This window comes from Nesoenas mayeri (assembly GCF_963082525.1).
Source record: "Nesoenas mayeri genome assembly, chromosome: 3".
NCBI lineage: Eukaryota > Metazoa > Chordata > Aves > Columbiformes > Columbidae > Nesoenas > Nesoenas mayeri.
In genome coordinates this window covers 60,639,488-60,783,666 of record NC_137544.1, presented here as the reverse complement: position 1 = coordinate 60,783,666, position 144,179 = coordinate 60,639,488, and the positions used below count along the sequence as shown (strand labels likewise).

General features: G+C 42.2%; 2 protein-coding genes across 3 annotated transcripts; both read left to right on the top strand.

The window, feature by feature from the left end:
* The first annotated feature begins 80,862 nt into the window (after positions 1 to 80,862).
* Positions 80,863 to 111,192, top strand: IFNGR1 (interferon gamma receptor 1). Of its 2 annotated transcripts, none has more exons than XM_080341380.1 (7): positions 80,863 to 81,022; positions 91,560 to 91,674; positions 92,076 to 92,248; positions 93,843 to 93,895; positions 94,617 to 94,794; positions 100,345 to 100,466; positions 106,931 to 111,192. In XM_080341380.1, exons 1-7 carry the CDS (start codon positions 80,935 to 80,937, stop codon positions 107,423 to 107,425), a joined length of 1,224 nt encoding a protein of 407 aa, XP_080197506.1. In that variant the 5' UTR covers positions 80,863 to 80,934; the 3' UTR covers positions 107,426 to 111,192. The 2 variants fall into 2 exon arrangements, with proteins under 2 accessions (XP_080197506.1, XP_080197505.1); XM_080341379.1 differs by having other exon boundaries at positions 93,735 to 93,895.
* A 7,183-nt stretch (positions 111,193 to 118,375) lies between these two features.
* Positions 118,376 to 123,795, top strand: IL22RA2 (interleukin 22 receptor subunit alpha 2; the record flags this gene model as incomplete). Its single annotated transcript, XM_080341742.1, has 6 exons — positions 118,376 to 118,472; positions 119,403 to 119,553; positions 120,380 to 120,558; positions 121,822 to 121,991; positions 122,415 to 122,593; positions 123,682 to 123,795. The coding sequence occupies 5 exons, from the start codon at positions 118,376 to 118,378 to the stop codon at positions 122,568 to 122,570; spliced, it is 753 nt and encodes a 250-aa protein (XP_080197868.1). The 3' UTR covers positions 122,571 to 122,593; positions 123,682 to 123,795.
* Between the last annotated feature and the right edge of the window lie 20,384 nt (positions 123,796 to 144,179).

Sequence of the window (144,179 nt, the reverse complement as noted above, 5' to 3'; positions counted from 1 at the left end):
CTGTGACAGGAATTTAAGAAATGTGGGGGTGGTGTAGAAAAGGTTGTCTACCAGGATGCTCACTGAAGGGGAGAATCTGACCCTGGTGAACGTGAGCTGTGCAGGCATTTTGATTGTGCTTTCAGCTCATTGCCATGGTCCCATTTGTTCTTTGTCTTCCAGGGGATTTCCAGTGGGTCTCTTGTTCTGTCTAGTTGGGGTATATCTTCAGGGGTGAATTGCTGTCTGGGGGCAGTGTCTATATTGCCATCCATCTGAAATAAGAAGATAGGCTAGATGCGAGGAAACAAGATAAATCTGGTAAACTCTAGGTGGAATAATTTATCCGAGACATTGAACATCTGGGCAATTTCTATGTCTCCCCAGACTGAAGCTGAACTCTAGGTGGTTTACATGTAGCAGGTAGAGAATATGTTTATACGAGGGCTGCAGGTGACATTAATACTAAATAAAATGGACCATTACTGTGTTTTCTGGCTCCAAGGCTAAGTGGCACAATACAGCTCATGTACATATGACTAAAGTTGCCTCCCCGTAGACCTGCATGACCTAGTTCACAGCACCCTCCAGGGACAATACACACTTTATACTATCCTCCAAATGGAGGCATTGCCTAGGAAAGCACTGCCTGACTCAAATAGAGCTTTGTTGAGGCAGATACTAACTACTATATGGTGGGGGTGAATATGGGATAGTGCTGAGCCCACACGCTGACCATAGTTCCTAGTTTAGACCTGGCCACTCAGTCTCTGATGGAGACAGCTATCACACAAAGGAGAAAAATAAAGGGTACCTGTGTATAGGTGCAAAGGGATAATAATACATGGATGACCAGGAGAAGTCTTTCTCCTTGTATAGTAATGTACTGAATCTATAGATGAATCTACTGCATTCGAGAAGACTTCTTACAGACATTGTCAGGCCAAAATTCCAGGAATTAGGAGATGGCAAATCATTCACTTAAGCTAAAACAAAATTGAGTGCAGGATTAATATTGGAAACCACAGACTTAATACATGACAAACGTCATGAAGGGGTTACAGTGACCATGAAAGTTCCTTTGTCAGATTGTCAGAAGCACGTAGGAGATGGGGCATTAATAGGGTAATAATCCAAGTGTGAGACTATTTGGCTGCAATGGAAGAAACTGATTCAGAGTAGGGATTTAGGCTAGACATTAGGAAAAGGTTCTTCACCCAGAGGCTGGTGGAGCACTGGAGCAGGCTCCCCAGGGAGGTGTCACGGCTCCAAGCCTGACAGTGTTCAAGAAGAGACTGGACAATGCCCTCAGACACATGGTGTGAACTGTGGGGTTGTCATATGCAGGGACACGAGTTAGTCTCAATGATCCTTGTGGGTCCCTTCCATCTCGAGACATTCTATGATTCTGTTATTTTATTCTATGATTCTATGATTTAAGCCTCTGCCAACTCCAGCCACTAACAGGACACTGCTTAGTGAAGAGCTGGATACTTGAGAAGGATGGCCACTTTTTCCAAGTAGTCAGAAGTGAAGCCCTGCCAGAAATTTGAGAAATCTCAAAAGGCATGTATTTCTACAGTGAAAAACCATTACCTGTCCACTTCTAATTCATAGGATCCCTGTAGAAATTCTGAGGTATTGGGTAGAGTCTAAGGTACTCAACACTGGCTGGGATCAAGAGCTGTTTCACAGATGAGTGTAAAATTCCCAAAACCAACACAACACCAAATAAAATCCTGCTAGTCCCTGGCACCCCTGGGGCAGGAAGAGTTTCCTCTCATTGGTGGTCTGCATCCCTTGTCCTGAGCTGTACTCTTGCATTTTATCTTGCTGATGGGGTGGATCCAGTGGTCCTAGATAGGCTCAGAGACCCTCGCTCTGCTCATACCTGCCAAGTACATCATACTGAGACTTTACTGCACAGGTTGCACTGGTTAATTGTCAAGTTCATTTCCATCCTAAATAGCATAGTAAATATCATGGTAAATTCAATAATCTGCAGCAGTCAATCAGGAGTGGCTTCAGGATATCATGTCCTACACTGAGTTCGGCCTATGTGCACCCCTATGTGCTTGTTCCTCTTGTAGTGTCTAGGATGCAATGAGGAGCCACCTGGCTGGTGGTGCCTCCATAACATGGGGAGAGCAGCAAGCAGAGACTACAGAGACTACCATGTAGGCACGTAGATAGTGATGCTGGAGTGCTGTGCTTGGTAATGGATGTCCAATAAGCAACATTATAATCCTACTTGTCAGAAGGTTTGACTGGTTTATCCTGCTCTCTATCCTTGGTGACTGTTATTCCATGGTTAACTGCTAATGTTCCTTTCTGCATTAGACTTGCATGAGAAAAAGGGAAAAGGAAGAAGTACAAATTGTCACAGGGAGAGCTCAAAAGCATACACCTCATATGCTAGAGAAGATAAATTCAGGAGAGGTGCTTGTCCTGTCCTCAGTCCGGAGGGATAAGTACTCAGCTCCCTTCCTTAACATCTCTTTGTAAACAAAAACCTTTACCTAGATTTGGAGACATGCAGATGGAGATCACTGGCCTGCATAGTACACTCAAGGCAGAACAGAAGGATTGCATAATGCAAACTTGAGGTAAAAATACATGTATAACTTTACAGTCAACAAATGCAAATCAGTCTTGCCTGCTAAAGCCTGACATGCTCTCGCTCTGCTTTCCTCCTCCCTGAGTCACCACCTCCCTCCTCTAGCAAAGTCACGTGAGAATGGAAACAACTCATTGCCTGGTGCCCAATTTATGAGCGAGTCTGGTGGGTGCCATTTGCACAAAGTCCCACTCTGTGCTCCATTTCTGGCAGCCTGGCCCTGAAATACATGAATAAAAGAGCACCCAAAAGCAAGGTAGACTTTTATCTAGTTGAAATCTGAATCAGCTCAGGAGTAAGAAGAGGCTTTCAGTAACATTCAAAAGTTCCTGAAATCTGCAGCGGACTCCAGCATCACTGAATGGAGTGGAAGTGATGGACTAGGAGGTGAGACTTGCAGTCCAATCTTTGGGACTGTCTGTCACTAGCAACTATGGTGTGTTTATGCCCCCAGGGAAAAAAAACAAATGACCTTACAGTAACCAGCAATGAGACCATGCAGACCTTTGACATAGCAGCCCACCTTTTAATCCTGGGTAATCGCAAGTGGGTGTCAGCCCGGAAGCAAATCAGGTTTATGGGTTTTGTCCCTGTTTCCTGGCCTATTTAGTTCACAGTGATGTAAAAGGTGAAATTAGTCTTGAGAAAAACAAGACAGGATTAGGCCCCAAGCAGGCGGAAATCTGCTGCCTGAATTGTACCAGATTGCCCTTCAGCTCCTCTCTGGGCCCATTTGGTAGCACATTGGAAGGGGTGTTCCCTGTCCTGCTGCTGACAGCTGAGGGGTTGTTTGTTTACCTCAGCATTTTATTTTTGTACATTATTATTATTAATTAATTTTTAGTGGCCTTGAGTGTAACTGTTTCGAAAGTAGCAGACTCAGAAATGCATTAAATGTGTGAAATGACAGGAGAAAAAGTGTGAAATTGTAACAGTCTGTTTGGGGTTGATTAATAGAAATTTCTCCTGACAATTCCTGGGCCCTTCTGGGGGTCACTGGAATGGAGCAGCTGTAAAGACAGCAGGAGCAATTTAGAAGCTGCCCGATGGGGGCCGTGCAGATTTCGGAACAAGTGGGGAGAGTCCCATGCTCTTGTTCAGGCCAGTGGGAGACGACTGGCCACCACCGTGTCACGTTAACATGCAGATTAGCCTGAGAGGTGCTCCCACTGGCCTCAAAAGGGTTATTTTGCTGTAAGGGAGGTTATTGTTGTTACTACTATATTCTCTCCTCCAGTAATGTTGCCTATGAAGCTGTTTCTGCTGTATTGATGAGCATCGCCAGCTGCATTTCCACTAAACAGCAAAATGCTAGCAAGCCCTATGGTGGAAAGTGTATGCCATTGCAGTGAGGCTGATGGGACATTGCTTTTGTTTCTTTTCTCCTCAGTGACTGAGGAGTCACCAGCCAGGGACCAAGCTGGGGCTGGATGTGGTGCTCGGGCTGCTGCTGGGTGAAGTACTCAATGGTGAAGGTAGCCAGCACCAAGGACCAGGAAGGTGGGATGCCTACACCCTCCAAGAGGAATATTTCCCTGGCTCCCACCAGACACCCAACCTGAACTACTGACTTTTTCTTCTTCTACTTTTTTTTTTTTTGAGCAGCTCTATATAGCCAAATGCTTTCACCCTAAGAAAGATACAAAGGAAAACATCAAAGTAAATGTCCCCACACTGACATAAGGGTAGAATAATGGTGACCAAGTAGCTAAAGACTGGGACGAATACTGAAAGTAATTCACTCCCCTCCATAACAATGGGGCATGTGTGACAATGATATATACCAGGAGGCGAGGAGAGTCACTTTTGTTGGGTAGCGATACCCCACAAACCCAATTGTAGGGAGATCAATACTGTCATAGGACAATCATCAAAGACCATCAGCTCATCATATTTTCATACCATAAGCAGCTCAAGGCGCCGGGGCTGCCTCTCTAGCAGAAAGCCCCACACGGAAATTTGAAGGGTGTGAAATCGACATGATTAATAATTATAGTTATTAGCACATGTACCAGCTGCTCATGTATGGCTTAGCCTGTGATTTATGGGGCCATAAATGCCCATATCTGCTTCTGACGTGGAAAGGAGAAGGGCACGCAGTCATGGGCAGAAAGCATCGTCCCCAGTGCCAGGAGCTTTCCTCCCCCCATGCCCGACAAAATTAAAACAAAAAAAAAATGGGCCAAAGAGTCACCCCTGCTCCACAGCAATGGAAGGAGCCCTTTTGTTCACATGTCTGCCTTAACGGCGGCTGAAACCTGTCTGCTCAATGTCCCCAAAGCCTTTGAAGTTTGGATCCCAGCTAAGAAGGGGTAGAGTTTTCCCTCCCCCACAGAACTTCACGCTGTTGCCAGGCTGCAAACAATCACCATACATATTACAGATGAAACCACGAGGACCAACAACAGAAGAAGCAAAAACTAATTGTCTAGGTGCCAGAAGTTAAAGCTTTTGTTTCCACATGTAATTTGATTCCCCTCTCTCCAACCTCCTTCCCAGCCTCACCATCCATTTACAATGTGGTTCATCACAAACAATTATTTTACTTCAATCTGATCTGAAAAAATGGTTTGAAGTGGCCACATACACAATATCACCACCCTCCTCCAGCAGATTTGACCCTGCATTAACTCTTCCAAGGTTATGCTTCATTTCTGAAGACTTATAATATTTTTTTTTCCCTTCTGGAACAAGAAAACCTGGTGAGCACTGCAGAGAAGAATCACAACCTACTTTTGCCTGTGAATGAACAAAAATGAAGCAAAGGGAGCTCCAGATCTGGTTTTCTATCATATTCATAGAGATGGACCAGTCATGCCTTGTTCTTGAGCAGAAGCCAAAGTCGGTGCCCCATCCTAGGGGCGCTATTTCCAGCCTGCATTGAAGTCAGTAGTAAAGCTGTGTCCCTCCTCTGGATCAGGTGTAGCAGAGTGTGTGGCAAACAGACCAAATATGTCCCTGCTATATTTTGTGAAATCTTGTGAGCTATGCCATTTCATGAAGCCTGCTCATCTCATACTGATCTTGGTGGGCTATGAACTTCAGTGAGATGAAGAATTTCCTGAATGATGAAGATGAGGACAACTAAGAAAAGAACACAGCACAGTGATGCATCTCAGGGGCTAATATGTTATCAAGATACCAGAGCAGCCTCCGGCAGACACTGGAATTGGGATGTGAGAAGGGAGAGAAATGGGGGTTATGTCACCATATTTTCCACCTCTTCCATTCTACAAAGCAATGACCAAAAGATGAAGCAAAATAATAGTAACTTCACAGGGATGCCAAAAGGATTACTGAATAATTCTGCTTTTAAATGGACTCCATGTAGCTCCCATAGTTGAAGGTGGAGGAAAGATCCATGTTAATAAAATGACTTCATATAAATAATTAATTAAGTGAACATAATAGAATTTATTTCTATTTCTTTTCATTTGGAAAACTGAGTACCTTGGGCAAAAAAATAGTCTGTGTTCAAGTAAAAGATTTCTATTAAAGCCTGGCGTATTCTAAGGAAAGAAAACTTTTCACAGAAAAAAAACCAAAAATACATTATGTCAAAACCAATGGCTTTCCATTGAAATGCCATTTTAGTAGGAAAAAATTTACCAGTCTTTGAATTATATTAGTTGACATGTTCATAGTGTCCTCACTTCTTATAACCCTTTCTTTCAGTATTGAAATCCACCCTTTAAAGAGCTTTCCTATATGTACTTGTTGGCTCCCATGAATGTTCAGAGACACCGGATTTTTAACTACAAGCAAGCAGTGGCAATTTGGATTCCTAGTGTTGCCCATTTTCCCATAGATTACTGGGCCTATATCCTAAACAAGAAGATTTTAGCCTCTTAAATTTTAAGTGTCATGACATTGGACAAGAACCAGAGTATAGCCAAACATGAGCTGTGCTCACCTCAGACACAGTCATTTCGTTGAGTACAATAATAACTGGGTGAAATATGAGGACCTGGGGGCAGGGGTCAAATCTAAACCACCTAATGCTTCCTTTTCGTTTTCCATTACATGAATTCCATTGCACCGTGGAGCCTCCCACAGTGAGACCACAGATGTGAATACTATATCAGATGGAGGTGCCAGGCTGGGTTCAGATGGAGCATCTCCAGCTCCTGCAGCAGGATTGCCAAGCTCACCAGTATATCCAGCAAGGAGATGACTGGTGTGCACCAGCAGTAATGCCAGGCTTCAGCACAGCCACACACAGTGAGCCCATGAGTTTTTGGTCTCTTGGGCGAGAAGCAACATTTTCTCTGTAGACTCAAAACACCCACAGTGTGTTCTGATGTGATTTGTTGACTGTTTCTTTCACTCATCCAGTTCTCCTAAAATAACCATAAAAAACCTTTCCATAAAGTTGTCTTGTGTGCATATGTGCATGAGTACGTGTAAAGCAGAAAGCTGTGGAGACATAGGGCAAATTCTCAATGGCTTCATGTAAACCATCTCACTGGCTTTTGGCAAAGAGATGAGTGCCAGGGATTCTTTATGCTATCACCTTGGACACCAAAGGTAGATGGGGTTTGCAGATTCTTCCATTTTCATGTTATATGGGTGTGTGGCAAGAAGCAATCAGACTTCTTTTTTTTTTTCTCCAGATATGTGTGTATCTACCCATCATCATGGGTACATCTTTGTGTAGTCTTACCTACATTTTAAGTATAAAAATATCTTAAATATCAGATTATACCAGAATATTCCATCCCATCAGGCAGTCTTATATGGGGTGACAAAAGTAATCAGCAAATATGAGTTTACTGGCTTCTTTATGACAGAGTTTATATGTAGAAGCATGCAAATATCTGTGTAAACATCTGTGTGCACCGACATCTGCACTGTATGTGTGTATATGTAACACATACAATTTCTCCACTAAACAGCTGAGAGAAGAAGTAAACATAGTGACCAAGAAATAACCTATTCAGGTAAAGCAAAGTAAGCTAAATTATATATTCTCACAGAAATTGTGAATTCTGAACTTTACTTGTTTTTGTTACTTTTATAGTCAGGATGTAACCCAAAGGAAATTATTCAGAAATGGTTAACTATTGGCAGTATTCAATCAATTAAAATCTCTTTTCCTGTGTATTCATTCATATATGGCCTTTTTAGATTTAACTCTCAAGTAATATAACAATATGTATTACTTCACCGAAGGAACACTGACTTTCAAAGCTGAGATTTGAATAGACCAACAAATCTTTGTCTTTATGCAAAATAAGTGCTTTTACAACATGCTGATAATATTTATTATAGGGCCACAGGAAGGCAAGTGGGAAGGGAATCTCATTGCAGTGAAGAAGAACAATATCTCTTTCACTTACTAACAAACAAATTAAGAAATAATGTCAAGGTCTTACAATAGGTCTTTAACTTATATTCGTGGCAAGTAATAAATGGGAAGAGTCGCCAATACAGCAGGATAATGGAAGACAGCTGTGAAATAACTTCAGAATAATAACTTCAGGCTTCTGGTTATTTCACCTGATTTCATAACAATGCTGTATCAGACAAACTGGAGGATATTTTCTGGAGTTGCGATTTTATGTAGCATTTGGAAAAAAATGGGGAAGCATGTGACTACCTTAGCAAAAGTGTCCTGAATAAAAGAAGAGGGAATCAGGTGACAGAATGGCCAAGGAAGCCCATGAAGTAGTTATCTAGTAGAAACTGTATATGTTTGTACATAAATATGTATGTGCACAAGCATGTGTGTGTCTATGTATATGTATGCATATTTCAATATATGCTGATCTATATGAGTGTATGCAAATAACCTGCCCTCATTCAATAATCTCTTCAATTACTTTTAAGAAGAATGGATGAAATGAGTCATCTCTGCATGACTTTACAATTTCTCCCTTCTTAAGTGTCTTATCTGGAGCCTTTGCTGTGCTCCATCCAGATGGCTGCTCTGTGGAAGCTCTTCCCTTGTACCCCTCGATTCTGCCTCTTCCAAGGACAGAAGTTCTTATATTGTTCCATTTTTCTTTTTCAGAAGAAGATCAGGAAATGAAGGACTTATTTTAAGGTGGGCCAGACAGAATTCAGAATTTATAGAGGAAGAGAAATTTAGTAACAGCTTTTAATATTTTCATTATCAGAAGATAAAGTAAAAGTTCAAAACAATTCCAGTGGCAATTGGGACCCTGGTTGCCTATGTGAAGGGATATTATTGAAATTTCTTTGGATTTAAAGAAAGTGGGGAGAGCCATTGCTTCCAGAAAAAGAGCTGGAGAATTGCAGGTGCTGGCCTGACAGGGGAATATAGTTAGATGTAACTGCAGGCAGAAAATGTCTAAACATCACTACTGGAAAGCTCAGCTCTACAAGGAGCATTTATATCAATTCAGCACCAATCATAACTATTTAACTAGTTCGCTAATATGTTACCCAGCTAGTCTGCAGTTTTTCTAAAGAACAGTTATGCAGAAATGGGCATCTGTTCAGATCACCCAATTCAAAACAAACCATTTGCATAATAAATATTTGCAGAGGAGCAAGTGGGTGGGGTTTAGGCAAGTGCACAGATGAACATAAAAGTCAAATATGGCTAGAAAGAAACTAGGCTCAATTACTGTAGGAAAACAAAACAAAACAAAACAAACCCCCCATATTTCTTCAACTACTTAAAAAAAATCAGTGCAAATACCTCTAATATTTCCATTTGCCTCATTCCAGGGTCATAATTTTCTTTCAGTTCCTCACTGACTGATAATGAGGAATTTGTGGGCTTGTTCTAGTACCCTGCACTATTTCATTTGCAAGTGAATAGTTTGAGAATATACAAATGTGCTTCTGTGGGTATGCAGGGAGGTGTCTACAGCACTGTTCCCAAATAAAGCCTGCTTCACAATGACACAGGTTAAAAAATAGCTACAGCTCTTTTAATATCAGAAATTCACCCAGACATTGCTCTTGCACTGTGTCCCATGTGTGCATTGTGGGAAATTCAGTGGCACTTTTTATCTCGCATGGTCTCCTTCCAGCTGTAATTTGTCCATCACTAATGTGACCAACAACTTGTTCCATTAAATCATCCAATGGAAATATCAGTTTCTACCCTGTTTCCATACAGTTAGTGGTAGAGTATCAATGGATGAAGATGAGTTTAAAATGATTGGACTAGACTCACTTGTTGACTGTTGGCAGCTCAGAAAAGCCTGTGAAAGGGGTAAAATTGAGAGAAGAATCTTAAAATGAGCATAGAGAAGGCTAGAAAAGGGGACCTCTCCCCCAAGCCGCAACAACAACAACTAAACCCTCCGAAACTAGCCATCTTTCCTGAGTCTCGAGACAAAGAAACTATGTTAGAAGGATGCAAAAGAGAAAAGCAGGATGAGCAGCATGGCAGTAGAGCCCGGAAAAAATGTAGTGAGATCCTTGACATGTACCCAGCATGAGGAAACTTGATGAACATTTAATCCAGGCACATTCTTCATGGGGCTTCTGCCTCTCTTAGCAGCACAGAAGCTCATCCATGGTGAGGAGAGTATAAGAGCAAGATCTCTCTGTGTCACCACTGCATGGCAATGTGTAATGGTGACATATTAAATATGACTAATATTTTCTTCAGAACTGAATTTACAAAAATACATGATCAGCTGTGGTCAGCAAACAAGACCATAATGTGGTGTCTATCATAGCAAACCCAGCATATTAATGGAGCCATTAATCACCATCAAAACCATATTAGGAGTGAAGATAGCCAAAGAGAGCTTAACTGACAGCAAGTGGCCATAAACCTGTCCAAAACCTAATTTGATTACCATCATACCAGCATCTGTGCCACTTATGAGGGTTCATTTTTTTGATGAAATTAAGTAGACAAGTCGTTCATGCGTATAATAGACATCTAAATCACGGTAAACATGTTGCTGGCAAGAGAAGTAGTTAAAGAAAGTGGGAGATTGCTTTGCAGGTGAAATTTCAGGCAAAATGCATTGCCGTTGTCACAACAGTTGGTTAGAAAATTGTTATCAAACTCAACTTGCCAAGCCATGAGTGAGAAATGCTTTGGATCCACATTCAACAGAATAAACGCTGCTGAAAGTCAGGGGATGTCAGGCGCCTCTAGCTATTTACAAGAAGGACGGCTTTTGCCAATATAAACTCTTGCTCTTTATCATCAATAAATATTCCCTACAAACAATCTGTTTTATTCATAGACAGTTGGACCCATTATGTTCTGGTCCTGACAGACGGGACAGTAGGATGCTGCATTTAAATGACACAGACTGTATAGGAATGTATTTCCAGATGATGGCTGAGCCTGGAGCTTCCACATAAATCAGGGGAGGAAAATTATTCTGTAAGAAATATGCTTAGATTTAGCCTCATAAATATAGAGCGAAACCAAATTTTCAGGGCTTCTTAACTTTTATGTGAGCATTTTAATGATTGTTTTAGGCAGCTACCAAGAAATTCACATTTACTATTAGCAACGTTATGCACATGAGAAGTCTCTCAGGAAAGTAAAATATAAGGCTGTCCTGCCTCCATGTAACTAAGAGGCTCAAGTCAGGAAAGATCTCCATTTTGGATGTCAAGGATAACTGACAGAACAAAGCTGTCCAATTGCCAAAATTAATATAGACTAAAAATCACAGTTTTCCTACTTGCTTTACTATACAGCTGATATAGGTAGGAGTGAAAATGTAGCTGCACACAGAGACACCACTGGAATGAAGAGATGAGAGCTCATAGCTCAAACAAGAAAGTATTAGAAAGCCAGATGGACGTTTGAAAATGTGCCTGCTTTAACTTGCCACCTTTAAATAGTCTTAATATGACTGGCAGTCTTAGGCCACTTCAAATGTATCCCACATAGGTGCTGTACATATGCTGAATGCATAATATAATTGAATATGGAACAGGAAGGGGATTAGTCCCAGGAGAGGGAGACTGTTTCTTCAAACTAGATGATAATGTTAGAGTGAGTGACATTTATCTCTGGTCCTTCTCTGAATCACTGAGATGCAAACAGTGAACACCTTGCCTTTGCTGTGAGCTGTGCCTCAAGCCATGGGAAGCTGCCTGCCATTCACAAGCCAGTGCCTTGTAGGCAGCTCCATCTTACCTGGGTTCGCAGATGGGCCATTCCCCAGGTGGGTCTGGCAAAACACTTCTCATTAATCATTGCTTAAAGCCCTCTCAGTGGAAAGACCTCAGGTTAGACATCATTTGGAAACAAATTGGGTGAAAAATAGCTCTGACAATAAGGAGTCCACACAGAATTCCCCTGTGAGAGCTTCAGCGGTGTGAAAACAGACTCTTCCAGGACACTAAATGATCTGTCAGTTAGCAAATGACATTATAATCCAGTTTTATGCCACAGACAAATCAAAGCCTTTGCTGCACTTCCTCATTTTTTCCCTGTATTTTTCCTCCTTTACCTCCTTTAAAATGGCTGAATATTTAAGCTAGAGGAGGAAAGAAAAGGATCGGCTACAGAATTTACAAAATATACCCTTTATTTTCAGTAAGGTGAAATAGTATCAGATTTTCCACATTAAGTGGTAGACAGGAAACAAAATATCTTAGAAAGGAGGCAGGGTGTTTTGTTCTGTGGTTCAGGAAAGAGAGACTGAGATTTCTGTTTCTGCTTTGCCCCTTTACTGTCCTAACAGCTCCCTTTGACTATCCCTTTCACGGGCAAAAATCCTGATTCTGTACATATCTCACTTTCTGGAGGCAATAGGCTGAATGACATGCGTAAACAAAATCTGTGCTTATGCACCTTAATGTTTGAATCAGAGGTGTAACAGCAATGCACAGTGGGACTCCTACCTGTATAGCACCCTGCAGACTTGAAGAACTATTTACAGTGATACTAATCTTAAAGAAAATTTAAGGTAGAGGTAAGACAGTTGAAGAAAGTCATCTTGCTTTGTCCAGAACACATTCACACTTCCAAAGGACAAACATAAGTCTTGCAATTTGGTTTTGTTGCCTCTCTTCTCCTGCCATCATTAAAAGCAGAAACCCACCCACAATCTACCAGACACATCACAAGTGACAGGCAGGCTGCACCACTGGTGCTGACCAAAGGGTGCAGTTGTCCACAGCCTTTCCTGGCAGCTGGTTTTCCTCTTCTGCTCCAGTTTAAGTGCACACGCTGAAGTCCTGCTAAAATAATTTTTAACATAAAGCTTTAGAATGAAGCATGGACTCCAGTGTTTTTCTGAAGGGAGGCTACAGTAACTATTTCAAAGCAAAATCCTTGTGCACTCAAACAGTGCTCCTGGTCAGTCTGGTTGTTCCCTGTCAAATGACAGTATTCATTTTTAAGTGCTGACACTTCGTGCCAGTGGTAGTTTTGGATTCTCAGAGACATGAAGTGCTGATCAACTCAAGCTAACTTGAAACTTCTTTCTTCTCTGCTTCCAGCATTGTTTCTTTTCTCAAGTACACTCAAAGGTTAAATTGACCTAGGGCATGGACAGCAAATAAAAAAAGGGAGAGGGAGAATGTGGAGCAGAATTTACCCAAACTGAACAGAGGAGTAAAGTATAATATTAGGCAAGTCAGCCATCCTTCACTGAAAGCCATGGAGTACAGCACAGCCACCACCCACAGTCAAGAACGCAGACAAAACACACTGCAATAAGGGGCTGAAACATAAATAGTGATTGTTAAAACTTGAGTTTTGTTTCTTGATAATGTCTCATACTGACTTATCTGCATGACCACCTGCCTACATATTACACTAGAATGGGTTAAGGGCTAATTTTTTGATGGGTTTCAGCTATGACACTCAGTGTCCTTGCACAACTTAAGAAGTTTTCTTTGAGGTCTCTCCATTCACAGTCCTAACATAGCAGGTCTTGGAGTTTGGATAACTGAAGCTTGCAGCAGCCTGGATCCAGGCAGGCCACTGTCAGCTGGGGATCACCACCATGTGGCAGAGATAACAAATATTTCAAGACTCAGGCCATGCAACAACCTGTTGAAGTTTGATCCCTTGCTTTTGCATTTCTGCCAAGATGATCCTAAGGTATTTAAGACTCCTTGCTCTCCTGCTTTTGCCCAGACACCTTTCTGTCAGCTTTTTGTCTGGAGTGAATCCATGGCTTCTGGCACAGTTCTATCAATATGTACCATCCCTATATGCTGCTTCAGTTTTCTTACCCAGGGGTGCAACACAGACATCAAAGACTGGTTTGCCCCAAATACTGAGTTTGGTTTTCTTTCCGTATGATTCATCCAGAATATCCAGAAAACAGGTTAAGGACTAAGTGCAATCTATGCTTGAGCTCCTCCCCAAGCCCTATCTGTTGGTACCCTCTGCCCAGATCATGCCAGAGTGTCCCCCAGCATGAATATATGCTAAAAAGTGAGAACAGTGTCAATTATTTAGCAAATACACAGCCCATCTGCACCACTTCTTCCTGCTCTAGGCACCACCTTGCACCATGTACACCTTCACTGAAATCACACTTAAAATTGACAGTGTTTCCATGGCATATTGCTGTCAGATTTCCAAGAATGGCCTCAAGGTGTGGAGAAAGATACACTGATCCAGCACTCGTCCCAACTCAATATGTTTGTACCTCTCTGCTGGCCTCTGGAAATGATGGGGATGCAGCCAGCCTCACTCATCACACAGAATTAGTGAGCGTGTGAGTGTCTTTGCATGGCAGCCCTGCACAGCAGTCAGCAAGTAAGAAGATTTATTGCTTTATTTGACACTCTGTTATTCACTAACTGAGCATGACACATCTGGGACTAGGAACCATCTATTTGACATCAATGAGCCTCTTTTGCATTGATTGAGTTTATCCAGTTCATGCCCAGAATACAACCTGGATAAGGAAGGACTCCCCAAATGGTCTGAAATGGGAGCTGCTGGTTTTATTTTTTTCCAGGAAAATTGATATGATGGGCAAATGACCTCATATGTTACAGAGCAAGGAGAGGTGATGTCATTCACTTCAGCACCATTCTTCTTGTCACAAGGCACCATAATTAGGAGAAACTATTTCTTTAATGCTGATAGACTAGTGGGGAAGCACAGATCAAAATGTCATAAATAATTACAGCAAAGATCGGAATCTGAGTGAAATTAAATTACCTTGCCTGGCCCATAGATGAGACCATGAAGAACATGACTTGTGCTGCTCAGGACATGATATTCCATGTGTGCTCTGCAGAGCAGGGAACAGCAATTGCCCACAATTGCTTTTTCCCTTCCCTAACTGGTGGGACAGGCCAACCCACGTGCACAGGACCTCAGCTTCCTCCGAACTAGAGATAAAATATGGAACAATCAGGAAAGTCTTATCAATTTTATAAAGAGATTAGAATGAGCTCTAAACGCACTTGAGTTGCATAGGCAGCTTGGGCTATCACTTCACTAATGAAGGAAGTAAATCCTTATGTGACAGCACAACGCTGACAAATGAACCCCTCACTGTTTAGGTGTTAAATCAGAACCCTTCCTAAACACTTCAAACACTCCTGTGAACCCCAAAGGGAGAGCTCATGCTTCCTAAATGGAACGTTTTAATTTTTTTCTTACTTGTAATTACTCCCAAGTCTGTAATTAAACTCTCCTCTATGCTGATGGGTTCCAAGACCTTTTTGCTGCTGCTGTTTTGCAGATTTAAAAAAAAAAGGAATTTGCTCAGCAGGTAAATTTAACCTGGAGTTTCAGCTTTTAGCCACCTCATAATGAAGAAGAACATTTCGCCTCCTTTATATGGCAATGCATAACCAAATCATTCTGCAGAGAAATTATAGATAGAAAAAGGAGAGAAATAAGTGATTTGTCAATAGTAAAATCTGTCAGCAATCAATCTCCTGTTTTAAATCTACCAGTGCTTCTTTTTGTTTTGGAGTGCGCTTTGCAACCATCAAAGCCAGCAGGATGGCAGCACCAGCAGGCAGAGCTGGCCTGTGATGATGCTTCATGGACCAAAGGAGCCAAGATGTGTGGGCAATCAGCTCAGCATCCAAAAATGTCAGCAATGTCCTCCTCCATTATCTGATGTGCTTTTCACTGGGGAACTAATCTCACCTTTTCATTAACCAGTTCCTCCTTCCAGCAAAGCTCTTCCCATCCAGCAGCTTGCAGAAATAACACTAGGGGTTTCTAAAATGCAAATCCCCAAATCCCAGACAAGGTTCAAAGTCACACTGTCTCTGGAAATACGACACCAGACTACACACCAGCTCCATCTAGTCTATTATTGGTTGTGGTTGGAATTTCCTACTTTTTCTTTTCCTTTATCAATGATCTTTCTAAAACAGGCAATCTCAGTCTTTTTGATTTTGTTGTAATTTGTTTTGTTATAAAAACAGGTCTTTGAATTGGTCTTGATACTATTCCTGTTAATTTCTCATTGTACCTTAATATTGTTTTTTCGACTGTAGTTGCACATTGGTATTTTTCCTCTGATACATATAATATTTTTTCCCTTAATAAACTTTTCAATTCTTGGCACCACAGTTCTTTTGCCAACGTGCTATGTGTTGTCTCATATGGGTCTGTAGTTTGAAATTATCTTCGAAGGAACACTATAGAAGATGCAGCATTTGGCTTACTTCAAATACTTCACCTACACAAATGTGACCAACTTTCAATTTCTGATTTTTTTTTCTAATTATAAGGCATAATATGGCACAACATAGCATTTGAAGACAATTTTTTTTTGAAAGAAAATATATTCAAATACAAATGACTATTTCATTTCCCAGCCATTCAGATGGAACAATGCCAGAACTTTTCTTTCTCCAGATTTTTTCCAAATGGAATTGATGAGATTTTGTGAGAAATTTTTGTTTGTAGGGAACTATTTAGTCCAAGTACAAGTATATCTCCAACTAGCTTTACAATGGAAAACATAATGCACATAACCTCAGGAGAGACCATCATTAGCTTGTGTGACAATGACAAAATGCCATTTATTCTTTGTTTCCTGTCTCTCAGCAATATTTTTCATTCCTAATTCTCAGATTCTTTCATAACATTTTATACCAGGCCATATGGAAAGTCTGACTGTATTAGATCAAGGAGGTCTCCATTATTTTTTATGATGTTGACACATTGAAATAATGACATGTGCTGGATCGTTTTTGTATCTGTGAATTGCCATCTCATAAAAACTGAAACATTAGGGAAGTAGAAGGTTTCAACAAGCTTCTTCCATAAGCAGTTACGTTTCCAATCAAGCTTCTCATACATATTATTTTGTATTTACGGTCAGCAGATTTCATTTCAGTGGAACACACTGCCTCTTAGGCACATTGAATATCTGTGCACTGCACCACTCTCAGGCAGGGGACCTCTAGTTCTTGCCTTTTGAGAAAAATGTGAAGTTCCATTTCATTCCACAAAGTTCCACATCTGTTTCCAAAGACAATATAAAAACTCTCATGAGCATGAATCCACCTTTACAAACGTCAAAACCCTCCACATCATTTCTACCGGTTTACAAGATGAAGATTTAAGATAGATTACCTCAGTCACTTCCTAGGTCCAACAGCCACTGCTTTATGGTTTCCAAATTAGTTATTGTTTTCAGTGTTTTTCACGTCTTCCTTAAGCTTCACTTATTTACTTAAGCTTTATTTTACTTAATGACCCACCCATCTTCTGGAAAGGTTTGCCATAGCAGCAACATCTAGAACTCCGAGTCCACAAGCCATGGGGGCTGTTCTGAGATGATACAGAAACATGAGCAAGGCAGGCACTGAGACTACTGAGGAGCACAATAAGCTCTCATTGAAGGATTCAAAGTAGAGAAGATAAAAATGCATTCATGATATACATGATATACCTCCTCTGTGTTGAGAGAAACACAGTTCCTAGAGGAAATTTAAATGTTATCAAACTCTGTCACATATAACCACACACAGAGATGAAGTCACACGTACAGCAACCGACCCCCACAGCCAATGCATGCACTTTTTGAACACAAATGTAAAACAAGAAGGACATGGATGGATGAGAGAAATATGTGGTGACTCTTCGCCATCTTCTAGCTAGAACTGATTATTTACCCTAATATTTTTGTCTGGTTGCACCTGCGATGAGATGGGTTCTGTTCTGCTTTCATTAAGTGTGGAGAAGGTCGTTTCTTGAGGAATTATGGAAGAACTTCCCCTTTTTCACAGCTCACAATCATATTCAAGTGACCAAGAATACTGCTACCAGTCCTCATCATCCATTTCTGATGCCCTTTTCATGGTCAGTGGAGTAAAAACAAAAGCCAGGCTTGCACAGCTCTGTGGCTAGGAAGAGACATTCAGGCAGACATCAAAGAAATCACAACACTGCAATGCCTCTGCTGCTTTCATGCTTCTGCTTATTGGTTCACATCAAGAAGGCCTGTAAGACAGCAGTCTGGTAAGTCACCACAGAAATGAAGATGAGAAGGAACGGGTATCTCAAAGGAAGGAGATGACTTTTGATCAGAACATTTTGCTAGACTCCCATCAGCTCTGCAGCAGACACTGGGTTAGCAGAAGCTGTACATCGGCCAAATCAGTGAAACTCTGTGTTTGCAGTAAGTCCAGCATAGACTGAAATTTGTTACACGTAGATATGTAGCCAAACTGTGGGGTTTTTTTAATCCTCTAAGTTAATTTTCACTGCTTCGGGTTCATCTTCAAGTTCCCCATCCTTCAAGGGACTCCAGCTAGTTGCTTCTTAAACAAAATCAGCATAACTCAGAATAGATAAAATGGTTACCACCTCTCATAGTCATCTAAAGTTCTTAATCTAGCACCACACCATCTATGTGAGGTAAGGAAATACCAGAGCTCCACTTTAAGGAACTTGAGAGGTGCAATAGATGAAAAACTCATCTTTGTCCATGCAAGCTAAAATAAATATATAAATAAATAGAAATATGGTGTTCACTGCCATTCAACTAATTACTTGAAACAAGAAGGAGCAAACTTGCTTGGAAAATCTGATGAGCGCCCTTAGTCGTCTTCCATCAGTCACTTAGGAAACAGGGGAAACTATTTCAACACAAGACTCATTTGATTGCCTAGCACACTTTCTTGATTCCATGGTTTCTTTTAGAACAATTGTAAGAAAGGTTTATAGCCAAAGTGGTAAGAATCCCCAAATTTTAAGATGCTTTTGCATTTTATGATCAAAGTAAGTTTCATAAAGAAGTGTTGTGTGTTCTTGATGTCTAGTGCAAATTGATACAGGGAGTCCATGTCATCTCTATGCAGGATCTCAAATGCAAATTAGATAAAACATATTTCATGGAGAGGAATATACCCTGCAACTTAAGGAAACCCTGGAAAGCCTAATGAAATACTAACAAAACAGCCTTGCAGGTATCTCATTCCCACAAAACCAGATGTGTAGAGAGCTATTGCTGTGTGAATCGCAGTGTGTGAGAACCATACAAAAAGCATATTTATCTGGTTGAGGAGAATGTATCTGTCTCTTTATCAATAAATGTTTGAATATTTGAGCCTTCTGTGCTCATGCCTGAGACCTCTCTGTCTCTTGCCATACTTTCTCAAATCTTACCATCAATCTGTCACAACAAAACTCAGTGATCTGAGTTCAGCAAGGGAATAAATCAAATTGTAGTTCATACTGATCAGAACTCTGAAAGTGCACTGCTGGTCATTAGGTTGATCCTGGGGTATATGTGTCCAGATAGACACATATATTAGACTCATGAGCTAAGGGATTATAAATAGTAAGCATGAAAGCAATTTTAGGTGGTAGAAGAGTCTCAGGAGGGGCATTTCTTTCTTTGGAAAGAAAAGTAATTTCAGTTAGATTAGCTATTCCTGTTGCTCTCCACATCTCTCTTTTCTTTTTGTATATGGAAAATACTTTTGTAAGGCTTCTGCACAAGTGGCAATCACTAGGAGTAAGGCAATCACTCCTGTACTAGCTACCAAGCAAAAACATTTTGGGTTATGGCTGGTGTGAAGCAAGGCTCACAAAACTGCCAGTGGGAGACAAAAGACTCGCAGCCGTCTGAGGAACAGATCCTTAAGGTTCTTGTGCTTTAAATACAGTATTTTAATCCCTTTTAAATTGCATGCATTTATGTTAAAAGTATTCTGTAGGCTGTTTTTCCTTAGACAAATGTCTTTGACTCTGGACATGCTACAAACTGTGATTTCGAGAGAGAGCTCAGAGTGTTAACATTATTAGGAATTAACCTTTCTTTTTTCATTATATTATGTGATTAAAACATCAACATCTCTTCAATGCCAGAAATGTGTTAACTGCTGCTTTGTGCCTCCAGCTGTGCTGAGCCCAAATGCACTATGTAGGGTGTAAATCAGTCTTTTGAGAACAATTATTAAGTGTTTTTTTAAAAGTGTTTTTTTGCTTTCCTACCACAGTGTGGAAAGCAAATGGCAGCACACAGCTAGGCAGAAGGGTTAACTCAGGACGCTGCTGGGCAGGGAAGGGTGGAAGTATTTGCATAGAATAGCATCTGGAATCTCTATGTCCTCAAACACTTTGAGGGGGAAAGCAGTTTTCCACATTCGTTACAGCCTGGTAAGGAAGAGGAGAAAAGAAACAAGGAGGGGGGGATAAAAAAGGAACAGGGGACTCCTTTTGTATCTGTGTCCAATATGGTTTCTTTTGATTTTTCATTCTCCATAGTCAAGAGCTCCCCATGGGTTCTCATCTGTTACCCAGGCTTTGCCATACCTGCCTGCCTGTGTGAAAACGGCTCAGCTGCTGGCGCTGGATGAGGCTAACAGATCACATCTATCTCTCTGGCGTCTACTGAGCACACAGGGCTCCAAGGATCAAGCCCTGGACAAGAGCACAAAAGCAGGTTTGTAAAGAAGCAGCCAAACTTCTGCATCATCCGCGGCTCATTGTGCGGACACCAGAGGTCAAAACTCACCCGCATTCCTGCTTTCCCCACACTTGTGTCTCAGTGTGTGTGCTCCTGTGTGTGTGTCAGAGTGTGAGCAAAAGGCAGTGCAAGGTTACACCACAGTGCTGCTTTACTTCATCATTCTAGGCCATAATTCATAGGGTGAAAGACATTTCAAAAGCACTGGGACCGTGCATATGTGTATTACACATAGAGATGACAGATAGAGATAGAGAGATAGAGATGATGGAGATGGAAACAGAGGTATAAAGATACACACTTGCTATCTTAAAATACAGCACTTCGAGACAGCAAGTGCAGATTAAATGGGCTTTCATATTCTGATAGGTGGGTAGTAAGAGCTATCTGGCTTTCTGAACTTGCATCCAGAAAAGGGAAGAATGAAATTAAAAATGTAAATAAATAGAAATGTCTGCCAGGTGAACACAAGTTTCTTGTCAGTAAGGGGAATGGAATGAAAAAATTCTGAGAAACTAAAGAAGAAATCCAAACTAAACACAGAAACAAGATTATTAATGGCAAGGATAATGGAATACGTATTTGAAAATGGAAGGAAAATGTTTCAGTTCAATGGAACAGTACCAGAAGGAAGAAAAAAATCAAGAGCAAAACATCGGAATATCTGGTTTGGTAGTTCTCCCATCTATGTGAGTTTAGACGAGTTCATTAAAATGAGTTTCCAATGACCAGTCATCAGTCCTTCTGAGAATTCACACTTACAATATTTTCCAAATGTAAGCAAATCAGCTAAACTAGAAAAAATAGAGAGAATGAGTGCCTGGCATTTAAGAGCTGGAACTTATATCTGTAAGTTTTCATGCTACAATATGGACATGAGGGTTTCCCTCTTCCCTCTGGGTATCTCCCGCTTTCCTTCCTGGGGAAATTTCATGTTTACTCTTGCATTTAAGCTCTTATTCAGAGTCTTTTGCTGCCGTCTCTGTTTCTGCAAGAGTCGTCAGTGAGAAATGCATCAAGTAGTCCAAGGAATTTGCTTTCTCAGTCTGGTATATTTTTCAACAGTCCTTGATAGCATTGTATTAGCAAAAAAACCTCAGAGCTCGTGCATTTCTTTCTTCCACTCTCCTTCCTTCCATCCCTCCCTCCTTCCTCCCTCCCTCCTTTTCTCTTGCCCTCTTTTCCTTCTTTCCTTTCCTTCCCTTCTCTTTCCTTCCTTCTTTCTTTCTGCAACCCCTCTTTTTTCCTTCTTTTCCCACTGTCTCTATAGAGCTTTTCAGTCTCTGTAAACGAGCGACCGAAGAAAGATTTGCTGTCCCATTCGTTCCGCACTGCCCCCATAAAAAGCAAATATTTTCAGGTTGACTGGAAGTTTAACTTTGTTATTTTTTTTTATTTTTAAAGAAAATCCAGCGTGACATGGCACGCGTTGGTGCCCTTGCCACTTAACAAATTACTTGTTTTTTTGACCTAAGTTAAATGCTGTGCAAATTTCCCTTGTCCATGTTTTCATTGTGTGCAGACTTCACTGATAAAGAGCTAACTTGTTGGGACTTTTTAGCCAGAAGTTCCTTCATTCACAGCAGAATTTTTTCTATTATGTCTTTAATGACACAAAAGCCTGGATCCTCAGCTGATGTAAATTGGTCATTGCAGGATTGCCCTCTGCAAAGCTGTGCTGCTTTACACCAGTTGTTGGTGGCTTGGGACATTCAGGCAGGGTGGACGGTCTTCTTGCCTGGCACTTCATTTCCCATCCCAGGGGACAAATGTGTTTTACCGAAGTAAACCCTCACTGAATGTTTCCTCACAAGCCACGAAAATGCCAGTTGCACAGGTATTGATGAAAATCTCAAAGTTTCCATTCTCTTTACAAGCACGAAGTCTACTTTTCCACCCATTCAGCCTCTTACACCAGCAAAAGCCAAAAGCTGGTGTCCCAGCAGGCAGCTGGCAGCTGAGCCCAGCAAAGTCACTCCAAGGGCCAGAGCATCGGTGGGTGCTGGCTGACATATCTGCCATCTCTGTCTGCGCTGTGCTGCTGGCACCTGGGGCAGGAGGCTCACTAACAGCCCAGGCGTGCTCCCTATCCTTCATGGTGCAGCCCTTCTTCTCCACCACAATAACTAAACTGCTGTATTTAAACCATTCGTCCACTCGGCGCTGAAGACTGAAGTGGCCTACCCCCTCCCATTAACTCTCTTTTATTTTCTCTAATATGCCATTTAATTTTCAAAAGAGACAAATACTAGATAGTTATAAATCTTGCTCCCTCCTCACCCAGCCCGCAGACCCTCTCGCCCTGTGTGCTGCGCTACCTCTGTCAGTGCTTTGGGTGGTCAGTCAGCACCCCCACCACTGCTGGCGGGTGGCCCCACATGGGGAGCAGAGCTGGGCAGCCCAAGGTAAGCTAACGTCTCCTTCTGCAATGTAGCGGCAGCGTTTTGTTGCTGGCCCCTTGGAGACTCCTGACAACCCTCCCATGACAGATTGCTGGCCCAACAATGAACCCTTTGTGCCCTCCTATTACTCCTGCTACCTCAGCTCCCACCAAAGTCACACCCTCCTCACAATTTTCCTTCCTTGGGAGAAAGCAAAAAGGAAAATACATAAGCATCACTCATCTTTCTTAGGAACTGGATTCCTTCAACTGAGAAAGCCTAGGACTTTATGCAGACGTTTTTGGTACTGTTGCATCACAGCTATGTCTCTGCGAAGTTGTTTTGGAATGGATAAATCAACTCGCTTTGTTTTTTTTTTTTCATCCTCATGTGGCACCTTTTCCAGAGACATGTGAGAGAATTGTTGCTGTAGGACAAAAACTGGTTTGATGTTCTGGTTCAGTACCAGAACATCAGCAGCTGAAATGAAGTCTTATTTAGCAGTGCATCACTGCTTGTTTTTACCTAAAAAGACAAGGGTTTTCCCAGCGGCACGTTCAAAGCCGGGGCATACAAGCAGTAACAATAGCCATGTGAGAAGTTCCCTCACTATTCTGAACTATATTTGTTTTTGTGCATGTTGGGCAGGAAATTACATTTATAGCATTTAAATTCTGCACCCAGTAATATCAGACTCAGGCACCTCAAGGGAGTCTGTGGTCACTGGAGGCAAAATGCCACAGGAGTGAGCACAAGACAAGAGGCCCACCTTGGCAGTAACACTGGGGATGCTTCTGCTGCCCTCTCCCCCAAGTCTACGTGCTGTACCCCTCACCATCTTTTTCCTTCCCTGGACTCTTTCTGGTGTCAGCTGAGGATTCAGGGATCTACGCTATGAAACAGAATTGGTTACAGACGAGGCTGTTTCAGAAGGGTCCTGTCAGCAGTGGCTAGGATTGGTTGGAAACTGAATCCATGGGTAAGGGGAGGGAAAAGTTTTGGAGGTGTTTTTGTGATTTTTAAACTCCTTTTCCAACCAACTGTGGTTCCTCTGAACTCTGTTGTATAAAACCACAGGCACTTTATTATCCAAAGTAATTGGGTTATTACTTGGGGTAATAATCAGTGTCCTCTTCTCCGTAATCAGTTAATGAGGTTCAAAGGGGTGGGAGATGGAGTTAACAAAGGATGAGACAGCAGACGGAGCACATCTGTGCCCTGGCCACTGAGAAGGCAGTGCAGGGAAACTCGTCTTTTTCTTCTGGTCGTTCCTGCCTTTCTCCATACATTACCCCACACTCCTGTTTACCACGCAGCAAGAGCAGCCTCAGGGAGCAGTGTGTGTGTATACAGGCATGTCTGCATGTGTGCATATGTTTCCTAAGCTCAAAATTGAGAGACAGTTTTCCCAAGAGGTTCAGAGGGTGCAATACTCTTGGAGGAGGCTCTTCATTTTCATAAGAATAAGACAAACAGAAGCTCCTCTCTCCTCCCGGCTTATCCCTCCCTGGTTTTCCGCTTGTACGTTGAAGGCCAGGCTCACTTGTAAGTGGGGAGACAGGGCTTTGGCCCCAGCAGCTGCAGGGATGTTCCCGTGCCAGCTCCTGCCCCATGTCTCCAGGTTCAGTCAGGCACTTTCAGAATTTCAGACGGCAACAGGGTTTCAAGACTGTCATCACTAGTTTTATGTTCATCTTCAAATTGGCCAAGACATCAGCCAGGTGCCTTTCCCACATCTCAAAAGTGGCTTTTCAGTCTTGCCACGTCAGCAGAGCTGCTGGAGGGGAGTGAGGCTAGCTACAAATGAGCGGGTGGCTACATCAGGGCTTCCTCAGCAGGATTTCAGGAGCACTGCTCTGAAATAGCCTGCACCTGCCTGCTCTGTGAAAGCCTCATCTGCACACTGAGTTTCCCTGCATTGTAAAAATAACACACCTTCTCCTTGACCAGCCTCTACTTTTCCTCATGAGTCTGCAAGGCACAATGATGACCAGCTATGGAAACTTCTCCCACTTGTGGCTTTTCAGAAGGATCAGTCTAATGTAAAGATTTATTTTGTTCAGGCAATTGCTTTTATCCTGAAAGATACTAAAACCCTTTTAAAATCTGTAATGATATACACACTCTCAATGTAGCTATTGCTACTGGTAAGCGCAGGAAATAAATAATTACTGCACACAAGCAAGTAAAAAATGAGTCTAATTGTCTCTGCTCAGGTCACTTTACATGTTGCGCTGTGATATCTGTTGTGGAATGATCACTGACCAGCCATGCTCAGGATCCACATTTTTGCCTCATCCCAAATGTATCATTCATGCTGACAAATAGACTTTACTTATGTACAGGGTTAGCACACTCTTAATTTAGGGAGAAAAGCCACAGTGACCAGATCCATCGGATCACAGATTGATAAAATATATCAGAATATCTCCCCAAAGGCAATATGCTGTACGTTAGCAGAAAGAAAGATGCGTATAATGGTAAAGGCATGAAGGTGCCAGGGAAAGGTAGAGCCTCCAGAAAACAGGCTTCCTAGCCAGAATGCCTTTTGATAAGATGTGCATCATGGTATTTCTGTAACAGTTAAAGAAATGCTAATTATGATACTTGGTATTTTCTTTCCCTCAAAGCCAACAGCAGTGAAATAAGGCACTTAGTGAAAACACAAACAACAACAAAGGAATTAAAACAGATCTCCAAGGACAGTCAGTCTAGGGGCTGTACTGAGCTGGAAACAGCCTAAAGCCTCTGGCAAAGGCTCCCCTTTGTGACTCCAGCAACCTGCAAAGGTGTGTCATCCAGAACCACAATCCTTAGTTTCTGCCGCAGAAGTTTGTTTCCATCCTGGATCATGTGGAAGAGATTGACAACTTGTAGTGGTGCATCCAAGCAGGGAGTGAAGCTCTTTATGTATTCAGGACAGCTTGAAGTCACTTAAACCCACTGATCTGACCTACACTTGATGACACAGAGCTATAACATTCAGAGATGTGCCCTCACGGCCAGCTAGGGTAAGGGAAGAACTGTGAAAATGACAAGGAGGCAAGCCCTGATCTGGCAGTATCCCTCTCCTGAGCTGCCCGGGCTTGGTGCTGGTGCCGGGGGAGGTCTCTTACCTTTCTTATTAAATTATTTGAGCGTTCACATCTGCATGACAGCACCACTGGCAGCTCTGCAACAGCATGCCAGCAGTTTGCCTATGGAGTATGCCCCAAAAGACAGGCAATCTTCTGTTGACCTTGTCGATTTTCAGTATTCTGCCACACTCTTTTTAATCAAAATCACTTCAAAGACCCAAACCAGATTGATTCACATGTGAACACTACCCAAACTGTCTTCCAAGGGGGAAAATACTTTTCTTATGTTCCTTTGAACCCACTGTTGCCCATTTACTTGTATTTACTTTGTGTGGCCTGTGGCTGAACCATGGAAATTAGAAAACAAACTCCTATTCAGCAAGTCATGTCAAAGGTGACCGCTATGCCAGAGAGTTGACTGTGGGACAAACATTCCCCTGATCAGAAGCCTCTTCTGCAGCGCTGCTGTCTCCACAGTTACATACCTGTCTGCAGAAGCCTTTAGTTTATCTTGTCTATGCTGGAAGTCCTAGACGATGCCATCAATCTGAGAGATGAGAGGGATGCTCCTTTGACACTCACACAATGGCCGCGGTGCAAGAGAAAGAAAACCAGCTCCCCTGTGAACCGCCTCCCTTAAAACTGCACAGAGCGTGTTGGATTGGTCACCATCTTCATGTCCAGCTCTTGTGAAACAAGGGGCAGAGCAGGGGGGCTGTAAGGTGCCCTGAAAATACAAAATGACTCCTAATTTTCCATCCATGTGAGCCAGGGTGCCTGGCTGGAGCAGAGGGTGCAAACCACCCACAGGGGCAGTGAGATGATTGAGTTTAAAACCTATGTCTATAAAACTGTGTGTTTCCAGACACTGGTTAGGGACCTGCATTCACTGTCAAGAGCAATGGAGTGGTGGCAGCGGTGAACAGGGACCCAAGGGCAGCTCCCAGCCCTCTGGGCTCTGCCCTCCAGCCCAGCAGAAACAGGGTCACACATCTTGGCAGCTCTGCTGATGGTTAAACAGGCAGCTTTGCTCCTCCAGTGACGAAATCTGTAAAGTGCCTAGTGGCCTTGGAAAACAAATACTGTGCTCTGGTATTATGACTCAATTTAGATCTCATTCACCAGAACTCCAAGACAGAAACATAATCTGAATAATAGGCTTTATCACAGAGCTCTCTAACCCGCTTCCAGTGGTCTTAGTTGTGCCTCTTTAGTGATCAAGGGATTTTTGAGACTTGCTGGCAAGACCAAAAGAATACAGCAGTACAGCTTGTCAGTGGAACAGGATTTCCTGGGACTTTCTTACTCTTTTAAGGCCCTTGGAGGAGCTTTAAAAGCATTACAAGGTCATAAAAGGAAACTGGATGATTTTCCAGCTAGCAGGCTACTGCTGAGTCAGTGTGGGAGAATTGAAGGCAACGATGCTGTATGGTATAATACAACCCCTAAAACATGTCTGAGCATCTCAGTGCATTTCAAGCCAAGAGACTGCATTAACGCCTCCTCACCACAACACTGATGAAAGTTCCAGCTTGTTAATCCTCCCAGCTCACTGGGCCTTGGAAAGCTGCAATTCAATAAACTTCACCCAGATCAGTTAACTACCTTTTATTGGTGCAGTAACAACTAGGACCATTAGAAGAACAGGGAAGCTGGTGACCACAATGGACTGCCCTCATACAGTATGGTATAAAAGCCAGTGCCTCAGCCCAGTGAAGTTAATATGAGATGGTGCAATAAAATGCTAACCAGGAATCATAAGGCTATGACCAGCTATTTTGTACTGATGCGGTTCAAAGAGTAATCAAAATAATAGGAGATATTTACATGTGAAGATCCACAAAGCAGATTTGGAAGCCCAGTTTATCTGTTATAGAGGAGTACATTTAGCTCAGGATAATAAGTTCCTCATCTTTGACTATAATATGTAGGTGAGTCCTCATACCAGGAAACTACAGCTTGAATGCAAAAAGCTTTTAAGAATAGTATCAAAATACACATTTTAAATCCACATAAAATCTAACTCTTCTCACATAATAAACAATAAATGTTTCTCCTGTGACACAGAGATGCTGAGGTGCAGATACAGTAAACTTGTATGAGGTTCCATAACGCTGACAGTTTTTTATGCCCTAGATACTATAGCATATCAAAGACCACAGAAGACACAGTAGTGGGACACAGCACCAGTCTAGCTCTTCCAGCGTCCCATCTTTATATTGTTTCATGGGTGGAAAGAGAAAAAAAAATAGAAGAAAAAGAAAAAAGAAAAAAGAAAAAAGAAAAAAAGGAAAAGGAAAAGAAGAAAAAGAAAAAGAAAAAGAAAAAGAAAAAGAAAAAGAAAAAGAAAAAGAAAAAGAAAAAGAAAAAGAAAAAGAAAAAGGAAAAGGAAAAGAAAAAGAAAAAGAAAAAGAAAAAGAAAAAATAAGAAAGAGGAAGGAAGGAAGGAAGGAAGGAAGGAAGGAAGGAAGGAAGGAAGGAAGGAAGGAAGGAAGGAAAAGAAAGAGAAAGAAAGAAAGAAAGAAAGAAAGAAAGAAAGAGAAAGAAAGAAAGAAAGAAAGAAAGAAAGAAAGAAAGAAAAAGAAAGAAAGAAAAAGAAAGAAAGAAAGAAAGAAAGAAAGAAAGAAAGAAAGAAAGAAAGAGAAAGAAAGAAAGAAAGAAAAGAAAGCTCAAATGAGATGCTAAAAAACATCAGGAGAGCTTTCAGAAAGAGTAAATTTTTTGTCTCCTTGATCAGAACAGCACTAGTACCACAATGGCTCTGCAGGCTTCCCTTCCCAGATCACAGCTAGCCACTGTCTCTGCTTTTAGGGAAGCACTCCACATTCCACGTTGTACAAATACTTTAAGAACAGCCACTTGTGTAGTGCTGATATGCTTTGCTTTGAGGAAAATCTGTTAGCTCCTCTCTGGTCCCACCAACAGCCTTTAGACTGATGGCCTTAGGACATCAGAGGTTTGCAATGAAATTAAAAAGAGAGCAAACATTATTGGGTTTCAAAGAGTCACATGTGCCCCCTTACTGCTACACTGTGCTCCCTAGAAGTCTCCTCAAGGCACCAGAGCCCAGTCTAGGTCTAGGGTTTCTGCATATAAAGTGCATGTATTTGGAACTACAACCATGAATTTCATAGCTGATGGATCTCTGGGATTTCTACACAAAAGTGAGAATATCTAAGTTCCCAGATTAATTTCTCTGTGAATCAGGAGCCAACCCAGGCGGAGCCAGCCCTCCTTCCTCTGATAGTTGCAGATAGCACTGCTGCTTCTGGATGCTGCCACACAGCCCAGTCATTATTCTAAACTGTGCTGAAATAGTGGGATAAAGGGAACAGGGTCCCAAGCACAATCCCTTGGAACAGCACCTCATAGTTTTCATCCGCCAAGGTGTCTGAGTGGCCAATTCAGAAGCAGTGAGTTAGTTACACCCATAACAATAACTAGAGAAAGGCAAACACATGTCGGGCTGACAGCTTTTGTGGCTGTTTTTAACTGCCTGCCAACAGGCAGAGAGGGGAATGGCTTACTAGAGATAAGCAGCCTGGAGACGAGTTTGCAGCAGGCACTTGACCTGCTGCTGTGCCCTGTGGCCTGACATGACAGCCGACAAGACTTGATGCAATGCAACACTGCATTGCTGCCTTACACTTTGAGGCTGAAAGGAGGCAGAACTGATGGTTTCCTCCCTCCCCCCCCCGCCATTTCCATATTTCTGTCACTTTAAGCCTCTTGCTTCTCTGCTGCTCTGCCACCAGGAGAGTGAAGCTGCGGCCAAGATGAAAAACAAGCAGTAACTCTGGTGCTGGGGCTCTCCTTGCTGGCTTGGGGCATAGACCCCTTCCTGACAGCAGGCTGCGGTGCAGCAATCAAGTCCCTCTTCCCTAAACCTCCAAATTATTTCCTGAATCCAAGCTTTGCAAAGTATCATTCAACCACACACAATAAACTCTCACATCCCACTCACTCCAGAGGCGATAGTGTAGCCCTTCGAAACGGTGCAAGGCTGCCTTGCAGTTACTGGGAACGTTCAGCCCTCGTACGTGCTTCAGCATTTCAGAAATCACAGAGTTTCATCGCTGCTCTGTGTTTAGCTTAGGGAGAGCAAATATGTTCCCTGAGACCCATCGTATGGTTAGTGCGAGCCAATGAGCAGGCTCACGGAGGGCACCACTTGCCAAAAGAGCAGATGTGTCCAAAGCCTGTACCAGTTAATTTCGTGACCTACTGAAATCACTGAGAGATTTATACTGCTAATTACTGACTCTGTTTCTGATTTAATCATCCTTTCCTTCACCTTTCTGTAAAACTGAGAAAGGAAAAAATGCTCATAAACATCTCATTTTAAGCAGGTTATTGTTTCAAATATAAGCATATGAATTAAAAGATTTTTGGGTTTTTTAAAAAAAAAATCTACAAAGAAAATATTTTAACTAAAGCTTTTAATTCAGCAGTGGTGAGACATATCTTTACCTTGTTTCCTCAGCCAGAATCCTTCACGCGGTGAAAGCAAAATGATTTAAGAATGCTTTTTTTGTTGTTGTTGTCGTTGTTATGGACATGAAAAATGAGCTGCAATTAATTGAAATTTGTCATAAACGCCCAGGAAAATGAATGACAGGGATGAGTTTCTGTAGAAATGTTACAAAATACACTAAAACCTCAATGTTGCAAAGTTTTACTCCCATTTGTAATTACATGCAGGGCATAATTTCACTGAACCTGGTACAGCTATATACTTGCATAAAATCACCATGTGTAGGCAGTCTCAGGGAGCATGTTAACCTAATCCTATTTTCTGTCTAAATGGTTCTTTTTGTGATTTACTTTGAGTTTATGTGCTTCACTTCCCCATGCAACCGCCTCTGATGCTGGTTTCCCATATTTTCCATCAATACTGGCGCTAGACACGCTGTGCAAATATATGTGCAAAAAAAAAGCCTGACAAGGTACTATGGATAAACAGACTGAACAGAAAAACTGTGCCTTTATTTTTTACATAGCAGATCAAGCTTTGAAATTGATTTCTCCTAAAGTCTTGGGTAACTTACTAAAACCTCTCTGACACCTCAGGAGGGGCATCAGTTGCTACAGCCTGTTAACACCAAAAAGCTGCCATGACCATCACAGAACAAAGCCCCTCAGTGATCATGTTCCTTCTTTTGGGAGAAGTTTGGTTGCTGGAGAGAGCACATGGTGGTCTGAAGGTTGTATTTTAACCTTCACACTGCAAAAGCTGCAGCTCAGAGAGCAAATGAGGAAATCAAAGGCAGAGCAGCACATCCCTCTGCATATTTTACTTTAGCGGCTGCATCACTTGGTGCACTGAGTATTTTGCTGCCTCCAGGTCCTGAGGCAGCATCGTTTTCTCTGAGTCAGGCTTAGGCAGGCAAGGCTGGCACCACTGGTTTTGGTTTCTTCCCAGTGGACAACAGGTGCCTTGTATTCCACTCCAGCCAGTTCTCATCCCACTGGCCTCACAGAATCGCAGAATCACGTTAGGGACTGGAAGGGACCTCGAAATATCATCTAATCCAATCCCCCTGCCGGAGCAGGGGGATTGTACTGGCTGGCCTTGTGCCCGGGGTTTGGGAAAATGAAGAACTCTCTCAGAAAAGTTGGGTTTAAGCATTTGAGGGCCTATATTTCTCCTTCCTGCATATTCAAACCCTCTCTAGTTGATGGTCTGGACATTAGTACACAAGCGGCACCAAAGTACTGAAGCAGTCAGTATCACCTGCCTCTTAGTTCAGGAGCAATGGGACTGTTTACAGCTCCCACAATCTGCTCCCGCAGTGTCTCTGCAGTTATCCGAGGTGCAGAGCGCTCAGTCTCCTAAACCAAACCAAACCAAACCAAATCAAACCAAACCAAACCAGTGTAGCTGACATCGGTGCACTGCAGAACTAGTTGTTTCCCCAATCTGGGAAAATTTGTTGTCAGGGACTTAACTCTGTATGAAAGGAATGTTGTTTCATTTCAGAACCAGAGATTTCCGACAAGACAGAGCATGAGCTTTCTGAAAGGCAAGAGCTTTTTGTTTTTTTCACACAAACATGCTCAGACATAGCTTTCCTTTCAGCTAATTAAGCTGTTTTAAAGCAAACTGGTCAAACAGTGACATCGTGGTGGGGAGCCTTGGAATCAATTGCATGATATAGAAGGCAGGACATTTAAAGGGTGACTTCTGCCATTGTTTCCTCTGGCTGAATCTTTTCTACTTGGTCAATGCTGCCAGAGTGACCCTATACAATTGGGAGAATTCAAAGCCACTGACCTCAAGAGATGCCATTAAGAAGGCAACTGCAGAATAAGATTTCATGGTTGGGAGCCAAATTTACCTTCTTCTTCCAAGTCTTGATGTTTACAATATTTTATATGTATGTTTTCTTCCTGTCATTAGCATAGTGTTATACCAGTTTAATAAAAAGAGAAGCTAGACATAAGGCAGCATTGGCGATAACCGCATTTTACTGTATAGGAGAGCTGCACTGTTTAAGGTGAAAGCTGAAACTGCAAACAAATCATCTCCTGGCATAACTATGGTTCCTTCGGCTTCATGACAGTGAGTGATTGGTAGGAGTAAGATTCACTTTGCTAGCATAGAAGATGGACTCTGCCCAGCATATATTTTGTTAAACAGAGTATGACATCCATTGTTTTTCCAAGCTGCTGGATGTAAAATCAGTGAGTTTCAACATCTGCCAAATGACCATACAGTTTCCCATGTGCAAAGAATAGACAAATTTGAAACATTCTATTAATAACCAGAAGCGCTGGCAAAAATGAGTTCCTCACTGTTTTCTTTCTGAGTACGTCAGGGAGGCCATTCAGTCAGGCAGCCGACACACAAAGAAGCCTTGGGAAACCTGGGAACAGGGGAGCCGCTGCTGCAGCCCCATGCAAAGCCATGCTAAACATAGCAGCCTCAGCTAGAGAAAGTTTCCCATGCCACCAGAGAAGTGATCCATCCAGCTGTTTTCAGTGCACCCAAGGAAGATGAGGCTGTGCAGAGATTCACAGCATTGGGGTCCCTTTCCACAAAGGCATCAGATGTGGCAGGTTTATCTCAATGTGCTCAGCACACAGAGACAAAACAGGAGCAGTGCAGGATCGTGTTGCAACATATGATGAATAATTCCTACATGTCCATTTCTGCCCCTCTAGAATCTACCTGAAGCTCAGCCAGCCCCCCTGGACCAACCCTGTGCCATTGCCCTCCTGCATATAGCCCTTGCAACTGCATGGAGACCCTGTGTCCTCCTGGCCAGAAGGTCTCCTACAGGACCAGAGGGATCCAGCACCTCACCACACTGCATGAGGAGAGCAATGCCCCTGCTCGTGGTGGGGGGCTCAGGCCAGGGTTGTCCTGGAGCTCCATGTGCAGTTACATGTGGCATCTCTGCAGACATGGGGCAGATGTGGTGCCTGGGTCTGCCACCCAGAGATCCATCTTGCGTCTGTATCCCATGCTGTGCATGCATGTTATTTCAGAGTGTACATGGGGAATCTCTTTTAAACAGGATCATGGCAGGAGATTATCTTTGGGTTACAGTGGGGGGAAATCTGCTTTGACATGACACGCATGGAAATAACACATGGTTGCTTGCTCCAAAGATGGGCTGTTGCCAGCAGAGAGAGTCTCAGCTCTGGGCTGTGGCTGCTCCCAGCGCAGTTGGGTGGTGGGGCACATGTCTCTGTCCAGGGAGCCCCCTGTGTCAGGGCATCATAATGTCAAGTCAGCTCAGCCCATCCAAATGATGGGGTATAAGCACAGCAGCAGAAGAGACAGAGAATGACAGAGGGTGCTGCGTTGCGGGGGCCAATGCCCTCATGCACCCCACAGCCGGCAGCTCTCCTGGAATGGCATTGCAGATCACTTTGTGTTACTGGGATGGGCAGAGGAGCCTGTCCATAGGGGAGCATGTCAGCCCCAGGCCACCTCATGTGTGCACACGTGTGTGCTAGCACTGGTGGGCACCTTGTCCCTCTGCCTGGCACCGAGCCCTGCTGGCCCCCCGCTTCCCTTCCTGTGATGTCGCATGTTCAGCATGATGACTTGCTCTATAGAAGCCATGTGTTGTCATAATGTAACATCATTAAACAAAGTGTTTAGAGCAGTTTTCACAGAGCCAGAACATGAACAACAAAACTCGCCAATTACAGTGTCATTTTGTGTAGTTGTTAAGGTTTCAAATGTCTCCAACTTTCTCTGGTAGGCCATATTGAGCATGTCACAGCGAACATCTGAGATAACGATTTGCTAGGCAATGTGCAATTCTCGCCTTTTTTTTTTTTTAATATCTGAGAAGAAAGAGTTCTTTATAATAATTTGGCTCAAATGTCTACACACATTGCTCCAGCGTCTGTAGCAGCATGTGTTTCTAGGATTGTTCTGGAAGAGAAAATGCAGAAACAGCAGGGAGCAGAAGATAAACAGGCAATTCGTGACTCATTAAAACAAGCATTGGTAGCCAACATTGTGGAGTGTGTGAAGGCCCCAGATCCAACTCGCCTATAAACTTTTTTTACCAGCTGGACTTAGCATCTGTCAGAGTTTGGAAGGAGAGATAATCTGGTACAAATGATTTCAGTGTGTCGCATTTATTAACCTGCCACCTTACATAACACTGCTGATTGGGAACTGGGGGACCGGCTTCAGCAGTGACACAGCTTATTGTCCAAACGGTACGACTTTGCTATTAAAGATGCCGTCTTTCCTCCCTCTTTTTAAATTATAATGAAGACAATGGAGCAACTGCAAAAGACATAATGAAGCGAATTTGAAAAGCAGGGCAGTTTTGAGAAATGTGCACGTCAATACAATATCCTCAGCAGATATTTTTTGCTTTGCCTTTTTTTTTTCCTGTCCCCACTTTACTCCGCATATTCAGACAACTTTTAGCCTGCCTGTCACAGGAGCTGGGATACACACTTTTGAATAAAACAAATGTCCCATCTCAGTCCCCGAGCTACTGCCCACTGAGTGCAATGTTATTTACTGCCTGAGCAGCTCCGGGAGTAGAAAACATTGTGGAAGTCATGGCAGGCTCAACACCCCATATAAAAATAAACACTTTTTTTCCAAAGCATTTTAGAGAATTTCAAATATGTTCTACCTTTTTAATGCAGTTTGTCTCATTAAGGTCCTGATCCTTCTCTAATTAATGGAGATGGAAAAATTCCTTTCGGTTCCAAAAGGGAAAACGCTGAAGTTTGATGCTCCGCAGGAACTGCTGGCTTGGCGAAAGGAAAAAAAAATCTACCCAAATAATACATACATTTATACTAGTTCGGGGTTTGACTCTCTCCAGCTCACTGAACACTTACTAGGGACTACTTGACAAATAGAAAACCGCAGAGTGGTATTTTGCTTCTTTTCCAGATCAGATGCCATGAATTTCAAATTAATAGAGATGTTTACTCGCTAATACAAAATTTACATGTATTAGCTTATAAAATATGAATATGCCAGTTTCCTGTAGCAAAATACAGTGTTGCCATTTCAAAAACAAAAACTGCAGAGACTTTGGGAGAAAAAGAAACAACACTCAGGCTTAGAAATACCTCACATTTCATTTTGGTTAGCCTATTATTTGTAGTTTTGAAACTTTATTGGTCCCCGATCTAATCTTTTCTGAGTATGAAAACATTAACATATGGTTTAACACAGCACAGGGCTGGAAAGTCCATATCCCAAATGCACATTGTATGCAGGGTGACATTCACACTAAATATCATCCCACAGGGTCTGTACTCCATTTTACCTGGGATTGGAGAGCCATGAAATCTCTGGAAAAGTTGTTCATGAGTCTGAACCAAATGGCGCACAGTGTATTGAGATATTCGCAGCGTGTGCTGCTGCCAAAGGTTGTGGCTCAAATGTCTCTCTAAGTAACATTAAAAATCTGCTGCTTCATGCCTATGAATTTCAATATTTATAGCGTTCAATAAAATGGTCCACTGTCAGAGAGAGATGTGCCACTGTGCACTCTCTGAGCAGATGGGCTGCAATATGGCACATTTACATGGACCAGCTGTGGAGTGCAGAAATGAATGCTGGTCAGAGGCGGGCTGGAGGCACCACATCTGGAATGCAAACAGACCTGCCTCTGCAGACACCGGGACCTTTCCTGAGCAGGATGAGCTCTGATTTAGGGCCGCTCACCAGTGTACCTTAAACTGCATCAAGAGTCCTCATTAACACAAGAGACTATGGTGAGGTTTAGGGCCTGGAGCTTCTCTGCTGGGCATCTGTCAGAGCGGGGGGATGGCACTCTTTAGCCTGGTGTAGAGGCGCCCTGGGGACACATTCTCCCCTGTACCATGTTACAGGCCAAATTTCACTTTTTTTCTTTTTTTTTTTTAAAAATCTCTCCTGTACAGTGTTGTACACTGAAAGCTTTTCAATACAAGTGGCAAACAAGCTTCTTTTGACTCCCACCCTTCTCACTGCCCCCCTGGGCAACTGAGGAGTCTGCTAATACTCTGAAACTGAATTGATTTTTTTTTTTTAAGCAGAAAACAGTAAGTACTCCAGCACCACATAAAAAGAATAAAACACAGCTGCTTTGTTTCTGCAGTAAAAGGGGATTTTTGAACCTTTAGATCACAATTCCTAGAAAAAATACTGGTGGTCACTTCTATATACAGCATTTTACACTGCACTTGGGCAAAATCTTGGAGCTTCTGAAGTCAATGGCAGAATTCCCACTGATTTCCAGTAGAGTTAGGGTTTTGCTCAATTAGAATAAATGGACCTTAAAGTGGGTATAAAAAATAATTTGCTCACAGATTAAGGTCCCTCTGTGCTTCCAGAGTGGTCTAATGTGTCCTTAGTGTATATAAAAGTCATATGTTTAAATCAAAAGGACAGAGTGAATGGATATATTTGATTCAGCACAGACATAATCAAAACCAAATTAATATGTCTGATATTGCAAATCAGACCTTCCAGTTCTTCCAGATCAACATACTTCATCACCACATATTATTTACATGAAGTGTTAAGCAGGTGGTTGGGTGGCAAGGCAGGAAATACAGGTGTGAGAGATAAATTACTTCTTGCAATACAATATTCTTTGGCATTTCAGCCCTTCCAGAGATACCATGCCAGATGAAGTGCAGTGCTGCCCAGTTCCTAGCCTGCTGCATGGCAGCTCCCCCACTTACCTGGTTTTGGTGTATAAATGAACGAGTTTCACATATCCCTGAGGCTGAACATGCAAAGCTACAAAGAATTGGAGAAGAATAAGTGCTTTTCTCCTAGGAAGTTTCCTACCCCTCCTCTCCCCCTCCTCTCACCTCCCACCCTCTTGCCTCTGCCATTCACAGGTTTTTAGAGCATTTTTAAAGGCTTGGCTGGTTTTAATGAATAAGTACACAAAGGGGGAAATAAACTGCCCGGTTTATGATTGCTTCTGTCATCTCTCTGGAGGAAGGCATGATGAGAACCAATATGAATATGGTTCGAAACAGAGCATTGTCATCTATTTACCCTATTCTTTTTCATCACTCCTGGGTGTCTGTGACACTAGGAAGCTCAAATATGTTGAGGAAATCCATCACCAACTGATACACAGCAAATACTCCATAGTGTAGAGTATCAATGCATACTTAAAATTATGCTGAAAACAGAGACATACACTTTGTGCCGAGTTCTGCTCTCAGGGAAGTTAATGGCAGAGCTCCTTTCGACTATCAGGGAGCTGCAGCTTGGAGCCTTTCTTTGTTCTTTGATTAATAATTCAGAATGTATATCTGAAATCACACATCCAGCATACTCTGAATTTGCACAGGGCACAGCGTATTTTGTGTTAGCAGCAGTACCCCAAATCTGGTTATGGCTGAATAGCTCTGTTCCTATGGGGCAAGTCCTGGGGACTCTCCCTCTGCACAGGAGGTACACTGCAATGCTGCCCCTCTTTGCTTTGCCAGGGGACAAAGCACAAATTACATTGTTTGGTGGAGGGCACTGCCTGAGAAGCAAGGGATTAGGATGCTAACCCAGGATTTAGCAAATACTGAGCTGGGCAAACCTGAGGATGCATGAGGATTAAATGCACACACATACATTCAAACCACCAAGGATGTGTGGACAGACATGGAAATCAGGTAAAAACTCTGAGCGTCTCTTCCAAACACCTCAGCAACAGGGGCACATGGGACTCAGCCCTGCAACTAGCTGGCAGTGTCTGCATAGCCCTTGTTTCTCTGTCTGGGAACCAGAAAGACAAGTCCTACCCCATTGCAGGGGAGCTGCCAGGAAGAATATACAGCACATTCTGAGGTGCCTCAAGACTGTGGCCACAGGGTCATATTCACACCAAAAATACATGGAGGACTTGATGCCCTTTGGGACTGATAGTTGCCTATTAATCAAGGGAAGATTAGGTAGTTGCTATTTGAAGCATGGCTTGCAGCATCTATGTTATTGTAGCCTTTCAGATCTGTTAAGGCAATTTTAATCCAGATCTACAGGCATCACTTTCCTCCTCCACCAGGCAAAACCGTGGGACAAACCTGAGGTGGAGGAGAGACCTCAGGCCAAGTGAGTGTGGTGAAGCAGCTCCCAGACAGCGAGAAATAAGTTTCAGCACTTGGAGCCACTATCTGTCTCTTGCTGCCTGGGCTGGAAGGCGACAGACAGAGCCGTTACCATCACAAATCACTCCGACGCTGCATGTCCATCAGGCAAGCACTGTTCCAGCGCGGGGCTGTCTGGCGCAACATGTGCCTGTCATGGACTGCTGCACATGCAAGTTTTCCCATCTTGTAAGAGATATTTTGACCATATCCTTCCTGACAAGAAACAAGTCTATTTATGGCTAGCTTCTTTTCATAAATAATCCAGTCCCTTACTACACTGCACAGACGTGTATTTGGCTTCTAGTGTTATTTATTATCCTACATTTTTTGTTTTCTTCATTTTCCTGCCTTTGCTGAGCGGTTTGGGGAACTTCTAACTTTAGTGTAATTGCCATAAGGAGTTTCACAAGGACTCAGGTCTCAAGGTCTCTTTGACCTCCACTATTTTCTACCAATAGTGGCATTTGATTGCTTAATAACCAACTGTATAATCCTGGGTGACTGCATGGTAAAGTAAGATTTTCTGCTCTGATCAAATTATATGCAGTGGAAAAAGGCAGGTGTTAGGGAGCTACTGATAGATCTCAGGTGCTCTTACTCATCCCCAAGACTTGCTGAGTCCCAGCTCTGGGCTAAATTTAGAGCAACCTGTGGGCAAATCTAACTTTGGTGTATAAATGAAAGAGTTTCACATATGGCAGTGGTCATGGAAGGGTCTTCCGCCAGCCGATGATGGGCTGGATCAGATAAAACCATGGGCTATATCCAGCCACAGACTGTATGCTCCCCACCTAACAGTAGTACACAAGTATTAAGTACCCCTGTTAAATAGCAAATAATCTAGATTTTACTGAGCAGAAAGTTTGCCAAATGCTTTATGCCTACTCATGGTGCAGAACTAGTACAGCTCAGAGAAAAGTGGTAGGACTCTGTGCATCCAAAAGAGCTGCTCAGCAAAGGTGGATTGGAGGCACTTTTTTTGTGGTACTGGTGGAAATCCATTAGCAACTGTAAAGTCAGCCTGACTTTCCCATTCCTTCATAGCTTGCAAAGGAAAACAAACATTTTTCTTCTTATAAACTGAGTACATCACACCCACATATCAATGCAAGACAAGCACAGAACTATCTTCCCTCATTGCAAGTCCTTTCTGATGGGAAGGAAAGGAGGTACCAGGGTACACCTCAGCATCCACTGCATGTGGTGGAACATCAAAGATAATGCCTGCAGATGATTAAACCAGATGTGATGTATGAATGTCTGCAATCTCATTTCTGGTGCAAATAAGAATCAAGTTGCTACTTGACAAAGCAAAACTATCACAATATATAGCTTGAATAGTGATGCCAAGGAAGGCCAGCATATGCTGGCCAGCAGCAGCCCAGCATGACTGAAGAAGCAGCAGTGGAGCTTGGTCCTTATGTTTGTCCTACTCTTGCAGCTAAGCAGAATCCTGCCACACTGGTTTCAGAGCTTGGAAGGCCAGAAGGGACCATTACATCATGTCGTCACCAGCCCTGGCTAGGGCTGCCCAGGCAACAGATGGCTGAAATGTACGTGAAGTTCATCATGAGAAAAAAATTCTGCTTTATAGTAATTCCTCAGGAAAAAAAAAAAAAAGAAAAAAAAAAAAGAAAAAAAAAAAAGGCAACCCAAACCCAGGAAATCCTAAAATTCTGTATAGAGCTTTAACAGCAAGGGGAAAAAAATCAATGCAATATTTTGTTCTGGAAGAATCAGAACATGTTTTTAAAACAAATCAGGTTCCTTTGGGCTCTTAGCAGCTGCCAGACTGTTTCATCCCTCTTTTAACAGTGGGAAGCTTTTTGGCCATAAGATAGTCTAGTGCTGGCAGTGGGGGGTGTTCAAGTGGGTCTGAACTTTTCTGAAGGCTCAGACCATGCTGTTGCAAAGCTGCATGTCCTCAGAGGAGCTGTGGATTGCCACTGCTCATGAAGCTGTGCAGCACAACGTTACCTCTCCAGGTGGCAGAGTTGATGTTTAAGCTTCCAGGGAGGCAACTGTCAGGAGGAAATCACTCAGGACTGGGGGCTAAAGTAGTCCCAGGTCCTCTGGGTTACCTGCCCTTTAGGTAAGGTGGCTTCCCAGCATTGAGAGTGGAGCAATCTGGTGGAGGCATCTCAGGGTCCCCAAGAATGTGCTTGGCTAACATGGGCATGGCCAGCCCCAGCCATCTCTCCAGCCCATCTGCAACACCCAGCATGGCAGCCAGCCTCTGCTGTGCCGTGCCCCATGCAATCACAGAAACCCTGTGTGCCAATGTTGGAAAGGTGTCTGCAAAGTCACAGTTAACCCCCAAGTGCAATTCTTGCAAGAAATTTCTCTCTGTAGTGCTCACGAGCACCACAGCCCAGAAATGCACCACACAGGTGATGCCCCATCCCTGGAAACATTCAAGACCAGCCTGGACAAGGCTCTGAGCAACCTAATCTAGTTGAAGATGTTCCTGCTCATTGAAGGGTGGTTGGACTAGATGACCTTTGAAGGTCTCTTCCACCACAAACTATTCTATGATTCTAAGAAAGGTGGCCCACCCAGCGCACCAGAGCTGGCAGTGAGCCAAGCCTGCACCCCTTGAACCACTTTGGCAGCAGTCTGGCTGCAGCCTGCCTAGTGTCCAGGACCTGACCTTACAGCAATGCAGCTCTCTGTGCCCACATCTCAGTGAAGCAGCCCTCACCCCTCTCCTTTTACTGTGGCGTCAGGATGTTGCTTCCCCTGAAATCAGGGGCCAGAGTGAGGCATCGACAATGGTCTGACGCCCTTTTCATTTTGCAGTTGGCTGCATAATCTGAATAGAGCTGGAGAGCACCATGGGGACAATGAGAGAAAATTCATTTCTAAAAAGATATGATGGTGTCAGGGTAGAAAACCTGCCTGGGTAGCAGTCTGCTGGTAGGCAGGGGCACGTGGCACTCCCCACTACCTAACACATTAAACTTGTTGTAAGCAAAGCATGTGACTTTAAAACTTAAATAAAAGTCCAGCTAAAGGGCTTTCAAAAGGCATTCGGGCTGCCAGGTTTCTGCAGTGACTCTTCCTCTCTTGGTACCTCTACTCTTTGCTTCCATGTTTCTTCCTCCCTTTCAACTTCCAGGACAAATCTGCTGTATGACAGCAATTCCCCCAGGGTGCTCACAAATTTTTCTGCAGGTAACTGCAGTCAGAGGAGGTGAGGAGCAGACCAGAACCTCAGCGCTGTGCTTCACATGCCATCAGCAGGGTCCTCTGCCTTTATAAATTCATACCAGTCTCTGGATTTATCTTAGAGCTGGAAATGAATAATATAACACAATAAATACTCACTGGGGAAAATCCAAACAGACCATCATTCATGTGCTAAATTTTTTCCTAGTATCTATCATGCTACTACTTACTGGCCAGAAAGACTGCATAGCAGTAAAACTGTCTCCCTCTGGTAAAACGAGAAAGGGGGTAGAAAGCATAGAGGATATTTGCATTTAACTTCATCTCATGGAGACAGAACATTAAAATGCTATTTGGTAACTTAGTCATAGAGAAGAATAGTAGAACCATAGGCCTTTTTTCTTTTTTATTTTTAAAGATGTAACTCTTTTAAGAGTCCCCTTAAGAGTGCTCAGTAGGGTGTGTCAATATTGCTCCCCATGGAAATCATATGGTTTGCCTATGCAGACAGTGAATTGTTTTGTGGCTGTGAAATATTGTGTGTTGCCCTGTGAGCAGTGGAGCCAGTGGCTCGAGGAACCGTTGTTGAGACTGACAGTTACATTGTGCCACTGAATAGTGAAACGGCAGAATCAAAAACTCAAGTGGACCCAGACAGAATGTCCTGACCTTTAAGTAAAAGGCTGATTGGATATGGTGGGAGCTCCCCTTCATCTTCCACCATAATCCATTACACCTTTCTTGGCAAACCCTCGTAATTCATGTAGCCGCACAGATACATTTCCCATAGAATTTTTTTACATGCTTATCATTAAATTTATCTCTTATAACTTACTTGTCTTTGTATGGTCCAGTTGCGATGTGAAGTGTCAGCTCCCTATGTTGAAGCATTCACAGCGTCCTGCCTCAGAAGTAATTCTGTGCTTTGCAGTGTAAAAGCCCAACAATAATAAATTTGTAGGAACACATTCAGAAGGAAAGTTTCTGTGGTACAGCAATAAATACATGCAAAGATACTATATACTGACCTGTAGTGGAAAAATAACAGACCCCAGACACATGAAAACTGTGAACTTAATTACATTAGGTCCACATTTTGAATATGCCTGAACTAGACTGTAGAGTATTTGGGCAGATACATTTTATGTATCTATAATGTGTGATGCACAGTACCTTATAAGTAAGAAAGAAAATAATAATGGCATTATTAATTTTTGCTGCTAACTCCGCTTTAGAGAAGATCAGTGTTACATAAACAAATGAGAAAAAACTTCTGTTTTAATTTCAAAATTGATTTTTACCAGTTTAAATAGTTTGCTTAAATAATTGCTATGTGTGTTGATAATGAAATATAGCAGCATGGAAAGACACTGATTAATTTTTAATGAAACATTACTATAATGTGCGGAAAGATGAGTTTCCTTCTTGAAATACATTACCTTCGTCCTGGAAGTCAGAATTCATATGGTTTGTACCCAGCCCTCTCTTTACTGATGAGAGGGTAAAATGCATCCACATCCCCATGTCCAGCTGCATTTTTCCTTAGGAACCCATGAACTTGTGGACGCATAGTTTTCCCTAAAAAAGTATTTGAAGTACTGACTGACCGTTTTTTGCTCCTTAAAATAAGTTAATGACCTTTATTTTTCTGGGTTTGAGTGTGAAAGCTTCCACACAGGCCACGTTGCAGGTTTGCAACACAGTGTTTGTTATGAAGTCCCACACATTGGTTTTATAGTATTGTACATATAAAGACATACTCCTCTGTATCAGACTGTATACACAGATATGTTATTTGCCTGGATGCTATAATCTCCACTGTGGACAGATTATCAGGCATTCCTCTTGCCTGATGGTATGTGCTTTACCCACTTCTTTTGAATGAAACTGTACAACAGCTCCCGACATGTCTGAATGTGGCACTGGCATTTCTTGCATCCTTCTTCTGTGAGAGGCGAGAATCTTCAAACTCAATTAGCATTTTAAAGAATAGGTTCAGTTTTGTGGTCCATTAAAGTCAGTTAAATTGATGCACTGCATGTCTTTATTTCAAAAATAAAGCTGAACAATTAAAGCCCGTGTCTCTTTGCTCAGCTTTTGATTCCTCACAAAGCTTTCCCACTTGCTGCCTTTGGATGTAATGTTAACAAAGTCAGTTAACATCAAGAGCAGCGCTAACAGGCATGGCACAATTCCTTGTTTTTGCTCAATCAGTCTGTGTTCAAACTATCAGTTTGATTTATTTGTCCATGCTGACCCTTATTCACCACTTAATTATCCTTGTATAATGTTTCAAGAGCCTCCTGACACAAGGAGAAAGACAATTGCCGATGTTCTGTGGAACAACTGTTGACCTGATGGCCAAAATGATGACTGCGGGTCGAAGGTTGGTCTCTTTTTGAAGGACCCACTCCATTCTTGAGGGCTCTGGCCGGAGCCACTTAGCCCGGGTGCTGCTGGCACCGGGTAGCCTGCTGGCCCCAGTCCTCCCAGTGCGCCTGGGGTCAGCCCAGCCAGCCAGGCCGAGCACGACCAGTTGACAGCTTATCTGCTGAAAGAATCAGGATTTGTAGTGGGCAGATGATGGGCTTGCTCATGTCCCCTCTGTCCCCACTCTGCTCCAGCATCAGCACACGGCTTACCCAGAACTACTCCTGACACTGCATTGCCAAAAAATGAGATCAGAACCGCGTCCCCTGGGAAAAAAAAGAGGCTATAAGTATGATGGTCTCCATCATTACCCCTGAGCAAAAGGGCTGGCCCTTATTCTTAGAGCAAAGGATGTTAGTTTAAAGTCCTCAACATGTATGCTCAGCCCCATGCCAGAGAGTGCACAATGACCTCCATTCATCCGGAAAGCATCCTTTCTGCCGCTCCAGCTTGGAAACACTGAATGACATTCCTATTCGTTTCCCATTCAAAAGCGAATAATCAACTAATAGGTTAATTTTGACAGGACACTGGCATCTCATGGGGACAGAGGGCATGATCCACATTTTCAGAGTGCTGGGGAAAGAAGTGGCTGAAGTGGCCCAGCGTGAGAGTCCGGGTGTTAGCTCAGCAACTCCTGCAGGCTGTCAGGGGCTGCGCAGGGAAAAAATTCTGACCTTTTTAAAAGCGGTAACCACCCCAAATGTAAGCAGTTAGGGCACATTTTGTTCAGTTTTTCAAAATAACTGACTTTCTGTGAGCATGAGGGGTTATATTTCAATGAATTTACACCATTTCAGACCACTGAGTTCTACTACTTAAAGATGTACTCGGCTGTAAAGGCCTAGCATCCTCACCACCAGCAGCTAAAATCTGATTAATCATCTCCATGATCCTTGTGCCAGAAGGAACTTTCAGCAACACAGAGGCAGAGGTCCAACTCTTCTGTCATCTTGTACAGAATCACAGAATATTAGGGTTTGGAAGGGACCTCGGAAGATCATCTAGTCCAATTGCCCCACCAGAGCAGGAACACCTCGATGAGGTTACACAGGAGTATGTCCAGGTGGGTTTTGAATGTCTCCAGAGAAGGAGACTCCACAACCACCCTGGGCAGCCTGTTCCAGTGTTCTGTCACACTCACTGTGAAGAAGTTTCTTCTCATACTTAAGTGGAACCCCCTGTGTTCCAGTTTATACCCATGGTCCCTTGTCTTGTCATTGGCTGTCACCAAAAAGCATGCTCCATCCTCGTGACACTGACCAGGGTGAGTCTCACCAGGGCAGAGTAGAGGGGAAGGAGAACCTCTCTTGACCTACTAACCACCCCCCTTCTAATACACCCCAGGATGCCATTGGCCTTCCTGGCCACAAGGGCAAAGTGCTGGCTCATGGTCATCCTGTTGTCCACCAGGACCCCCAGGTCCCTTTCCCCTATGCTGCTCTCTAATAGGTCATTCCCCAACTTATACTGGAACCTGGGGTTGTTCTTACCCAGATGCAAGACTCTACGCTTGCCAGTGTTATATTTCATTAGATTTTTCCCCGCCCAACTCTCCAGCCTGTCCAGGTCTCGCTGGATGGCAGCACAGCCTTCTGGCGTGTCAGCCACTCCTCCCAGCTTGGTGTCATCAGCAAACTTGCTGACAGTGCGCTCTATTCCCTCATCCAAGTCATTGATGAATATATTGAACAGTACTGGTCCCAGTACTGACCCTTTAGGGACTCCACTAGATACAGGCCTCCAACTAGACTCTGCCCCATTGATCACAACTCTCTGGTTTCTTTTCTTCAGCCAATTCGCAGTCCACCTCACTACCCAATCGTCCAGACTGCACTCCCTTAGTTAGGCAGTAAGGATGCTATGAGAGACTGTGTCAAATGCTTTACTGAAATCAAGATAGACCATATCCACTGCTTTGCCATCATCTATCCACCTGGTTATGTCCTCATCAAAGGCTATGAGGTTGATTAGCATGACTTCCCCTTGGTAAAGCCATGCTGACTGTCCCTAATGATCCTCTTATCCTTGATATGCCTTGAGATGGCACCCAGGATAAGTTGTTCCATCACTTTCCTAGGGATGGAGGTCAGGCTGACCAGTCTATAGTTACCTGGGTCCTCCTTCCTGCCCTTTTTGAAGACTGGAGTGACATTTGCCTTCCTCCAGTCCTCAGGCACCTCTCCCTTTTCCCACGACTTAGCAAAGATGATGGAGAGTGGTCCAGCAATGACCTCAGCCAGCTCCCTCAACATCTGCAGGTGCACACCGTCTGGACCCATGGAGTTATGGATGTCCAGATTGCTTAATTGCTCCCTAACCCAGTCCTTATCATCTAAGGTAAACTCCTTCATTGTCCTGACTTCCTCTGGGGCCTCAGGGGTATGGGGCTCCTCAGGACAGCCTCCGGCAGAATAGACAGAGACAAAGAAGGCATTCAGTAACTCTGCCTTCTCTGTATCTTCTCTCACCAGGGCACCCACTTCATTCATCAGTGGACCTACATTGCCTCTGGTGTTAGTTTTATCTGCCATGTATTTGAAGAAGTTCTTTCTGTTGTCCTTGACCCCTCTCACCAGGTTTAATTCTAAGGAGGCCTTAGCTTTCTTAGTTGCCTCCCTACATCCTCTGACAACAGCCTTATATTCTTCCTCCATCTGGTTCTCTGGCGTCATCTCTGAAAGACTGTGTGAATACATTTATTTCTGGCTCACTGATCCCGGCTCATCTTTACAGCCTCAAGGAGCACTATCAGGCACTGCAGTTGGGAGCAGACTTTGGGCTGCTTTAGGTGGGATCAGTGTGATGTACAGACAGCATTGGAGCAGAGGAGTATGCAGACTAACTCGGGACTTCCCAACCTGTTTGCCAGTGCTAATCATCTCCAGACACCACCAAGCATCTGAATCACAACAAGGGTGAAACCAAGAAGAAATACCACGACACCCTGGACGTAAAGCAACAGCATCAGGTTCTCCAGCTCATGAGAGTCTGGGGCACAACACAGCTGGTGCTTGGCCTACCGCTTTCTTTCAAAACTCCTGTTTGAGCAGAAATACTCATACATTAGTATTACTGTCATCTGAAAGGCTTTTATGCTGTTTTCAGACAACTACATTTTATGTTTTTGCTTTTAATGAAAACTCAAAATCTGTCAAAGAAATATTTTGGCAAGATGAAGAAAAATTGTTTTCATTGGTCTTTTCCAGGAGAGGAATAAATAAAGAATTTCCCAGCTGTCCTTATTAAATTGCAGACATCTAATTGTGAAGGCAGGATGCTGTCAAATCTTTGCTGGTTCTCTTGATGTCCCTAGGAAATAACCCTCAGCAATGCCAGATGCTTCTATGTCCAAAACCCTGTATGAGCAGGAACTGGTTCTGAACTGACACTGCCCATGCAGATAACCCCTCCAGACAGCAGAAGAGGAAGCAGTTAGCTGCCATATTCGACACGTCCCAGAGGTAAATAACAGTGGAGGATGAAGCGTCCAGGCTCACAGAGCTCCAGCTGACACCTTTGAAGAACTGGAGGTTGTTGTTGGAGCGAGAGGGGTTTTGAGACACTTGCCCACAGCCACATGGCAAATCTCTGTGCCAGGACTGGGGACCCTCTCCTCAAAGCCTTGTGTGCAGCAGATGATGGTTGTTGGCTGGTGGCTGTCCCCTGTGGCAGGGACCATTGGGCCATCTCCACCTGCTTCCCATGGGTCAGCAGCAAGGGCTGGGTGCAGACCTCCACTTCAGGCCACTTCAAAAGCAATTGAACACCATGCAGCACCACTGTTCATCTAGGTCTCCCTGTCGGCTTGGGAAGAGGGGCAGGGTGGCAGAGCTGGGCCAGGGCACAGGGGTGACAGAGAGCAGAGGCAGGTGTAAGAACTGGGAGCACGGTCAGGGCTTGGCCAGGGTATGCTGTGCTATCTGCTCCCTGCTCAGCCATGAGCACAGGGCCACTGGCAGACCCTGCCCAGCAAGACTCAGTTTCTCTTTTCAGCTGTGCCTCTGGCGACAAGCTCCCCATCCCTCCGAGCCGCAGCTGTGCCGGCATGAGGCTCAGCACCAAACAGTTTCCACGTGATGAGCCTGGGTCTGAAACCCACAACTTTTATCAGTGCTAGGAAAATCAAATTATGGCTATTTTATAGTACCTAGGAGAGGGCCAAGAGTTTCCTTGAAAGCTCATCTTTCATTTTGAAAAGAGCATCTAATCACTTAGGGGTGGAATAGCAGGACAAGGAAAGTCTCAAACCTTGTCTGAAAGATGGAAAATTTATGGCTGCAAAGGGCAGCGTATATCAAAGAGCTTTTGGCCAAGGCTCACCAATAAAGCAATTCACCTACTGGGTGATGTGAGGACAGAGTAAGATGAAAGTAAAGTTCGATCATTTCTTCCCATCGCAACAAAAAGGTTGATAAAGAATATACTTGATATCAAACAGAGCTTCCTGCTGTCTCCAGTTACCTGGGAGTTTGGAGCCTGCAGTTTGAATAATGTTTCCTCCATAATAGGGTTGACAGCAGAAGTGTGGAGAGACTGATGGGCCTTCATGCAGGCTCAGCTTTTGTAGTTCAGGCTCATTCTTTATTCTCAGAGTGGAGCAGATAATAAATGTGTAAATAAATAGTTAGCAATCTTCTGGCATGGTAAAATAACTAGTTGCTTTCTTGTGCGGCAAAAGAATTAAATCATACAAATAGTAAAACCACATTGCTTGCTATGTTTCATGAACTTTGCAAACAGCTCAGGAAAGTCATTTACATCATTTGAGAAAGAGTATGGGTAAAGCTAACTGTGTCTGTCAACAGGACTGAAACAAAATAGCCACCACTGTAATCTGAGAAAGCTAAGTGTTTATAAAAAAATAAACTTATTTTCTCCATTTTATTTATAAAAACAAATCCATGCTAAATTCCGACCCAGTCAAATATTATTTAGAATGTTTCTTTCTTTAATATGAGCTCTGAGGAAGTTATAATAGAATTGAATTTATATTAAAAGCCACGGTCCTTTTTATAAAAATACTGGGATTTCCACTTGACTGCAGTCGTTGTTGAGCTCTGGGTTTATCACACCTACTTCATACACCTGGCAGGGACTTTTTTTGTCACTTAGTTTCACAGCAAAGCAGAGTCACAGTGAAATATTTTAAATGTTTTTAACTGAAGCTTTTTATGTGAGTTATACAAGATTTAAGCCAATTATTTCAATAGGAGGTATAAGACAGAATAATGCACAGACACTTTGGATATGCCTGAGCAAAATAAGTATTTCAACAATTATTTTCCATTAAAACTTGAGCAGAGGTTGTGCTGTTCATCATTTTTTAACTGTTTGCTACAGCTCAGCCCTGTCTTTAAACTGGCTGCCACACACTCCTCTGGTACGTGGGAGCAGGTCAGGGTTGCACTAAGGAAAAGATGTTGTCCGTGAGTACATTTCGGAATGCAGTTAGATGAGATAAACTGTGTAGTTTTAAGGAGATGCCGAGGAAGATGAGAGGGAATAAACCCTGTGAAGTTCTCCTAAATTAAAGCATAATCTCTGGGGAAGACCTTTAGCGACAACTGGAAGTGCCATTATTCCCCTCAGCTTGGTGCTTCAAAGGCACTTTTTTTTCTTTTTTTTCCCTTCTGCAAGGAACTTGTTCCCAGGCAGCTTGAAATGAGAGCTAGCTGAATTTTTCCCTTTTCAAAAAGTAGTTCAAATGAGAACTGATTCTTAGACATAAAGTTCCTTCAGGAAAATCTCTTTTTCAGTATTTTTTAATGGAAGACAATGTCGACAGTTAAAATTGAAAAACAGTTCTGTAAGATTTTCCCTGATTATTTTTTTTTCAATCACAGTCAAAATGTTTACCCGAAACTGCTTTTTGCAAGCTGGGGCAATTACAGTTTCATTTTTAGTTCTGTAGTGACAACAAAATCATAAACCACTGTAAATTTTGACAGAAATTAGAAAGTAAAAAAAAAAAAGGAAAAATAACTGACATTTTCCACTCAGCTGTGCTGAGCAATATCTGTCTAACTCATTGGTAAAATACAGGCCAAGAAAATATGGGTTCAAATTTTCAAAAATGTGATGCCCTTTTTTATCCCGGTGTTACAGAAAATGCTTCTTGGTCTTCAAAGGGCAGTAGCCTGTGCGAAGCCAATACTCTGAGAGTGCAACGCAGAATTGCTTGCCAGTTTCAGGTGGTAACTCAACATTAGCAGCATCCTTGACATCAAATGGCTGAATCCCGCGCTTAAAGTTAAATACAGCCTAAATGTAATGCTAAATAGCTGCATTGACACTTCATTAATTAGTAAATTAATGCCTTCAGCAAATAGCCTGTCTACACACTCATGTCTGTTTCCTCCACAGATGTCTCCAGGCAATATCAGCAGCTAGAGGAGTAAATGCAATTACAATGGGTGCAGATTTGACTGCCCGATTTAGATGATGAAGTAAAAATCTTCTTCTTCGACGAGCTAATGCTACCCCTCGTGCAGCAGCAGTGTTACTAGCTGCTGTTACACTGGTCTAACGAAGAAGTGAAGAGCTTGTGTTTAAGGTGCTGGTTTTTTGTTTAAACACGTCTCCCTCTGGCACAGCATCCACCAGATCCCTGACTTCCAAAACAGAGGCTGAGATTAAGTCTTTGTCTCAGTGAGTGTATTCAAGTGCAGAAGCCGCTGCATGGGGAGCTCTTTGCCTGTACGGCAACAGCTGCAGCAAAGGACTATCATAGGATCACATCTTTTTGCAAGTGAGAATTTCACTGAGCAGTTTATAATGTCCACATCATAAAGAAAATTTTAGAACAGAAAAGTGAAAGTGGATAAAACCAATCTGTTTTACTCCAGTGACTAAATTTTTGTATTCTTTGGAGCAGGGAATAGGGAAGAAACTCCCACGCTGCCATAAAAAAAGAGCCTCTTGCAACTCCAAAGCTGTGAACCCTGATGAGAGCTGGAGTAAGAAAATGGGACTTAATGGAAAATCCTCTTATAAGTAAACAGTGCTATGATCATTATGGAGACAGGATCACACACTGTTTGCAGAGGGACTGCCTGTCTCAGGTAATATGACTGCATCCTCGGTCTGCTTACCTTATGTTCAAACACTGACCAAAATTAGAGGTGAGGCATTTTGTTTGCAATGTCAGAGCTCTTCCCATCAGTTTACTACACGTTCATGTCAATGGAGCCTGAGAGGTGCAGCCAGATTTTGAAGTATTTGAAGTCTGAGGCTCAGATCCAGGAGTTCTCTCCATTGTCATGGCAGGTTGTTTTCACTACATGAACATTCCTTCTAGCAAAGTTTCTGCCAGGCTTTGGTTGGTTTCAGAAATAATTCTTTGACCATGAAGAATAGATGTTCCACCATAAAAATCACTGTTATGCTCCCTCCAACTCAGCAGCTGGGAACCCAAAGGCACAGAGACATTATGTCACTGCAACACAGTAGACCTATTTTAGGGTTTTGTTCCAATTTCCACTTAATATAGATGTGCTGGCACAACCATATGCTGATAGATGATTGCTGGTGAAAGAATGATGGATCTCTGCCTCACCTGGGAGGGCCACAGCAGCCCCTGAAGCTCCAACAGAGATGTGGGCAGGATCCAGCAGCCTTTTCTTGGTTGGCTTTCTATCAGGAAACCCGCCAAGCACAAGCCACCCTCTCAGGGTCTGCTTCTGAAATCTGCCAGACAGGTCAGTTGCTATTTCTTTGATTCCTTGAGGCATCAAGGCAATCCTTCACGTATGTGGTTATTTGGGTGAACAAACTCAATTTGAGATCTAGTGATGAGAAGTACTAGATCAGATTATTATTATTGTTGTTGTTGTTGTTGTTTTTACTGGCCTTTTTGTGATTGTAACAAGGTGGTTCCCACCTCAGCAGGCTGCTGCCAGGTTGCAGCTCAAAAACATCCCTGAGTAAAGGGGCTTTGTTTTGATGCCCAGCCTTGCTCACCCCCACACTGGCTCAATGTGCATCCCAGGCAATATTGGCATCTCCCCCAGGGTTGCACCTGTGCTCACACAGAGGATCTGCTGTTTGGGGGGGTGTATGGCACCATACGGCAGTTCAGGCAGTGACACCACACCAGGAGTGAGGATTTGGGGGTCTGGTTCCTGAGGGCAAGGGCCTCAGCCCTGTTGCCAGGGATTGCCAGCAGGACCAGGCACAGCAGGCACTTCCCACCAGCCTGGGCTGCCAGCCGAACGCAGTGCTGTGCTGCAGTGCCTGCCTGCTCGCCAGCCTGCCTCAGAGTACTATAATTAAACACAAGATTTAGGGCCTCACTGAATCGGGGCCTCAGTTATTACAAAGTAATGTATTTCTTGATTATTGACGATAACAGAAGGTTGGTTATGCCGTTTAATCATTCAGCAAGGAACAAATGCATTAAAGTCAAAACAAAGACAGCAAATGATTTCTAAGCCTTTACTAATACTTTTATATATGTTAACTGGAAGTAACAGGATAAAAATTATTATTTGACAACCCTAACTTCATCACATACCTTAAAACATATGTTTTATACATACTTTTTAACATATTATTGTCATGCTCAATGCAGCATGAACAGTCTGCAAAAATCATATTCTTGTAATTAGAGGATATCATGACTACTCCAGAGATATGAAAGAAGAACTGCCTTATATAGCTGATGAAAGACATTTTTCTGCATACTGCTTTAGAGGAACTAAGCAGTTAAAACATGTGAGCCGCCGTCTGCCTTTCCAAAAGTGCACAAAATCAGTTTATTGTCAACACATGTCAATATATTTACTTACACTAAGGAAATGGCTTCTGTTGATTGCTTTCAACCAGGCTGATGCCTTGTACACCAGATTTGCAAATCAAATGTTACCACTACTGTGCTTCTGGCAGAAGAAATCAGTGCTGTAACTACAGTACTGTAAAACGTCTGTCTTTCACAGTCACCTGACAGCATTTGCAGACAGGGATATGAGATTGCAGGTTTTTTTACAGAGAAGCAATGCTGAAATTCAGGCTGGTCTCCACTGGAGCCTTTTCAAGAGTCTGAAGGGCAGAGCTGGAGAAAGCACTCCCAACTGATTGAGCCTTTCAGGTAGAAATTGTCCCAAGATACCTTTACATTTAGCTTTTGGCAACAAGGAAAGAAGGAGTAAGAAAGCACCAAATGCAGAGGAACTTCCATGCTATTGACAAGGACTATCTGCTAGTTGAAGGGAATTGCACCTTATTGTAAATGTAGGCAGCACATACTTCTACTGGGTCAGGTATTATGGACCCACAGACTGGAGTAATGCTGGTTGGAAGGGACCCCTGGAGGTCATGTTACCCAGTCCCCCACTCAAAGCAGGACCATCACCAGCACGGGATCAGGTCAGCTGTGGCAATTGTGCATTCATCAGAAGATTACACGTAAGTCTAAATACAGCTCATCCATAAGACTCCAAGCCACTTGTGTCTCTATGAATGTTTCCATTTGCCTTGCTTTCCTGACATATGATCCACCAGCACGTGGTTTGGAAGAGCAGCGATGACAGTAGCAGGCAGGGGCAACATTAAATCTTTACCCGGAAGCGATGGGATCCAGTATCAAATCCAGAAAGCAATAGGTCTCTCTACTAATTGCCTTTGCCCGTTAGCAAATCCCAGAAGAATTAGTCTTCCAGAAAACCAAAATTTCTCACCTTAAATTTGAAGTTCAATTAAAGCTTTTTCACTACAGCCACCTGATTAAATTTTTTCTGTGAATGAAGAAAAGGTGAATATTTCCTCTGTCATTATCACTCCCATCTCAGACACTCTCTAACTTGCAATTATTTCACCTTAAAACATAGAGCAGCACAGCACAATTTATTCGTATGCACATCCATGCAAGTTGAATGTAAGCACCAGGAGTGGGTTGTGCAAAGCAGAGTTGAACGAATACAAATAATTTTGTGTATGTTACACGAAGCTCTGTACAAATATTTTGTTTCTTTGCATCTACAGCATTCTATATCATGTTCAAAGACATTCAGCTTCTAATGATCCCAAATAGTGCTGACCCTTTCGAATTCGATGGGATCTTTCCCTGGGAGGATAGTCCATGTTCAAGATTGGAGCTTGTTGCGGCAACAGAGTCTGGAAAACAGCATGTGGAATCAGTCAGTACCAGTGTCTAGAAGAAGAATAGGCCCAGCCTTGAATGTTCATGTTGGATATTGTCTGAAAAGTTGCCCGTCATGTTACTGCTTGGAAGCTCTGGCAGTCGGGGATGACATGCTCCGGCTTCCCTATTAGCCCCCCTGCGCCGTCGGGACAAAGGGAACTGCAGGCTCCCAGCCAAGCACATACATTTGCAAACTGCCGCCAGTCAGTTCCCAAGGCCAGGGGCTGGATGCCATTGACAAAGAGATGTGAACCGCAGGCGTAGCCTGCTCCGCTCTCCCTGCCGAGCGAGTGGCGCTTCTCATGGAGATCTATAAGGCCTGCTTGCTCCCCCTCACCACCCGCAAATGGCTGGCCAGGCCCCACTTCTGATTTTTTCAGGTTTTTAACCAGGCCCTTCCATCCGGCATGGGAGCCACTCAAGCATCATACACTCCTCATCAGCATCTCCTTCAGCCACAGATCTGTGTAGGGATATCTTATCTGCCACCACACACAATGTTGCATTCTTTTGATGCACAGCGTGGGAGATCAGACCTTGATAACCCCCACTGGAGACTTGGTCTGAGGTTGTGGGTAGATGCGAAGAGCAGCAGCACGGTAACAGATAATCTCATGGAAAGATCACAGAGCCATATGAAAGGCAGACACCCAAACCTGATTTACTTTTTCTCACTTGACTTTCACTTCACTGCTTTCCTCCAGTAATGTCTTGTAGGGCTGAAGGGATATGGAGAGGAAATTCTCTATGAACTGTAGCATCCACTTGGAGATGCCCAGCATCCAAGCTCATGCTTCTGTCATGCTGTTATCCCAAACCACCACAGATTCAAACAGGGGGGTATTTTTGCCAGTGAAATTAGCCCTGATACTACCCTAAGCTGACACAGGCCAAATTTTGGTTTGCAATCAGATGAATGACCTGTGCTTCAGTGTAGATTGCATAGTAAGGGAAGCCCTGCCTTTCCTGGGGAGGTGGCCCAGCCAGCCCTTACCTCCTTCTTTGGAGACAAGCTGATGGGTGTCCAGCACATGGCATCAGTCCTGTGAAGGGCAGCCACGATCTCACCATGTCTCTTGCTCTAGGTTTAGTTGCCCAATGCAGGGCATGGAAAATGACCTGACAAATGTTGCTAATGGGCTGCATGCAAGCAAGATCCAGGAAAAAAAATCTCTAAATACCCTGTGAGATGACACATGCAATTTCTGCCCATCTTCTCCTTAGAGGTGACCAGGGAATAGATGAAGGGTGATGCCCTGTGTTTAGAGAATGACCAGTGCACCAGAAACACTTTTCTCTAACACTTTTCTGGCAACACGTGCTTCCCCATCTCCTTCATCCTTTCTCCCTAGTTCTTCATTTTTTACATCTCTTTGCCTGGGCCCTCTCTGAGGTGCCCAAAGGTATGATGGAGACATTAATTCTCAGTCCAACATTGGCACTAGCTCCCAGGTGGCTTTTCACTAAGAATATGACTGTTAGCTGGGACATGAGTGCTAGGATCAGAGAACCATAGAATAGGTTGGGTTGGAAGGGACCTTTAAAGGGCAACTAGTCCAACCACCCTGCAACTAGATCAGGTTGCTTGGAGTCTTGTGCAGCCTGGCCTTGAATGTCTCCAGGGATGCAGCATCTACCACCTCTCTGGGCAACCTGTTACAGTATTTCACCACCCTCATTGTAAAAAAATTCTTCCTCACGTCTAGCCTGAATCTCCCCTCGTTTTGCTTAAAACCAATGCCCCTTTTCCTATTGTAACAGGCCCTGCTAAAACATCCGTCTCCATCTTTTTAATAGGCCACGCATGCTCAGTCTTCCCATGCAGGACATGCCACCAAAGCAGTGGAGCTACGACGCTCTACTTACTGTCGGCCAAAGACAGAAAGGGTCTTTGGACCCTTTTTTTTTGGACCTCTTATTTGGAGGCTGAAAATACTAACCCCGCTTGGAAACCATGTTAATCACAACAGAATTCTGTCCTTACCCCATAACCTTGGTCTGACAGGGTTTTGTGTATGTTTTTTCTACCCATAGTTTTAACCACACTTAGCTGAAACTGTGGGAAAAATACATCTCAGACCACAGCTATTCCTCAGCCAAGAACTCTTTTAAACAGAAGTTCTTGCCATGAATGCCTCCAGCCCACTCGCAGCACTCTTGCCTTTCCCTGCCTGGTTATGAAATGGTCACATGCAACGCTCCTCCTCCCTGGTCATCAGTCAGGCTACCCCAGCATATGCAGCCCACTCTTGATGTACACAGATGACTGTCAGTCTGTTGCAGCAGAATTGGCTTTAACTCTTTTGTTGTTTGTTTGTTTGTTTTTCTTTCTGTGGTTTTTTTTAGCTTGCTTGCTGCAGAAATGGAGTGTGACAGTCAAAGTCTTCAAACCTCCCAAACACAAGGACTAAGGACTCTGCTGGCTTGGGGACATTATGTATATCTACAAGATGAAGGGAAGTCAGGAATTAAATCCCATGAGGGAAAAGTCTGGCAGTTCATCATTGTACATTTACCTAAGAGAATATGTGACTAAAATACATAAAAAACAGACTGATTTTTTCCATCAGAATTTCATTCTTCCCAGTCTGAGGACCTGAGCAAACTTTAAAAATGACACTGGATCCCAGGAATCCATGAAGCTGAAGGATCACTGCATTCCTGTGACCACCTCATAATATGTACCTGACAGAGTTTAGCAAAGCAGAGATACAGACCTCTCATCATCACTGCTCTCAGTTTACTTCCACATTCACATCTTTAGGCTGAGGCAGAGCAGTGACAGAAATGAAGCAGTTCACACTTCATTTGCAAACTCCGCTCTCAAGCACTCATTAGTAAGACTGTGGACACGCAGCAAACATTGCGGTTTTGCCCTCCTCCTCCTTTTCCCTCTGCCTCATATATTTTCCTCTTCAGCAGTAATTTGGAGTGAGCAGCCTCGTAGCTATGGTAAATATCTCTAGTTCAAAAGCTTTTCTGCCACTTGTCTAGCTTTTAGACAAGGTCCCTACAATCTTTTCTCCCAGTTTAAGTCAGAACTTAACTCAAAGCAGTGAGAATGACTACTGTTCATCTAGACCTATGTCAAACCAAAAAAAGCAGCAAAAATCTTCATTGGGCATTGCATTTGGAGTCCAGAAAAATTAATATCATCATAACCAGCAGAAAAATCCCACAAGGCTGAATATGCGCACACACATGTGAATGTAACACATATGCAAACCCAGATTTTTATGAGCTGTGCTGTCAGCACGGAGATTGTTTATAGTTGCCAGTAATTTATAGCTTTTAAATGTAATGTTGGAATGCAAATAACCTTCCCCGTTCCCTTCCCTCAGTGATCTGCTCATGAATAAGGCTGAAAGGAGCCCAAGCAGGAGACACAACTGGGGAGGATGGGGAGACAACGGATGACTCAGCCTGCCCTCGCGTTCTCCCAGCCCCTGCAGATGTCATCCCTGGCCATGGGATCTGCTCCCAGCTCTGCCTGAGGACCCACTCACTGCATAGCTACGTGGGATGTGATACTTAACAGCTCCTGTCCCAGGCAATTAAATGGAAAGAGTGTTCATCCTACTCTGCAGCAAAAATGTATGCAATGGCATTAAGCAAAAGAAAACAAGCTTTCTGGGGCTTTTGGCAAGAAGCTGGGGTTTTCCTTTTTCCTACAGGATGAATGGCCATCTTAGTGCTCCCCTCTTCTCTTTCTCCTACTTTTTCAGATCAGTAGGGGAGGATGAGATATTGAAAACTGTCTTTCCATGCCTTCAGTGCCATTTGATATCATAACTGCTCAAGTCAGTTTTATCACTGTTTGGTGGTGCTACAATTCATTGGCACTATTGGGAATGTATTTTACAGCCCGATTAAAAAAACTTCCCAAGGGTGCTTTCCTGGGCAGTTGCCTTTCCCCAGCCTGCCCAAAAGATCAGACTGAAACAAATTGCTCTGGCTGCTGGTCTCTGTCAGGTTTGATTACAAAGGCTTACAGGAGGATATCTAAAATAAGAAGCTAAGCAAGTTACTATAGTGTTCATATTCACAGTGCTAACAAAAAATACTATCTGCAGAGCTTTTAACCTCCCTTCTTCGGTGTTTTCACTGGTTTTCTTTTTTCCCCCCCCTTTCCAATGGCAGAGATTTCTATTTATTAATATTTGTGATAAGTAACAGTTTGGACTCCATAAAACATTTCTGTGATTTGCAGGTGAAAAGGTAGAGGCTAGCCTGTTGGATATTTATGAATAAAAACTGAGAACTGCAAAATATCTGCCTCACCTCTCATACTGACAGATAACAGAAAGCAATGAAAGAGTTTATGGTATCAGGCAGATGTGAACAAAGCTGTCAGAGTGATCCCAAGCAAAGACAGAAGCAGCTCATTAGTGAACATTTGAGTCCTTAGCATCTTAGAGAAATAATGAAGAAGAATCCTGGGCTGCTCACTGTTGGGGAAAAAAAAATAGTACATCCACAAAACACATAATGGATGTTTCCATAATGCTTAAAATGGAGAAATATTATGAGCTTCATTTAAAGTTCATTGAAACTCTGGAAGGTTTTTGGTGGGCAGAACTTAGGGGTCAACTCTTCCAGCCTCTTTTCACCACCTCTGCTGACAAGAAAAACCCGTCTGCTTTTGAAGGGGCAGGTGAGGCTTTGCTGTGCTCAGTGAGAGTTTTGAAGAGCAGCATTAACATCACAGCAACTGGCAGAACTGGGAAAGAGTTGCAGCTGGGTGGGGAACGCTGCCGGAGACTCAAGAGGGACATAGACTTTATGATCATCATGTGAGTTTGCAAATTATATGGCAGCCTAGTATTTGTAATGCACACCAACACACATACGTAAGCTAGAAGAAGCAATCACATGCTAGAGCTGGCAAGAGTGAGCTGTGGTCTGAAGAGCTTTGGTTTTGTCACATGGCACATGACACGACAATAAATTACATTTTTGTCCCTTAAATTACTTCTATGCAGAGATAATAAGTCTGGTTTTCAGCAATTTTAACAATTTGAGCTACCAAAGAAAAACTATCTATATTGCTGCTTCAATTAAGATAGTAGAAAATAGATGAGTAGAAAATTAATTTTGCTGGGTATTTTTAACAGAAAAACACTGTAAGAATCATCTTTTTCAGATAAGATTATCAAAATCATTATCATTATTATCATTTTTAAAGCCTGTAAAGAAAATAAAGCGGACACTAAAAAACTCGACATCCAACAGATTAGTTTTTATCTGAAAACAATAAATACTTTCCTACTAGTTAAAATTATCGATTTGTCTGTTAGAGGTAATTTCTAATTTTCTCATTTTTTCTCTCTTTCATTTTTTTCCATAAAAGCCCCCAAATGTATGAGGAAATGTCTTTAAGGTTAAGGCAACCGAAACAAAATACATGTCTTTTGGGAGAAAATTTCCTTGAGGCTGCTCTATCGGAAGTGTGACTATTCCCACTGCTGCCAGGGCTGTTTCTGCAGTCACAGGTTAGTTCCTGGGAGATCCACCTTCAAATCATCACTTGGTGAGCTTAATCCAGTCCTATTGCGGCAAACAGGGTTTTTCTCCCTGGCTCCATCAGGTGCAGAATTATGCCCTTAGACTGATTCTTTACCTCACTGAAGTCCCAGGAGGAGTTATCTGCCTTTTTGGACAAGACAGTCTGCTTTCCAAAGTGTCTTGGCAAAGGGCAGCCCAGCTGCTAGGTGGGATAGAACTGGATTCTTGGTCCAGTGCAAACATAGTAATAACAATACTGAGGGGATAAGGCACATTCCATAGCAAAATGAGGATTTTCCTTGTGCCTTGATGGGCTCAGGTGGCTTTCATTCCACCATCCTAAAGCCCAGCCTGTCCCTTCCGAGCAGCTCAACATGGAAAAGCACCAGGGGATTTCACATTCAAATGAGCCTATCTGCAATGTTTTACAAGCTGGGTTGGAGGGGAGCGATGTAATATCTCCTTCATGCGTTGTACACCACGAAGCAATAGCCAGAGCAGATGTTCCAACAATGCCAAGATGATGTTGGCTTCCTCAGGACACATCCATTCTCTGATGAATTCCAGACATGCTGGCTCCTCCAAGTCCCCTGGAAGTCCTCTGGGCTGGGGGGTCCCTGTTGAGACGACACACTGGATGGCCACCAGCCCTGTGCCTGCTCCAGGGTCAGGTCTCCTCTCTCCATGGCAATGCTCAGCATGCCAAAAGCAGGCAGGGAGGACTGGCTGGGAGCTGCTGGTACATCTCCTCAAGAACCCACAGACCTGCCCTGTCCTGTTGCTCCCTGGGCTACATTTCTGTCTCCTCTATTTTTATATGGCTGTGAAAAGCCAAAAGCAGTGTCCTCACCCTTTTAGGACACTTCCCAATTTTTCATTAATTAATGCTCCTCTGATTCCAGAGAGGGGTTACCTGAGGTACTCTTCTCCTTGCAAAGAGGAGGGAGCAGCCTCATGACAGCAGAGCAGCTGAAGGATGACCCCAGAGGTGCCCTGGGAGAGTGTCCTGGGTGGCTGTTGCAAATTTAGTTTTAAAAGCTCCTGAAACTTTCCGCTGGGGAGTGTAACACAAGGAATTGGTTACTCTCTCTTAAATTATTAACACCTCAAATGTCCCCTAAGGTCTAGTAGCAATTGTCAGGTCAAACTAATGTCAGTGGTTTAACCCAGGAAGTATCACAGTAAGAAGAGCAAAACATAATTGCCTGGGATTTGGGGCAGTTTCATTGCCAGCTATGAGACTCCAGGCTTTGCACTGAAGACTCTTTCATGGTGCAATAGGTATTGGCAGCACACAGTAAAATTTACCTGACCAAGCTCTTTGCCTTCCAGGTCCAAGAGTGCTTCTGATGATGTTAAAGACAAATTTTTATGTATTTACATTAGTCATCAATTCATTAATTCCTTAAAGTTATTGAGAACATTGAGTACTTTCTACCTAGCAAATAAAAAAGTTAGTGCAACAATTACCTTGAAAAATGCTGTGATACAGTTCATTTGGATAATTCTAAGCTGTCACCACCTGCTAAAAAGAGCCAAATGACCACATTTATAGTATAAACAATCCTAAATTACAGTTAATATAGTTACTGCAATAGCACTTCTCGGAAAAGTGACTGCACATTTATGGAAGTATATTGAAGGGTTTATCTTCGTTTTAAAAATGCTTAAATTGAAAATGTGCACATTTGCTTGGACCCATATTTCTTGAGAATATTTCAGATTCTTCAATTACTCTGCATTCAGTCTCTTTATGAAATTCGCAGAAGCCTAAAGCAAGTGACAAATACTATATACCGTCTCCATATGTGTAACATATCAGAAGAGAGTTTGCTGTAGAAATAGAGAGCATGTTAACTGGGGCTGGATTAAGCAGACAGAATGAACGTAAATAAATGAAATTAAATGTGTCATTTGCCACAGTGGAAATTCTTAAGGGTGTATTTGTCCATTTTCAACTATACAGATAGTGGAAATAATGCCATTCAGCAGAGACAAATTAGGCTTCAGATGGAAAGCATAATTCAGGGCAAGTAAGTAGCTGAAGAAAAAAGACATCATTATATATTACCATTTGCATTCTTAAGACTCAGGTCTATGGTAGCTGGATTGAGATTGTACACAGGCAGGAGCAAAATATAGCATTTTTCCTGAATAGTTCTGTGGGAAAGGTTTTCAGATTCCTCCAGAAGCTGTGGAAGTCTCCATTTTGATGTTCCCCTACACAGCACTGCAGGCTGTTTTGCACTTGGAACTCTGCAAAATACTACAGTCTGTTCTGTGGTAAGTAGGCACATATATAGAAATATTCAAGGTAGAATCCTCTGGTTTCTTTTAATATATTCTCTTGACAACATCAGTGCTGTGACATTAAAACTGCAGTGTTGAAAGCAATTTCAAATAAATGGATCACTTCTAAATGTAAAATAATGTTAATCTGAAAAGTAAATATATGCAAGGATATAATTATGTGATCATTATTTTAAAAAAATATTTTGATTTTTGGTGAGATAAATTTTATTATTATTATTTTTTACTTGGCATCAGTCTTACGCAGAAATGCAATATATTGTCTATTCAGAATGACAAAAACTGATGTGTATTTTTAAAGTTAGTTTTGAAATTTCCTTTGCCATCAATAGGCTAACGGCAGTAGCTTCCTTATTCAGCATTTTACACCACATTCACCCTTCCAACAAATGCTTTTAAACACCAATTGCCACAGCCTCTCTGGAACTGCCCAGAGAACTACAGCCTGCAATCACAGCCTGCTCAGCATCGGTTCTGCATTCCCGTTCGATCCTTTGCTAAACAAACTCAATATGCATTTGTCTGGTGGCTTAGGAGATTGTTCGGAAGCAAATACATCACCCTTGAAATAAGAATGCTAGAGACAAAAAGAAATGTAGGAACTAGGGCAGCAGTGGCACTGTAAACATCTCATTTGTTAATTCAGGATGGTCTAAATATCTGAATTGTAAATGATAATGTGGAGAAGGGCAGGGACAGAATATTTCATGACAGACACGACCATGCTCTTACCACCCAGGGAAAATCATCCTGTCTCTGAAACGCACACAAGATTTCGTTACAAAACTGAAATGGATTCATGTCCATTCAAGTCATCATTAGTCACTGAAACTATAAGGCAATAATTTAATAGGCTTTTAATACTGTTGCTTACAGTTAGAAAGTTTTTTCACCTCTCTGCCAACTGAACCATTGTAAATTTCTTATTTTAATGTTGGCTTGTTATATAGCACGTTGACTTGTTAAATAGCATGTTCTCTTGTTAAATAACATACTAAAAATCCTTTTTATCAATTCAGACTAGTGCATAAAATGCTTTGTGTTTTAATCTCTCTTAACCACTGCAGCATTTCTGAGACTTCCTGTATAACAGTAAGGGGGGGGAGGAAAGATGGAAGTTTAAAAATAAGATTATCCAAATAAAATACACCATTTGCTGCTCATACCTTAAAACCTGAGGCAAACACTTTTCTCAATAGCTGTGCTCTACCTATCTCTGTCCGGTTTCGCAACCTTCATTTGACACCGAGTTGCTTTTTTCCTAATCGCCTTCCTTTCCTCCCAAAGCTTCCAGCCCTGCAGCAGCACACGGCTGCGGAGGCGAGTGAGTGTGCCAGCAACCCCATCCCTTCGATGGGACCGCACACCTCATGTGAGCACATACCTAAGTGCACAAGCAGATATGAAACAATTTTGTTGTTGTTTTGTTTTGTTTTGTTTTCTAACAGGTTAGCACTTTGCTTTTACACTACTTTGCAAAGCGTAAAGATATTCCTTAAATATTTAGCAAAATACACTACATTAATATCTCTTTTTAAACTCAAGCGCACCACCTAACGTAACTGTAAAAGGAGGGTCAACTCCCTATCGGTAACTCGGACAAGACAGCTCTGCGTGGTCAGTCCGGCCGGTCACGAACGGGCCGTTCCGAGGTGCGGGGGCCAGAGCCCGGGGCCGCGTCTGCCGCCCGCCGCCCCCCGCCCCTGCCCGGCCCCGGCCCGGCCGCTGTGTCACAGTGACTCCAAGCGGATTGGTACCGCTATTGCCGCGCCCGAGGAAGGAAACGGTACTTCGGGGCGGTTTCATTAAACTGATTAAAATTCACCATTTAATGCCTCCTTAGGCTCGGGCATCATTTTATCCGGTGGGTAAAGAACCTGGTTTTATTGTCCTTACTTATCTGAAGAAAGGTGTTTATGTGCACACCTCCATCACAATCTTTAGATACAGGACATATGTATACATATATTTATATATATATACATATGCATATACAGACATAAAAGGTCTGAAACCTCTGTGAACTTTTAAGCACATCTTTCTCTGCTGCCGGGTGGCCCTGCTGACTGTAGAGCTGGCCATAGGATGGAGTAGGCACACGTATGTGTCTCACAGCTGCGGGGTGAGTGAAATCCCCCAAATACTCTGTGGCTTCTCCGCCAACTAACTGCAAATTACATAAGAACTTGCCCCTGTAATTAATCTAGATATTTTCTTCCTGAGATTTTCTGAAAGGAATGGCCTGCACACTGTCCCTATAGATGTTTCTGTGGTATCTCAGCCATTTTTCCTGGATAATTTTTACTCCAAGGTCTTACATGAATGACAGATTTATAGAAGATGTCCACATTTAAAAGCAGAAAGGAATACCTCTTACAGATACTTCTGGAAGTAAATTACAGTACTTCTCCATATCACTCATTGAATAAGTTTGTTATCATAAAGAAGCAGTGAGCCATGTACAGAACTTCGAAAGAATTGCTGTGTTTAAAAAGGCTTCTTTTGGCACCTCCAATAGAGTATTTTTACACCTCCAATAGACTGAATTTTTAGAAGCTTTTATTACTGTTCATGCAGCACGTTTGGATATGCATATCCTCCTAGCCCTGGGAGAAGGGCTCACCTAGCAAGCACTGCCTCCATCAACATTAGTTATTGAACTGTGCGTGTTTGCATTAGGGACCCACATGCTGCACTTTCACAGCTTAACACCCACCTCTAGATCAGAACAGAGGTGTTCTTTCTAAGAGGGTCATTCACCTGGCAGCAGGACACCCCACTAGGGTGGCAGGCAGCGCTGCTAGCAGTGAGAGGCTCCTGCCCAGCCTGGGGAGCAGGGGAAGCTCTGGCAGCAGAGGCAATGCTTCCCTGGGGGTCCCTGCCCACCCACCGCTGCCATTACGATGGCAGTGCTGGCCACTGAAAGTCTCTCTGAGGTGCTCAGGTCATGGGTTAAGCAGAACTAAGCGTTGCATCTGCTTTCTCTGTCTTTTGCCCTCATGCGAAACAGGTGTGAATGATTTCAAGTGCCTCGGAAATTCTGATACGGCAGCGCTTTACATGCCCCCTACATAGGTGTGAAATATACTCTGTACAAGCAGCCTGTCAGGCCCAGAATAACAGCTGTGCTACACAATCCAGATTTCTTCAGGTTTTTGCTTACAAACACATTCCAGGAAGAACTTCAAGTACAATCACCATCCGCCTCCAGACCATGTCTCCAGTAAATTGTCAGCACCTAATAAAAAGGCTAAATCATTCCGCAGAGCCCAGCTTGAGTCATTTAAAAAAGAAAACAGCTCACAGAGCTACTACTGCTCCATCGTGAGGAGCCATTATTAGATGAATCCTCAGGGGCAAACTCGGTTGCGGTTGGTCAGTCATTTAAATATTCCTATTCGGCTGCCTCCATGCTGTCCAGGACATGAAGCAAATGAACCCTGGCTGTTACCCAGATGATCCATGATGTTGTGACCAGATGGAACTGCGCTTACAACATGTGTAGGTGCCTGCTGGACAATAAACAGGCTTTCACTGTCTTTTGCTCTGATGAACTCAAGGGGGTTACTGGCAGGTTAAAACAACCACAGCCCCCAAAAGATTTATTCTTCTTTAATTTATGCCAGATGAGCAGAACAACAACAATGAAAAAAAAAGGTTAAATAGATGTTTATTTTTTGTATTAGCACTGGTTTCTGGTTTTGCCACTTAACTCAGGATCAGCAAAGAAAAGCAGCTTTATTTTTTCCCATACACTTGTTTTTGTTTATTTTTTAATTGAAATTGTTGTGATAGCTGCAAACACAGTTTACAGATAAAACAAAAATTATTTATAGTCTCATTTCCATTAGGGTGGGGGGGGGTGTGGTTATGTATGTGCACAAATGAGTGCACCCCCTGGTGTGTACTTCTGCATGAGTGAGCATCCTCCTTTCCAAAAACTCTCTAATGAATTGGACAATTTCAATTAAATAACATCTGATTTTTTACAAATATCATGAAAATAAAAAGCCAGAGATAGAAGAAAGAGATTCTAGCTCCTGCTGAAAGGAAAGCTGCAGTGCAGGCTCCACCCTTGCTACCCATCAGAAACTGCAGGAAAGGGAGAGATGTGCACACACACATTCTGACTGTTTCAGTTGCAGGAAAAGTCTTATAAGACACCAGAGAAGATGCAGATCCATGGCCAGCCAAGATACAATCGCCTTACTACACTGTTTCTCAGAGAATGGACAAGTAAAACCTGGGTGTAGAATAGAAGAAGGACTGGGCAGAGGCCAAAGCTTATGCAGAAATCTCAGTTGTTTTCTGTACCCTCAGCTTTTGTATTGGTTAATGAAACCTCTGGATGTTCTCAACAACAGAAGAGCCAGGACCAAACAGTCTTGAAACAAAATTTCCTCACTCATGACAAAAGATGAAAAAGCTGATCCAAACACTCACGCTTTAAATGAAACTTTAAAGGAAAGTCAGATGTAATCCCCAGTTCCAGAAGCTGAACACTGATAGGTTGTATAAGCACCCTCAATCTGCTCCTGAAGAAATTCAGCTTGTTTAGTTGAAACCACTGTCAAACTTGCACTAACATGACCATTTTTTTGATGTAGGGAACACCCAGCATATCTGTTTCAGCAGCTCAGCTGTGTTGAAAGCAACATCCAGATAAGAAGTCATAATGAACAGCTGCCAATTTTTTCCAATGCTTCAGCTGGCTCTAAAAAACATTACATAAGAACATTCCTGCAAGTACAGAAATCTCTGCTTCTTTCACACGAAAGAGAGGTGGAACAAAGGCACTGCTCAGTTATTTCCTGTAGTTCTACACAAATAGTCTGTTGCATTCTGGAAATGCCATTATAGTGCTGAAGAAATAAGAAACAAATCACAGTCACTAGAGCACAGGAACTTGGCAGCCTATGCCTTTTAGTGAAGCTACTCTGATGTTAAATGTGTTGAGTGTTTGTAAGTCCTGGTTTCAGCTGGGATAGAGTTAATTTTCTTCCTAGTAGCTGGTATAGTGCTTTGTTTTGGATTTAGTATGAGAAGAATGTTGATAGTACATTGATGTTTTAGTTGTTGCTGAGTAGCCAAGGACTGTTCAGCTTCTCATGCTGTTCCAGGTGTACAAGAAGCTGGGAGGGGCCGCAGCTGACCCAAACTGGCCACAGGGATATTCCATACCATATGATATAATGTTCAGTGTACATTTTGGGGGAAGAAGAAGTAAGAGAGGGACATTCAGAGTGATGGTGTTTGTCTTCCCAAGTAAAGGTTATGCATGATGGAACCTGGTTTTCCTGGAGATGGCTGCACACCTCACACCTGCCTGCCTACGGGAAGTAGTGAATGAATCCCTTGTTTTGTTTTGCTTGTGTGTGTTGCTTTTGTTTTCCTTATTAAGCTATCTCTATCTCAACCCGTGAGTTTCCTCACTCTTCTGATTCTCTCCATCATGCTAGTGGGAGGTAGTGAGTGAGCGGCTGTGTTGTGCTTAGTTGCCGGCTGGAGATAAACCATGACACCATATCAATTTTGTTTCCATATTTTCCTACTGTTGAACCATACTTATTCTGCCAATATTAATTCTTCTGCTCTTCCTCAAAAAAAAAAAAAAAAAAAAAAAAAAAAATCTTATTCTCAAGAGCTATCAGGTATTTTTGAGGTTGAGGAAGAACAACTTTCAAAGAGTGACCAGTACATTTGTATTTTCATTTCCTAGAGTCAGAAGGAAAGGAGAAGCCTGGGTTGCATGAAAATCTTAAGCAACAGTTGCATCTTTGTTTAATTAAAAAGCAAGACCTCCATAGGCAAACCAAACTTCTTGTTGCCATGGCTAGCTGGTGCCAGGATGCCAGTTATGCCACAGAAAAGGAGGTCTGCTGTTATGAGGCGCTGTGCTAGGATTTCCTAAGGAAGGCAGGCCTGCCTGAACAACTCTGGGCCACACAGCCAAGATAGTAAAGTGTTAAACTCCTGCTAGGCAGCAACACAGAATAAGTTTGGTCTGCTAACGGCAAACCAGCACCCTAACGGACAGGTGTGATGCTAGAATTTCTAATGCCATTAAAGTTTTCCATGGTTTCTGCAGAGCTGCCATGAGAACAAGGTCATCCAAGCTACCTTCCCACCATGCTGAGCAATGAGGCACAGCTTCCACAGCTGAGAAAAGGTACACTTACACAGCATGGAATCAGGTTGCATCATGGCAATAATCTAAACCACTTGGGACTATTTGACTGTCATCATCTCTCCATAGTATCCCTCCTTGTCTCAAGAGGCAGCTGCAATTTCTCTAAAAACAAATGGAAAAGACAACGCATACACACACACACAAAATCCCAACAACAAACAGGAAGTCTATCTCCAGCTCTTTAAATCCCAAGTTAAAAACAAAACAATCAAGTTATGATACAGTATTGCAAATAAACATGATTTTGTGGGAAAATAACTTGCTCTGTCATGAGTTTTTCTTCCTGCTAGCCACTCATAGTTCAACAGCTTCGGTCAAGAAGAGGCAGCACAACACAGTCAGCACTACAAGGGGCAAGAAATGTTTTTTTATGAAATCTGTGAGGGTTCTTCTGTCTTTTGCATGTCCTGTGGTGTGTAATGTCAGCTTAATTAGGAACAGAGGTTCTCTCCTATTTTTACAGTTCCGCAGTCAACATAGAAAAAGGATTTCAAAACTGTTTCAGGGAAGTGGTAGTTGAAACATTCTGTATCATATAGCACTCTTGCACAGTGTGCATTCTCTTGGTTGGTAATTTTTGCAGACTCTTATGTACTCTTGTAAAGTTGAATATCCAAACATACCATCATGATTACCTGGTCCGTCTTTATGCACAATGTAAGCGCTTACTAATTTCTGTGTTACACTCCTTAGTTTCTGCATTAACCCTAGAAGTTTAGTTAAGTTATAGCATATTTTCTAGAAAGATGCTTACTCCTGATTTAGTATCAAGTGCTGAAAATTCCATTAGTTTCCTGCATAATTCATTCTGATGGCATACATTGTTGAAAAATATACAGATACTTTATTGCATTGCATCTGTTTACAACTCTTCCCTTATATTGATCTGTCTTCTGTTAGAAACCACTTCCACAACTAGGGAGACCCCAATTTTCCTTCTATCAGATAAACTGTACAAACCAACTTGTTTTGGTTTCTCTTTATCTCTTTTATCTCTTTATCTTAAACTATTCTCTTCTGTACAATCTGCAATTTTAAAACAATCCAGGCACCATAAATAGTCACAAAATTGAAGTATCTATCCCAATTATTTTATCTGTGGCTATAACATGGTATGTCTTATATGCTTGTCTGATGTTCTTCTGTTTATGCATTCCAGAGTTACATTAGCTCTCTGACATGCAGCTTCCTATTGGGAGCTCATGAGAAGAAACATCCTAAATAAAATTAAATGTCCCTCTGACCTCATTGTCACAGTAGCACTTAGGAGAGGGTGCATAGGTGCTCAGAATAAGGTACGTGCACTCATTTAGATACAGGACACACGGAGAGATCCCCTCCTTGATAACATAACCTAGTATATAAGAAAGCACCTCATCAGCAAACTCAACAACGCTTTCCACATCCAGCCGTTACCAGCACCATGTGATGCTAAATAGGTAGAATCTGCAATATCAATGTCTTGTCTTTTCCTCCACAAACAACCTGATGTACACATTGTGAACTCTACTTGACTTGAAGGAGAAGTAAGAAAATATTTAATGTTGTTACTTTAAACAGCATGCTGGACAACTTCCTTGCAAAGATGCTGTCCTTCCGAAGTCATTGTTTGACAGAGAAGAAGTGCTTTTTTTGATATTTTTTTTCCTACGAAATAAAGGTATAAAGACATTTGTGTACAATTTTGCCAGAAGTAGTACAGCGACCTCAATTAAATAAAAATCCTCACCACAAGCATATGCCCCAAACATTAAGTTCAATGATAACACTTCTAGATTTTCCTAAATGCAAACTGCATCCAGTTGATGGCTTCAGTGTGTTCCCATATGAAGTTTCATGTTGACTTTAATGGAACAGATGTAACTAAATTTAAAGAGAAGCTAGCAGGACAAAAGGTCAGACCTGCAGAGCTCATTTTGATTTGTGAGTGCTCACTGGCAGGATGGAAGACCTATGAATTGTTTACTGCTCTCCTCCAGAATTCTCTTTATGTATGTTTATAACATTCTGATTTACACAAAACAAAAAGCAAGTGATATGAAGTAAAAATAAAATAGGCTTGCTGTAATCTCAGTCAAACATACATTTACCTTCAGAAGATCATACAGATGGGATCTTATTAGTTCTCCAGTCCCTGTTTTGAGAACAGAAACTGTTTCTTAAGAATGTTTACTGTCATTAAAGTAATGACACTGTAGTCAGTCAACTTAAATGTGATGTAAACCCCTTTGTGTTAGATTTAGCAGCCCTTTGGTGCTTAACTTGCAGATTTTACAATTTTAAAAATGCACATTAGTGAAGTAGCTACATCCATTTCGCTCCACATGTGTGCTTTTAATGCAAACTTCAAGGGCACCTAACTATAGACAGAAACAAAATTCAGTCTTTTATTCACTGCCTTTCAAACACAGATATGTTTTCTTCTATAGTTATTGAATGACATATGTGCTAACAATAGCAGCTATTTGTTTGTCTCGTTAGAAAGAGGGAAACTCAGAAAGCAGTGGAAGATGTCACTTGTAAAAAGTCATTTGACAAGGCCAGCAGCTGGACCAGAAATAGATCCCTGGCTCCTAAGCCTTAGGCCAGTGCTTTCCTTTTTTCCTTCTTTTTGCTACCTCCTTTACTCTCTACACCAGGCTATTTCTTTTCTACTTAGATGTATTACCAATACTAAAACACTAGAACTCCAGCTCTTAATACTCCCGCAATCCCACAAGAAGGATCATACCTCACACAAATAGCTCTCCGCTTCCATCTGACAGATGCCTCTGTGGGCACAGGGTGATAATGTAGAAAGTCACAAACTGATGCCCTCAGTGGACAGCCTGTCTCGGCAGCAGCCGATTTTACAGCAGGGCTTACAAATCCTTCTAAGAGTCAAGCGAACAGACGGCTGAAACACAGTCTTTCATGGTAATGCAGGAGGAGAGGGGATTAGTTTGCAGGGTCTGAGTGCTGAGAAAGGAGGCGGTTTTGACTTCCCTGTGCACTTACATCGAGTTGTGTGTCACTGGTTAGCAAAATGATCTTGAACAAATGGCTGTAGCAGCAAAGCAGCTCCAGAGGAAGTCACAGGTGGGAGAAAGACGCTTCAGCTGTACAGTTTCACACACCAGCTATGCTTCACCAACCCTGACATAACTTAGCACAGGTATCTCTAAACAAATACAGCAAGAGATTAAAACCAACATGTTCTGGATGTCACCACCTGAGCCCTTTGGATGTGAGGAAATAAAAATGGGAGTGCTGTGTTTATTATGATTGCTGGGCTATCTGCTCCAGTCTCAGTCCCGAAGGCTTGCCCAAGTGTACCTTCACAGGAGTCAGGACTTGGGCATCTCCCACAGGCTTACTACAGCCACCAGAAATTATGAAAGAGGGGCTTAAATTCCCCTTTATCTTCCTGTGAGACACACTATGTCAAAGCAATGGGCTTCAGGAGCGGAAGGGGGAAACCACAGAGACTGGATGTGGCAGAAGCTGCTGTGCAGGCTGGTAGCTATGGAGGAGCTGGAGGGAAGCTGGAGGGGTTGTAGAGCAGTGCTGGAGTGATGCACCGTCTGTAACACAATGGACAGGAGGAAATCAAGTCAGATGAAATGATAGCTAACAGGCAAAAGCCCCTGTAATCCTTGATAAATCTATGTCTGTCATGGAACGTGATCCCAAAGTCCCTGACTTTGAAGGTCCCAGAGTCACCAGCCACTCTTTCACTTTGCAGTCAGACTCACCTAGGGATTTCCACAAAGACCTTTGAGACAGCTGATCAGAGGGACTTGCTATCCATTTCTCCAGATTAAAGCATTATTTATCCTTTCAACTAAATTTACAAGAATGCAAGACTAGAGCACAAAACCAACAAAGAGATCTAGGGGTCTTCTCCCTTAAATTTTCTTATCATACTGTTGCTGACATTCTTCATCTCTGGAGAAAAAAAGAAAAAGAACACAACCAAAGCACAAAACTACAGCCAAGCAAGCAACCAATCCAAACTCCCTTTACCACGTGCAATGTTATCTCTCTTTCTACAGGTCATACCAGCAAGTTAGCATTTTCACTGACACGCTTGAGCAGCACTTGAAATTCCATAAAAGTTTCTATTCTGCACTCTTGCCTCTAAAACAATGAAGTGTTTTAATCAATATGCTGCCAGCTCTTTTTGTCTTAGTTCTGAAACTGTGCACCTGAGGCTGGCTTAGGCATTATTGTGTAAGTACTCCTTGCTGGTTCTCTAGCCCCCTCTCTACAGCCTCCTCTGATTTATTTGTATTTGTCCTGAAGATTGTACATAAACCTGGCAGCCACGGATTTGAAAATTCACAGGAGATTTGACTCATTCATTAATGTCATAAGGAAAAGAATGCAGACATTTTGCCCAGTCATCACAACAGCCATGGAGAGACACACAATAAAAAGCAGAGGGCTCCTCTCCCCAGCCATCCACTTCTGTTTATTCCCCAAGATGCAAACACATAGCAAAGCCTTCGTTATGGTCAGGTTGTGAGGAGAATTTTGGTTGCAAACCAGATCACTCGATTATGTGTTAAAATAGGAAAATAAGAGCAGTTAGTATGTTTATGTTGGTTTCCCTCTGCAAAAGCCTTCTAGTCTGTATGCTGTTTTAAATCATCAGATTCTACTTGCTTGCCCCCTTTTTTCAACAGAAATCGTCAAGACGACAGCTCTTGGGGCATCAATCACCACCCCTTATTTAAATACAGGAGCAATTTAATCACCTACTTTATGATAGATCATTGAATCTATTCAGATGATTAAATCTATTCATCTACTTTTTATGCCTTGAAGCACAACAGCAGCTAATATTTGTTTTTCAGCAAAAAGCTTAATATTTTGAAGTGTCAGCACAAAGAGTAACATTCAGGTTCCTGGGTCCATTTTCCCATCTGAGTTACTGGTCTTTCAGAACAGCAGCAAACTGGCTATGCAAGTGTTTGTCTGTCATTTTCGCCTATTGAGGAAAAAATATCCACTTCCTCTTTGGCCAAAATAACTCAAAAACTTGCAATGAACACAGTCCTCTGTGACTACATCCTTACATTTAAAAACTAAGTAATCGTGTCTGGCTTCCTTTTAAACCCACCCCATATTTCTGTAACCTACAGCTTTTTTCCTGTGCTATCAGCCAACACCAGTCCCCTCCCAGCCACAACACGAACTTTAAAACTCTGGTGTATACAGAGTATTGACAGTATATCAAGGCTGGACTTGCAGCATATGACGAAACATTTTAGCACATGATAGGCTGCCAAATATATATATATCAAAAAAGACAGATGTATTTTTGGCCTTCATCCAGAAGCTTAAGAAGTTAACAGAAAGTACAGGAACTGTTTTGCAACCCAAAATTGCTGATAAACTTTAGTCTCATCCCAACGTCTCTGCATTGACAAAGGAGTTCCTCATAAACCAAGTCTCTTCTTGGGTACTTTTATGTCATGGTTTAACATCTGAGAGGTTTTTCATTAGATGTCTTAAGATTCATTGAATTTTGTTCAAATGCATAGAATTAGGAGAAAAAAAGGGGATTTTTTTAAAAAAAAACATGTTTTTCTTCTTACCATACTATAGGTGTTTTGACACCAATAGGAAAAGAAAAGCTTTCTCCTTGATCTGTAAAGTAAAAGCAAAGTTGACATTTACTTTATATTAACAAGATCCACTGTGTCTGAAGGGCTATCTCAGGTCTTCATTGTTTATCTAATATCTACTGTTATTTAATGAACATGCTATTATTCCTTTTGATTCTAGCTTGTGGAAACTTACAGTGATTTTGGTTTCCTTTATGAGCAAAATTTGACACTGAATCATGGTTTCTTTACTAACAGAACGTGAACACCGTAAGAAACAAGCAAGAAGAAGAAATGGCTTTTCTAAGATCTTCAAGCTTTTTCCAAAACATATTAACATGTTTCTGTTCTTCAAGGTTTGTTGTTTTTTGTTTTGTTTTGTTTTTTTCTTATTAACTCTTTCTTCTGCTCATAGTTCGGTTTTGTTTGTTTGTTTTCTGCCTTTCCTTCCTGTTCTCCACGTGCTTCTGAGCCTTGTTTCTACAAGGATAGCTCATAGCCACACATCTCTAGCTACCATGTTCACCAGGCTCAGCTCCTGACCTTCGTAGTGGCCTGTGTTTGAACAGCAGCTTCTGCTGCTTCAGCTATAAAAAGCACGCATGCCCTCCATGCAGGACTGCAGTTGTGTCCACCACCTGTAGAGAAGTTTCGTTGTCTTGGTAATTAAGAGCAACACACCAAGAATGATTGCTTTTCTATTACCTGTTCTGTATGCTTGTGGACCTGCATGTGTTTTTATGGATGCACGTACCCAAATACTGAATACTTATACTGAAACAAAGAAGCTCAAAGGTGCATTTCTTATCTAAGATATCTGAAGTTTGGGATTATTTTTTTTTTCATTCCTGGTTGACCTCTGTAAAAACAAATGCCTTGGATGAGAACAAAGAACAATTATGATTTTCTGATGTGGGTAGTTCTGATTCCAATATATTCACAGTGTAAGTTCAAAGATTTGCCCAAATGCCAGAGTTCTGTTTTGGTTTGGGAACAGGATGTTTAGGGAACCAAATTGTGAAATAGTCCATGGTGTGGTCAGCTGCTCTCCAACATGGTTTTCAAATCCGTTGTTCTATCTATAGAAGTTTGTTCTACTGAGTCAAATGCACTGGAATGCAAATGTCATGTTTTCTAGCCAGTTTCCTGACCCACCATTTATTTATAAAATGTGCTGTAATTCTCTTTAAACAGCAGAAGCATAACACCAAAAAATTATATTTAACAAAGAGTTAATGTGATACAGTATTGTTGATAAATTTGGCAAGACAGGTGCAAATGTAAAACATTTCTAAAAATACCCTGAAAACTAGGCTCTGCCATCTGAGATTTCTCTGAGACATCTCTCAGCAACACATGTCCATGGGCAAGCCCAGCAGTAACCTGGCTCAGGACTGATCACGTTCCTTGTGGGATTCTGAACTGACCCCTACCCCATCTCGCGTCTGCTGAAGGGTAACAGCATAACATTATGTACAAGTGGGCACCTGGCAATCCTTAGCTTCCTCTTCTTGTTGCTAATCAACTCCAGGTGATCTATTGCAGTGTTTGTTTAGTTCTCTTCAGATGTTTGTGAAAAAGAAACAAAAGCTTGGCTGTTATCAGTACACACACTGGCTTCCCCCCCGGGCCTCGTTTGACTACACTTTCTTTTTCTGGTACTCGTTTCAACTACAGTTTCTTTGGCATCCTCCATTTCCAGAGAATAGAACTTGTCTCTGGAAACACATATTCTCATAAATTATTTTTTTTTTCTGTGAGCAGCAGAACTAATGAGGCCTGGCTTCCTATGGATTTATGTTGCTGATTCCCAAGTTCCATCCTCGCATCCTGTCTCCTATGACATCTTCACTAGGCAAAACAAGTGCTTTAGATGGCAAATACGAGTCACACACTTGCTGCTTGGCTCAGTAGTCCATATACATTGCACAACCAGTCAGATATCATGTTCTTGTGGTTGTTGCCAAAGAAAATATATTGCATACTTTCCTCTCACTAGGAAATGTTTATTAGATTACTTTAAAATAAAAAAGGGCCTCTGATGAAGTAGGTGTATCAGTATGATAACAACAAATATTATGAGCAAACACAAATTTCAGTCAGAATCCACCTAATCATGAGGATTAAAAAATACCTGAAAGTTAGGTTCTTCTTTTTTTTTTTTTCCCCCATAAAATATCTTATTCTGTATTATGTGTATTGTTGAAAGTATCTGTGCCCATTCTCAGACCTCCTCATTATTTATAATACCATTTTGCTTTTGAATAGTCCCTACATAGATTTACAAAAAATTTTACTGAATTTGGATTGAATTAATTAATGCTGTCCTGACTATACATGATGGTTCTGATATGAATTTTTAATCACTAGGTACCACGCAGAATTGCAGTATCTCCCATTAGGATACTTTGTTCATGCTATGAAAATGTATTTTAGAAATTCATAACATTCAACAGAACAGGCAATTTCTATTCTTTAGTTTGTCCCCAGTAGTCTGACAAACAACAGTGTGGTCTGTAGAAGATTTATTTGCATAATAAAATAACTATGTGTCTTTAAAGGCACTATATGCATTATCTCTAAAATGTAACTAATCTTTGGCAATTATTTTGCATGGGACTTTCCACATCTGACAGAGACATTGGATTACTGAAAGAGAACAAAAGACCCAACATATTTTCTTCTGAGACTGATTATATTGCTAGCCTGTTTTATGAGGTGGCACTCTTTATCCAAAAAGCAAATTGTATCTAGATCAATGGCACTCTTTTCCAGAAAGTCATAGAAGGGATGATCTTCCTGGTCTATGCTTTAACTCTTATGAGGTCTAGGCCAGATGTAATTATACAGAAGTTCACAATCACCTTGCACAGAACTTTTGACTGAATCACTATTTTGTTTATCACGTTTGTCTTTCCCTTGCTCAGGGAAGGACGTGCTTAGATACCCTTTCCTTGCCTCTTAACCAAAAGAGTAGTTTAGTCACATTTCTGTATCAGTGCTATTACCACTGCCAAGCAAGGTGGTAAGCCTTTTACTCATACCTGTATCTTGGGAGGGGACCTGCAATCACACTAACAGTCAGTAAGGTTTGCACTATAACTTCATCTATAAAGCACAAAAGACTACAGTATTAGGAGAAAAAATAACCAAACCAAAAAGCCAACCTCCCAATTGCAGCAACTGTCTCCAGCTTTCTCTTTTCTTAAGGGTCTCAGAATGTTCAAATATATTTAAGAAAGTGAGAAGCTCCTCGGTTTTCCGCTTTTACTTCATTCAGAGCTCCAACTAAACTTAGGTCCTCTCCTCTTACTGATGAAGGTTAATGGCTCTCCTTTCTATCCCAAGCCACCACAGTACCCCTCCCAGCCTGAGAGCAGACCGCTGTCATGCAGAAGCAGGTCCTGAATCGCTGTCCATGGGGCTAGTTTTGTCTCATGGTGCATATCAGATCACCCATGCACAAGACCAACACAAGTCACAGAGCATGAGAGATCATCTGCCAACACAGCAGCTACAGCGGAGCAGCTGCTACCCTGGAAACACTGCAGCCTTTTAGAGACTTGCTCATCAGCTCACAACCCTGTCTTCTTGAGATATACTTGCTACCTTTCTCTCTTTGTTCTCTTTTACCTCATGGTTCAAGCAGGTACCTTCCTCAGCATCAAATAAACCTGTTGTCTTTGACTTGGTGGTTGACTTCCAAGCAGTGCTCATTGCTGCTGTTCTACTGCAGAGGTGACCATCCTTGTCAGCTGTCGCTAGATGGATAACAGCATTTGGTGATACCACTGTTTCCATGGTGCATTATTTACCTACTTCCTTCAGGATTCAGTGCAAGCATAATTACAGGATATGCAGCATGGGCATTTAAAAGAGCTTTAAATCTAGGATACAGATAATTTACCAGTTAGTGGGACATTTTCTTTCTCTTCTGGAATGAGTGAGAGAAGTCCCTGATAAAAGCACAGCTTAGACTGCTTCAGGTCTCATTGCTTCAGCTCTCTGGTTCCTGGAACTGTGAATTTTGAAAGAATGGGTAGTTGAGAAGTATCCAAGTGGGCAGAAATTTATGACTGCTAGAGAGTTAGGAATGATGCTCCTGGAAAATCAAAATGTGTATTTTTACCCTAAGTCTGTATGAGAAGATCACTAAACTTCCTGACAGATTCATGGGATGTATAGAAGCTAAATGATCACTGAGCACTTTTTTTTTTTTTGGGGGGGGGGTGGGGCAGGAGGGGAGGAGGAGGCACTTCTCATAATTTGTACCTTTTGAAGGTGAACACAGATAGTGCTTTGAATCACTAGGGAAAGGTCTGGTTAAGGAGAACTTATTTTTGTCTGTGATTTCTCTTTCTGATAGCATGTAAAGAAAAGGTGGCATTTACCTCTGAAACATGCTTTTCCTAAGGGTGTTCTCGTACAGCCTCATAGGGGCTCCAAACTTGTTACAACACTGATACTGTATCTAGCTTTCTGTTTCAAAATACCTTGGGCGATATTTCAAAGCCAAAACCCTGAAGGTCCGGAACATAGCTTGATTTGCGAGAAAGCATGTAGGTAACTGCAATGACTGTCATGATGAATCAGAAAAGTAGCTGAAGGAGGAAGTGAGTAGAAGTGAGGTGGAAATCCTCCTGTACCCATGTCTGCAAGGACAGCAAAACCCCAAGGAGTGCTACTGCACATATACACGAAGGCACAATAACTCTGTGAGACAATTAAGTGATACCTGCAAAACAAACAAGCAAACAACCAAGCAAGCAAAAGGCTATGAGAACTAGTCCCATGATGTGACAGGTTATCTTGTCAAGATCTTTCTCACAGGGAGGCACGTGATCACCACTTGGGCTGAGCAGGAAAATGAGTGCAAAGGAAGAAGACACAAGATACTTTACATGATAATGGCCATTCTTTTTTCTTTTTTCCACTGTTTAACATTTCAAGACAAGGAAAGATTTTAGCAAGTTCGGGTGGGGATGGACTCCACTGGCACCAAAGGGAGAGCAGCCCTGGCCAAGATCTGCGTTCAGGGGTTCTGGTGGCACAGGCAGAAGGTGTGCAGGGAGAGCTGCCACAACCAGAATTACATTTCTTTAATTTCTCTGTACAGGGCTGATGTAATTTTTGTCCATTGTCTTCACTGTTCATAAGGTTCTGTCAAGTCTGTGCAGTATTGCCATAAGAAAACGTAACCTTACTCAGTTCTGGTGGTGTGACACACCTACTTTGGGCACACTGTCAGCTCTTGATATGACTGTCAGAATACCTGACTTCCACCCAGGACTGCTGATTCCTTGTTCTCACTTTTGTGTAAAATAACATTTCAATCATAGGATCATTTAGGTTGGAAAAGACCCTTGAGATCATCAAGTCCAACTGCCAAAGTAACACTGCCAAGTCCACCACTAAACCATGTCCCTAAGTGCCACATCTGCACATCTTTTAAATACCTCCAGGGATGATGACTCAACCAACCACTTCCTGGTTCTAGTGCTTGACAACCCTTTTGGTGAAGAAATTTTTCCTTATACCAAATCTAAACCTCCTCTGGCAGAGCTTGAGGCCATTTCCTCTCTTCCTATTGTTACGTGCTAGAAAATGTATTATGCATTAGAAAAAATCATGCAAGCATGAAACCATTCAGCAACGTGCCAGTGAGCAGCCAGTCTTTCAATCAAGACAGCATTTGTTGGTTATGAAGCTCATTACTGCATCTTCATTAAACACAAAGGTCAGTCAGTGAGCATAATGTTACTACATAATGTGACTGTAGTTTCACAATCCAATTTCTTCAGCCTTAGGGCAGCTGTGAGGAGATGCTGGCTTTCTAACCCACATGGACCCTAACCTTCACAGCACCACCCCATCACCTTATGGGAACATCACCATCTCTGAAGCTGTACCAGTGGGGCCTTTTCTTCAGCAGGGGGGCTGGCTTACAATCTCCCCTCTCCTCACTACTCATTCCCTCCCACACATCCAGTCCTGTCGTCTCCCCTGCTCTGCAGATGGCAAATGGCAAAAAAAGGCAAATCACCCACAGTTTTCTCCAAGAAATGGGGCAAAGTCTGGGATAGAAAATAGAGGTAAGGGAGCAGCTGAAGTTACGTTTCCCAATAGAGTCATGATAAAGATGAAGCATAATGACTCTGACCAGCAGCTCTGTTTCCTCTTTCCTGTCTCTTTGAAAGGCTGGGAAGAATTGTGGGTGTTAAGGATTGCTCAAGCTGCCTCTAATTCAGGTCTGGAAAAAGGGTTCTCTGCAGAATTTCTGTCAGTAGCTTAAAAGGTTGCTATATCCTCCTTACAGCTGAGGTGTAGCAGAAGGTTTCTTCTGTGCCCTTTGTGTCCTCATCTGCCCCAGGGTGGCCTTGAGATTGAATGGTTAAGGTGCAGAATTATCTGGCATTGGGACGCTGGGTGGGAGACACAGAAACAGGAAGGTGAAAAAAGCTGCAATCTCTGCCTTTTTTGGCAGCACTTCCTTCAATTTTTTTGAAGTGCATATAACTTCAGGTTTATTGCATGAAAGAATAAAATCTCTCAGCATAAATTAGGATTCCTGTGCAGGCAGAAGCTCAAAGTACTGTTTCTGAAAGACTCCACAGGATGAACACTTCGTGGGTGTTTTGGTTTTTTTTTCAGAAATTAGAATAGAGAGAGGTCCCAACGTGACAAACAGGAGGATGAGGCTTCTTCAGGCGCTTGTGACTGACCGGTTTGACACCGTATCGGCACTTCAAAACAAAAACCACAAAATTAACACAGCCAGGCCCCCGCGGCGGCCAACGCCCCCCCCGCCGCCGCGGTCCCCGGGACGCCGCCAGGCTGCAGCCCACCCCGGCTCCGCACCTCCGGCCTCCTCCCCTGCGCGGGCAGCTTTACCCCAGCTCCAAAACAACCCTCACCCACCCCCACCGCCGTAACGCCACCGCTGCCCGGCAGTGACCCCCGGCGCCGCAGCCTGCCCCCGCACTGCGCGGCTTCCCGGTCAGGGCGGGGCCGGGGCTGCCTGCCCCTTCCCGCCGTGCCCGTAGGGAGCGCAACGCGCAGGCGCCGGAGCGGAGCTGAGCGGAGCGGATCGCGGCGAGGCACCGCGGCCTGCGGTGGTCCCCGGACACCGCCGCCGGGCGCCATGTGGGTGGCGCTGGCCCTGCTGGTGCTCGAGGCGCTGCTAGTGTCTCGCCGGAGCGCGGCGTCCCGCGGCGAGCAGCCGCCCGCAGGTAACGCGCTGGGCTGGGCTGGGCGGACGGGACAGCCGCGCCGCGCGGGTCTCCTGAGGGGCGCGGAGGGGCTGGTGCCGCACCACTGCGCCTGTCGCGGAGTCGTTCGTGACCGAGCGCCGCCGGGGCCGCGGTGGGGCCTCCGGATGCCCTGCAGCCGTCCGGCGCGGGGGGCGGAGAGGAAGCGGGGGAACCCGTTTGTCCCTGGGGAACGAGCAGGCAGGCGGCGGTGAGAGAACCGAGTCCCGCTTTGTTCGGCTCCGCAGCCGCCCCCTGGGGGCTGCGCCGTGTTGTTCCGCCGGGGGGAGCTGGTGGCGGTGCCGCTCTCTGGGGCTGCCGTGGAAGCGGTCTGGTGGCGTGCAAAGCACTTCTGGTAACAGCACCGCCAGTGCGTTTTGAGACCTGCCTGGTTCTTGTGACAGGCGTAACCCCCGACTTTATGGCAGCTGTGATAAGCGGTTGAAGTCCTTTAGGATGAGGTGGCTGATACCAGCTGTTATTTCAGGTGTTTGTGCATTTTATCGTGTAAAGCAGGAGTGGGATGTGCATAGAACAGGCCTGCTCCACTGTGCTTTATACATGTGTATGCCTAAAAAAGCAGAGAAACTGGGAATTTCATAGTAAAAGTGGGGAGTGCAAGACCAGAGCGTCCAAAGAAGGCATTGGGATCACGACCACAGGTGTGGGAGCACCTTTCAGCCAAGCACAGATGGGGAAGGATGGGTGTCCTGCCAGGAAAGAGCATCTGAGTTTTGTCTCTGCGCAGAGTTTTTATAAATAAACTGCAACAGATCATTAAAACCAGAAATTGCTGTCTTACAGCTCAGGTCAAAAGGGAGCATGCACTTAATTTTTAAGAACATTGAGAGCTATATGTAGAGTGCGGCATGCTGTACTATTCATGAGCTTGAAGCTGAAAGCACAGCAGTCCACACATTAGTTCAATTAAGTGGTACTGTCCTGAGATTTACCCCCACAGCAAGATCAATTTACCTAAAATGCTGCTTGCAGAAACATCCATTATGTGTCCAGGTTCCTCCGATTCTGCAAATGCATAATGCAGATTTGCTGGGACTTTGTGCAGTCTAGATCCATGCCCAAGTGGAGTGATGGAACTCTGTTGCCCTTGGGGACAGCCCACACTGTATGGGACTTTGGAAGTCTGCTTAAGTTTACCTGACATGGACTAGGAGCAGTGAAAATGGTAATCTGCCTGCTAACTTGTCCTTTGGTAGTTTGCATCCTGAGTATCCAGTTTATTCAAGATGGTGGATGATTGTTAACCAGTAAACCTTGCATGGAAACTCCTTATTTTCACATTTGAGCAGTAAGGAGGCTTGATATGTTAAATACAGTCTTTTGAGGTCTGATTTCACCTATTTTAAGGGCATGCTTTTATTGCTGATAGAATATGCTACTTTTATGTTGCATTTTTAAGGTAAAAACACCAGTAAATCACTCATGAAACAAACCTGCCATAATCCAGCCTAGTCCAGCACAACAGTTACCTTGGTGTAAGAGTATAGAACAATATGGTGGTGTAGTTGAGGTAGCCAGCTGCCTAGAAGCAAAAAGCTCATTTTTGAGTGCAGCAAGCCCTCAGGTGAAAGGAGCAGAATATAGTTTTGCGTTATATTTTGAAAACACAGAGTTTTCCTGGTGACTTGCACTCAGGTTGGCTGCAGCCTCTTTATATAACCATACCTTTCAGAGACTTCATCATTTAAGGAAAAACTTAGGGTTTTAGTGAACAGAAACATGATGAAGATAATTCTAATAGATACTACTGTGTTCTAGCTGAATGAAAATGCTGATTATATCTGTAGTGGCGAACTAATACTATGTCCTTACTTCATCATTACATTGCAAGCAGATGTGCTGGTTTACAGTGGAGGGATGAAAGTAGAAGGGGAATTCTGAAGCATTTTTATGATGCTTTCATGTGCAGTGATTTTATTTCTTAAGTCTTAGTAGGACTTTCAGTGTGCCAATAGTGTAATACATATCTCAAGGCTGAGTGTGTAATGAGGAAATTCCCAGCTATCTTCACCTTCTGTTGTAGGACGCAATTTTCCATGGAAAGACCAGACAACCTAGCAGCTGTTGTCTCAATCGCTGAACACCCTCTGTGTTTCTTATGCTTAACATATTTTCATAGATAGGCCTGTGACTCATCAGTGAAGCTCCACACTTGCTGATGGGAACTCTCAGTCTGTTAGCAATCAGGACACATAACCACGGGCGTAGTTATATGCGGTGCTTTATTTCAGCGCTGGGAAACCAGGGGTTCGCACCCAAAGCTGGCTTCGCTGGTCAGTTTAAGTTACACAGTATTTATACAGTCCATTCACATACATATTCATATATTCATTAAGATACGTAACGGTTACTCAACATTGATTGCAACATCGATTGCAACATCTTGGAACTATTTTGATCATGTGCAGTGTCCTCTGGTGGTCCTATCGGGGGGTATTCACGGTATTGCACAGGTGTACTCTGTCTATAGCTAGATAACTGCTGACTTGCTCAATCTCCGGAAATACTGCATGTACTTCTCCTCACTCTATGCGTATAAAAGCTAGGTTGTTAACATAAGAGTGTACTCGAACACGATATGCTTGAACATCCTTTCAGGGACAGCTTACAAAACTGATTCATCTTTTCAGGAACATTTTGTAAAACTGGTTCTGTTACTAACAAGTCTGCGTTTAAGTATCCTGGACAAGGAGGTCCCCAATCAAAATTCTAATAGTAGGAGAAGATTTGGAGACTCTGACAGCAGTTCGGGTATTTCTTGCACATTGAAAGCCAGGTTTCCAAGGAGATATGTACTTCATTTTTGCTGCTGACTTCTTGTTGTGTGTGATGATCCTAGTGGTCTTGATTTTTTCTTTTATGGTTCAGATTATTGGCAGTCATAGAAGTTATCTGTCCAGCTGCAAATAAAAACAGATTATAAAGTCCTGTATTTAGATATCATCTGTTATAATGACTTCTCAGCTATAACAAAATCGAAGTCTTAAAATAGATAAAGCAGTATTTAGCTTCTACTATGACAGCAGTTTTTAAAATGTCTGTCTTGTGCAGCTTATTGTGATATTTTTTTTTTAAGATGGTGATCTAGGTCTACCTCTTCTCTCAGTACAGCATACCACCTTGAAGAGATTTTTGTCATAAAGAACAATTTTAAAAGCTCTGTGGAACAATGTCAAACCTCTGAGCCCTGAAAAGATAAAAACCTGTTGTAAATAGAAGCTGTAAAAATGTACTAAGTACTGTGTATAGTTTTTATTTCTGATTCCTGTGAAATCATTTAAGTTCATTTCCCTAGATATCTAAAAATTAATAGCTTTAAATTTTATGTCTAGTCTTTGTACTCCCTTCATTTGTAAATTGAATGTGGTTTCTTTTTTGAATTGAAGATCTTTTGAGAACTTTTGATAGAACCTTCTGCATATAATTGCTGTTAGGTGCACTATTTTAAGCTTGTTCTTTATGGCTTTGTTAAGGAAGTACCATCAAGTTATAGGAGCAGCATTATACAAGAAGTGTATGTCCTGGATTTCTCTTGGAGGGATAAATAAAAGCAAGTGAAGGCAAGCATGTGCAAACCTCTGCACATATGCTGTGTGACTGCTGCCACTTAGAAGAAGGCCAGGCAGGTATCAGGAACAACATTCTTCATTGAGCACCTTGCTGCTTGGTGTTTGCTGCTCTGTCGAACTCCAGCCCACAGGCAGTCTCCCCTCCAGTGGTCTGACAAGAACAGAGCTGGGTTGTTTTGTGCATGACCTGCCAGAAGCACCTGGTAGAGATGGATGCATGCTGACCCAGGTGTGCTGCCCCGAGGGGGAACATGGCAGTGGATGGAGCCCCCTCCCTGACAGTTGTCCCCCATTTGTCCCCATGACACACACTTGGTGCACCTGCAGCCTGTACTGGGCACCATCCTCTGCCTGCTGAATTTCTGTCCTGCAGTTCCGGGCAGTACTCCTAGCTAAATTCTAGTCCCTAGGTGGCTGTTCTCTGCTTTAATGCAGGGCAATTTTGTTTGATTCAGAACAGATTGATTGTTCAGAGCCTCACTTCAAAAAGGTCCACTGTGTAAGGAAATACAGCTTTAAGAATTAGGCTAAATTATTTTTATATGGTATTTTGCACTCTTAGCATAGACTTGTTACTCTGTATCTATTTTCCAGGGTATGGGCAACCTTCATGTCATTTTTTTTTCCCATGTGTATTCCTGTCCTGCAGAAGCTTTCTTGGGTAGTACAGATTTGTCTGATCTTGTTTTCCTTGTCTTCTTCAGTGGTGGTGAAAACTAAGGAGAATCACCTTTTAATGTATGTGAAGTCACCAAAGCTGCTACACTTTCTAGGTGCAAAAAAGAAGCAGCCTTTCAAAAATATATTTTTACTTTTTTTTTTTTTTCCCCACAGTTTGTCATTTGAAGCTTTCAATTTGTGCTTTCAATCCATATTTTGGTGCCTAAATGATGTTTAACAGGCACATGCAACTTGAATGAACTCTGTGGTTAAGTTGCTGTTGTCTCAGATGGCTGTGCCATAGAGTCTGCATTGTGGACTCATCAGGACCTGGTCTGTTATATGCATTATTGCACGTCCAGTTAAATTCTGCTTCTGTCAGCAGTGCTGACGAATGCCTCTGTGTATGCAGTAATGCCTCATGGCCTCTGCCAGAACTTCGATGTTGTACAAGGTATAAATATCAGTTTAAAGGCTTACTCATTTTTATGTCTTGGAAATGTCCCATTCTCCAGTTCTTTAAATTTTTACTGTTGGGTGATGCATTGCTGAGGCTTAATGAACAGATGGGACATCTTCATATGTATAAAAAAATGCAGTCCTTCTGTATATGCTTTAAAAATAGGTTTCATTGAACATATGGCTGCTTCAAACTCATATTTCATGAGTACTTTCCATAGGTGGTATTGTTCAGGGATGGTTACAGAGTGAGCAATTTCGTCTAGTTTCAAGGTAATACAGAAATCTTTCTTGGTTTGCATGTCTCTGACCCTGCTGAGATTTGTGAAAGATGTTCAGTGTGGTGTTTTTGTCTTGGGGAAGTCAATGTACAAAACAAGACAAATTAGCCTTGTCTTGTAGATACAAGCGCTTTCTGGTTTGATGGATGTTTTGGAAGCCGAATTCTATCATATATTGTGTGCAACTACTGGGTTAGTTCTGTGAGTTTTCTTTCTTAGTCTTAGAAGATGCAACTAGGTGCAGTTGTTCCTCTTAAAACCTTATTTCTCAGCAGCCTGAAACCAAGCAGCAGACATTTGCAGTAAAACAAAAGTCTTTCAGTGGCATTTGGTTTTTAATTTCCTCTCACAAGTACTTCCTTCCTGTCTGCTGTGCAAGTCTGCTGAAGATGTAAATGTCTCCAAAACTTAAATACATTAGTTAATATAATTTCACAATTGAGTATGTATGTATACACACATACCACATGCTGAGGTCTTTGCCACCAATATGGCAGAAATAGTTAGCCTGAATTGTTAGTATATGAACAAATATTCACATTTCTCTGAGTTATGTATGTTGTTTCTAAACTGATGAAAGTGTGAGCTTGCTGAAATAAACTGTGTGGTTGCATTCCCATATCTGTTCTCTATTAAATGCTCAACTTCTAGATCACCCTGTGGTCATGCTTGTGTTTGCTTTTACCTCTGCCTTACTCCTACCTTTGCTTCCAAGATTGGAGTTCTTTTTTCTAAAAATCTAGGCATGTTTAGTTTGTTTTAGTACTCTTAAAAAAGTGTAAATCTGACTGGCCTACCTTTTGCCTTTTATTCTCTGGACATAGAGATGATGTCTCAAGTTCCTCTTATGTTGTTCTACAATGCACATACACAACTCAATTTCTTTATTTCTGTGAAAAAAAAATGTTCTTGCTGATGTTTCTGTTGCCGTTCTGTGAGCCAGTATTGCTGTTTTACAAGGCAAGCTGAATGGAGCTAACTGTTGGTGGAAGTTGCTGCATTTGAGCTGGAGGCAAATTAGAACTTGTTGTGTGTCCTGTGCATCATGGCATGAATTGCAGATGCATTTTCTTCTCACTTTTTCCACCCTTTGTTTCTCACTGTTTGAATTTGCACCTTGAGCATTGCTGCATTTGTTTTTATTATAAATTAGAAGGAATTTTATGTTTAAAGATTGTGGCACTAGCCACTATTATTGTCCTCTGGTTGTGCCTGTTGAACAGCATGGAACATAGTGTAACATGTTTAAAAAAATTAGTGCTTCATGATGGGTTAAGTAAAACAGTATTCACGTAAAGTATTATGACATTTTAACTGGCAATATGCAGAAATAGCATCTATGAAGGTTATACTGTAGCACTTTGAAAATCTGCAATGTTCTCTGTGGTCTGTAGTCTTGATGCTGGAGTGAAATGAGGCTGGGGTGTCCCAAGGCTCTGACTCTGCACTGGCTGGAGAAGAAACCATTCAAAGTCAGGTGGACAACCGGAGTAAAGGAGCTGTGAGCAGGACGATGAAGACCAATTGATTGGTTGGAGAGGGGCATTCAGGGCAGATAACAAACCTGAAGGACTAGAATTGTCTGGCCAAGGTGTAAAAAGTATCATAAGCTGATCCATTTTCTGTGCCCGTTTTGAGGTCCTTTGGTCTGAACTGTTGCAGTGCTGAGCACTCCCTTCTGCATCTCAAGCTGCTGTTGCTTGCACTGATTTTTTGTGTGCTGTTGCTAAATGAGCTGAAGAGTAAGGTCCTTGGTCACTCAGATTGATTAGGCAAGGTTTGCAGATGGAGAGATAGTCTTCTGTGAAAATAACCGGTGTCATTAGGGAAAGGAGATGAGCTTTCAGGCTTTCTCTGGCTTTAAAGTAGAACCAGAAAACCTCAAAAATAAACACAAGCTGAGAAGAACTTACGTTTTACTTGACTACATATCCATTAGACCACTTGAGAGACAAGATGGCTGGTGTCTGTAGAGAATAAGGGAAGCGGTAGAAGTTGTAATAAGGTGTCATCCCTTAGAAAAAGGGGGATAACTCTTGGCCTGTTAAACATGGAGTGGAGTGAAAGATTAGAGAGGGAGATAGTGCTTGACTAACTTGATTACTAAAACAAAGTTGTTAAAAGTGAGAATGAAAAGGATGAGATGATGGTATGTGTAAACTCATTCCTGTAAGTGATCAAGGCCAACTTGTAGTGCCATCAGAGATCTTACCATGTTGGCTGGTACGGTTGTTTATATGGTGATACAGTTTGTGAAGAAAGTTGTCTTTTCATGAGAAAAGCTTGTTTTCTGCTTGTTCCTTTGTAGTCTCAGAGCTGGAACATGTTAAAAATCATCTTTGGATAGAAGAGTGGAGAATTAGATTAAGTCTTTTATGATGCTGTGGAGGAGTGACTTGGTAGGTTATTTTCAGTTCTGGTTGGTTGCTCAGCATTCACAAGTACTTCAGAGTGTCGCATTCCTGTGCAAGTCCTCTCCTGGTTTATACTTGTGCTTAGTGATCCTCCATCCCAGGTGCAGAATCTGGCATTTGGACTTGTTAAATTTCATCCCATTAATCATTACCTAGTGCTCCAGTCTATCTAGATTCCCCTGCAAGGCCTGTCATGCCTTGAGAGTCAACAGCACCTCCCAGTTCAGTATCATTGGCAGGTTTGCTAACAGTGCATTCAACTCCTGCATGCAGATCATTGGTAAAAATACTGAACAAAACAGGCCCTAGAATTAGCCCTGAGGAACACCACTGGTGAGGGCTAACCAGGCAGATGTAGCTCCCTCCAGCTATTTCTTCACCCAGAGTACCAGATACCTTCTCATCTCATAGTTGCACAACTTGACAAGAAGGATGCTATGAGGGACAGTATCAAAAGCCTTATTAAAATTCAGGAAAACTACATGCATCACCTTCCCTTCATCCACTAGGCAGGTGACCCTATTGTAGAAGGATATTAGTTAGTTAAACAGGACTTTCCATTTGTGAACCCATCTCGACTGTGCCCGATGATTGTATTGTTCTTTAACTATCTTTCTATCACATCCAGTATGATCTTCTCTGTAATTTTTCCAGGTACTGAGGTTAGACTAACAGGTCTGTAGTTTTCTTGGTCTTCCCTCATGCCCTTCTTGTGAATTTGAGTAGTGTTGGCCGGCTTCCAGTCACCAGGGACCTCCAGAGACCTCTGGTAGGTCATTGAGGGGAGTCCTACTGTAACATCTGCCAGCTCCTTCAGTGCTCTGGGGTGAATCCCATCAGGCCCCATGGACTTGTGAAAATTTGGCTGATACAGCTGGCCCCTTACAATTTCCATGTCCACAAATGGTAAGTCATTGTTCCTGCACCTGAGATCCTCTGACTCAAACAACTGAACATCCCAAGGTTTATCAGTGTTATTAAAGACTGAGGGGGGGAAAAACTAAAACTAAACAAGACAGCCCAAACCAAACAAAAAATAATGCCTCTGCTTTTTCTCATTCGTTTTAGTCAGGTGACTGTCTTCAACTATTGGTCCAATGTTTTCCTTAGACCTCTACTTGCAATTAGCATACTTAAAAAAGCCCTTCTTGTCTTCTGAAACAACATCAGCCAGTTTTGACTCTAGTTCACCTTTAGCCTTTTGTGTCTTCTCCCAGCGAATCATGACTCTGTAATCTTCCTGCAAAATCTGGCCTTGCTTCCAGAGATCATACAATTTCTTTTTCCTCCTGAGCTCCATGAGCAGTTCCCCATTCAGCCAAGCTGGTCATCTTAAGATTCTGTAGGATTGCCTGCTCCTCTGCTATTAAAACGTGGTCATTAAAAGCTGACCAGCACTTATGGACCCCTAAGCCCTCAAAAGCAGATTCCCAGGGGACATTGTTAAGTAGCTACCTGAGTAGCTTAAAATTTCGTCTCTTGAAATCCAGGGTAACAACTCCATCTATGTAGGAAAATAAAACAAAAATGTGGTGATGGGAGAAAGAACGAGGGAGGAGAGAGCACAGTGCTAAATAATTACATAACTAAAAGCCATGTACCTCTTACTGGAAGTTCAAATACGTTCTAAGACTTCATTTTCCACTCTTCTGTTAATCGTAATTTGTGTAATAGTACAGAAAAGTGAATTTTTCTAAGACTTACTACACCATGCCTTGAAGCTAAATATTTGAAGAAACATTTGTGTGCTTTGACACCTCTTTTATCAACTTGTCACCTTTGTTTTCTTGTGGTTGAGAATTTGAAGATTGTGTTCCTTTTTTCCAATAACTGAAATACCACTTTTGTACATATTAAAACGTAACTAAACCACAGCACCGTTTCCAGAGCGATGTATGTTACGTGTATCGAGCCTTTGTGGTTAATAGCATATTTCAGCCTCCATGTATTACTTTTCATAGAGTGTTATCTTTGTGGTCTTGTTCTCAAGATTTACATTTGTTTACTTTCTCTCAGTATATCCGGGTAAAGTTGGAACACTTGCTTTATGAACAAGCAGTGGTCTAGAGCAGGTCAAATATAGGTTACCTGTCAACATTTCACAGAAGTTATAGTAAGAAAATACTAAGGATTTAATATTTTAACCAGATATTGAGAAGCTGAGAAGTAACAATTAAAATCAGTTGAGTGACCTTCATTTTTTTTCAGCCTTCAATAGTTACAGAATTATGTTATTTTCCTTCCCTTGCAGCTGCTCCCCCCGATATCTGTCACTGTTAGTGCTTACAACAGAAGCTTACTGTAGGAGTAAACTATCAAGGCTGCTTTTTGGTTTTGTATCGCTTACTGCATTACCTCCAATGTTTTTTATTAAATGTTACTTCAAATGCTTTCCTGTATATGCAACTACATTACAGCTTCAGTGTTCAAATTCCTTACAAGTCTTAGTAGTTTATTTTTATTATTAACATCACAGCTTTCTGAAAATACTGCTGAAGTGGTAAAAATGGCTTTGTCAGAAATGGATGTTGAATCCAGGCTTTCCCCAGCAGGCTTGTTGTTTTCTGGCGAGGCTGAGTCAGGAGGTGGTAGCATCCAGTAGGACTCCTGTGAAGCGCAGACCCCGATACTCCAGCTTTGGGAGCTTCTCTCTCTCTCTCTCTCCACCTCGTCTCTGATACAGTTCCTGAAGAGAAAGAAAAACCTACAGGACCTGGGCTAATCTTCTGTAACTTCATTAAATTCATACTGTGTGTCATCTGCTATATCTGTACAATATCAACACAGGGGTAAAATCATCACAGTTTATGAACCTGAACTGGGCTATTTGATGGACTTAGTTGCAATTAGCATGGGGTTATCTGAGGTTCTGGGTTGCAAACAGGAAGAAAACTGTCTCTGCAGGAGAGAAGAATAATAAATCAGCCTGTAAGGCTCATGTGTGTTCATACTGGTGACAAACCAATCCACTTGGGGGGAAGTATTTGTGATTTTACATCTAATTTTTCCAGTCAGTTCTAGCATGTTGACTTTTCCAAAATTTAGAAATATATTTGACTGTTCGTGTGTTTGACTAGGTCTGTTTATCAAAGTGCAATTGTTCTCTTTCTTCTAGTGCCTTCACCAATGCAGACTGTAGTAACATCAGAAAATTTCAAAACTGTCTTGCATTGGCAGTACCCATCTACGTCTGAAACTCCTCATTTTATTGTGGAAATCAAACCTTACAAGTAAGTTCTTTTGTCATTTCCTGTACCTGATATTCTCTAGAAGCATGTAAAAGCAATCAGTCCATGGTAAATTCTTTTGTTTCTATGTGGGGAAATCAGGTAGGGTGAAAGTTGCCTAAGTGTAAATTAAGGCAAAATTTGTCAAAAACAGGATGATTAAGGCTGGCACGGGCCTCTGGACGTCATCTGGTGCATACACCCTGTTCAAGCAGGGTCACCAAGACCAGGCTGCCCAGAACCATGTCCAGATGGCTTTTGAATATCTCTAGGGGTGGAGACTCCACAACCTCCCTTGGCAACCTGTGCCAGTGCATGGTCACCCTCAGAGATGTTTTGTCACAGTCAGCGTATCGTACAATATTGCGCAATTGAAATTAAGTGTTACTTAATCTCTTCTACAGTCCAGGTCACTATGAGGCTGTCTCAACGTGTGTGAACATCTCGGCTCATTCTTGTGATCTCTCAATGGAAATAGATAAGCCCCTTGAATCTCACTGGTTTCGAGTTAAAGCTGTGGTTGGGTCACAACAGTCTGAGTATGTTGAGACAGATGAGTTTATTTTGCGAAAGCATGGTAAGTTCCATCATAAACTAAACCTTGTCATTTTTTCTCCAAATTTAAAATGTTAGTAATTATCCTTTTTGCTGTATTATTGTGTCTCATTTGGAAATATTATGAAGTCATGAGTCTAGGATGAAATGAAGCATGATGGTTGTTCAGTAGGGACTTCTGCCTCTGCAGGGACTTGTTAGCCCCCTTGCTGTGGTATCTGAGTATTTTTTTTCCAGACTTCTAAAGGCAAGAAAGTGATGCTGATGGCTTCCTTCCCATATTCTTGCCTGGTGTCCCAGACACCAGTTTAGAGTAGGAAACTGCCACTGGAAGCTTGTGTACCTTTAGGCATCATTTAAGTAGTATTCAGGTGGTTGGTGATGCCTTGCTTGACACTGTAATACTGTGTACTGACAGCTTTGGGTGTCTAGATACTATCTAGAAGCTGCAGGAGTCCACTGTAGCTGAATAACCAACTGTTACTCCTTCTTCATGTAAATCCTTTGAGCTGCTTCAGGAGAAGTAACAGTTTTTGATGTCAATACTGTGAAAGTAATTTGTGTGTCTAGACTCCAGACCAACCCGTCCAAAGCAGTGGGGCAGGCCCCAGCATTGCATGGGCAGTGCAAAGCAGATGCAAAAGAGTGAGAAGAAGACTGAGAGACTTCTTCTTGTACTTGCTCCATTCTCATAATGTAGCTTTCAGGCAGGATGTTGCCCATGATATTTTCCCAAATTTGGGCTGTGCTATAGACAGACCTGGATTTGTGCATTGCTGGAGCTGAAAGAGTGGAGTCCTTATTTGTTTTCTGCTATGGTTTCCTCCCAACTCATTGCTCTAATGACTTGGAATCAGTGGCTGGCTTCTAGTGTTCTGTCAAAAGGCCAGAGGTCATGGTAATAATGCTGAGCTGAACAGTTTCCAGAAAATTGGTAGCCATGTGTGGAGGAGAGATACAAAATCCTTTTCCCATTGAACAAGAAACTCCTGTTCAGTCAGATAATTAGACACCAAAAATTCATGTAGGCCATTGCCATGGGAAGTCAGGCTTCCCAAGTACTGTTGCTCAAGGTGACATTTCTTCAGATTTTCAGATAGTTTTTGTTTCAGTACAGTATTGTTTTTAGCTGAGTGTGATGTATGGTGGGATCTAGTCAGCAGTACTCTGTGTTCTATTCTCATTAACATATGTATTTCAATTGCTTTGTTATTTTTTTCTGTTGTCAGTGAGCTGAATTCTTGTGGCCTTATGTGTATAGGAAAGCTGGATTGCTTAACAGTAAAATTCTACATGGACAATTTCTGTTTCCGTTTTAGAAGCAGATTCATGAATGTATCCTAATGCATCTTTATTACTTCTGAGTGTCAGAGCTGTGTGATATTAACAGCATTGAACTAAACATGTAATTCTTCTCAAATCGTAGATGAATTTTGGAAAGCTAACTATAAGTAGCATGTTTTATGTCAAAAGCGTTGGCCTAATAGCAAAGGTGCAATGTGTTGCAGGAAAAATAGGACCACCAAAACTGAGTCTCTCAAGGGGTGTTAATAAAATTATGGTTAATATTTACCATCCTCCATTCCCATCTGTGGAACGTGTTCCTTGGATCACAGAGATTTATTCAGACCTCACATACTCCGTGACTTTTCGGGATAGTGAAAATAAGGTAAGTTCCAAAGTGAAAACTTCAACTCAGAAATACTTGTTTACCTTAAATGCATAAACAAGGGGTTCATTTCTATGGCACACAGAGAAAACAGATACCAAGTAAACAGTTGAATGTAACATAGGACTATTGAAGCCCTAAAATGTGAAGTGTGCCACAGTGACATATGTGACTGGAAGGTCTGGATTTTAGTTGTCCAGGTGGGTGTCTTACAACAAAAAAATGAGTTTATTGCATTAGCTGTGCACAAGATAGTTACCAGATCCTGTGCTATTGTTTCTGCATACATGCTTAAACATTGATAACTTTACTTGTGCCCTTTTCACTTGTCTAGATCTTTCATTTAAGATTACCTTTGAAGATATTGATACCACTTTATTTAGCAATCATGGAGGGTGAACTTGAGGAAAATGATAGTAGCTATGTTTATTTACAGTTACCTTTTCATATGCATCCAGCTACAAGTTTAACAAGAGAATTAGGAATGTGAATCTAGACTAAGAACAGCACAAACTGTAGCTGAAAGCACCACAGTCTGATCAAATATAATATCTTAAGGTAGCTGACAGCTGAAGTTCACGCAGCTTTTGCAAGGCATATAGATGATATAGGAGCCACATCTAGTAGTGTTCTAACAGTTTTGGAGGTGGTGGAATGTACTGTAACACTTATATTGTTGTATTGAGTCAAATGACATAATGTAACTGTCACTTTTTTGCAGAGTAAACAAGAGTTCCGTGAAGTCACCTGTACCATGGATGAATGTAACCTCAACATCTCAGTTCCTGCTGAAGGTTCCACTTACTGTGTTTCAGCGAAGGGAACTTTAGAAGACTATGTGATGTTTGGTGCCCCATCAGAAGAAACCTGTATTCATGTTCCTCTCAAGCAGACACTGAGTAAGAGGATTCTAAAGCTTTAATAAGAGCATACTGAGTTGGTTCTAACAAAGTATTTGAGCTCTGATATAGCCATGGGATGACTTGAATGCTTATGGGAGAATACAAAAAAGGGAAATCATGGTCATTCTTTTCCAAATGCACTTTCCCAGGTCTAAAGACCTCTAAAGATCATGTATTATTTTCAAGTAACCCTGACTTTTTTTGGGGTGCTTTTCCTTCTTCACTGGTATAACAAAACTTGTTACCACTGCACCTCATCATTGGTGTAATTAACAAATTATTTTTTCACTGAGTTACATGATTCTCAGGAGCATTGTCTTTCTCTCTCTCTCTTGTAACAAATGGCTTTTTGCTCAGTCTTATCAGTGGGAAAACGTGTATAGACTTTCTCAAGTTTGAAGCAACTTGGAGTCATAAAATTGAGGTATTAACATATTATTCTTACTTAAATAAAACAAAGGTGGCTAGTGACCCAACTTTATATCTCTGATAACCTCTTAAAACTTTTTCATGATACTTCATATGGCCTAAAATGTCACTAGAGAAAAGAGATAAAATTGATAAAAGCAGTTACACAGAATCACAGAATGTTGGGGGTTGGAAGGGACCTCAAAAGATCATCTAGTCCAATCCCCCTGCCAGAGCAGGAACACCTAGATGAGGTTACACAGGAATGTGTCCAGGCGGGTTTTGAATGTCTCCAGAGGAGACTCCACAACCTCCCTGGGCAGCCTGTTCCAGTGCTCTATCACCCTCACTGAGAAGAAGTTTCTTCTCAGATTTAAGTGGAACCTCTTGTGTTCCAGTTTGAACCCATTACCCCTTGTCTTACCATTGGTTGTCACCGAGAAGAGCCTGGCTCCATCCTCATGACACTCACCCCTTACATGTTTATGAACATTAATGACGTCACCCCTCAGTCTCCTCTTCTCCAAGCTAAAGAGACCCAGCTCCCTCAGCCTTTCCTCATAAGGGAGGTGTTCCACTCCCTTAATCATCTTTGTTGCCCTGCACTGGACTCTCTCCAGCAGTTCCCTGTCCTTCTTGAACTGAGGGGCCCAGAACTGGACACAATATTCCAGATGTGGTGTCATGAGGGCAGAGTAGAGGGGAAGGAGAACTTCTCTCGAACTACTAACCACCCCCTTCTAATACACCCCAGGATGCCATTGGCCTTCCTGGCCACAAGGGCACAGTGCTGGTTCATGTTCATCCTGCTGTCCACCAAGACCCCCAGGTCCCTTTCCCCTACACTGCTCTTCAACAGGTCATTCCCCAACTGATACTGAAACGTGGGGTTGTTCTTACCCAGATGTAAGACTCTACTCTTGCCAGTGTTATATTGCATTAAATTTTTCCCCACTCACTCTCCAGCCTGTCCAGGTCTCGCTGGATGGCAGCACATCTTTCTGGCGTGTCAGCCACTCCCCCCAGTTTGTTGTCATCAGCAAACTTGCTGACAGTGCACTCTATTCCCTCATCCAAGTCATTAATGAATATATTGAATAATACTGATCCCAGTACTGACCCTTGAGGCACTCCACTAGGTACAGGCCTCCAACTAGACTCTGCCCCATTGACCACAACTCTCTGGCTTCTTTCCTTCAGTCAGTTCACAGTCCACCGCACTAACTGATTGTCCAGACCACACTTCCTTGGTTTAGCAGTAAGGATGCTGTGGGAGACTGTGTCAAATGCTTTACTGAAATCAAGATAGACCACATCCACTGCTCTGCCATCATCTGTCCACCTGGTTATGTCCTCGTAAAAGTCTATGAGGTTTGTCAAGCACGACTTCCCCTTGGTGAAGCCATGTTGACTGCCCCTAATGATCCTCTTATCCTTGACATGGCACCCAGGATAAGTTGTTCCATCACTTTCCCAGGGATGGAGGTCAGGCTGACCAGTCTATAGTTACCTGGCTCCTCCTTCCTGCCCTTTTTGAAGACTGGAGTGACATTTGCCTTCCTCTAGTCCTCAGGCACCTCTCCCTTTTCCCACGACTTAGCAAAGATGATGGAGAGTGGCCCAGTAATGACTTCAGCCAGCGCCCTCAGCACCCGTGGGTGCATCCCATCTGGACCCATGGATTTATTGATGTCCAGATTGCCTAACTGCTCCCTAACCCAGTCCTCATCAACCAGGGCAGACTCCTCCATTGTCCTGCCTTCCCCTGGGGTCTCAGCTGTACGGGCCTCCTCAGGACAGCCTCTGGCAGTGTAGACAGAGACGAAGAAGGCATTCAGTAACTCTGCCTTCTCTGTATCTTCTGTCACCAGGGCACCCACCTCATTCGTCAATGGGGCTATGTCGCCTCTGGTGTTAGTTTTATCTGCCACATATTTGAAAAAGCTCTTTCTGTTGTCCTTGACCCCTCTCACCAGGTTTAATTCTAAGGAGGCCTTAGCTTTCCTAGTTGCCTTCCTGCATTCTCTGAAAACAGCCTTATATTCTTCCCAAGTGGCCAGCCCCTCCTTCTATGATCTATATAAACTCTCTTCTTCCACTTGAGCTTACCCAGCAGTTCCCTGTTTAACCACGCAGGTCTCCTGGCTCACTTCCTTGACTTCCTGTGTGTCGGGATGCTGTGATCTTGAGCCTGGTAGAAGCAGTCCCTGAACTCTAACCAACTATCTTGGGCCCCTTTACCTTCAAGCAGCCTTGCCCATGGGATTTCCCATAGCAATTGTTTGAAAAGGCCAAAGTTTGCCCTGCTGAAGTCCAGGGTTGCAATTCTGCTTGCTATTCTGTTCCTGCCACATGAGATCCTGAACTCCACTATTTCATGATCGCTGCAGCCAAGGCAGCCCTCGACCTTTACTGCTTCAACCAGACCCTCCTTGTTAGTGAGGATGAGGTCCAGCAGTGTACCTCTTCTAGTTGGCTCCTCCACCATTTGCATCAGAAAGTTATCGTCAAGGCACTGGAGGAACCTCCTAGACTGTGGCTGGCTGGCTGAGTAGTCCTTCCAGCAAACATCAGGTAAGTTAAAATCCCCCACCACAACCAGGGCCTGTGACTGTGAGGCTGCTCTCAGCTGTCTGAGGAAGACCTCATCAACTTCCTCACCCTGATCTGGTGGCCTGTAATAGACACCCACGACAGTATCACCCCTGTCAGCCTGCCCCTTAATTCTCACCCACAGACTCTCAACTCACTCCTCATCTGTGCCTGGACAGTACTCAATACATTGTAGTTGCTCTCTCACATAAACAGCAACTCTACCACCATGCCTGGCTGTCCTGTCTTTCCTGAAAAGGACATAGCCATTCATGACCACATTCCAGTCATGTGAGCTGTCCCACCATGTCTCTGTAACTGCCACCAGATCATAATCTCCCGACCAAACACAGGTTTCTAACTCCTCCTGCTTATTCCGCTTGCTGTGCACATTGGTGTACAGGCATTTCAGGGAGCAAGCTGAGCACACTGATTTTTGCCCTAGGGTGATGGGAGGCTTCCTGGTCATCAACTCTAGAGTGCTGCTCCACTGGTGCAAGCCCAGCTACAACCCCATCCCCCTTCAAGTCTAGTTTAAAGCTCTCCAAACGAGTCCTCCTAATTCCTGCCCCAGCATCCTTTTGCCCCTGTGAGATAAACCTTTCCCACATATCGCTGTTCGGACTGCTGTCTTGTAAAACCAGCCGTTATCAAACAATCCAAAGCCCTGCCAGCACCAGTCCTGTAGCCAATCATTTATGGACTGAATTTTTCTATTCCATCCCACATCATCACCTGAAAATGGAAGGAAGGAAGAGAAAATCACTTGAGCCCCAGACTCTTTCACCATCCGTCCCAATGCCTTGAAATCTTTGTTCATTCTCCTCAGACTACGAGATGCAGCTTCCTCCCCACTTGTCTGGAAGATCAGTAGTGGGCAGTAGTCTGCTGGGTGCACCAGGCTGTGGAGCACCCTGGTGATATCCCTGATCCAGGCTCTGGGTAGGCTACAAACTTCCCTATGATGAGAGTCAACTCTGCATATTGGGCCCCCTGTTCCTCTCAGAAGAGCATTGCCTACTACAGTTACCTTTTTTTTCTTTCTTATTTGAGGCAGTCTTGAGGTGTGGAGTCAACTGCCTCTTCCTATGTGACCTTGTAGGCAGGTCTTGCACCACATCCTCACCTACCTCTTCTTCAAGATCCAGGGCCTCAAACTGTTATGGAAGGGCACCTGGGGAAGCAAAGAAGGTAGGGAGAGGGGTTGCCTGTGATGCCAAACTGGAACTTGCTTCCAACCCTCATCATCTTTTTGGTCCCCTGCCTCTGCCCAACAGCAACAGGGCAGGGGCTGTCTCGGGTCTTCTCCTGTACCCAACAGGGCAGGGGGTCCATCACCTTTTGGGGACTATCTCCCTGGGACCTTTCTGGTTAGGAGGGAGGGAGTTACTCCACCAGTCAATCTCCTTTCATACTCCCTGATGGACCTCAGTGTCTCGACCTCCTCCTTAAGTTTCGCGACCATGCTGAGCATATCTTGCACTTGCTCACACCTCATGCAGGTGGGATGCTGGCCATCCTTACCTGGCAGCAGCAGGCTCTGGCACTGCCTGCAGCCCAAGACCTGAACAGCCACGGTTCAGGGTAGGGCCTCTGAGTTGCCACAGTCTTTTTGTGACAAGCTCTCTTTCTGGAGGAGACCATAGTCGGCAGCGGTCTGGGACGCTGGCAATAGGTGAGAGGGTCTAATAAGCAAAGAGTGATCACCTCTGCACCCTACTACACGAGCTGCTGGAGCACAGTGTGGGTGGTGCTCACCTGCTTCACAAGCTGGTTGCCACTCCCAGCACCTGGTGGGCAGCAACACTGCCCTCTCGGAGGCTTTTTCAAAGTGAGGAGCGGGCGTGTGATTGCCGTCACCGTGGTAATGCCCACGCCTCTTCAGCCACTCTTGCAAGGGCTGCCGGGGGCTTCTGAGTAGCGAAATCAAAACCCAAGGAAGCGCAAAACCCCCTTGTACCTCAGGATCCGCTGGAACGGCTCCGGCAGAGCAGGATCTGATCAGCTGACCTCGGGAACTAAAACCCTCGTTTCGGATTTCAACTGCTTTTAAATCTCCCGTTGTCACCCTGTGCGTTCTTTTGTGCACAAGAGCAGTGGTATGATTGAGGGGGAGGACATTACGGAGGGTTAGACTAGTGATAGTTGACAGTTCGATGTTTTGGAAGATTTCACATTTTAATTTTATTTTACATAGATTATGTGTAATTATTACGTCAGAATGCTATCACATGGAAAAATGTACAGATCTGTTCATTTCCATTTGTTATCTCTAAGGAAGAAAAAGTTAGTTATAAAATACATTTACCTCTATAAAAACATGATTGTTTTAATATAAATCGAAAACCTTTTGTCATTCTAATTTTTATTTACTTGATATAATGCTTTATGAATAAGTTTTCTTGAGTTAAAAATGGTGGTAAATTGACAAATTCACATGTTACAGCTAACCATTCTGAGCTATTACAGTTTCTGAAGTTATTCTAAATGATACAGCAGTGGTTTATTTTTCCAAACTTCTTAACAGATTTTGCTCTCATTTCTTAGGCACAATAGACACATTCATTCTCTGTGGTGGTATTCTGGGCTTGAGTCTAATTTTGACTGTGAGTCTAATTTATGGCTGCAAGAACCTGAGGAAGAACAACATAAAGCTGCCGAAGTCTTTGGTAAGTTCAGACTTCTCATCTGGATCATATTTTTAATATCCAACTAGATAACTTTTATAACAATAACATCCTAATGCCTCTCTTTTTTTTTTTTTACACCATGGTCTTGTACATATTTAGGATTTATACCAGTCTAATATTCTGACAGCCTCTACAAAAGCCTTGTGTTTGTTTTAGGCTAGACGTCAGTCTCTTTAACTGAAGCAGCTGTAGTTGATCTAGTTTGAGAACTTAGTTATTAAAAACTCACTGTGTACCTAGACAGGTTTGTGTTCCTTCTAGTAGTGGAGACACAGAACCACAGAATCGCTGGGGTTAGAAGAAACTTTGAGATCATCTAGTCCAACCATTTTGCTCAAGCGTGGTCAATGAGAACAGGTTGCTGAGACCCAGGACTTTGTCCAGTTGGGATTTGAATACCTCCAAGAAAGGAGATTCCACAACCTCTCTGGGCAACCTATTCCAGTGCTTAACTACCCTCACAGTAAAAATTGTTTTCTTACATTCAGATCAAAATCCATGCGTTTCATTTTGTGCCTGTTTCCTCTTGTCACTGGACACCCGTGAAATTCCTTAGTTACATGGTAATATTGCAATACTGCTAAGTGCTACGATGCTCTTAAAGTGATGTGCAGAGTAAGGGGAGCTGAGGTAGAGGAGTAATAGTGGTGTAGGAGGAGGGAAGAATAACCAGAGGAGTCTGTTCTCATGCTGAGCAGTCACAGGGAAGAGAGGTCAGTAGCTGCTCTGCTTTAAAAGCTCCCTGTAGCCATCTTTAGGAAACAGAGTGGATGTTCCTCAAAGAGCAGCAGCAGCACTCCTTGCTTTCCCATCAGGCGAGAGTGGAGTATCTGACAAGTACTGTTTATAATATAATGCCTTCTTGGTGTCTCATTAGTCACAGTAACTGAACAATCAGCAGCAGTTGAAACAGCTTTCAAGAACTGCCATGTGAGGCAGTAGTAAATGGTAATCCTATCAAGAGTATCTTCTCAGCGGATGCAGGAAGTCTCCTAAGACTTCTAGGGAGAAGAGGTGATGATCTTCAATTCTATGCTCTTCAACTACAAGATCCTTTTAAAGTGCCTCCCTCATAGTTGCAGGGTAGCTCCTCCTGGAGCCTGCTTGCTTTGTAGTAGAATATTAGGAGGTGAGATTACTCTGGCTAAATGGAGATCTCCAAGGCAATGATGCTAGGTGGGTCCCTTGGTAGTAAACAGTAATCTAGTCTATGAATTTGTGCAGCACAAGGTGATTCATCTCATTCTAAAATAATGTGCATGTCTGGTCTCTCTCAAATGCCTGTTTCTTTCCATGGACTGTGATGGAGCCATGAAACTAGTTCAGAGATACCTGATTTTTTAACATCTACAGTGTGAATGGCTGAGATAAACCTGTCTGATTGAATCTGCCACTATACACCAGTACCAAAACGCACAGGCCTGTAGAAAAAGTGAGACACTGGAGACTTTTTTCATCTTCACACCAGTATCTGTCTGAATACATAACATTATATCCTATGCACACAGAGTAATTCTTGTAAAGACTGTTTGTTATAGCAGAAGACAGCTCATCCGAAATGACAGTGCTATGTTCAATGGATCCATAGGTACTCTGGTTTCCCAGTAGTGCTTCCTAAAGAATCGGGAAAAAGAATATCACACAAATAGAACGTGTGCTCCCTAACTCTTGTGATCTTCCCGATGCGTGCTCCAAGTTCACGCTCTGGCTGACCTTGTAGAAACTCCTTTGTGTGCCCATGTTCTCAGTTTACTGGGCTATATGTTATCTTGTGATTCTTGGGTTCTGGTGTACCACAATCTGATTCACATTCCACATTATGCCTTGTTGCTAAGGAGCCAAATGAAAACAGCTGTTCATAAAGAGCGTTACCTGGGTGGTCAAGCGCTGAGACAAGTTCCCCAGGGATATGGTCATGGTCCTGAGCCTGTCAGTGTTCAAGAAGCATTTGGACCATGCTCTTAGATGTATGGTTTAACTTCTAGGATGCCCTGAGTCAGGAGTTGACATCTATGATCCTTTTGGGTCCCCTCCAACTCAGGATATTCTGTGATTCTGTCCATTCCCATTTAAGTCTCTAGTGACAAATATAAATAGCAGAGCTCATAAGGATATTTTCAATACAGATGATGTGAATAATGTGGTAAAGTTAAAAGAATAATTAATAACGTATGAATAATTACTGATTGTCTTTGTACTGAAAATTAATAAAGTAATGAATAATTTGTAAATAATTACTATTCATAGTAAGTTTAATGATATGATTGTAAATAATTAATATTCATAGTAAGTTTAATGATATGAAGTTATCTCTGTAGATGTCTTGGAGCTGGCAGCCTGTCACTGACCATTGAATGTGTACTAGACATTTCCTTCCATACAGATTATGACCATCATGCTTTACCTGAGCTTGTCTGAAAATGAAACATCTAGGGAGTTTTTCTGTCTGTGTCCTGGTTAGGACTGCTGCCTTCCAGTGGTCTCCTTCCTGATGGCTTTAAGTAGATGCTAAAACATCATTTGAATGACTTCCAGCAAGTTGGAATTGTGCAATATTAGGAAAAATAAGCAAGAAAAATTATCAAGCAGCTGCCTTTGCTGAGAGTCTCATTTACCCAAAGAAAAGAAAAAAAAATCCAGTGGCATTTAGATCTCAAGACCTTGTTCTGCAGTTTGTGACTCCCAAGAGTAACATGTCAGTTATGTGTAGATCCTACTTACACAGTGCAAATGTATTTCAGTATGAGCATTGAATTATTATCTTCATTAGAGAAAATGTTCATTTAAATGTTTTAAACATCCTTATGCGTGGTAGTATCCTACCCAGGCATTTTCATCTAGTGAAATGGGACAGATTCCTTTACAAGACTTCATCATTATGGTCTTCTGTGGGATGACAGGGATCTGATGTTTCAGCAGTCCAGCTATAGTCAGAGCTGTCCATTTTCTTTCACTTACCTCACAGAAAGTATTTCAAGAGGCCATCTCCAGTCTTTGGTCATCTTCAGTCATTCCAGTTTTTCATGTGTGTGGTTTGCCTTGTGCTACATTTTTGTTGTAAGATTTGTGGTGAGGGCTTATCCACTTTAAAAGGAGCCTGGTACTTAACTCACTGATACCCTGTGGGCATCTCCCTCTTGACTGTCTTTTTTTCAGTGCCTTTTATCTCTAAATAGCAGCAAATATTTTAGTGGGTAGAAACACTCTATGATTGAACAACATAACATTCATTTTTAGCTTATACTAAAGCTATAACTGATGCCTTTTCTAAGCCTGACAGGAATGACAAGGCTGTGCTCTCTCACTGTATTTGTAGAACGCTTGTGGATGTTCAGGAACCACTTAAGTGTTTTCTTTGTGGCTGGCTTTTTGTTTATACAACATATATTTTTGACTTGGAGAAACTGCAGTTGGTCCTGTAACTTTTGACTGATATTCACCACAAATAATTGTCATCTTACAAGAGAGACGCTGCTTCATTAGGGCAGTAACGTAGTCTCCTATGGATACATTTAGCCAGCATTAATTTGTTGTGGAACCATGCAAAGGCCATGCAGATTTTGTCAAGGTCCTAATAAGAGTGGAAATGGACTTCTCAAACTTGCTTCCAGAAAATGTGCACCTGAAAGTTACTTGGAATTTATAGGTAGACAAGCCCTTAGAAATGCAAGTTAAGAAAAAAGAAGTTACTGATTACCTTAACTGTGTGGGAATATGTTACTTAAACGTATCCTTGAGCCTGCCTTCCACTGGTGCATCTCCCTAGTCTGTTGGGACAGTGAAAGACCTGAAAGATCAGATGCTCTCAGTGGAGACAGGAAGATATCTGAGCACCTGCACATGCCAGGAAATACTGCTGACGTCCAGCTTAAGCTCATTGGCTGTCAGTTTGCTAGTAATAGATAAGGTGTATGAAAGAGAAATATTACCTTACCTACGGTAAATGCTTTTCTTCAAACAGCAACCGTATCTTAATTACGCTTGTAACCTGACATGCTTTGAATGGCATTCCAGTTAGTCTAGTAAGCTGTGATTCTTCTCTTAGAAGCTGGAAATAACTGCATGAATTGCTAAATTGTCTTGTAATCGTGACTCATTGACTACTAAAGAGCCTTTGGCACCAGGAAACCCACAAGAGTTGGGGTTTTGTTGTTGTTGTTTTTTTTCTGATGGCTTCCTTCTTTCATGGAATAGGAATGTCTCTGCACCATCCTGCTTTGGTCAAAAGCTCACCAAGAGAAAAACATGTTTCCTTTTTGAGAACAAAAATCTTGGATATAGTTTAATAGATAGTGCTTACTTTGTCCTTGGGGTATATATATATATGCTTTGCCGGCTGGCACTGTGAAATGCAGAACCTGCGTAAAGTATGAGACATTCCCTTAACACATTTTAGGACTATGGGTTTTAGAGCCATGTAAAAATCCCAAAAGAACAGAAACAAGAACTTGGGTTTTGGTTTTAACTGTGGTATGGGGAGAGATGTGAAGTTGTGAATGCAGCTTTTAGCCATAGTTTCTGCAGCATTTTGTTTTAGTTCACATTCCTCAAGTATTCCAGCTTACACAGAGAATTGCCTTCTCCTGTCACTTATTGTGTAACTATTGGAGTCAGATTTTTGCTACTTCCCCCCCAAAATAAACCTTCATATGCTGGTCCCTTCAAGGTCACTGTCAGGATGGTAGAAATATCCAATATTTTTTCATATACCTTTATAAACTTGTTTTCAGAAGATACGTTAATTCTACCAGCTGTTCATAACATTTTCAGCATCTACACATTATTAATTATTTTCTGGTTTCTGCAACTAAGGCATCTGCTGCTTATGAATGGGTGGTTTCCATACATACTCTGAATATTCTTGATATCGTATTCTGACTGATTGTGCATAACAGAAAATGAGCATCCAGAGAGAATGATGGCTGAATAACAGTTAGTTTGTAGTGTGGTTTATTCTCAGTGTCAGGGGCCACCTTAATGCTCTTTTTACTAGTTTTCTAGTGGTAGTCCTTGATTCCTAAGGAGATCACCTCACCTTAGTGGTGCTGACACAGCTGTTCATAAAACTCTCTGCTCTCCAGGGAGTGTTTGTTTGGGTTGTGGTGGTTTGTTGTTTGGTTGGTTTGTTTTTGGTTTTGTTCTTGTTTTTTTTTAAACTACAGTAGTTTCATTGATCCAGCATAAACCACAGTACCACCAACAGATATCAGGGCAACTGAGGGGAAAGGTATGGGGCTGCAGTGAGAGATGAAGGCAAATTCTGTCAGCACATTCTGAAGGTGTATGTATAAAGATACAGCCTCACAACTTTCTGATCGAGGAAGATTTTTGAAAAGCACGGTCAGATTTTGTCATCTGGTTCTGAAGGCTCCCTCAGTTCTTACACTAATACAGACTGGGTGGTTCTTCTTGCTTTTCTTAAACACAATTTTTTTTCTCCCCCTTTCCTCCTTGTACCTACATCCCTTTCTTCCAAATTTGCCTCAACCTGTATCTTCAGTCAATTTATTTTTTACCAAGTATCTCATCAGCAATTGTGTACATTTTATTAAGAAATAAGCTTATGTACAATACTTGATAGTCTGTGATATATATAGTAAAATTTGGAAAAGTGAACTATTAATTGAGTATCCCTTTCTCCCTATGCTTTCTGTTAGCTTTAGTGTATACCATCATACAGCTGAAAATTTACCATCCTTTGTTTTTCATATGTATTCTTGCAAACACCCTTTTTCCTTAAAAAAAAAATCTAAACATCCTAAAGGCATGTCATCATCATTTAAAACAAGCTGGAGCCTGGCCACCGAAGGAGTTATGTTCTTCCTGTGAAGTGGTTTCAAAGTGAAACATTAAAGTTTGGGGGGTGGCTTGGTAACACAGGAGAAATAACTGGGAAGACTTCAGCATATTTATGATGACTGCGTATGCATAAAAGTTCTCATGTCATTTTAAAGATCTCTTTCCACAATTCACTTCCATCGCAGTTGACACAGTTGCCACAAAATATTACAGTCCTTGTAAGTTGCACTCATTAGCTATAGAGTGTGAAAGGTTTCTCCCACTAGTTGAAGAGCGTTACAGCTTTTTCGTCCTTCACTATTTTCCTCTACATTGCAACCTTCGAATGACTTAAAATATAGTGGGTGACATGAAGTGGATTTGGTCCTTGCAAATGTTTTTGCACATAGAAAGCATTTTTAAGAGCTTGCACAAAAATGTTAATGAAACAGTTGAAGTCATAGACACAGGCTAATGACCATGCCAGATTCTAATTTTGCTGATTTCTGTTGGGATTGCTTGTAATGACACTACATTTGTACTATAAACATGAATCTTTTTTAAAAAAAAAAAAATCTAAACTTTGACACAAGATAAACCAGATAAATTAGTAGATTATGTGGAACTAAAAGTGATTTATTTTTTTTTTCCCCTCTCCATTTAAGGTCACCGTGATAAGAAACCTGAACACAGACACCATTGTCGACTCAAGATCGGAGGCAAGATACGCATCTGTGATAAGCTTCGTGTCTGGCCAGTCAGCGTTGCCACTGAATGGTGAAGTAACCTCGCTGGAGGTGGAGCCAGAAGATGAAACTGTTAGTCCTGACAGTTCCCATGAAGGAGAATCTTCTGTTCCTTCCCCAGAGTCACCAGCCAAAACAGAAGAGGTGTTTGTGCAGGAAGGCACAGGGGAGATACCTTCTGATGATGAACAGAACCACAAAGTAAAGGAGACTTATGTCATATCTGACAGTGCCCAAATGGATACATCCAGTAACTCTTCAGGTGCAGATGTTTCTGCCACAGAAATACACCAAACAGTAATTCCAAGCAGCTGTCCCAAGTTTTCTGGCTATGACAAGCCTCATGTGCCATTAGATATGTTGGTAGATGTTGGTGAAGAACAGCCTGTGAAAGGTTACAGGCTGACTGACTAACCAGGATAGCTGAAGTGTTTAACCAGGACTCAGGAAGAACTGTTTTACTGAAGATAATGTAACGTCTTCATTATATCATGAACATGTACAAGGTGTGTTTGTTCTGAGCCAAAGTAACAACATCATGCAAAGAGATTAAATAGAACTGAAAGTAGCACCTGAAAAGACCATAAAGAGTGGAAGGAAGTTTCATGATCAATTTAGTGATTTATGTGATATACACAAACACTTATATTTCCTGTTTGAAAGGATGCTTTGTTTGTTTGTTTGTTTGTTTTTAACAGTATTCTGTGGAGAACAAACTTCATGAAGATATAAAAAACACCAGCTGTATCATTTTTTTCCTTGGTAACATAAGTCTTGTGACTAAAAAGCTCTTTTTTAAAGTGCTGCTATTTGTGTATAGCTGCATCCATTTGGATCACTTAGATATGTTATGTAAAGATGTCACATTCTGGTTAATTCTTGTATTAGCATGCTGGCTCTTTGTCATTGGAAAAGAAAGAAAAATCTAACAGGTGATTGCACAAATTCTTTAGAAAATGTTTTCAAAATTCAAAAGGCTGCTTTTCCCCAGAGCATTTTTATCCTAATTCTTAAAACAGTATGATTTTTTTTTTAATAGAAATCAGCAATACTTCTTCCAAACACGTTTTCCAGCAGGTTGAAAGTAAGTGCCATCTTCCCCTCTTTTTGTTACGTAATTCAGAAACTACACCGAATTACCTTGCTCTCAAAATATATCCCAGGGCAATGGAAAGGTGGTGACATAAGTTGTGGTTTGTAAGTTGTCATCTCGCAACCCTCTGAATTTTGTAGCATGAGGTTATAGTTTTGAAAACTGAAGGATTAGCATTTTATTTTTTTGTATTTAAAAACTTTTGAATCTAATGCCTGCCATCCAGTTATTTCCCTGCAGTCAAGAATTGGTGGGTATTTTCTGTTTGTTAGGAAAGTTTACAATAGCTCTTAATGAAGCTTAGTTCAGAAAGAAGAAGTTGTTTTACAGACACAAGGTGTTGCTTTTATACAAAGCTGTCTTTATTTTAAAATACTTTTTTTGTAGGATTATCAGAAATGTTTGCATGTTATAGCTGGTGATTTTAAAGGAAAACCAGTATCCTAGTACTTCGGTCCTTCCATTTCTCAGTGTTATGAGTATTCCTGAGATAAAGTTAGTTTATACAGCAATTTCTGGGCTGCTTCCATTCCTGCAGATATCAGACATGAACCTACAGTAGCACATACACATTCCAAAAGATTTAAATACAATAGCTATTTTTCCTTTCTCTACTCACACGAAAATAACAGATCTGTTAGCAGGGTTTTGATAATTTTAGGAAAAGCCAAATTTTATAGTTATGGTGTAATGGAAAGCCCAACTAGAAAGACTTCAGTATCTGTTAGCTGGCTTAGATTTGTTTCTGCATTATGTTCAAATGTAGTGAGACTCTCTATTAACTTGTATAATGGCATGTTCTGGGTTGCATTCCTGGAAGGCATTGTTTGAGACTTATTGCTCAGGATCTGCTAGTGTGTCGATATCTCCACTGCAGGAAATAACTCTCTTCGTGTTAGAAGAAGCCTTTAGAAATCAGAATTAACTTGTACTTGACATTTCAACTAAACTGACTGTTCAGTTAATAGTATGGTGCTAGGATAAATGTAAAGACAAAGATGTTAAGATGGATCAGCAATGACACAGAAATACACAGAAAAAAATTGGCATGGCAGGTGGTTACATATCATGGAAAAACACCGTTCTGTAAGCTGAAAATCAGGCACAGCAGTATGAGTGCTTTGTGCCATGCAACATGTATAATATATATATACACATACAACTGACCTCTTCCTGTTTACTATTACAAGGTTAAATGTATTTTGTTTAATTAAATTTTCTGAATTGTAATCATAAAAGCCACTGAAGTAGCACCCTCCTTGTAGGTTATGTCTTCTGTACGCTGTGTAACCAATAAGTAGCCAATAGCACAGGGACAGTTTAGATGTTTAAATTGCTCAGGCCAACTTGCAGATTTTATAATTGCAAAATAAATACGTTTAAGGGTGCGCAAAGCACCAGATTCTTGTATTAGCTGTGAGCAGCTGAAAATGTGAGGCCACAGTGACACAAGAATGTGTTTCTTGGGTCAATAAGCCCTATTTCCCCTAGTCATCTTTCCTGCAGTTGTTAGTAGTGATACTAAGAGAGAGCCTAAAACCAGCGCAAGTGCGTGATGGTATTCTGTGAGAATACAGTCGAGCAGCCTGCAGTGTGAGGACTTCTTGGGACAGGGAACACAGACATGCCTACCCAGCTACAGCTGGTTAGATTTGCTTTTGCTGTTCTGTAATACCAAATACCTGAGATGTGGTTTGAAAGCTGTCAGGTAGTATTTATCTCTGCAATTTCATTTAACTAGTAAATGAGTTTAAATAAATTAATATTCTTGTGATGAAGAAGTAGTTTGCTTAAATTCTGGATATTCATGCATGACAACTTGGCATGAGCTGTCAGTGGCTAACGCAGGTTCAAAATTATTTTATATTCATGCCTTATACAGATATACCAGCTATCCCGTATAACACGAGATGTTTCAGTTGATTTTTGCTCTTGTCATGGCTGCTCAGCATTCTTCCCTTCCTGTCTGCTAAAGATAATGGAATCTAATCTAAGACTCCAAAACATTATATCCTCTGTTAAAAACATCACACACAGCACATTGACCTAATATCTGACAATATTTCTTTAGTTCTCATTTTTGCATGGTCATTGTAACTTTGTATCTTCAGACATACAACTGAAAATGAAGCACTGTGGTAGTACTGCGTGCTGGCACAGAAGCATTGAGTGTTCTGCTTTTATGCTTTTTCCACATAAATCGATAATGTAGTTTAAAAAAAAAAACATTCTTGTTGAAACTACTGACATCTGTGAAATCAGAATGTCCTGTAGTGTCCCAGTTGCTTAGAACAAACATGCATATTTGTATGTAGTCCTTCACTAGGTAAGGTTGCAGGAAGGGGAACTTGCATGAGAAGAGCTGTTTTTCTCAAGGCTAGAAATCACCAGCTGCTCTGAAGTGGTGTCATGTAAACAGTTTAGTATTAGTAAATAAGCCATTGTACTTTGTTCAAAGTAATGGTTTCAGCATGTCTTAAAAACAAACAAGCCAAGCACAAAGCACCTTTCATCTTGTAAGTGACCTGCACATATATTTTTTGAATGTTTTTTTAAAAACTCAGTCCTTTAATTATGGAGCCATTTTTTATTAATACGCTTTCAATATTCTCTAAATCAATGCAATTGTTGGGCTTGGTGGGAACTGGAGGGGTCCACAGTTCATTCTTCTCCCCACAACTTCCTACTATGCATTTGTCTAAAAACTCCATGACCCCATTCTAGGAGTTTTTATTCCTAAAAAGTGTTTTCTAGTGTGTAATGGAAGTCTTTCTGACTTTAGAAATTAAATGGTCCATAATGGAACTGCTGAAACATACTTTAGTTCTTGTGTGAAATTTGTAACTAAACTACTTGTTAATACTGTAAATGTTTGAATTAAGAAAAAAATCAGAAAGCAAATGTGTGTGTGTGCTCACCTTTTCCTTATGGTCAGCTTTTGTACTTAAGACTAACTCTGCTTTTGAAGCTTGCTTAGTTCACGTTACATATGTAATGTCTGCTTGAGCATTATTGAAAACAAACAGAAAACACTGTTTGTGGGAGATACGTATAGTGTGCATGTAATTAAACGTAGCCAATTACAGTATTCTGCTTTCTCTCTTTCTCTCCCTCTCTCACCCCAGTAGCTGATCGTGGAGAGGGATGAGGACTGACACATTGATTCTCACTACACCATTGGCTTTGCAGTTTCTTTTCTGTCCTCTGACGCTATTGATGCAGCCTAAGATAATGTCAGTCCCATTCTGTTGCTTGAGTCTGGGGACTCTCCTTATGTTGCATTCAAAAGCTATGGACAAGGATTAAATGGTCACACCATTCCAATGGATTTATTACTACAGAGCAAGGAAAGCTGGGCTTCCTTGAAACTTACCGGTCACTTTATTTGAAGTTTAAGTGATCATAAAAGTCTTATTTATCTGGTGTTTACTTCTTAATAGCGAGCATGTGCATTCTTATATTCATCTTGGAAATGAACTATTTGTCTTTGAGCATCATGATAATTTACCCAAAAGAATGTAGGCTACTGTTAGAAGAATTTTGGTTTTGCTTGTCTGTCAAATCTAGAATGTGCAATTTAAAAATGTTTTCTACTCCTCATCAGCATGTTTAGTCCTTCCAAGTAACTTCTTAAGATTATGACTAGTGCTGTTTCTGGACTGAATCCCCTAAGAACAGTCATACCTTAGGAATTCAGACTCTCTTACAGATGGCTGTGCAGATTAGAACCATAGAATGATAGAACGGTTGGGTTGGAAGGGATCTTCAAAGGTCATCTAGCCCAACCCCTGCAATGATCGTGGACATCTTCAACTAGATCAGGTTGCTGAGAGCCCCATCCAGCATGGCCTGAAATGTCTCCGGGCAGGGGGCGCATCTACCACTTCTCTGGGCAACCTGTTCCAGATTGAGTGGAGTCAGAACACATGGAAAAACTTGAATTTATGGTATGTCTGCATTAATTGCTACATTTATATTTGTAATATAGACTCTGTGAGTTTTAGTAATGGATTGGTGTTTTTATTAACCCATCATGAATTATAGTCAAAACAGTTTTGTTTCCTGAGGTTCTGGGGTTTTTTATCTCATCAGAACACCGTTCTCACCTTGATGTAACTTGCCCATTTGTATAATTGGACAATGACAGGGTAGCTGATCAGACTGAAAATTAACTTTGCATTTATGTGGGGGCAAAGAAGTTTTATTTTCTACTGTCCAGCCACAGCTTAAAAGAGGAAATGCATTACACGCAGAAAACAATGAGCAGACAAGCCAGACGGTTCTGCCAGCCAACTCGCTCAGTGTTCTGCAAAGATAATCCTGCAGCTGTCAAATACTTGCAACATGTACAGCAGAGCAGTAAGCACCAGTGTCATGTCTGATCTGGTTTCTTCCTCTACTGACATCTCTTGGGTACCACAGACTCTGAAAGGTTGCTTGAACAAATTCTGCCCCTTCAAAAATACCCTTCCACAAAGAGTATATAGAATCCTTTCAGTCTGAAAACATAGAGTGAAAATAATGAAAATCTAACACACCAGATTTTCTTTCTGGGTATGACTGTTCCCTGTTATGTTTTGGGGAGTTGTTTTGGTTTTTTAAGTTAATAACAGTCAGTTAATTATCAGAAGGGTGGAGGGCTTGTGGAGTCCCATCACAACAGATGGTAACTGTATGTAATGTACTTTCTTCTACCAGTTTTGGTAGAGCTGAGACCTGTGACAACAAAAGCTGTGATTGCAACTTGCTGCAAATACAATTAAATGTGAGATAAATTGTAACAGGTGAGGAAGGGTTGTAAAAGTTCACCTGAATGCCTAAGAGAGTGATGGTGGCACCTGGATGGAGGCAGCATCTTTGCCATTCCTCAGTCCCTGCTTCCAGGTAGATTAATCCCAGGAATCAATCTGGCCTTGTGTCAGGCACTGGTATAGTATCTGTTTCCTCCCCAAGTCTGAATAGAAATTGGAACAAAACACTGTGGATTTAGGTGGTTAATTACTGAGTGACTTTATCAACTGCTTCCAGGGTGAACAGCAAAACTAGCAATTTTTTTTGCGATGCCCAATTTCATTTCCTATAAGAAAAATAATATAGAACGAAACTTTTTGGCAAGTAAGTATCACAGTGTGATCTAAATTTTCTGGTTAAATGGTCACATTGCAGTAAATGCGAAACTAACACCTCTGAGAAGTGTGAAAACCAGTTACACTGAGCATGGAGGATTCTGTCCTGAAAAGCTCAGCATGCTGATTCCTGAATGCCAGGAGACTGAATCCACACAAGATCGGAGACATTGTATTTAAAAAAAAGGCTCATAAAAATACAGTATGTTTACAAATTCAATAGTAATTTGGAGATGGTAGTGGTGAAGATTGTTGGTAAGAATAGAGTCCTTTTCTAGAGTTCACACTCCTTGGATGATAGAGAGATGATACTGAGAACTTGAGAGACAGCCACAGAACTAAGCCACTGGCTGGGAAGTGTGCTGCTTACAAACCTACACTGGCAGAAGGGGTAAGTGAAAGGCAGTTTCTTTTTCTGTTGTATGCTTGGGTTGGTTGGTTTGTTTGTTTCTGAAGTCTTCGGGGTTTTTTACATTTTTTTCCCTTGGTCAGGGAAACCCATCGAACTTGCCTATTTTAAAGTTCTATTGCCCCAAGTAGCTAGCAGAATCATTTGCTCTTTCTTCAAGCCTTGATTACAGATGTGGAGGTGGGCCATCCCAGTTCCTTCTCTCTCTTCCCCCAAGGAGGGCCTGCCAAACTTTCGGCCTTCTCCTGCTGCCTGGTGGATCAGCCCGATGCCATCTGCGGTCTGGATGGGGCTTCAGTGATCTGGCACAGAGACTTCCAGCCACCGTCACCTACAAAAAAATGCACGTGTGGGTCATCTCCGACCCATACTGGTAATATTTCAGGCGTTACTGCTGGTGGTGTGTTGGAGAGAGCATTGGCGCTACCAGGCTTTCAGCCTTCCTTTATTTACTCCAGTAGGTAGATGAAGAAAGCACGAGCAATGTTTGTCTTGTACGTATCCAGGCTTATCTCTGGTTTCTGCTGGATCAGTGATCACCTGGCACCTTTACTATTGAGATTACCCAAGCAAAATGAACAAACTATGGAATATTAATTCCACATGTCTCTAAACTGGTGGGATTTTGTCTATATGATTTGGGAAGCTACCCCCAGCTTAAAAAAAGCAAGTCTTCTCTCAGTGGGCTTAAACAAGATACAGCACTCCTTAGAGATAGAAAAAAATAATATGGCTTTGCAAATTAGAAAAACTGACAATTTTAAAGAAACTTGTAATTTAAAAGGCTTTGAGCTATTTTAGGGTTTGTTATTACCTACAGTTCCTAATGAATGTTAGTGTTGGTTACTAACTTTCTGGTGCAATTCATTGTCTTGCACATTGTTAAATAAATATTGTATGTGCAAATAATGACTTGTTACAAAGCAATCCCTCAGCGGATCTTCATCTTTAATATGTTCAAATGTCTCACTGTTGAGGTGTAGCTATGGCATTGGGAATTTCTAATCGTAATCTTTAAAATGTTGACCCAAGCCCTTATAACAGTTTGTACCTGTGGGCAGGAAGCAGGGAAGGCATGCACTGCATGGTGAAAGTCAGCCCTGCTTCCTCAGAAACTGCTCTGTAAGAACCAATATGGTGCAATATCTCTTCCCTGAAGGGCAGGGGAAAAAAACCCCAAAAAGTCCCTCCTGCCCAACTCTGGGGTTTTCCTTTTTTATTGTGCGTGTGTAGTTATTCATTCTCCACTCCCCACTGGGCTGTTGAAGGGCTTCCCTGCTGCACATGACACACCAGAAGATGCTGAGGGAGCTGGGAGGGGCAATGGCTGGGGAGGGGATCCAATTGCATTTGGTGACTATATAGACATTTGCAGAAAAGACAAAGTTTTCTTTGAAGTGTCCCAATCAAAACACAAAAAGCTGCTGTCATAAGCTTCAGCAGGGGTGTCCCACTTAGACGTATGGGGGAAAACCTCTCACTGAAAATGGTTAAGCATGGAGTAAGTCTGCCATTAGTCCAGCCCTGGGCATTAGACTGGACTGGCTGACCTCCAGAGCCCTCTCCCAAGACAAGTCTTTCTGTGAGCCCGCGTTGGTTGCTTAGAAAGGTAAAAGACTGAAAACTACAGCTTCAGCTGAGAATAGTCTTTGGGTCCAGAATAATCTGAACCACTCCATTTTTATTTTGAGTTTGTGTGAAATGCCGCATGTGAGAGAGACTTGTCTGGCCTCTGCTGGTTCCTAGAAGTATTCTGTGTCTGATTTAGGAGCTCCTCTGCTTCCTTCATCTTCCATGCCTTCATCCAGGCATGCAAGCAAAATCCACCCTCGCATCCACTGCAAATATCAGAGACTTTCATCTGAAAAGCCAAAGGTGGTGCTGCAGGAGCAGTTCCAGAGTTAAACCTCCAGGTGGATGGGAAACAATTCATTCAAGGGGGAAGGAAAAAAAAAAACAATGAGTTGATGCTATCAGACTGGATGAGTCAGGCAGCTTACCGCAAGAATGTACTTGACTTTTACCTCTGTGTAGCAATAGTCAATCCTCAAGAGAAAAAGGTCTGTTTACTCAGCATTCAGACAGGGTTTTGTTCCAGGAAAGGAAAAAAACCTCATGCCCGCAATTCTGTGTTGGTTCACAAAAACATCAGTACTGCTGTTTCACAAAGGTTTGGATCAAAAAGATGTTTCAGTGTAAGCTGGGATGAGCTAGTAGCATATCTAATTACGTGGACTCTACTGGGGAAAGCAATGTATTTTCCATTCTTCATAAAGTGCTGTTCAGAGTATTTTTAAACAGTACTGCTTTTTAAAAGTTCTCATTCATATTTTAAATAGCATTGCAGTGCATGTCATCCTATAATGTTCTTTAGTTGTTCACATTTTTAAATGTACTATATGTGTAATCTATGAAACTGAAGACGTGTATGTATGTAGATGTCCATGTATGTGTGTGTGTAGCTGGTACTCGTTTAACTGTAGCTATTTTTAATCCACAGAGCACTGAAGAAGCATGACTGAAGTTGATGTGTAGGACATTTTTTATGGATGCCAATAACCTGGGGATTACCAGCAGCTGTTTCAATCATCACAAAAAATTATGTGAGGGGTTACTGACTACTTCCGAGTGCCAAGACCAGTCGCAGATAAAGCTCTATGAGAGTGCAGTGCACAGGAAACCCTGAATTTTTCCATGGAATAGGTGTTTCTTTCCCCATTTCACCAGAGAGTAGAGCAGCCTTTTCTGAGCAAAACCCACCAACATCACGCAGGCTGTTCCTCAGCTCTGTGTTCGCCATCAAAAAGGAGAAATTGCCATCAAAAGCAATTTTGGCAAAGCTCCATGCTTCAGCTCCTGACAATGGGCTGTTACACGGGGTACGGGAAGGTGTGTTGGTACAATTCAAGTAAGCAAATACGCAACCTGTGACAAGCGTGACTAAACTTTGATGACATTTCAGTCTGATGTTTGGTTTATAGAAGTTCCCTATTCCCGCACTTGAGCTCATATAACATGATGAAATACTAATTGCATTTGGTGTGGGGAACTACCTAAAGGTCATTGGATTTTGAGAATGTGTTTGGGAAATGGATAGATTAAAAATTCCAAGATAGTAATGGCAGAATGGCCTTTCTGCATTCTGCCTCCTTTTGTTGTTGTTGTTGTTGTTGGTTGTTGTTGTTTCTTTTCTGCATTCCTTTCAGTTCTTTAATTCCCTTAATTGGGTGAACTAGTTAATTACTTAAAGCTATGCATCTAGAGTTTTAATACAGCTGTTGCAGATTCAGTTCTTGTACAATGAGGTAGAGGTGACTGGCTGAACTGAGAGTCTGTGCCCATGAATCCAACTGAGGCCAGCTTCTTGACTGGAAGTTGTCCAGTTTGCTAACAAAATGCCTTTAAATAAAACAATACTTTAATTTGAGCCATAACTTGCTTTTTTTTTGACCTGGTATGTGTTTTTTTCCAACTTTTCCCAAAGTAAAGATGATTGTTGGGCAAATTCTTGTTTTTGCAGAGAGGTAGTCTTCACACAAATTATTTCTTTCGTGGATGACGTGACACAGCGCTGTGCTAGGGCATACCAAATTGGGGTTGTCTGTTCTTGCTTGTCAAGGAGAGCTGGTGAAAGGAGTAGACATCCAGGCTTTTGCTCAGGTACTCTGGTATGCGAGCGGCAAAGCACCCGTGGACATCAGTGCTGGGGATCTTTTGGGAAGGGAAGAGTGAGGGGCAAGGCTGGAAAAGAGGGTGAGCAAGCACCACATTTGCTGCCAGAAGCTGACTTGACTGAGCTTTCCACGCACCCCAGGAGCACAAAATCTGACTCCCACTGGGCAGGTGCACATGTGGCATTGACGTGTTTACAAACAGTTTCACTAGGGAGCTCCCGGCATCCCCAGCCCTGGGGTCAGTCTCTCAGGGTTGCCCATACAGGAAAGGCAGGATTTGGAGAACAGCTGCAACAAATGCCAATATTTGTGCAGGCAGCGTCACGACACACCCGCATCAGCTGGGACATATGACTCCTGGCAGTCTGAAAGTCCAACGTAGAGCGGCACTTTGGTCCCATAGGCTGGGCTGTCCTCCCCGTTCCCTGCCCGGGGTTTGGCAGCACTGTGGCTGCCCCAGCATCTCTCTAGCAGCCGGGGTGGTGTGGAAACGGTGCCCCACAGCGGGACCGGCAGCGATCCCACAGCCTCTCGTTCCTCCCATGGTAAATGCCCAGGTGACGTTCTGCCACAAATACGCCTGCAAACTCCATCCGCTTGCGTTCAACACGAAGAAAAGCGACCAAATCAGATGACATCCCATGGGTAGGTTTCTTACTTGTTTACTGCAAAATTTATGCTCTTCAGTGCTGAGTGACTAGCAAGTTGGGAAAACAAATAAACAAACAAACAAAAAATAGTATGGCAAGCAAGCAAGCTTCTGTGACAAATTTATGGGATTAAAGCAAAATTGCCAGACATCATGTGGGAATTAGTGCCAAAAAAAACCAACAAAAGGACTGTTTTCATGCTGGTTTGCTTCATAATTAGTTCCAAACTCCAGAGTGACCACAGCTGCCAAGTAAGAATATTTGCTTATGTTTAATTTGGAGCAACTCATATGTTTTCCAGCTAAAGTAAACCAAAGCCAAATTGGGGGATTTTGGAAACCACGGGAAATAAGGGGAACTCTAGAGTGTTTAATAATTACTTCCTCATAAGACATGCCCAAGAGGAAGAGAGATGCTCTTCAGTCATGGAGCTGCTCTCCTAAGCATGAAGGGGATCAGGCTTTCTTCCCTCTGCTTACTGATGCACCTGCTTCAGGATGAGATAACTAGTAAGTAAAGGCTTTCTGCTCTTTTCTTATGTGACAAGCGGGGTGCTGGGTCTGTTATTGAATCTCTGAGTGAGTCAAATCTCTGAATCTTTTGGTGGGTTTCAAAAGTCCTGTCATTTCCAAATTAGTCTGTTCTTTTGCCTTTCAAGTATGTGGCTCATTTAATTTATTCATAGCTGCATCACCATTTTCAGTTCAATTAGAACAAGTCTTAACTGATTCTGTGGTATGCCAGGGATAAATCTGCAGTAATAGAGAGTCATCTGGGTAACAAAACCCAGAAAAAATGCTAGGATTTGGATGCTTCAGAGAGGCTGTTAACTGATTCTGTGCTCCTGTAACCATCACACTTTGAAAACAGACTGTCTTGAAAATTGTCAGGCAGCTTTTCCAGAAGTTCAGATTGGAAAAGCAGTGAATCTCAGGTTATTTTTTTATTAGGCAAGAGCTGATAAACGTGACTGTGGCAATTATTAAAATAGCTATGATCCCTGCAGGTTAAAGCTGAGATGTGGAGGAAAGAGCACTCAGCTTTAATTATTGATGTGTCTGCTTTCTGCGGACTCTGTGAACAGATCCAAAGTGTTTGTTTCCCGGGATGTTCATCAGGAACTTTTCAGAGCAGTAAAGTCACTAAGGAAAAATTAAAAACAAACCAAAAAAACAATCAAATCAACCAAACAACCAAACAAAACCAAAACAACCTACACATAAAAATGTTCCTTTCATATTATTAAGTGTGTCTGTTCTGTAACTGCTGGATCTCATCACCCTGACTTGGAAAGTTTTGAACATGAGATACTGGAGATTCAATTCCCTGAAGTCTGCTAGTCATGAAGCCTAATGAGATGTAGCAATAACCCCACGTTTAAATGTGAAGGAGCGTGTCTGTGACAAACTCATTAAGTTATTGGTCTTTATTACTTGCAGTGATTTTAGTTTTGGAAAATCGAGACCTGCAAGATTCGATTAAGCCGCAGAAGGTAGAGTTTCATTCATTAAACTTCAACAGCACTCTGCATTGGCAGCCTGGGAGAGCCAAAGTGCCAAGAGACACGATCTACTTTGTGCAGTATAAAGTGTAAGTACTGGGGGAACCCCAGCCTCCCGTGGGGCTGGCGCCTGGCTCTGCTTGGAATATCAAAGGGATTTCTCAGGTGACAAGAGATGTATCTCCTCACATCTGGGGAACAGCCACGTCCTGCTCAGCTGCCAGCTCTCAGCTGTTGCTGCAGTTATCAACTGCCCAGAAGGGGCAGCTGAACAGCCCAAGGCTGGAGGGGAACAAGCACCTCCAGCAACACGCTCTGCACACTCATTGCACCGCAGAGTTGCAGAAAAATGTTGTTTGCAAGGGACTTGTGGAGTTCACCAGGTCCAACCCTCTGCCTGAAGCAGGTCTAACTAGGCCAGGTATCTCTGCAATAGTGCATTTAGGGTATTTTGGTGGCCCACTTTGCCCACAGCAGTGCTGCACGGTGCATTGCACAGCAAACTTGAGGCAGCACTAGGGGCTGGTCCTCAGAGGAGGTATGCTCCCATTGCTTGCATGCCTGTTGAGCACCTGAAATCACCATTGAGTCAGTGGAAAACAGCATTCTGTTCATCATTGAACACACCAGCTATGCCAAAGCTCACCCGCCTCTCCTGGGAGGCAAGTTTGCAGCAGTTTCCTACAGGGCTGGTGACCTGCATCTCCACTTTAGGTTTCTCTCAGAAAAGACACAAACCTGTAGTTCCTAAACAACCATGCAATCAGTCTTCCCTGCCATTAGATTGAAGAAGAGAGTTCATTTCCATGGCAAAATGCTTGCCAGTACCACCAAGTTAAAACAGATAATTAAAGATCAGTATGAACCCAGTTGGCGACAGCTGAAGCTTACATCCGTCCTTCTCTTTCTCCATAGGTATGGGCAGAGCACATGGCAAAACAAAGATGACTGCTGGGGGATTCAAAACCATGTCTGTGACCTGACAAATGAGACCTCTGATATCCAAGAGCCTTATTACGGCAGAGTGAAAGCTGCATCAGCTGGCGTCTATTCTGACTGGAGCCTCAGCTGCAGATTCACTCCCTGGCGAGAAAGTAAGTGCAAACATATGGGTCACTCTGAGAAACGAACTGAAATTTCTGCGGCATGGAATGTATCATTTCTGCTTGCAGTTTGCAAACATGAGTAATCCTTTTCCAGCTACAAAGCTGCAGAAGAAATTGCGAGTCAATAGCTCTCAGGTGAAGGGTTGAATTAAAATCATTTTCCTCACACTTGGAAGCCAACCTATTATGGATAAGTAGCCACTTATCCATACTTAGGGGATTAGAAATTTGTGTCTCCCTCTAATGCAACTCCTTCCTCGAGGCATGGAACTATAGAAATTATTTTCAGCTGTTTTTGGAGCTGCTGGAAGGGCACAAGATGGAAAAGAAGGAGAAGTTCTTTGCTTGAGGAGAAAAGGGAGACAAGAACTGAGAGCTGTGTGGCTGCCATTCTTCTCACATTTATGTGTTTTCCTGACTGCAGTGTATTTAGAAAGGACATGAGCCAAGCTATTAGCTAGTATGCTCATTATGGTGCCACAGTATGTTAGAAATCAGAAGACTGTCAAAACGCCAACATAAGTTCTGAACAGTGTACCTACCAGTAAGTTCCCCATGAATTAACCAGTTTTCCCTCACTAGCCAATGCAAAGTTGAATTGTGAACGTGAATGCAGGTCACTTCACGGTCTTGCAGTGCAAACTACATTGAGCCTCCTGTATAGACGAAACCACAAGCTTTGACATAAAGCAGCACCTTGCAGCAGCAGCAGCCCATCTCACCCTGTGCCACCTCCTCTTCCTGGAGAGGCACACAAGGCAGCTGTTGTCCTGGCTTCCCATGTCTTGGGGACCACACACGCAAGTGTCTAGGCACTAGCTTGAACCCTTAGGTGTGTTTAACCAAGAAGATTGCAAAAAATTTGAAAGTAATTATTGAAGTTGCATCCTTGGCATAAGCAAAATGGTTCAGATAGCTGTTTTGTGCAATCCAGGCATGCGAATATGGAAAAAAAAAAAGTCAGGGAAAAAATCCAAGGCATTTGTTTGACCTGGCTGCAGTCAGCAACATGCAGCTCAGAGAGATTTCACAAAGGCTCAAAGATAGATTTACAAACACAGGAAATATCACCCCCAAAATGTCCCAAGAAATAAGTACTAAGAAGTAAGGATTTACAAAGTGGCCCTTTAATAGTAAATACAGCACAATATATTGTGGGAAGAACATTAAATTGTTTAATGGATTGTAATTGTATTCTGTGAAACATTAACAAACTACAATTGTGTTCATAGCTTTGGTTTTTTTCCTTAGCTATGATAGGACCTCCGACAGTAACTGTGATTCATAGCAACAAGTCCATAACTCTGAAGCTCCAGGCTCCACAGTCTCCTTACAAAAGGAAGAGAGGCAGCAAGATACCAATGACAAATTATTACGATCTGCTATATCAAGTCTTCATAATAAACAACTTGCTAGACGAGGTAAATGCATATTCAAATATAATACCCTTTACCATTGAAAAGCCAGGAAAGTATGGGCACACCATTCTTCTTTTACAGTTGAAATTGTCTTCTGGGATTGTGAGAATATGAAAGACTGCATATGCATTTGAAAACAAGGTAGACTTATTTTTCAGGAATTGAATTTGAATTGAGTTGTAATTCCTCCCTTTATTCTTTCTCATCAACTTAGTATTTCATACTCTAAGCCCTGAATAAAAGAAAAAAGGGGACGAAAGGGGAATTTTGAAGGGAATATTTTAAAATCATTAACTATTGATGTTGTTGACTTTGTGCAAGTCCACATGCTGCTCTGCAGCCTCTGTTCTTACCAAACTTCAGTCACAGACATGCTTGCTAGGGCAATGTGCCTGACTGGCTGTTTTCACTCTGCTCCGCCAAAAGCAACACAGAGTCCTGGTATATGAAGGAAAAAACAAGATTATCAAAATAGAAGACTTGAGGCCTGGAGTCAGCTACTGCATCGTGGCTAAAACATACGTGCCGATGCTGGACCGCAGCAGTGCCTACAGCAGCAGGCAATGCACTGTGCTGCACTGACAGTGATGGCACCTCTGCAACAGGTAAGTCACCAGCTGAAACTGGAGATGACTCTAGAAGTCAAGAGCTATCACTTGACCAAAGGCAGATATTCTCCAAAAGGAGAAAAAACAAGTGTAGGCATGAAAACTGCCATCCCATATGACAACATCAGCTAGAGTTCTTACACCATCTCAGCTAACTTCACACCAGGTAAGAATGGTAGGGCTAAGGAGATTATAGGAATGGCATGCGTAATTATTTTCATGCTGCCACTGTGCTCAGAGATGCCTCCCTCTTCCTTTTCTTTAAACGGTTATACCTAGTATTGCTTTAATTGTTTTTTATTGCTATCAAGTAATAATTAACTAGGAAAATGAATGACCTCCAACTTTATTAATATGCAAATATGCTGCAAGCTCTGCAATTCTGTTTCAGGGATTTATCTGATGTATTTAATTCAAATGAGCCTGTCCTCTTTTCATGGCCATTCTTCAGGTGTAATGTGTTTAAAAATAAATCAGTTATCAAATTTCATGAGTTTCCATGAGCCAAAATGCAAGAGTTAGCTCAATTAGCCGGTCTGAAAAATCTGTTTACTTACATCAATTACTAGACTATCTTCACATATCATATGCCCAGCAGAGAGAATTATTATCAATCTTGCCTTGCAGGTGCCAAGACACAGAGTATATTAAGACCTAAGCCAAAGTTGAATTCAGTGCCATTTGCTTTAGCAAGCTCAGAATTGTGTCCTTTCTAGGGATAAGAGGGAAAAACTGGAAAAGCATCAAAGTTTGAACCTGTGCTTCTGTTCTCAACTTGGTCCATTTACTAGAAAAGATTTTATTTCTTCTACTCCATAATACGATGTATAACATTGGTCTCTCTTGAGACATGATCAGTGGCTTTAGGCTAAAGAGGGAGTTGGTTTCTAGGTGATTTTCCTGCAGTTTTGCTTACTTCCCCAGTACTGTAAAAGGCTGGAAGTTCTAGTTAGAGCTGGACTGCTGAACAACCTGCAGAGGTACAGGACAGATGCATGCAAATGGCATGTGTTGCATTTGCGGTTAAATTGAATACCATCCAGCTTAAATGCACACTCCAGTGGCCATTCTCTTTCTCTTCCCAGTTATAGGAATAATGGCAGAAGGTGCCTCCCATCAGAGATCCAGCTGTAAATCATCATCTGTGGTCTGTGTCTGGAATACATACTTGGATACTTTCTAAATTAACCTTTGCTGCATTCGATGATTTGATTCATCATAAACATTTTATGTCACACAAAGGCCAAGGAAACTTTGTATGTCCTATATTACAATTTAAAATGGTACATATTTGCATTTAGAAAGGAAATAGTCATGTACTGTAATAAAAAGAAGGCAAAAAACACTTGTGAAAATATCCTTAAGATTGTTTCCAGGGATTTTTTTTTTATTTTAAGGCTTGGAATTAAATTTATAAAATAGAAGTTTGGGATTATTTATTTCTTCTACAACAAAAGTTGCAACAGAAGACAAAAAAAGCATCCTTTCTTTAAAATAAGAATAGTCCATGATTAGGCACAGCTCATTTAAACTGAAACAGAAAAGGTGCTCACTCAGTCAAGAACAGATTTTTAAATGGAAAACACCTCTATTTCAACCGTTTCACAGTAAATGATGAATGGATGGTGACCATCACCTGTGATTTCTAATCACAGAATAGTTCAGGTTGGAAGTGACCTCTAGAGATCATCTAGTCCAACCCACCTGCTAAAGCAGGTTCACCAGAGCAGATCGCACAGAAATGTGTCCAGGTGGGTTTTGAATGTCTCCAGAGAAGGAGACTCCACAGCCTCTCTGGGCAGCCTGTTCCAGTGCTCTGGCACCCTCAAAGTAAAGAACTTTCTCCTCATGTTTAGATGAAGCCTCCTTTGCTTCCATCTGTGCCCATTGCCCCTGATCCTATCATTAGGCATCACTGAAAGGAGTCTGGTCCCATCCTCTTGACACCCACCCACCCTGGAGATATTTATAAGCATTGATACAATCCCCTCTCAGTCTTCTCCAAGCTGAACAGACCCAGCTGTCCCAGTCTCTCTTCATAAGAGAGATGCTCCAGACCCCTAATCATCTTTGTAGCCCTAAATGATTTTATTCCTACAAGTCTTCATCTCATAAATGAGAAGATTTCCTGGGCAAGGTCTGGGTAATTATCCACTAAGTTACCCCAGAATGGAGAGATGAAGTGGCTTTTTCACATCTGCAAGGTCTGTAGCTAATGAGAATCTTAATACTTAACTACATTCTACTATTGCAAATTAAATGAGAGGAGGTAAGAGTGGGACAGACACAAGATGGCAAAGCAAGGCTGGGAAAAATGGAGCTTTCCTAGTACATAATCACTATCACTTTTCCCTTAATTCACATACACAAGGGTGGATCAGTTCATTTTAAGTAACAGACCTTGAGTTCACTTAAGCTACATCGAAACCATTTTTCATGGTTCAATTATTTTACCCTGTCCACATACCTCAGTTTCTTAATTTAGGTAAGTTTCTTTGGGAAATGGGACTTATTAAATCTCTGTATAGTACCCAGCACCATGACAAGTCTCAGGTCCAGAATTGTCCTGGCACCACTCTTGCACTGGGCAGAGCCACATTAAAACCATCCAGGCAAACTATTACAAAATAGCTTGTCTTATATTTCAACATTGGTGACTTCACCCACTTATGGGCTGTCACAGCCTGAAAACAGTATCTGCAGTAATTCAAGTTCTTTCTCAAATTCACTTCTTTCCTTAGGATGACTCATATTGCCATTGTTACACAAAGATGAAGTTTTATTAATGTAACATCTACTAACCCTAGTCTGGGAAGAGACTGACAATGCTGGATACTGTACCTATGTTAGACACAGAGGCTGAAACTATTTAGGGCTCTAAATCTTAAAGAAGAAATTTAAAAAATTAAAAAAAATAAAAGCGGTAGATCTATAGGTGTGCTGGAAGCATTCAGGCCTGGCTGGAAGTATAGTAGCTGCCATGCTATGAATCTATGGAAACATCAGAAACCTGAAAGTTTTTCTATTTGATGAAACTATACAAAATGTGCAGCACTTATACTGGGAAAACCAATAAAAGGTCTGAAGAAATCTTGCACTGTTATGCTTGCTAGCCATATTTCACTTCCTTAGCAACAATGCAGGTTTACAGAAAGTCATGCAAGTGTCGCAGGAACAACCCACTTCTATTCTGATGGTACCAGGATTTATTATTGCCAACCCTGTGATGTTCTGCAAAAGCCAATTTTCTCTTTCAATTTGAAATACAAACTTCCTTTCAGCTCTGCTCTGACATGTAATTTTACTTGGAAAGGGTTTGGTAAAATGACGGTTGCTGTATTTTTTCCCTGCAATTAGCTGTAGTGGCATGTTCCCAAAACATGCTTCACTGGGCTTGCAGGATGGGGCTCCTGCAGGGAGAAGTACTTTGCAGGAGCACATACCAGTTGGGTGATCTGCACCCACAGCTTCTAGACAGTGTTGATAATGTAGTTTTTAAATACAACTTTGTTGGTGCCTTAGCTTGTATGCTGCATTGCTGTTTATATCTCCATGAGGGGGTAACGAAAGAAGAGCTCTCCCAGGCTCTAAACTACAGCTGGGGCTTTCTTACAGTTTGGAAATACCTGGAAAAGTGAGCTCTGGCTCACTTTCCTTCTGGCTTCACCTCCCTCCCTGAGGACACCAAGAGGCCATCTGCTGTGGGTCCACTTCTTCAGAGCTACCTGGGGTGGCACATGGCTCCATGGTGGTCAGCGCACAGGCACACCACTCAGTGCAGGACACCTTTACATTGTCAGCTTGACTTCTTCTGACCATAGGTTTGCAAGGCCCAGCTGAAAACACCCTTCTCTTGGTGTTTTAGCCACAGAGCGCTTTCTAACCGTGTGTCAAATGCCAGCTTCTCTTTCAGGAAAGAGAGAAATAAATTATGGCTTCTAGGACTATGGCATAGGGTGGGGACGATTAAGCAGTGTGGCAACAGCAGGACTTGTGCAACCAACTCTGTGAGGCCTTGCCTATGGTGTTACCAGGGGATGTCTGCAGTCATGGGCACAGCCTGTCGCAATGGCCTCATCTGGCCAAGTCCCTTTGTTGAAGCTGAGTGTCCTGCCAATGAGGAATAAACATCATATCTTTAGGAGTCTGCAGCTATTGATCCTCGTGTGAAGTAGAGCCCATCCCACAAGGGCTTACCTTTCTTTCTTTCATGATCATGGCTGAATATTATGTTGTCTGTTGGATGGAGTAAGATCTTGTCTCCCACTATAAATGGCTTACACTTCCCATTCCACCAGCACTCACAAGAGCAGTAGCCAGCTACGAGAAATTCAAGAACAGGACTCCGGAAAAGCTGATAGAACAACAGCAATGAACCAGATGCTCCAGCCTTATAAATTAGGAGAAGATTATGCATAACCAGCTGTACCATATAAATGCCCAGTTTTATATGATGCCATGATCCTCGGTGTTTATCATATGGTCTAGCATCTGGCCAGTCCTGTTCATACCTCCCATATATCTGCTCTAATCAGACATGGACTTGAGGTTTATTTATTTTCATGACTTGATCTCAGCTAAGAACTGCTCTCATGGCCCAGGGGTGGGGTCCTGTTTTGAAATGGCATAGGTTTTTGCCACAGATCTACTAGACATTATCAAGTATTCCAAGTTACAGGTGAGTGTTTCTGTGAATTTTCTATATTTTCAACATTTGCTATGATGAACAAAGATACTAATCTGTAAAATCTGTCTGATAATAAAAAAAGAAGAAAGGAGAAAATAAACCCCAAAATCCTGAGGTCTAGTTTGCCACAAAGGATACAAGACATAGAACAAGAGCACTTCTGCAGAAAAGCAGAGGGAAAGAAGTTGCGCTGGTGTTCATAATTGGGAAAGTTACAGTCTCCTTCATAACTTGTTTTCAGAATCTTTTACAAAGTGCTTCAAAGGAAAAAAAAACAAAACAAAACAAAAAAACCTTGAAAATTTAATTCCCTGACTGATGAAATCACTGGCTGTTTTATTGCAATTCCTATGTTTTGAGTCCACTGAAGGCCAAGCTCAACCAGTCCTTGCTGCCAGAATTTTGGCTTCGGATGGGGAAAAGTGGAAAGCTTGATCCCTGATGCTTACAAGGAAAATTCAAAAAGGGAATTCCTGAAAAGGCTCCATCATCTGAGATAAATATTGAAGACCCACTAACAACTTTAACTTTTAAAGTATTGTGCTGGTTTTTAGGGCAGTGAGGCTGAGTCACCTAAATACCCTCAATACTGACAAAGTGCAGCCCTGTAGTACCACACTCCAAGGACCAAGTGCAAAGTCCTGCACCTGGGTTGGGGCAACCCCCGGTATCAATATGGGCTGGGAGATCAAGGGACTGAGAGCAGCCCTGCAGAGAAGGATTGGTGGGGGGTACTGGTGGATGAAAGATTGGACATAAGCCAGCAATGTACGCTTGCAACCCATAAGGCAAATCGTATCTTGGGCTGCATCAAAAGAAGCATGGCCAGCAGGTGATTCTCCCCCTCTAGTCCACTCTGGTGAGACCGACCTGGAGTCCTGCATCCAGCTCTGGAGCCCTCAATACAGGAAAGACATGGACCTGTTGGAGAGAGTCCAGAGGAGGCCGCCAAAGCGAACAGAGGGTTGTAGCACCTCTCCTGTGAGTACAGGCTGAGACAATTGGGGTTTTTCAGCCTAGAGAAGAGAAGGCTCCAGGGAGACCTTATTGCAGCCTTTAAAGAGACCTATAAGAAAGACAGACTTTTTAGCAGGGTGTGTTATAACAGGACAAGGGGTAATGGTTTTAAACTAGAAGATGCGGGGTTCAGGCTAGACATAAAGCAGAATTTTTTTACAAGTGTGGTAAAGTACTGGAACAGGTTGCCTAGAGAGCTGGTAGATGCCCCATCCCTGAAAACATTCCAGGCCGGGCTGGACGGGGCTCTGAGCAACCTGATCTAGTTGAAGATGTCCCTGATCATTGCAGGGCTTGAGCTAGATGACCTTTGAAGGTCCCTTCCAACCCAAACTATTCTATGATTCTATGACCAGACTCTTCAGAATTCTCCTTACTTTTAAACACAGGAAGAGGATGAAAATGAAGAACCATTGTGATAATTGCTATACCTACAAAGGGGTAATGGGAAAACTGTCATTAATTTGTGTCAGACAACATCATTCTGAAACAGCGCTTTTTTTTGGGGCGGGGGGGAAGGGGGTAAGAAATCATATAAATCATGCCAATTTCCAAGAAACAGTCATAAGCTCTTGTTTTTTCATTTTGTAACAACAGAAGAATATTTTTAAGCATTGTTTGTTATGGGACACTGGGTTGGTTTAATAGTTGACAAGTACATTATTGTTATAGAACTGGGCTAAGCTCTTATTTCTGGGCCAAATTCTCACTATAAATTCTTACATTGGGAAGAATAAAGCTCCTAAAAGATATCAGTAAAAAGAAAAACAATAAGGTTGTCTCTGTTGAATCACTCTTAAACCTTTTCAGAGGGTCTGTGAGTAATCATGTAATCATGCCCTGAGTAGAATGAGAATCAGAGAGACAAACCTGGATAAGAAACAGCTGGAAAAAGCTGATTTAAGCTCTGAAGCATCAGAAAGAGGCTGAAGAGCAGCAGGGCAACTAATACACGGAGACAAAACGAAGTGTGCACAGAGAGGGGCTGGGAAGCAAGGTGCCTTTCAGCACCAGAGCAGAAATGTGTATTTCAACAAGCTTATGAAACAGGAGAAAAGTGATTTCGCCAGCAATACAGTGTAGCTGCTGGCACAGATGCTAAACAGTTTCTGCCTTGGAAAAGGACTGCTGTATTTTACAAAGCAAAACTATTTTATACGTGCCCATAGCCAAGGAAAAGATACACCTATAAGGACGCAACATTTATGTGTTCTGCTCAGAGAGACAATTTCGGCTATTTCACCAGAGATTTTAGAGGGCAAACAGCAATTACCAAGAGGATTTCAAAAGCTGGAGAGAGAAATTTGTCACTGGAAGAAGCAGCACCAGTTACTGGAAAGGCTTACTCATTATAGCTGTTCAAGAAACAGGCATAGACATGCAGTGGGACCCAGTCACCTCAACATAAGTGCCTAGTGCTATCTAAAATACCTCTGAGTCCGGAACATTTGCACATGGTTGGCAGATACAGCAAAGGTTCTTCAGGAGACCTACATCTCCACAGTTGGCAGCTGAAGTCATGAGGGGATGTCCCATAGGCATGCACTAAACGTCTGTGTTTGGGTGACTGAAGCTCTACCCCAATTAGTGAAATGCTACTGTAATGTACTAATGGGATAGTTACAAGGTACAAACTGGACCCTGAAGTCATGTGTATATGATTTATAGGGTTACATTAATAAATTTGAAGATAAAATCTTTTTATGGGGATGGAACACAGATGAGAAAATCTTGGTGGGTACATTGGAGTTAGAGAGAGCCTTGGGTGCCTTAGACTTTCTAATGAGAAGGGCCTTCCCTTTGCATTTGAATTACGACTTATACATTTGAATGATCTTGTGGCAAATGGAGTATGAAGAATGGAACTCTGAAGAGTGAATGTGAAGAGACTGCAGAAATAGAATTAGATGCTAGTTTGGTACTGCTTTACGGCACGTTCTTTCTCAATACCTTCTTGAAGCTGATTCTCTCACCTACTAAAGTATCACTCCACTTTGATAAATACCATTTAAAATAATGTCAAAAGTACAGAAAAGGATTAAATAAGTTAAAATCTTTCAGCCACACAACGAGGTGTATCATAATGTCACCCCTGAGAGCACAAGGCTACCATCTTTTGCCAAGTTGCCTTAATGGTGTTTGCCACCAAAAGACAGATTTCTAGAAATAACAGGAGATACAATGCCATAAAGTGTAATGTACTTTGAGTCCTCAAGTTTTGACACAGAAGAGGCTGGGATCAAGCAGAAGCAATATGGGAAATGCTCAGCAGGACATCCCCAAGGCTAGGAAGTCCAGCTGGGAGAAATAGGGAGATCTGTTATTGCATGTTCCAGGCATTCACCTCCTTGCTCTGCAAGCCGTGCTACCACCCCCCAAAGAAAAGAAGGGAAGAGCCACAAGCAAGCAAGAGGTGCTGCAGCCGTGCACTCCTTTAGTGTGTGCAAGCAGTACCTGCGATGCATTGGAGTAAAGCTGACCAAAATGGCTTAGGTTGGGAAAGATTTTTTCCCTAATTTTTATATCTGCTGTGTATTAAAGACAGCTGAAAGCACTAACTCATATTACCAGCAGCTATCTAAAGGAACATTTTGCAGTTTATTTTACCACAACTGACCATTAGAGCAGAAACCATGCTGCTACTTCCTGATAAAGTAGGAAAAGTAGAATTTTAGAGCCAGGCCATCAACATGAGGCCCTGTCTTAGTGAAACCACGACCTGGTGAGCTGTGGCCAGAAACATGACCTCTCAAGGTCCAATGATAGCTAGTCATGTTACAAGTTAAAGTGGGGAAATAAACCAAACAGGGAAGGGCAAATTGAATAGCAGAGAAGCTTCAGTTCATTTTCCCTATGCCCCCACATTGCATGTGAATAGGATCAATTGAAACACTTCCTGACAAGTATTTCTAATGAAAACTTGGAATTTTACTGAAAGAAAAATATATTTGTTAAAGTATCTTCCATAACATCATGCTTTTCAAGTGAGAAAACAAAACAAGTTTCTTTTCTCTGTGGCCAAAAACCCATGTCCTTAATTTTCCAGTCTGTAAGATTTCCAATGCCATTGTCTAAATTTCCTAGAGTAGGACAGGAGTGGAAATTTTCCTTGGCAGCTCTGGGCAGTCTTTACATCCAGCCAGAGTTCATACTCCAAACAGTAAGCTTTGGGAATGTTTTCAGGGAGTTGTTATTTCTCTGAAAGTAGAATAGTTCAGTAACCCTTCCTGGAAAACAGTGTACATCCATGACCCGAGGCAGGAGGTAAGAAAGAGGACATTGTCCTGCATGGCCTTCAGTCATAAGAGGGACACTCATGTCAGAAGTCGAGGTTACTCCGATCATCCTCTGCTTCTTATTAATGACACGCAGTGACTTCACTAACAGAGACTGACCTATCAGCATTATGTTGACATGAAAAACAAAGAATCTCCCACACCTTGGGTCAGGCTTCTTCCCTGCTGTAGGGTCTCTGCTCCTGCTGACTTCATGCAAGTTTCACAGATTACACCTTGCAACAACTGATTTCCTGGCTAGAAAAGAAAAACAACAACAACAATGCACCCCTCCTACCCCCTCAACCACCACCACCACCAAAACCAAACCAAACCAAAAGCAGAACAAAACAAAACAAACACACAAACAAAAAACCCACAAAACAAAACAAAAATAAACTTCTGCTATGTATGTAATCACGAGGGTCCGGGTAGCTTGCTGAGGCTTGCACGTAACAAACAGTATTAACTTCCCACTCTACATTTCATTTTAGAATAGTGTAGAATAGGGTGTACCTTCATAAATAACCACTATTAAAATAATCTGTTTAATGTCCAAATGCCAGTGCCAGTATTTCTAATGAATTTCAAGGCTTGAGCAAGCTGAAGTGTGACCACAAGTGTGACCAACCAGTGGGAAAAAGAAGGGACTGGAAGTCATTAAATCCATATCCCTAGGGCAATCTGCAAGCAGGCACAACAGAATACAGAAACTAACTGCTTGTACTATACTATATAAATAATAACATTTCTTAAGTAGAAGTGTTTTAAGAAGCTCTTATCAAGGCCATCTATGGATTATGTCACAACCTGCCTTAAAGCATTTCAGTTAGCTGGAGAATAGAATGGGCAGGCTCACTCAGAGAAAGTCAGCCACTCCTGTAAGTCCTAAGGTACCCTTGGGATATGGAGAATACAGAATGTCCTAGCGTTGTTTACAGTTTCTTAATGGCCAAGTAGGAGAAAAGAGTGAGAGGCTCACTCTTCTTTCTGGTCCATCTTGTATTGGCTACCATTACTCAGGGGGGCTGCATAAGTAATGCCACAAGTGGCACCAGACATAATGGGTGTGGATGACCATAAATCTGGGATGCTATCACATCTATTGCAGAGAGGCTGTGGAGCACAAGTAGAGTCAGACTCTTCACTTGCTGTAGGCTCTGCCAAAATTTGAACTGGCTTTCACAATCTCATGGCTAACTTCACGCCATGACACACACCATCTGCGTTCACTTGTTAGAGACAGTGTCTTAGTCATAGTGTGTGTAAAAACATCTGATGTGAGTGTTTCACTGCCATAGAAAAATCAGAATTGCTTGGTAAAGACAATCCCATTTTCAAAACAACTAGAAAAAAAATCAAACCACAGTCATAGGCATAATTTCTTTTATTTGCTAAACTTACATAGCTTGGCATGAGCTGTACCTGGAAAAGTGTGTTTCAAAACTGAAGCTTAAATGAATGTTTGCAGTTCAAATAAAAGCATCAATAAACCTGAGAACCAAATGAGCTTGAGTAGATTTTTTTGTTCCTGAAACAGGTTTGGTTTTATTTCCTTGGAAGATGTATATTTCTATTCAGTGAACACAGCTATATCTCCACAGACTCGGGGGAGGAGATGAAAAGAACAACAGCAAAATCCAAAATCCCAAAGCAACGTTTTCTAAGGAAACCAGAGTAGTCTAAAGGTAACAGTATGGCTGAACCATACATGAGATTATACTGACATGTTGTGGCAAGACAGTAGTAATGCAATGCCTTAATCACTTCCGTGTCCTTCAACTACTCTGCTACTCCTCTCCCTCTGGTCGAAGAAGTATGGAGTCCTTAGTCCCAGACTAAGGACAGGGACAAGGAACCTGAGAAAATATATAAGCAAGACCTCATGACTGGATCCTTCCAATGCTTCCAGCCATGGTATCTGAGACAACTGAATCGTTTCCACATATTACCATACTGAAAATCCTTGTCCAGTTATGGAGAGGTAGAGCAGATTGCGTCTCTGTCTTTGAATCCAGAGCTGAAATCCCTACACCCTACACAGCTGCAGCTGTGGCTTTGGAGGCCTCCAACCTCTGAGCTTTCAGCCAGCCAGAAATCTCTTTGTTTTCAAAGAAATTATCCATGAGTAACTCAGTTGAATAATCTTTCCCACATCATTGATGTTTTGGAAAAAAGTTCAGACATGATGAAAAAAGTTGAGACACCACATTTTCAGAGGAAAAAAGAGCATGATGACAAAATAATTCCCAGAACTGGGAATAATCCATCTGGACTGAAAGTCCCCTTGGCCACAGTAAGAAGTAGTCAGGCAGGACCCCCCCAGCCTGCAGAGCTCAGAATTGCAGTTTTAACAATTTTAGCCTTTTCAAGTAAGAACATATATTGTGAGCATGATCACTGTATACCTCTCCCAATGTAGTTTCATCACTAGTTGGAACTCCTCCTTTGTCTTCCCAGCAAATGTCCTAGACTATTAATAATAAAACATTGTCAGCTCCTTCTAATGACTTCTGGCACTGTTTTTGTCCTCTAGCATGGACTTTGAAGCCTTTCAATCCATAGACTCAGAAGAATCAGACTTAGTGACAGAGAGCTGCAACTCATCCTAACCAGAGAACAGTTGTAGTAGGAGGGTAAAGGGTGATGTCAACCAAGGTTAACCCATCATAGTTCCACTACAACATCAGTTGCACAAGCTGGGAGACTTCTGCAGCGTTACTTGGTGCACAGCCACAGTTGCAACCTTCTTTCTGGGCTATGAGAAAAGTTTCAAACACTGAGCCTCTTTGTATGATCACAGAGACCACAGTCATTTAAACAGAAAACCAGCCAGCAGAGCTCATGTATCCTAGGTAAGAGGAAAGATGTTTCCATGAGGAACACTATTCAGAGATCGTTTTCTTCAGTGGAAATTACTGATTTAAATACCCCTGTTTTCAGAGCACCTTGAAACCTTTAATATATTTATCTTTGCAATATCCCTGTGGAACAGGGAAGGGCTCTAATCTCATCTATAAAGATATTCAGAAGTGTTTGTAAAGATATACAGGCACCAAAACACCTTTGATCTAAGGGATTTGCTAAGATTTCTGGGAAAGATTATGGGCAGTGCTGGGAATTGGACCTTGTTTTCTCTCTTCTGAGGATCTCAAATACTAGACTTCTGTGACACTGCCTATCACTCATAAATAATTATCAAAATATACATGAATGCCAAAGTTGAACAAAAGTCTTCCTTTGCAACAAAGATAATTATGGAGTTCATAGCACAGTCAACAGACTCAGTGGTTAAAGTTCACCCTGAATCATAAGTGCCAAGTCATTTTAAGGGGAAATATCCATTCTGTCTTGCTGTGGTTCAAAGGTACAGAAAGCTACAGAATGGCTGCCTCCGCAGTAGAAATGACATTCCCTTATCTGAGACCACCCTGAATAACTAAAGACACATCCCTTTTGTTTTGGTTTGGTTTTTTGTTTGTTTGTTTGTTTGTTTTTGTTGTTGTTGTTGTTGTTTATTTGGGTTTTTTTTTGATGCTTGGAAGAAAACACTTATCAAGCAGCAAAACATTTTCACTGAGCAAAAAAGTGTGTTTTCTGCTTCAGCAGAAAATGCCCATTAATTTTTTTCTCAGGTCAGCAAAAATGGGGACTCTCAATCTACAGCTTGAGAAGTTTTAACCACTGCTATGTCCTGACTTTTTACCCTTTGTTGTAATTAAAACCAGATTCCTACAAATGGCACTACTATATAGTAGTGAACTGCATGCAGCAGCAGTGGGTTTTACTCTGCTGAACTTTATGTTGAAGAGAATTTAGCTTTGTTATTCACTGTTACCTCACACAGTACTTGGGCTCCTCAGGCACAGAGGAGCATACGGCTACAGCAGAGCCAGGACTGTTTCTGTAAGAAACCTGCAGTCTACACAAATGAGAAGGCAATGTCCGTCCCACTTACTGAGGAAATGTTTTCTGGGAGTGAACCACACGTGGCATTATTACCTATAGTAAAAGAAAAATTTTTCTATGGCTGCTGGCACCTGACAAAGGTGCAGAATTCTTCTTTCTGTCCTAACATAAATGTCAATTGTCAGAATAAATACAGGTACAAATACCAAATGGCTTGCAGATTCTTTGCAAGAAAAATAAAAAGCATTAACCTTAAAACAGTCAGAGTACACAGGAGGTGAAAGGGCTTAAATCTGTATTACTTTAATATAAAATGAAGTTACATACAGTTAAATATAGTTAAAATAACACAGTTAAAATCTGTATCACTTTAATATATTTCCTGGGCCAGAGACACAAAGGTTGAGAAAAGCTACTCCGCAGCCTCGTGCTTCTGCTTCCCCAAGTAGCAAGTGATGAGAGGCAATGGCCTCAAGTTGCACCGGGGAAGGTTCAGATTGGATATTAGGAATAATTCCTTCACAGAAAGGGTTGTGAAGCATTGGAACAGGCTGCCCAGGGAAGTGGTTGAGTCACCATCCCTAGAGGTGTTTAAAAGACATAAGGATGAGGTTCTTAGGGACATGGTTTGGTGCTAGAGTGAGGTTATGGTTGGACCCAATGATCTTGAGGGTCTCTTCCAACCAAAATGATTCCATGATTCTGGTGCTCACGTAGTACTCTGCTCCCTTGCACTAGTAATTATTTAGTATTTTATGTTGCTGCAGAGACTAGAAAAAGCCACCCCAGGCAATATATGGCTCTCTGGTTAGCATAGCCGAATGTCACCCTCCTGCTCTATAAGAGACAGTGCCCAGATCCTGGAGGAGCACAGGAAACTGCTAGGTGCATGGGCTGCCCCCCCTGGGGGGAGCCCCCCAGGCGCTTGGGCAGCCCAGCTGGCACACACTGCGGGGCCAGCAGCCTGGTTTTGGTAACAACCATTTCTGCCTCTCCAGTAGCCATGGAGGGTGAGCAGGCAGCAGCACAGCAGGTCCTCTCAAGCTGTGCCAGAGGCTGCACCCACAGGGGAGCAGCAGCATCCCTCCAACATCCGTGGGCTCCTGGTCCTGCAAACAGCAGCGGTGCGATGAAGGGCCTGCACTGCTGCATTCCCCCTTCAACAGCTTGCTGAAGGGACAGCTTCTGGCTCTGCCCAGTCACTCCAGCATGCTAGGAAGGCAAGGCCAGAGTGAGAAAGCAGCAGTCAAGTAGTACAAATAGAGCAGAATATAACAAGAGAGGCAAGGCACAGAAAAAATCCAGCATGGGAGTATGGCAATAAGAAAGAGATAGTAACAGTAATGAGATTTTTCGCTGGCAAGCTGGGCACTTCACCTGAGATGGTGCACTGCACTAGGCACGATGCCTAGAAATTAAGCGTTACAATGCTGGATGCTTCAATGCTGAATGCTGCAATGCATGAATCCTATTTGTCTCCCTATCCCCTGGAGTTCTGGCAAAAGCACAGAAGATGTTTTTAGATAAAGGCTTGCACAAGCCATGTGCTGACTAGCAAATCTGGCTACTACACACAGTATCAACAATCTCAAAAGAAACGTGAGAAGGCAGAAAGCCTAACTTTCCTCTTGAACTTCTGCATGTCCTCGGAAGGGGGAGCGCAGAGGACATTCGCACTGCCTGGCCGACTGCAGACCTCGGGCAGTAACAGTGTGACAGTCCTCTGGTTTCTTGACACTCACCCCTTTCCCATGCAAGAAAGTTTCAGTGGTTGAGCTGTGAATTTTAAGCTTCTGCACATAGGCAGGTCTACACTCTGACTTTTTTCAGTTTTATTTATGGGACAAGCTTAAGTCCTTGACTCCTACCCTGATATGCTGAAATTAACAGCCCACAAAACAGATGTAGAAGCTGAAAATCAGATTTCTCAAGGGTGAAACCTCTTACATTATGAGTACACATGCCAATGACAGAAGATAATTGGTAGAAATTCAGATGCTTATGACACTCACTGCTACTTAAGCAATTTGGTTTTACACTTTTAGTAAAACTGAGAAGAACTTTTCCACAGCAGCAAAACCAGATTGGTAAGGACATGACTTGAGTAGAGTACAGAAATAGTACCTATCACAGGAGGTTTCATAAAGTGAGGTTTGTCAGGCAATGGGCAAGTGACTGTACACCTGCTGTGTGATGATAACAAATCTCAGGGGACCATATAAAGGCAGTAACAGTAAAACACCAGGAGGACAAGATTACACATGAATAAGCCATTTTTAAAAGAGAAACCTGTACCTAATATATGCCCAGAGATTTTATACAGAGTTCTGTGAACACGTACACAATTCAGACAGCAAAGTAGCTGACTAGACACTTGATCATTTCTGAAGCAGGCATTCTCAGCAGTCCAGTCAGGCTCCAGCTTTGGTCCTTCTGTAAATTCCCCACCTTGCCATGTGATTTGCTGAAAGAGGTGTCGCCATAGCTGGAAACAAGTCTGTTCTCAGTTCCTTTGAAATCAGCCTGTCACTCTGACCTCTTGTACTATTGCTGCTTGTTGGTAAGATGCAGTAAGAAAGGAGGAAGTACAAAATATCCCGGCGTTGAGATCTCCATGAGATTGTGAATGTGAGGTGTAAGTCAGCTTAGACTGACATGCTTGCTACCTTTATCATTACTTGAGAAAACATCACAGCATCAACCACACAGAAACCTGCTCAGGTATATTTTTGTGTTTTAGTGTGGTCCCACCAGTATAATGCAATGGGACTATAATTTCCCTCTGTAGGCAGATGGCAAGATGACACAGAAAGCATTGTTGCAATCAGTGTGGGGTGTCGCTAAGACATGAATTAAAGATTCTGGACCATAAAGTCTAGAATTTTATTGGATGAACTACATTATGGACATGCTTTCAGTCTGGCCTCACCAAAATTACCAGAAATTAAGATCATGCTCAGCTGATGGGTACTTTTGCGGTTGATCTGATTATGTGTCACCAATCTAGCTTTGCCTATGTCTAGCTGATTTATCTTTTGAGAAGCTCTGTCAAGCTGAGTTCTCTGGCATATGTTTTCAAGTGTTGAAACACATTCTTATGAGGTAAATTCATATCAAATGGAGTTGATGTTGTACCACTGAGCTGTCTCTTTCAGACCAAACATTACACAGGAGACTTGAAGTTTCATTTAATTTTAACAGGGCTCCACTAAAAATATACAACTTGGCAGGTTGTAGTTACCTAAATTAGGGCAGAAAATACATTTTAGGTACCGAGGATATCACACCTGGCCTCCAGTTGCCACTGCAAAAGAGGCTTGAGGTCTTCCTATAGCACATAGGCCTCCCTATACCTGTTCTTGCAGATGTCTTGGATACCCAAGGGCATGGTAAACTAAGTATCTAATATTATCAGCTACCAGAGTGATGCATATCTCTGTCCTCTTAGGTGGTCATGTATTTTTCTCCTGCAAGTTCTTAGCTGAGGTACTGTGAATTGCATACGTGAAACACACATCCTTGTTCAAATAAACTGCAGTCTACCGGAGTGCAGATTCTGCATCAGTGTTTAGATGTTCACTCTTACACTGACTTCAGATAACCTAGTTTGGATGCTGTTAGCAGGGTAGTCATGAAAATGCTCAAAAAAGCTAACCACATGGGTATTGCAGCACATGCAGAGCTCTGTATTCCCATAATCACATTGCTTTAGATATTTCAGATACCTCAGATATAGGTCTAGATGCCGTCACAAGATAGCATAACCCTGGTCACAGTGGGTGCATAGCTCTGGTTGTGCAGTGTGGAGTAAGCAACTGCACTGTGTCATGTCCCAGACTATGCTCCTCAGGCCTGTGTCCTTCACACTGCTGTCCCACTGTGGCTGCAGTGCCACCAGGTCTCGCAGATCACCCCTTCTCATGACTTCAGGCCAGGAAAACTCTGCCCTTCCCTGCACAAAACACCCCTCCTATGTATGGAGATTTCTGCTTGCTCAAAGCAGCCATGGTAGGCCAGTGCAAAATCCAGGATACCAGACTTAAAAGGTTAATGATCTATCCATTATGCTAAATCCCATGCAGCAGCACTAATTCTTCCTATTCAATCATCCTTTTCCCAAGAGCTCAGGACAATACAAGAGACATGGAAGGCTAGCTGATTTATTGCTTTCATGCAAAAGGTCAGACTAAGGAAAACCAGCCACCAGAGTCTGTTGCCCTATAAGCTTAGTATCTGCCAAGCCATTGGTTAGCTTGTCTTCAAAATATCCTTTAACACAGAGAAGCTGCTATAGAAATAACACTTGGAGACTTTCAGTAACTTGTACTTCACTTATCTGCTTTTCCCCGAAGCAAATGAGAAATTAGATTTTATTACATTCCAGCATCACATATTAACTCTGAAATGAAAGCTAAGACTTTCTGATTGACAGTATCAGCTATGCATACATCACATCTTCATGAGGGTGGAATTGATGAAGGTTATCACAGAAGATAACTCTACAGTAAGACTGTAGCCAAGGTTTCTGTTACTGAGTCAGAATACTCAGTGTGAACAGAAAAAAATAGTAAATATTTTTTATTTGAAATAAACAGGAATACCTCTCACTTTTCAGCTCAAAACTAGAATTTAGAATACATACATCTGCATACACACACCAGTACAAAAATATGCTCTTATATATGGCATTTTTGTCTATGTATGCATGTGACGTAGATATGTATTTATTATATGCGAGCATATATATTCTCTGCAAGCTGAAAGACACAAAAGACCCTAAGCCACCACTTCTGAGCTTCTCTCTGTAGGAGAGTTACCTTCTGACAGAAAGATAAATGAAGGGGCAGCTGTGTTCATTCTCTAGCGCTCATGCTTGTTTAGTACCCTGATTAATGATGAGTGCTATACTTAGCCTAATTTATCTCTTGCAAGCCTTTAAATGCTGTTCAGAACCCAATGTAAAGTTTATGTGCAGATGCACCCACACAATAAAATGATTCCATATTGAAAATGGCTTTAGTTTAATTTCAAAGTGAGTCCCCGAGGACATCACTGCTAGGGACACAGAATCTCAGCCTGCCTTGACTTCAGGCTCACATTACAGGTTCATTGCCAGTCCTCAAGAGTTACAATACTGCAGTAAAAAAGCCACAGTAGAAATTGTGAGAAAAAGGGTGACATTCAGGTGCTACTTAGGTAATTTTTTTAGTTCATTTGGACATTTCAGAAAGAGAGGGAAAGAAGCAGGAGTACTGTCAGAGAAAAAACCTTATACAGAAGCCCATCCTGACAATACGTATCTATCTGAGCAAGATAAGAGGTTCTAACCTTTGCTCTAAGACTCTTGCCTGAGAAAGTGATTCCATCCCATAAAAAAGTCCACGTGGAGGAAACGTCACGGCAGGAGCCTTCTAAAGAAAAAGCAAATGATGGAGTCGCGCTGTGTCCTTAATAAATGTTTTAAACTACATTTTCACTTTCAGCTAAATAAATACTTTGTGCGGTGAAAGTAATTGGTAAAATGTCGTAATGGGGGATCATCAGGAGAAGTCTCAACAGCTCTCTATGGACTGTACCTTGCCATTGAGATAGAGCCGTGTGAGTGAACTCCACATGAACTGAGCACCGAACAGCTGCAGAAGCTTAGAAATCACCTGTGGTGACGGAGTGGGTAACAGTAAAAATCACTTTGTTACAAAGTCAAATGCACACATTAGGGCAGATGTGAACTCAACAACAACATTCACTGGCTTCCAGCAAGTCCGGCAGAAATCAGGAATAACTCTCAAACTGGCATGTAAGCTCTTAAGAGCAGGAGGCTTATTGCTCACAAACCGTAGGACTCTCTATGTGGAAAAGCAAAAATGAAATAAACAAAGGAAAGGATATTTCTTCACATAATAACAGCAAAGAAGAGAAGCCAACTTAGACCACAAATCCATTCTCTACATTTAGGTAATTCTTTCTTTTTGGTGAGATTAATGTTGCCACCTATTTGGCAGGACACTACTGAAACCCACAAAAGGCTTGCAAATCCTCATCAATTGGCTAACTGGGCATCAGTTTTGAGACTGATCTTACTCAGAGTTGCAACTTCAACTTTTATCACCTATTTTCTTAGTATTTCATATTAAATTTAAGTTGCTGCTTTTTGAGTACAATTTCCTTAAAGAACACTGCTCTAGAGCAATGAATATAGATATTCTATTATTTTTTTTAATTAGAGCTGGTATAGCAAACATAAACATAGTTTATCTTTGAAGTCTTTGAGTTTTATGTAGCAAATGTAATTTTAGCACTTATTTTTCTAAAGCTAAAATGCTCTCCTGTGTTTTGTATGACATTGATGTTGATAAATGTAATTCAGAAGTTGCAGTTTCCTGCAGAGTGAATTGTTGACATTTTAAAAGTCAGATTTAACGGAATTTACAATTACTTAAGTATTCCTGCTATCAAGCATTTGTGTGATCATATCAATTTCTTTACCATTGTGTGGAGATAAAGTAGCAACAGTGCTTGTTTCCTGCAGAAGTTAACAGTCTGAATTACAGCTAGTACCTTCAAAAATATACCATTACGGCATCTTCATAGGATTTTTTTTCTTTCAATTTCCAACAGCAACAAAATACTTGTAAAAACTGGATCTCTAGGGTTACCAGTCTGATACTGGAGTTAAGCAGAGAAGATAAAATTAACAAGCTATGAGATTTGCTTATTTTCTGAATACCTATAATGGAGCAAAAATTCTGTTTAGGTTATTGCTGTCACTACTATAAATGCAAACTCATCTTCTAGCCTCTGAGAAACAAAGTTGTGATTCATATGTCTAATTTCTAATTGGTAGAGGGTATTTAAATTCTTGCAGTGTTAAACTTCTCCATGTGCATATATTCACTGTGTTGCTGCTTCTGTGAGCCTTAAAATCACCCTTCCATGCATTTCAAAGGACTTGCGTGCATCATAGCAACAATTATTGCACACAGTGGCAGTAGATTACAGACTATTAATTAATCCACTAATTTATTCTAATTTCCTTTTCTGTCCACAGTAAGATGCCTACGATCTTTCCCAATACCTTCGCAAATTAGCAGCTGCCTTCAAGAAGTAGGAACATGTCCTGTTCCTAAAAAACATGATCATGGGTGTGACTGTCCTGAGACATTCAGCTGTGGGCTTCACAAGCAAGTTCACCAGATGAAAGATAGCAAATCACTTTCACAGTGAAGAAAAATAGTCATGAAAGAAAAATCCAATAAAGTATTTTATTAAAACTCTAGGACAGTTAACACTCATCTAGGTACTTTAAATGTGCTACCCTCCATTGCCTCCAGACACAGCAAATGCAGGCTTGATGTAGGCAGTAATTTTGGAAAGTCTACACTGCAGGAGAGGTGGCCATCAGGGTACTTGGCTTCACATTATGCTTAACAGAAACCAGCAAACACCATGTTGTTATCTGGGGTTGTTTTAGATCTTCCAGATGATGTTGAGACACCTCAGAGTCTCCTCGGTTCCTTTTTGCTGCAGCAGTGCAGGAAAGTCTCCTCCTGGTAACCCTGTTCCAGCCAAGGACAATACTCCAACATCCTTGGTAATATTTCCTTTTTAGTGAATGACCTACTCCATTTTCCTCTGCAGATGTTCATTAGCACTTACTTCCAGCTACAGCTGTCCACGGGTGAGCCAAAACTCCCACTTGGTGACCGAGGAACAGTGTAGACTCAGGAAAACAAGTCAGCCTGACTCATATAGGATGGTAAGACCTTTGAAGCTATTCAGTTGCATCTTTGCCTTTGCTGACTGGTGACACCCAGGCACATGTATCTTACTGAAGACTGCTGAGAATGTGTGCTTGGGAGGAACTCAAGCAACAAAATGTGTTCATACCAACCCTGGGAGGCTGGACCATGCCAAGGCAGGAGGCTGGATCAAATTATTTCAACCAACACTTCTGACTCTGTGATACTCAGTGCTGAGTTCAATTAAACATGGAAATAGTGGCAATAACTGCCTTTACCACCTGACCCTGGAAGGATGGCAACCACTAAGACATGGGGAACTTAAATTACTCTACCCAGGAAGGAATGTCTGTGCAAGATGTGTATGTTTCAATGGTCAATGCTTTGCCAACTATCACCCCAGAGTCTGGCTGCACCATACCCACAGTGCAGAGCCTCCCTGGAGATGTGCAGCTCACATCTAACCCTGAGGGAGGCCAGATTCAGTGCATGTGTGGTGCAGATGCACTCAGCACCTGGGGCAGAGGGGATGGAGGGAACTGGGGGAAGCCCACCCTCCTGAACTGCTCTCTGTGGTACAGAAGCCCTCAACATTGCAGTGCCAGGGGTCTTCTGCCTCTGCTAAGCCTCAGGAACCTTCAAGCTTTTACCACAAACCAGCAAATACTACTGACTCAAATAAGGTGCTGTGCAACAACTAGCCATGGCAGCTCCTATATCACACAGCATCCAGCTGGTCTTTAATGCCAACAACCTCATTTCAGGTGTGTGTTGTATCCAAAGCAGCTGATGGGAATTACCTTGTCATATCAGCCGTGCATGCCCCTGCTCCACTGGAATCACTTTTCCTGACATTTAGGACAAAACTCTGTCTTCAGGCATCTCTCTAGTGTTCTTCTGCCTTAACAAAACTCTGCTACAGTGACACTGCTCCCCCTTACATACTTGCCATCTTC

Coding starts and splice junctions, on each gene's coding strand:
- IFNGR1 (XM_080341379.1), top strand. CDS start 80,935: ATGTGGGTGGCGCTGGCCCTGCTGGTGCTCGAGGCGCTGCTAGTGTCT. Junction 92,249..93,734: donor GTTTATTTTGCGAAAGCATG/GTAAGTTCCATC, acceptor AATGTGTTGCAG/GAAAAATAGGACCACCAAAA. Junction 94,795..100,344: donor TCCTCTCAAGCAGACACTGA/GTAAGAGGATTC, acceptor CTCATTTCTTAG/GCACAATAGACACATTCATT.